The sequence below is a fragment of the Maniola jurtina genome, chromosome 20 (genome assembly GCF_905333055.1).
Source record: "Maniola jurtina chromosome 20, ilManJurt1.1, whole genome shotgun sequence".
Lineage (NCBI taxonomy): Eukaryota > Metazoa > Arthropoda > Insecta > Lepidoptera > Nymphalidae > Maniola > Maniola jurtina.
This window is the reverse complement of record NC_060048.1, coordinates 6764658-6908836: the sequence shown is the minus strand read 5'-3', so window position 1 is coordinate 6908836 and position 144179 is coordinate 6764658. Positions and strand designations below refer to the sequence as shown.

General features: G+C 36.7%; 7 protein-coding genes across 19 annotated transcripts in view; 2 read left to right on the top strand and 5 right to left on the bottom strand.

Annotated features, from left to right (window-relative positions):
* LOC123875625 (ejaculatory bulb-specific protein 3-like) overlaps positions 1–1838 on the bottom strand; it is a 2204-nt gene extending 366 nt beyond the window's left edge. Inside the window, exons 1-2 of the mRNA XM_045921557.1 lie at positions 1410–1838; positions 380–554 (exon numbers count right to left, since the gene is read on the bottom strand). Of these exons, the coding sequence (XP_045777513.1) occupies positions 388–554; positions 1410–1701 (459 nt within the window). The 5' untranslated portion in view covers positions 1702–1838 and the 3' untranslated portion in view covers positions 380–387. The remainder of the gene's footprint in view (positions 1–379; positions 555–1409) is intronic.
* Positions 1839–7477: 5639 nt separating this feature from the next.
* LOC123875623 (glutamyl-tRNA(Gln) amidotransferase subunit B, mitochondrial) lies at positions 7478–12580 on the bottom strand. The gene is made up of 5 exons (XM_045921554.1): positions 12150–12580; positions 11539–11715; positions 10230–10382; positions 9787–9959; positions 7478–8147 (listed from the first exon to the last, which is right to left on the bottom strand). Exons 1-5 carry the CDS (start codon positions 12552–12554, stop codon positions 7493–7495), a joined length of 1563 nt encoding a protein of 520 aa, XP_045777510.1. The 5' UTR covers positions 12555–12580; the 3' UTR covers positions 7478–7492.
* An 18902-nt stretch (positions 12581–31482) lies between these two features.
* LOC123875622 lies at positions 31483–35321 on the bottom strand. Of its 2 annotated transcripts, none has more exons than XM_045921551.1 (2): positions 33596–33743; positions 31483–33345 (listed from the first exon to the last, which is right to left on the bottom strand). In XM_045921551.1, the coding sequence occupies exons 1-2, from the start codon at positions 33716–33718 to the stop codon at positions 31879–31881; spliced, it is 1590 nt and encodes a 529-aa protein (XP_045777507.1). In that variant the 5' UTR covers positions 33719–33743; the 3' UTR covers positions 31483–31878. The 2 variants fall into 2 exon arrangements, with proteins under 2 accessions (XP_045777507.1, XP_045777509.1); XM_045921553.1 differs by lacking the exon at positions 33596–33743 and adding an exon at positions 34950–35321 and having other exon boundaries at positions 31864–33345.
* A 7692-nt stretch (positions 35322–43013) lies between these two features.
* Positions 43014–60777, bottom strand: LOC123875621 (putative glycerol kinase 5). The gene is made up of 11 exons (XM_045921550.1): positions 60539–60777; positions 59793–59886; positions 58921–59090; positions 58228–58317; positions 49782–49896; positions 48049–48251; positions 47068–47299; positions 46371–46465; positions 45594–45757; positions 45030–45163; positions 43014–44672 (listed from the first exon to the last, which is right to left on the bottom strand). Exons 1-11 carry the CDS (start codon positions 60638–60640, stop codon positions 44419–44421), a joined length of 1653 nt encoding a protein of 550 aa, XP_045777506.1. The 5' UTR covers positions 60641–60777; the 3' UTR covers positions 43014–44418.
* A 1253-nt stretch (positions 60778–62030) lies between these two features.
* Positions 62031–88716, top strand: LOC123875620 (CREB-regulated transcription coactivator 3). Of its 4 annotated transcripts, XM_045921546.1 has the most exons (14): positions 62031–62245; positions 62961–63116; positions 67674–67846; positions 72953–73110; positions 73805–73901; positions 74446–74611; positions 75200–75346; positions 76226–76273; positions 78927–79037; positions 79422–79517; positions 82426–82494; positions 85028–85123; positions 85354–85588; positions 85949–88716. In XM_045921546.1, the coding sequence occupies exons 1-14, from the start codon at positions 62132–62134 to the stop codon at positions 86110–86112; spliced, it is 1830 nt and encodes a 609-aa protein (XP_045777502.1). In that variant the 5' UTR covers positions 62031–62131; the 3' UTR covers positions 86113–88716. The 4 variants fall into 4 exon arrangements, with proteins under 4 accessions (XP_045777502.1, XP_045777505.1, XP_045777504.1 ...); XM_045921549.1 differs by lacking the exon at positions 62961–63116; XM_045921548.1 differs by lacking the exon at positions 62961–63116 and having other exon boundaries at positions 74431–74611.
* Positions 88717–93700: 4984 nt separating this feature from the next.
* On the top strand, positions 93701–97920 carry LOC123875619 (dentin sialophosphoprotein-like). Its single transcript, XM_045921545.1, has 4 exons — positions 93701–93869; positions 94751–94838; positions 95397–95519; positions 96015–97920. The coding sequence occupies exons 1-4, from the start codon at positions 93781–93783 to the stop codon at positions 97869–97871; spliced, it is 2157 nt and encodes a 718-aa protein (XP_045777501.1). The 5' UTR covers positions 93701–93780; the 3' UTR covers positions 97872–97920.
* Positions 97921–98204: 284 nt separating this feature from the next.
* On the bottom strand, positions 98205–143769 carry LOC123875436 (titin). Of its 9 annotated transcripts, none has more exons than XM_045921258.1 (6): positions 140799–143769; positions 140450–140709; positions 107897–109200; positions 102354–107804; positions 101793–102179; positions 98205–100772 (listed from the first exon to the last, which is right to left on the bottom strand). In XM_045921258.1, exons 1-6 carry the CDS (start codon positions 143514–143516, stop codon positions 98506–98508), a joined length of 12387 nt encoding a protein of 4128 aa, XP_045777214.1. In that variant the 5' UTR covers positions 143517–143769; the 3' UTR covers positions 98205–98505. The 9 variants fall into 9 exon arrangements, with proteins under 9 accessions (XP_045777214.1, XP_045777213.1, XP_045777215.1 ...); XM_045921257.1 differs by having other exon boundaries at positions 101793–103358; positions 103455–107804; XM_045921259.1 differs by having other exon boundaries at positions 101793–103857; positions 104293–107804.
* Positions 143770–144179: the final 410 nt, after the last annotated feature.

Sequence of the window (144179 nt, the reverse complement as noted above, 5' to 3'; positions counted from 1 at the left end):
CTTTGACTTTCCGGTAGGTACATAAAGTAGCCTATTCAAGCCGGGATTTAAACTTTGACAAAAGCAGTTAAACGGATGGGCTGTAAAAAGCAGAGATTGGCAGACACATTTTTGCATATGTATTTTGTACCTAATATTAAGTATGGAGTATGGATTTGGTGGTAGGTACGAGTGATACGTCGTACTGAGACGCTACGCGCGTACGCACTACGTATCGATTTGTCAGTCAACCTTTGCACACCTATGGCAGACACCACCTTCATCCAGAACTCTTTCTACCTGACTAAGAGACTTCAGAGACAAAGGTTGGATAGAAACACTGGAACAGAAAATAAGTAGGTATCCAAAACAAATAGTTATAACTTTACAAGACTCTTACATGGTGTATTATCCGAGGGTCCGCTGTATTTTGTTAAGGCTGTCGTACCTGGTGAGGAAGAGCTTCCAGGCGGTCGGGTCGTGCGCCATCATCGAAGCTAAGACTCTTCCTGCACTCACTTTCTCTTCTTTGCTACATTTCGAGCAATCATCCTTTAACGCCTGTATCAGTATATCTAAAGGTGCATGGAAGAAACATTAGCAGGCTAATTCCGTATCTCAGTGGCTATGAAATTCAGTTCTGTACACTACAGAAACTTTTTGGATACTTTTCGTAGTGTATAATATTATTGGTACAACAAAATTACCTACCTAATACCCATAGCTACTCTACTTACCTAGATACGGAATCAGCGACGGATTATTTAATCAAAGTTGGATCGGTCTAAACCAGTTAAACTGGGAAACTTTCTCGCTAAAAAAAATTACGAGATATTTTATCGCCGTTAAAATAACCTCATCAAGTGACAAAAGCTCTGACTATTTGCGCAAAGGATCAGACTAGCTATTAAGAGTGAAAATGCAGCCAGTATTCTTGGCACCATTCCACGCGGCCATGATTCGTAAATAATTAGTTTATTTTAAAAAAATCGGCCAAGTGCGAGTCAAACTCTCGCACTGAGGGTTTCGTACTTTTTTCCAACATTTTGCACGATAAATCAAAAACTATTATACTTGTACATAAAAATAAATGAAAATCTGTTTTAGAATGTACAGGTAAAGCCCTTTCATATACCCCACTTGGTATAGTAATCTTACTTTGAAAATTGAAACACATTTTAATTTTTTTTAAATGATGTACTCAACCAGAAAATCCGCGGTTTTCAGATTTATTCCTGTACTTGTGCTATAAGACCTACTTACCTGCCAAATTTCATGATTCCAGGGCAACGGGAAGTACCCTATAGGTTTTCTTGACAGACACGACGGACGGACAGACGACAGATAGACAGACAACAAAGTGATCCTATAAGGGTTCCGTTTTTTCTTTTGAGGTACGGAACACTAAAAAATCAATGAACATAACTCACTTTTCATTTTACCCATATCTTTGGAACAATACCGATCAACTGATATCAAACACTTCACGTCTTGCGCTGGAAGCGGAGGCAGAGCAAGATACACGTCAGCGCTTTTCGTCATAGCATTCCACTTTTCTTCCTCACCCACAACTTGATTCACGACCGTTAAAGCCTCGTCACCATGCACTACATTAGATCCAATACTCGTAACCCCATCTGAGACTGTCCTATCTGTTCCTGGTGTAGTCACATCAGCTAGGACTGGAGTGAAGAGTAAAATGACAAAACGTACAGGCCACATTATGCCAGATGGAAGTCCAAATGCTAAGTGGTTGGTGATAGATTGATTGCAAAGAAATGAGACAGTGTTTGTGATGTAACCATACGTGATTCGATTATACGTTTAATTGAAACGGAGTTTAGTGTAAGTAGACGTAAGATATTGTCAGATGTCGTTAACCTTTTAATTAAGACTTTTGAGCAAACAGCAAGATATATCTGTGGATTCAAGTGGTGCACTTGCAGCCAATTGATAATCATCATCAATAACAATCCATCGCCGGCTCACTATTGAGCACGGGTCTCCACTCAGAATGACAAGGGTTGGGTCAGTAACCATTCATTTTCTACGAATTTAGCTGGTAAAATTATGAGCTACATTTTTGAACTTGTCCTTTAAAAAAAATTGATTTCTAGGTTCTTTCATTTGCTTGGGAAAGCTAAAACATTTACAAAAACAATAATTAATATACTACAAATTAATAATAATATATTTATTATTAATTATTATATTTATTAAACAAAAAACACAGTTTTTAACAATAAAAAATTAGTTAGGTCTAGGTTAGGTATGTAGATACGTACCTACTTACATAATTTTCTAAGAAAATGAATACCTAACTGTAAGCTAGCAATACCTATCTGCAAATTAATTTCTATTAGAACTTAATTTGTACATTTTTCTATTTTAGATACTATTATATCATAAGTATTAATCAATACTTAGATACCTACCTATCTGATTGTAAAGACCAAGTTAATCCATATCCTCTTTCAGGTCTCAGATAGAGAAAGGAATCTCTTAACTATGAATCTAACAATCAGACCTGCTTTAACTAATTACCTTGTTAAAATAATTGGAAATGGTTGCGTTTCCCTGGTTGCTTACAATATTCGGGGCGCGTGTGACATCGTCAACAAACAACCTTCACGCGTTCTGCATACCAAGTCCAACAATAAACAAACATTTTTGGACAAAGGGACTTGATATACCTAGTAGAAATTAGTAGAATAGAATAAAAATAGGTACTTAGGTATCCCACCCATTGTACTATTGTCGTAGCCACTCCTGGTACAAGCTTTACGCTTAATTGGGAGGGAAAGGGGAGTATTAGTCATGATTAGCATGGCTAATAATATTTTTTTAACCCCCGACCCAAAAAGAGGGGTGTTATAAGTTTGACGTGTGTATCTGTGTATCTGTGTATCTGTGTATCTGTGTATCTGTGTATCTGTCTGTGGCCTCGTAGCGCCTAAACGAATGAACCGATTTTAATTTAGTTTTTTTTGTTTGAAAGGTGGCTTGATCGAGAGTGTTCTTAGCTATAATCCAAAAAAATTGGTTCAGCCGTTTGGAAGTTATCAGCTCTTTTCTGGTTTTCTTATTACTTTTATCCCAGGACCACCAGAGGTTACGTATTTTCTGACACAGGAAATATGTACGATTGAGTAGTGTTAGTAAGTACTAAGAAAGCATGCCTAGCCTACGTGCTAGCTTGCTTAGACGGACAATTTTCAGGTATCTGATAATCAAGGTACATAAAAACATTACTTACCTCACGTAAATTCGCCAAACTGATTTTTACATATATTTTAGGCAATATCCTTAAAAATATGTCGCCAATACTCCCAGACACTTCCCGCGTCGGCCGTATTGCTTTGCAGACGCTTTAAAGCTCCCAAAATAAGTAATTACTTAACTGCACGTAAATTCTGATGCTCCATTTTTATATATGTCCACCAGAACACTATTTCAAAACCTTTTACAAGAAGACAGACCGATCCAGAGGGCCAATCATCCCCTAAATTCAATTTTAATGCCTCTGTGGGTTTGAGCGCGAGGGCATCATTATCTACGCGCATGAGACTGAGTAAGACATGTATTAGGATATATTGACTTCTCTCTCATTCTCTTATAGTTTACTTATCTCAATTAATTATTAATATTAAAAAAAATCTGCTAAAAATTAAAAAAATTGGAGAATTTACGTGAGGTAAGTAATGTTTTTATGTACCTTGATTACCTGATACCTGAAAATTGGCCGTCTAAGCAAGCTAGCAGGTCTGTAAGCATGCGTTCTTAGTACATAGTAACACTACTCAATCGTCCACATTTCGTTCGTCAGAAAATACGTGACGGCTGGTGGCCCTGGGATCTTTCACTATTGTAACAGAGGTTCATAATATTATGTCAATTGGCAAATGTCAATTTGTCAAGATGGACGTTGCCTGGATACATAATTATTTATTTGAAAATAATGTTTTGGAAAACTCCGATACTTTGGATCGTAGGCGCGGAGTTTCTAATTTATAAAATATTATAATCACAGTTAAACGAGAAAACATCAATTCAATTATAATATCCAACAGTCAACCAAAGGCCACGAACAATCAACCCAAACCCAAACCATAGTCAATCTATTTTTAGGGTTCAGTAGGTATCTGTAGAAAAAAAAAGATGTTGTAGGTAGCCTCGACTGTTGTAGTCGCGTAGGTGTGCATGGCACCATTAAATATCGTAGGAGGCGATGACCCTCCGCGCGGCTGAGGTTCCCTCATCGTAGTCGCTTTGTCGCGCAGGTTTGGATGATGCATTAGGCGCACCTTCTTTTTATTTTATCTGCTTGAACTCAGCTTATTTACTTTGACAAAATACGTTTAAAATTCATCATCATCAGGATCAACCCATCGCCGGCTCACTACTGAGCACAAGTCTCCTTTCAGAATGAGAAGCTACCACACTGGCCAAGCACGTATTGGCACACCTCACGCACCTTTGAGGGAGCATTATGGCCAAGTCTCAAGCATGCAGGTTTCCTGACGGTGTTTTCCTTCACCACTTCGTTGTCTGTCTGTATGTCATCTTTCAAGAGAATCAAAACTTATAAATTGGGTACTTCCCGTTTACGTAGAATCATGAAAGGCAGGTAGCAATATCTTATAGCCCAAGCACTCTACTCCTGTGGCCCAAGTAAAGAGAAAAATCCAACAAGTGAATTGTCATTACATAAAAAAAAACTTGTACGGAACTCTTCATGTGTGAGGCAGACTCGCACTTGACCGGTTTTTGAAAGTTATGTCAAATAAAAATTTGACATGCAATAACAAACAAAATGAAATACAAGCCACTTTATTCCTTATTTCATCGGGTGAAAGTCGATTTCAATTTAATCGTAGGTGTATCTTGAAAAGCCAACTATTATACGACTACGTAAAATGGGTACATTTTTAAAGCAACGACATGTTAGAAACAGATATTTCGTTTTGGTCGTGTTAAACTATGTGAGTCATTCAGATAATTCTTGATTTATAGATGTTCGGTCAAAAATATTTCATGGAACGTATAATTAACATAACATTGATGTTACTTTTGAAGAGATATTAGCTGCCTTATTGGATTTATATTATTATAGAAATTGGGTTTTAGAATGGCACAAATAAACGGTAATTTATGAATAAAGTTTAAAAAGCGTGAAATAAAAATTAAATTAAAAATTTAAAAAACCCCCGACACATAAACCTCTAAAAAGTAAAAAATAATAGGTAAATATGTATGGGCCCTTTAAGAATAGTATAAATAGTAAAGTTTTATCCAAGCGTTCGTTGCGTCGGGGGACCGCTAAAGACTATTCTTTCTACAACAGATGACTTTCATAGTTTATCATAGGTAGCGGTCCCCTGGCGCAACGAACGCTTGGATAAAACTTTACTATTTATACTATTCTTAAAGGGCCCATACATATTTACCTATTATTTAAACTAAAAATAAATAAGCACTTATGAATCGTCAAATGCATCTACCACTGATTCGGAACGCCTTTCCTACCGAGAAGAACCAGCAAGAAATTCAGCAATTGCTCTTTATCATAATTCGATTTACAATAATTATGCCATAAATAAATATACTTAATTGCAATCCTGCGTTCTGCTGGAGCTGGTACAATCCACGTTTCTTTATGATTATTTCGATTGTAGAATATGCTTTTTTTAGGAGCATATTTTTTAATATTTTTAACCGACTTCCAAAAAAGGAGGAGGTTCTCAATTCGTCGGGATCTTTTTTTTTAACCGACTTCCAAAAAAGGAGGAGGTTCTCAATTCGTCGGGATCTTTTTTTTTATTTTTTTTTTTATTTTTTATGTACTTATGTTCCCCGATTACTCATTTTTTTTTTATTTTTTTTATTTTTTATGTATGTTCCCCGATTACTCAAAGACCCCTGGACCGATTTGGAAAATTATTTTTTTGTTTGAAAGGGTGTCAGGTGGTCTGTGCAGGTGGTCCCATATAAATTTGGTGAAGATTTGATGAATATCTTCGGAGATGGAGAACAGAACTCCTCAATGGATAAGAGCAAATTGCTCGCGATCAGTGTAATAGCTTAGTAAACAGTAGGGTTTTAACTGGGCATAGCATATTATAGTACTGTGGGGCCACTAAAAATTGTGAAATAAAAAATTTTCAAAAGAAAAATAAAACCGACTTCAAAAACCAAAAACACTAAAAAGTAGAAAATAATTTTTGTTTAGCTACACATGTAATGTACCTAGGTATGAAGTCGGGCGAGCTTCACTCTTGGATTTCTAATTTTGTTTTAATATGCTCGCTCGACTTCATACCTAGGTACATTACATGTGTAGCTAAACAAAAATTATTTTCTACTTTTTAGTGTTTTTGGTTTTTGAAGTCGGTTTTATTTTTCTTTTGAAAATTTTTAAAGTTAAGATATAGCAAGCGCCTGTGCGTCTGTGCATTGTGTGGACAAAATGTACGGCGTTCTTTGAAAGAAATAAGACCGCGAGCCAGGCGCTTGTTGTTTTCGTTCCATAGAACATCATATATTTTATGTCTGCGTCTGCGCAAGGTGTTATATCAAGTTCCTTAAAATTAACGTTTTATTACAATAATAGATTGTATAATAATAATCGAAGCTACATATACCTACCTATATATACCTACCTAACCTCTATGTACCTAAGATTCTTAGGTACATAGAGGTTAGGTAGGTATATATCTTAGGCTAAGATAAATTTAAGTCTTTTACTTATTATAGGTACAAGCTGTTATTTTAGGAACTATCAGGGAGGCGAAAACTAACTATTAACTTTAAACTATTTAATTATTATTTTTAAAAGCCGTTCTAGCCTAGTGGTTATGACGTCCACCTCCTATTTGGGCGGTCAGAGATTCGATTCCACACACGCACCTCTAATTTTTCCGAGTACCTATGTGCGTTTTTAACCCCCGACCCAAAAAGAGGGGTGTTATTAGTTTGACGTGTGTATCTGTGCATCTGTCTGTGGCATCGTAGCTCCTAAACGAATGAACCGATTTTAATTTAGTTTTTTTTTTGTTTGAAAGGTGGCTTGATCGAGAGTGTTCTTAGCTATAATAGAAGAAAATCGGTTCGGCCGTTTGGAAGTTATCAGCTCTTTACTAGTTTTCTTATTGAGGTTTTAGTGTAGGGGGTTTTTTACATTTTGAGTTATAACTTATTAATATCACTTGCTTTAACGATGAAGGAAAGCATCGTGAGGAAACCTGCAAACCTGAGTTTTCCATAATGTTCTCAAAGGTGTGTAAAGTCTGGTAATTCGCACGTGGCCAGCGTGGCCGACTATGGTCAAAACTCTTCTCACTCTTAGAGACCCGTGCTCTGTAGTGAGCCGGCGATGGGTTGATCATGATGAAGAATATGACGTGTGTCCAGCTTTTACAGAAAACCAAAGCAGCCATTAGCGCTTTTGCTTTTTACAAAATTGGAAGGTTCATTGGAAAATATAATAAAACACGATACAAAAATATTTACAAATTTATTTCTTTAACAACTCTTCCATCTTTTCAGATGCAAGTGACATATCGAATTTATTATCTGTGCTTTTAGCTAATAAGCCTAACAGAGCGTTGAATACTTTGACTTTCCCCTCTTTATATTGTTTCACAATTTTTGGATTGTTTTCTATAATTTCTTTACATTTGTCCACTATCACCTTTTCATCTGTTATTAGGAACCAACCTTTAAGTTTAATAAGTTCTTTAACAGTCAACGTTGAGTCTTCAATGAGTTCATCGATAGTCGCTCGGCAGATGTTCAAATTTATTTTGTTTTGTAATAAGAAATCTATTAAATCTGCTAAGTGGTTATCTGTGACGGGGCAGTTTTCCGCATCTATTTTCCTCTTATTTAGTATCGTTAAAAGTTCATTGAGTAACAAATTAGCAACTTTAGTGGGGTTTCTGGCTTTATTTGTGGTGATTTTATGGAAATATTCAAGTAAAACAGGTTCGTTAACAAGTTGTATGGAGGCCTCTGGTTTTAACTCGTACTGTTCAACTAGTTTTCTTCTAGTTTGTTCCGGTAGTTCTGGTATTTTGTCCTTCACAAGTGGAACGCTGATGACGTCTTGTGTGTCTTCTTTTGTACTGAGATTGACTCTTAACGGCGGAAGATTTGGCTCGGGCATGAATCTGTAATCAAACAAGATAAAAATGTTTTTTTATTCAATAAACTTTTACAAGTACTTTTGAGTCATCAAAATATGCATCTGTACTAGTTCGGAATGCCTTTGGACCATTGGATCATTCCTGTATGATAGTTTTAGAAAAAATTTCGCACTCAATTCGCTCAAAAAAAGAAAATTAAAGAGTAAATTTTCGCGTTCGCTTTGCTTAATAACAACAAACACTGGATCAGATCGCTTGACTGTAAAAAAAAAACTATTCGAATTGATTCCTGGGAATCCTAATGGAATAATGTTATGATGAACGCGCTATAAAGCTAAGTACCCAAACAAAGAGCCTCAATACCTCAACCGGTAAAGGAGTGGACTGAAACCGAAAGGTCGACGGTTCAAACCTCGCCCGTTGCACTATTGTCGTACCTACTCCTAGCACAAGCTTGACGCTTACTTGGAGAGGAAAGGGGAATATTAGTCATTTAACATGGCTAATATTCTTTTAGAAAAAAAAAAAGAACTATCATGCAACAACGCAAATACATAGTTCCTATGCTTGTCTTAATAAGCTTAGTAGCTACTATTATAAAACAAAGTACTGATTTTTTAAATACAGGCATAGGAAGCCATAGTACAAAAGACAATAGAACTCAAAGACTGTTAATTTAACACTGACTGTGAATTTAATAGCAAATTGGCTCTATTTTAACGTTTAAACTATCGTGAGTGATTTCCATTCTAACTAGACGCCATGAATGATCCATTACAAACTCACATTACAAATCAATCTTCGGTTTGAGTTACAAAAACTCGATACAAAATGTTGCAAATTAATCTCCAGCTTTATGAGCACTGTGCGAGCAAAATTGCACATTATAGCATCCTCATAACGGTCGCTATTTATTAAACCCCGACCAAAAAGAGGGGTGTTATAATTTTGACGTGTGTATCTGTGTATCTGTCTGTGGCATCGTAGCTCCTAAACGAATGAACCAATTTTGATTTAGTTTTTTTGTTCGAAAGGTGGCTTGATCGGGAGTGTTCTTAGCTATAATCCAAGAAAATCGGTTCAGCCGTTTGAAAGTTATCAGCTCTTGTCTAGTTTTCTTATAGAGGTTTTTGTGTCTGGGTTTTTTTTTAATTTCGAGTTATCTAAACATCTCTGCGGAGTGATTCTTCTGTACTTAAAAGGTAGGTACTATTAGATATTCTTCTTTTTATAGACTATCAAACCTCTGGCAAGGTGTGATGCAGCCTAAGGTAGAATATGCTTGCCTAGGCCTGTTCACTTCTGACTTGAAGGTACCTATATTAAAAGCGTAAGAAAAAACTGAAGCCAGAAGGGCATTCTATATCCTATTCTATGAACTAGGTGCTTGTTGAATGCCTGCGCCGCAACACCGTCTGGCCTTGTACAAAAGGCGAAAATTTGTGTGTATGTTTGTTACTCTTTTACGGAATAACTGGACGGATTTGGCTTAAATGCGGAAAAGAGATAGACTGTACCCTGGTACAATCTATATAATGCTAACTCAGGATTCAACACATAGGCTACTTTTATTTCATAAAAATCAGAGTTCCCACGGGATTTTAAAAAAACTTAATGTACGCATCAGCCAGTAAGCAATAATCTTAAAGGGTTGGACTATTACCTGTAATCTTGAACAACTTCTTTGTCGCGCATGGGAATGGTGAGTTTGGCTGCTGCGTCCCAGGCCCGCGTCTCGTTGGTGATGCGACCGCCACTATCCAGTATTGTGCGCTGTCGGTCGATTTCGTGGCGAATAGCGCCCGCCACGCCACGCACTGAACCGATGTTTTTGATCTATAAACAAAAATAAACAGTTTTTTTTCTTACTAAACTGTGGCAAACCCAAAAGAAAGGATTATGATTTTAGCAGTCTACACATGTATGTATGTATAGATGTTTGTATTTATGTGTGTTCCACAGTAGCACCTAAACTGCTGAACCGATTTTGATGAATGAGGTGTCGATCAATTCGTGGCTACAGCGAGCAGTGAGCAGGCATCCTTTTTGACACTAACTTTTTTGTATAATGTTCATTCAATCAGGCTAACAAGATTTAAAATCTACCTCAGTGCGGGTAGACAGGGGCTCGCCGACGCGCCGCAGGGACACATTCGCGTCAACTCGCAACGCTCCTTCCTCCATGCGTCCCGTACATGCTCCTAGCCTTTGCACTATCAGCACCAGCTCTTTGACCAATGCCGCCGCTTCCTCCCCATCCTGAAAACAGAATAAATCATTATAATAACAATTCTCAACCCAATAATTTTATCTAATTAGGTTAATAATATCTAGTGGCTTTGGCTGTAGCTAATTACCACCCTACCCACAAAGCCATGCCGCCAAGTGATTTAGCCTTCCGGTACAATGCCATGTAGAAACCAAAGGGGTATGGGTTTGATAAAACCTTCTAGGTGAATCCGATTCCATCTCAGACTGTGTCTTTACTTACCACCAAGTGAGATTACAGTCAAGGGCTAACTTATATTTGAATGAAATAAGAAAAACCCACATTTTTTTAATCAGGTTTATAATATTATAAATGAGAATGTCTATCTGTCTGGTGGTGTGGTGGTCTGGCGACAGCAATGAAAGCCTAGTGGTTAAGATGTCCACTTCCTATTCCGGAGTTCGGGGTTTAATCCTGAGCATGCAGCACTAACTTTTCAGAGTTAAAAGCGTTTTAAGAAATTGAATTTCACTTGCTTTTATGGTGATGGAAAAAAATGGGAGTTCTCCATAATATTTTCAAAAGTGTGCGAAGTTTGCCATTCGGCACTTGGCCAGGGTGGCCCACTATACCTAAGTCCACCTCATTCAGAGAATAGACTTGTGTTCAATAGTGGACTAGCAATGGGTTGATTATGATAGGGATACTTTCTCGATCAGTTACTAATTATTATAAATGCAAGTGGTACCTTTTCATGGCCCAATCTCTTAGTCGATTTTGAAGGTAGAAAGATAGCTTGCATAGATAGCATCTATCATTTTTACAATCGCAATTGTTTTTATTGGCTAATTTTATACTATTCTTGTCGCAACAATGCATTGTAGCCAATAGTGAGCGAGCGTCAATCAATAAGAGGTGATTGCGATCATGACATTGTAGCTGTCATTTTACTGCAATTGAGCTGCTCATTATGGAGACCTTCTGATAAGAAATCCTACCAATGAGATTTGAACATGAAGCATATGACTGTGCATTGTATAAAAATAGACATCAGTCAGAAATATGTATTTAATCCTTAGCCTATGATCTATGCAAACCATCATATAGCAAGTTCAGATTGGACTACTTGTTTCGCAATCACTGTACAATAATTGTAATATGCTGACAAAGCAGTGGGGAAAAGCTAAATAAGTATAGTTTCTTTACCTCCAAGTCAGGTTCAAAGACAAGTTCTATGAGAGGTGCCCCAGCTCTGTTCAGGTCTACGAGGCTTCGCTTCAGCTCAGCATCATGCAAGGACTTGCCGCTATCCTGCTCCAGTTGTATCTGCTTTATCTTTGAACTCTTGTTATATGGCTTCTTATGGACCCCTGGTGTGAATACCTGCCAACAAAGGAGGAACATTGGTTAATTATTTGATCAAATGGTTTAAAACTAAGTCATAAACATCACAGTTATACATAAAATACTTGCTAATTAATTTTACTTATAAAAACATTTGCAAAGCACTGAGAAACTGTTTAACATAGCTAATTTTAAACTATAATGATGAGTAGATACTTAGCATGTTAATTACTGAAAAAATCCCAAGGACAGATACAGAATAATAAGGCAGCAAAAGAAGTGTCAAAAAAAAAACTGGTCTGGCTAGTCCGATTCGCAAAGGGTTTCGTACCATCGTAAAATAATTTTATACAAGACAGACAGACAGGGAACGAAGTGATCCTATAAGGGTTCCGTTTTTACCTTCAAGTTAAGGAACCTCAAAAATACCAATTACAAGAGCTAAGGAAAATTACCTAATATTTACTTAATACCTGAAAATTTATAACACCGTCGCTAGCTAATGGGGCTCTTTGTTGTGTTATCTGATAGCCAGCGGGCAAGTCAGCGTAAAAGTAATGTTTTCGGTCAAAAGTCGATACTTCGTTCACTTTACACGAAAGGGCCAATGCGGTCAAAATTCCTAGTTCCACACATTTTCTATTCAAAACAGGCAATGTCCCGGGTATTGCAGCGTCAAATAACGATACACAATTGTTCACTAACCCACCAAAAGTGTTTTGAGCACCGGAAAACAATTTAGATTCCGTATTTAACTGAGCGTGAACTTCCAAACCCACAACACTTTGCCACTTTTTATGAGAAGGCGTCGATAAGTAGACTTTGTGTAATTTGTTATTATTAAAACGGAATCTTCTTGATAATAAGTATAAATGCATTTTCTAAATTAAAAATGCAAGTTTTTTCTTAACATTGTGACATTGACAATACAATTGACTGACATTGACGACAACATCACAGCTGACATCTAAAATAACAGATAAAAAAATACCATAGACTTATTATACGCTCATGTATTTTAATGCATACATAGTTGTATAATTCCATTTAGAGCACTATTTAATCAAAGGATGAATTAGGTATATTAACATAATCCAACTTATTAACAATAAGTACCTGCCTCTTAGATCTAATATGAGGAAGGCTGACCAAAAATATTATTAAAAAGATAACTACCCACATAAAATTACATATTAAACTAGTGTATATTATGCAAGATGTATTAAAGTATCCACTATTTACCTTTATTTACCAATTTAGTTATCATATTAAATAAGTAATACAATATAATTCATTACATTACAGTACATGCAATGAAATAAAATGATGTACCTACCTACTTTAATATGTATTTTAGTACCATGTATTATTATTGTTAAGTAATATGAAAATTAAAACAAAAAGTATTAATGGTAAAAATACTTACCAGGCATCAACGATAGGTACTCCTCTATTGGAATGGAATTTATTTTACATATTTTACTATCTTAAATAATTTATTAAATCCTAAACCTTACATAAATTGCATTGATATTTTGACTACTTAACTTAGAACTAACTTTATAACGAAAATTTTAAATATCACATCTTTTTATTTACGCACTAATTGCCTATGACACTAATCCCGTTACTACTTCGAAGAGAAAGGAGAAAAGGTATAAAACAATGAAAGCCAATGTAGCTTCAGCGATGGAGTACATTTTCATAGATTTTTTTGGTCCACGAAAAATCAATAACAGGTATTACGACTACGTCTTTAAATTACTAGTGTTACTTTCGAGAGCGCGCGTGAACAGTGGACAGAGCAACGTGCAATCAATACCATTCACTGACGAGGAATGATCATAAAGTTCATAAACATGAAGTAGGTGTGCACAAAACCTTGACGATGCTATTGTAATACAACAAAATTAAACAGCACCACACATAATATGTCAGATAATGTGATTCACGTCGATCGAATTTTGCTGCTTACTGTGGATAGGTAGGTACACACCCACAAAACTGGCTGATAAATTGAATTATTTATCTACCTTTTGCGTCACACACCGCCACATTCTAGATTCTTTATAAGTAGGTAAGTACATTAAACTTTTTAATGGGCAATGCGTAGAACTTTGATAATATTTTTGTTAGGCCTACAAAAATTAAAAATATGTAGGTATACTTAATTGCGAAATTAGGTCACTTGCATCCATTTGTACCATTGATATTCTTCTAAATTATTCTAAATATATTATAAAAGCATTATAGGTACTTACTCACTACCTACTAGGTCACACTACGTCTATAAATGTAAACCATACCTAAATAATAGTTCATTCACTGCAAAAGGGGTGAATGACCTTAAAATACATAACATATAAAGTACCTACCATATTAACCTTAGGCAAAAAGGATTTTAGGCATACTTCTAAACGAAATAAGTCTGTGTACACGCAATAAAAATGGACCTACAGGCAACAATGTTTCAGAAGCAGCGTTTTACTAGCTTTAGAATTTTTAACTACCTAAGGATAATGATAGGTAGACAGGAAATAGATATCAATTCTATTTTCATCATATATTTTAATCTAATACCAATATATGATATTTAGACTTATATAGCAATCTAAATGTAATGTAAAAAGTTGTGTTATAAGAAAAAGATGCGTAAATAGTTGGTATTAGGTATATTATATAAAGATATCACAGACAGATTGAAAGTATAAGTACAGCAGGTTGGCAAGTATTTAAATATTATTTACGTATCAGCACTATCAGCGGACCGATAATGATCAACTATTAATATACCTAAGTATAAAAAAAATGTCTAATAATTTGGTAATAAATATGACTCGGTATATTCCATTTGTTGTCATATTATGTAGGTACTTTACGTTGAATGTATTAATTTATCAAATATGTACCCAAGTGCAAACCATAAAGTTTATTGAAAATATTTTTAAATATAATACATCATAATATTGTTTTATTTTAAAATGAATAATTCGTTTTTAAGGTTATTCTAAGGAATGTTAGGCATGCGTATCTTGAAGAGGTACGTAGTACGCACCTATCTAATCATTGAATAAATCTAAAAAAATGATATAATAAAATTCATATTATGCCTACTGAGTACTGACTTATGTACTTTGTTTAATTTTATTCGATTTCTTTGTTTGCTTAAGCAATATCGGCCTTCGTTAATACAAGGATTTCATAAATTTTCGTAACAACCCAAAATTACTATTTATCAGTAGTTAATTCGATTTATCAGCACGATGCGACGGCGATTTTGTAAAAAAAAAACAGATTTTTAAAAAATAATCCAGATTACGAGATTTCCAATTGAAGGAATTAAGTTCCAATAAAGTGACAATTATTAAGCACTCGAAACAAATTTTTCTCTCTCATTTAGTTACATATCCCATTGTTATCATATTTAAAAAAATACAAAAATAAAATGACAGAAATAACAAAAAATAAAATAACAGAAACAACTAAGAACTAAATAAAAGAAACAACAAAATAACAAAAAATAAAATATCAGAAACAATGATTTATTAATAATAATTGAGAAAGTCTTCAAAGTTATTAAAAAAGTATTAGTTCGCTAGAAAAACTAATATGTAGATACATAGAAATATCTACCTAAATTGCAATTTGCACCGAAACGCCAAAGTAACTAGGCAAATAGGGAGGCAGTGATTTTACTTCTAAAAGAGAAATCTCTTTTATGCTATTCAATAATGATTATTATTTAACATATTAGTACCTAATATAACTATGTACTCTAAGGCTTCTAAGGTTAATGTTGTGAGGCGTTACGGATACCTATGAGTAGATTATCTTTTCTGGATACTCTATCCAGTCTATTCGTATTGCTCATTCAGAAACTATACCTACCTATGCTTATTCAGATTATTTCATATGTATAAGTTTATTATTATTCGTCACTTCTTTGTTCATAATAGTCTGTTAAATTGCGCTTACCGACTCAACGAAGTAATTTATAAATTAAGCATCTGATATATTTAATAACATCAATTAGCTAACTAAGTAAGTAATTGTTTTGTTATTCATTAACAACTTATATCAATTGTGATATAGGATACTTGATAATCACTACTAATCTATTATACGAGTATTTAACAATGCATAGTTAAGTTTCTTGTTAAATAGGGTTAAAAAAGGTTTTAAATTTTATTATTAGAGTCTGGCTAATGAAAGATGAGACTGAAATCGCCCGGCAAATTTTAAAAAAATCGGAGGGCATCCCCAAACGTATAGTGAAAAAAATTGAATAACTTAATTTGATACTTGCAATTATTTAATTTTTTTAATATTAATTTACAGCATAGAAATGTTTTCACACATATCTGGTTTTACAAACCTCTATGTTTTTAAAAACACAACTTACAATCGTAAAATAATAAAAGCTAACCATGTGCTAATAAGAGACATGGTTTTAGAAAACATAATATTAGTTAATATCTTTTACGAATTTAAACCAAGTATCAAAATTAATTTGTCATACTTAGATAAGAAATGGCTGACGTCGATCGATGTTTTAGGGTTGCCCACTAAAAAGTTTGGAAAAAAGCCGAGGGTCATCTTTCATTAGCCAAACTCTACCTATATCATCGCAGTAATATAATTAATTAAAAACAACTGAAAACCGAAAATCTCTTAGGTACGTACCTATTACCTACTTATTAACCTTAGGTTATATTCTAGCATAGTAAACTGCATTTAAATTGTAAAGGAATCAAACGCATGTATTAATAATGTGTTGTTTCAAAATTGTAATTATTTAATTATTCCATTTGCGACCAAACGAGGTCAAAAGATGTATTCATTAGTATAATTAGAAACATACCTACCTACATGTGAGTGAAATCTGTTTTGTACGAAATAACGTACTAAGTTAGATTAATATTTATTTTTACAGCTGTTATGATACTTCCCAAATATATTCATTTTTTTTACTTTTGTTTCCACCATAATAAACTAGTACTTAGTAGCAAACGTTTTGTCAATAGGCAAATAACGTTATTTTTAAGTTTTGTATAATCAATATATTATTTTAATTTATTCGTGTATAATTAATCCCGCCAAAAACATTTAAAACATTTCATGTAAATTAGGTTGCCAAGACTCAAAAGTTCAGAGATCTCTAGTAGAGCCAAGCCCCTACATGGGCTTCAATTTGTGCTGCCCCCATGGACATACTATATCCCAAGTCCAAAGTGTATATCATTAGGGGCATGAGACGGGTCTGCCCGCGAGATTCAAATTTAATTTGGTTTTTCGCAATTTGTAAACTAATACGACAACGTAGGTTTATGTCATTTTAATTGCGCCAATAGCAGTATCATCCTCACAGGTCTTTACTTGAAAGGGTCCTGTTTAAGAAATTAGCTCTTTTATCGACTAATTTGTGCGTTATAGTCGATACTAACATAACATATAATGAGTTAATATTATGTATTGATATTTTATAATAATAATATGGTTCAGACCTCAGACGTCACAGCAAAATCAAGGTCGCTTTAATTTACTTCTACCTATCTACGTCAGTTTTTAATTTTGTATAATTGCTTCGCAAATATTCAGTACCTAGTGAACGCTGTTTATTTACCTTATTAGTCAATTCAATTTGAATTTACAACAAAATCAACATAAATTAGAAATCAATACTTATTTATTTTTATAGCTACCTGCTCGTAGGTGCTTAGGTATTAAATATCGTAAATCTGTGGTATCAAGTTGGGAGAAGGCTTCAAGTAGGTATACGTAGGTATTAACAATTTTCTAAGTAGGTATAGATATTAGAAGGCACCTAAATAATATTGAATTTACAATAGATATATCAAAATAATCAGATAAATACTTCCTCGGCTGGCTAATACCTTTGCCAAAATATACCTACGTACCTATTAGGTAGGGCAATACAAAGAGGGAATACAGCCAATATTATTTATATCTATATTTTGTTGTTTTAGTTCTTGAATGTTGAGAGAAAAAGATTGTTTAAATATTAATTATTGTTACTGTTATCAAAAAGGTATTTTGGATTTCATTTAACTATAAGGTATCTACCTACCTGCTCGAAAAAAGATAGACCGATATTCCGGATATTACTCGAAAATTCGGGCTTTTCGAGCGCCTTGTTCTAGTTTATAGATTTTGCAGATATAGCAACTCTATCTTTAACCACCGCTGTACCTTTTATATAACTCTGGCTACGGCCCTTATAAAATTGTTTAAATCACAGTACCTATTCTCTTTTTGACTCCGAGAAGATACAGTGACCAAGCATTATTATTACAAGGCCTGATAGCTCATTATTATTATAAGGCCCTGATAGCTCATTTATTATTAGAAGGCCTGATAGCTGTGCGGATAGTACTAAGTGCCTACCTACCTACGTGTATTTATCTACGTGAAGTTAAAAATATCCAGAGCCAAAGAGTATGTCCGGAGCCCTAAAACCAGTTCGATTCTAGAACGAGAATTCTAGAACGAGTTGCAAACTTGTAAGTACCTAAATGATTTCCCGAGTAGGTAGACAGAGTACCTAGGTGCCTACCTACTGCAGGAAAATCGAATTTATTAATGTACCTTACTGATTATGAACTTCATAAAAGACGCAGACGCAATAATAAGTCATTAAAAACAAATCATTCACAATTACATTTTACAATGCAAAAGCTTTCAACTTTTATTAGCCCTAAAATAATTTTATTTTTATAGGAGTCACGACTGCCCAAAAAAAGGAGTGTTGATAATCTTTTCAGGGTTCATGTAGGTACGAGTGCATGTACCTACTTATCATAATCATATTTGTATGTGAGTTTTTTATGCCACTAAGTACTTACTTACTTGTACCTATGTTATAACTAGCGACCCGCCCCGGCTTCGCACGGGTGGACATTTATTTTTTCTATTTTCCGGGATAAAATATAGCCTATACGGATTCGGAAGAATCCCTCTAAGTAATGGTAAAAGAAATTTTGAAATCGGTCCAGTAGTTTTTGAGCCTATTCAATACAAACATACAAAAATACAAAGGTTTCCTCTTTATAATATTAGCATAATATAAACTTATTACTTACTACTTACTTTATAAACTTATAATTGCATGAACAGATATTGATGTAATTATAATAGGGCGCCTATCGTTAGAATCCTTATATCATCTCGAGTGACGTTGGTTATAATTTTTTGAAAAAATCAATATGGCGATTGGCGGCTGCATGCCACCATTTTATGATGCGATGCAAACCGCGGTCGGGTTTTTTTTAAACTTTTTACATAAAATACTTATTGATATTAATACCTAGGTTATTAATTTAAAAGCTCTACCTAATCATGAATTAATTAATAATTAATTATTAATGAATTAAACTAAAACCGTAGATTTATAGTTCTTTGCTACTTAAATTTTATGTACCTACTATATTATTAGTGACTTTCTTACAAAAAAATATATTAGTAGTTAGTATATAGTTACCTAGGTATGTAGGTACGTACAATCATGGAAGCCTCGAGGAAATAGTTACTACACTGAGCTATTATATGAACGTATTATTAAGTAGGTACTATGATTATTATTGATTAGAAACCACAACCTAATTGATAGATATAGTCAAAACCGATAGAGTTGGACTTTACCAATAGTAGGTATCATCATATTCTCAACTAGCTGATACCCGCGACTTCGTTCGCGTGGATGTAGGTTTTTAAAATTCCCGTGGGAACTCTTTGATTGTCCGGGATAAAAAGTAGCCTATGTGCTAATCCAGGGTATAATCTATGTCCATTCCAAATTTCAGCCCAATCCGTCCAGTAGTTTTTGCGTGAAGGAGTAACAAACATACACACACACACACACACACACACACACACATACAAACTTTCGCCTTTATAATATTAGTGTGAGGACTAGTTGCCTAAATGCCTACTTTATTGATTCTTTTGACAAAAATATAGAGAGTAGGTACCTACCTAAAACAAAATATATCATGTTACTTAAATAAAAACATTTAAAAAAACATGACTGTTGAATGTTGATGATGACGCAAATACATATATGAAACAAGTTAAATAGGTAGACCGTATTTATTAATTCAAATCAGATCGCAAAACTTGTAGCAAAAAAGCCTAACGGAATTCTTAACAGGTAGGTAGGCAATAGGTATAGGTATGGTATATTTACTAAGATTTTTTATTTTCATTTGTTATTTTCCCACAACTACAGACAAAACTTAAGGGGCAAGCGACGGGTCTGCCCGGGAAATTCAAATTTTATTTGGTTTTTCGCAATTTGTTAAATAATACGACAAAGTAGGCTTATGGCATTCTAATTGCAACAATGGCTGTATCATTTCCACGTGTTTAAGGTCAGGTGGGGTAAGAGGGACGCGGGGGGAAGAGAAACTGTAACTAGTAAAAAGAAAACTATAACGGCGAGCTCTATGGTCACTACGTTGATATAACAGTATTAGGCGTAGTTCATATATTCTTGGATAGATGGCGCTACAACACGGCAGATAAGCGAGTAAAAGAGAGAAAAAAAATCAGTTGTCAAACTAAAAAACCAAGACCTAGCGGCGTTCCTTGTTTGTGTTATTAAAATATTAAAAACATCAGTTTTGCGGTTGATTGCTATGGTAAGTGTAATTATTAAGTTTAATCTTTATTTTCTACGTATTGTATTGTTTGTAGTGTGTGTTTTTAGTGCTTTTTCGATGTCAATAAAAACATAACCTTCAAAATGGCAAGCTGGGAAAGAGGAACGGCTGTACTAGGTTAAGAGAAACATATGTTCCTCTTTCCCGGTTTCAGGGGTAACAAACATTTTTAAAATCCACTAAAATACCGGCTGACTTTTAAGTACTGGCCAAGATTTGTAGGATAAACCTACCTATGAATATGAACAACTTTTTCTAAATAAAAAGTCAGCTGTCCCATACAAAAGTATCGATCAGTTGTGACCAAAATGTATGAAATACTTAGTAGATTTTTTTTTTTCGAGTACGAAAGTTGGTCCCATACAAAAGGTTAAGGTTTATCCTACAAATTTTGGCCAGGACTTAAAAAGTCAGCCGGTATAACACGTTCCGTAAATAACCATGATTTGTTTAACTGTTTATTTGTTACAGAAAAAGCAAAATGCCTCGAGCTTACGAAAAAAAGACCGATAGAAGTTCTTACCCGAAAGAAAAACTATTAGAAGTAGTTAGGGCCGTTAAAAGTGGCGCTTTGTCAGGTTATGCAGCCTCAAAACATTATGTTATAGTTATATTTCAAAACATTATGTTATAGTTTCACTACGAATGTTATTGTTTGTGACAGTATTTTTGTTGTGATACATTGTTGTTTACAATTACGCGTATAGGCCAAAGTGAGAAAAGTTCAAAATTGTTAGAAGTTTGTTTTGTTTCTTACGAGTTAATTTTTTAAATTGTAATTAAGTAAAGAAATTTACTAAAACCATATCTGTTTTTAGAATACATTTCTATCCCAACTATTTCGACCAATATTATAAATGCGAAAGTCTGTCTTTCTGTCTGTCTGTCTGTCTGTCTGTATGTTTGTCTGTCTGTCTGTTGCGTTTCCACGCCTAAACCACTGAACCAATCTTAAGAAATTTGGAAGGTAGGTAGCTTGACACCCGGGGCTAGGGGCATAGGCTTCATTTTAACCGATCACGGGACACTAAAGGGGGTTCATGTTTTGAAAAATTGTGCCAAGCGCGATATAACCAAAACGCGGACGAAGTCGCGCGCGGAAAGCTATTTTTTAATACGTTCATTTAATACCAGAAAAAGTTTAGCACCTCTGACCTTACCTATATGTTCCTGTTACCCCAAATTTAGTTTTTGTATGCTGTCAGCCTAAATAAGACCTTATTTTAAACGAGGTAAGGTTTTCATTCCCTTAACTCAAAAAAATAATTTAATACATGCTATATAAACACTTAAAAACACGAGTTATTACTTAAAAGTATCGAGTGTTCCTCTTACCCCAAATCTCGGGTAAGAGGAACATTTTTATGACCTAGCTTTGTTGCTAAATTGTGCCGTAATTATACGAACAATCTAGTTCTGTATCAAAAAAAATGTTAGTATATTTCAAAAGCGAAGATTTGTTTCAATTAATATCGAAATAAATGTATAATTTTGATAGCTGAAGGCCAAAATGTTCACAAACCAGTAAAGTATGTTTCTCTTACCCCACTTGACCTTATATAAAAATATTTACTTGATAAGGTCCAGAAATTAGCTCTAGTATCGACTAATTTGTGAGTTACAGTCGATACTAGTGCTAATTTCTTAAACTGAACCCTTTCAAGTAAAGATTTTTATATAAATAGGTGGGGATGATACTGTTACTGTCGCAAATAGAATGCCATAAGCCTACTTTGTGGTATTGTTTACAAATTGCGAAAAACCAAATAAAATTTGAATTTCGCGGGCAGACCCGTCACATCCACCTTAAGACTCGAAAACTTGCCGGAGTTAAATTACGGAGTATCGTAGGTAGGTAGGTGTAATAGGAATGAAATAAGAAAAAATAAAAATGAACGATGAAGAACGAGCAATACTATGTTTCAATTCACTTATTTAAAAGTAGGTACATTGTCTAATAGATTTTTAATACTTACTTTAACTCTTAATTAAATAATTGAAAAGAAAAAGTTATGCTTGAAAACATTTTGCTCGCAAATCGTAATTTAGATTTAGTGACGGTTATGAAAAGAGGTCCTTGACCACCTTGACTTTCCTGTGTTCTTTATTTTGATCGTACCTATTATATTACAAGATACAAGATTTTTATTTGCAGAAACATTTTTTGTTTACAGTTAGGTGTTATTAAATACATTGTAGAAATGTTTCACCTTACATAATCAGGCATGCAAAATTTGTACAAGGTCATTCATATTTAAGTTACAGAGTCATTCATATTAAAGATTCATTTATTTAAACTACTATTCTTTGAATGTCAAAAATTCATCTACTGTGTAGAAGCACCTTTCTATTAGCCACCGTTTAAGCCTTAATTGAAATAAGTTTAATGGAAGTTCTCTAAACGCCTTTGGTATTTTATTGTAAACTATGATTGATTTTACTGCGCAGTTTTTTAATAGAATGGCACTTTTACAGCCTGGCATTTATCTAACCTATGCAGCATGCATGCATATGGATTTCAGTTCTCTGTGATATTAAACCTTGGAAATTAGCGGTTTTACGTTGGTTAATTACATTTATTTTGTTATCTTCTTTTGGAATATCGGTTCGATATATTTTGGAGATAAAGGTACCTATATACCTACGCAGGTAGATTTAACTTCTGATGATACGCTAAATATTCACCTATTTACCTAGTAGGTAGGTACCTATTTATCTCTCCAGATCATTACTGACAAGACAAAGGTTCCTTAGGCATCTTTTTATGCCTACCCACTTACTCAGTTGATTAGTGATCGCAGTGAAGTGCAAAAAAATACTACACCTCTCTGAAATAAAGGGACGAACGAATACCTATTTAAATAAATAAAATCACACAAGCATCAAGTATTTAAAATGTAAATTAAATACGATAAAGAATTAAGAAAATATGCGAAATGATTGTTGGCTGCTGGCATTTCCAAACACGCTTGAGTTGAATCAAGGCTGGGCAAAGTCCACTCGACGACGCTACACGCGGCGATTTAGTAGGACGTCGTCATATACTTACTACTTAGGTACATAATATTATTGCCTATATAATATAGGTAAGTCGTTCGAATCGACTGTATGTGAAGTGTGAACTATAACAGTGACCACAATTTTATAGCCTAAACAGGAATAGAATAAAAATATTAAAAAACCAACTTGCAAAACCACTACTAAATAAAAAATATAACTTTCAAACGGCTGAACCGATTTTCTTGGATTATAGTTAAGACTTAAGAACACTCTCGATCCAGCCACCTTTCAAACAAACAAAAACTAAATTAAAATCGGTTCATTAGTTTAGGAGCTACGATGCCACATACAGATACACAGATACTTATAAAACCCCTCTTTTTGGGTCGGGGGTTAATAAAGGGGTGGAAAATGCGTTGACGTATGACAGGAGTGGAAGAAAAATACATGTTGTGCCGTCGCCACATAACTTGGGATAAAGGCTTGTTCATCCAAGTATAAAGGACAAAATGAAAAAGGATTTCTTGAGAAATCAAATGATAGAGATTCTAACTAGAATTACTGATCAGCTGCTAACAAAAAGTGTGGTCACATCTGTAAGGTTACTTTTAAAAATTGATTTGAGTTGTCAAAAATAATATAAAATTATTAATTTATCTAATGCAGGTAGATTGATAAAATCGATATTTGGCTCATTCGATGTCATACAATCTGTTGCTAGGAGGCCAACAAGATTGAACTTGTTCAGTCTCCTTCTGAGATTCGGAGCGATATCGCATATTTTTGGAATTTGGATTGTGAACTGAATAATTAGATGTTGTGATAGCAATCACGCTCTAATTAAATTATTTATTTTGGCATTAGTTTGTTTAGATTAAAACTCTCGGATAACCTTACACATTAAACTTGTGTTTTTTGTGTTGGTTTTGGAGAGGACATTCCAATAATTCGATAAAAATATTTAAATAATACCTGCTTTTCTGAGTGATTCCAATACATCATACTAATTATGTATAACGAAAATAATAGGGCTTTAATAGGGCCTAGAAAAGAGTTCAGTTCCTAGCTCTAGAGGGTATAGGTAGGTATTCTATTATTTACTACACATACTAGCTGATACCAGCGACTTCGTTCGCGTGGATGTAGGTTTTTTAAAATTCCCGTGGGAACTCTTTGATTTTCCGGTACCTATAAAAAGTAGCCTATGTGCTAATCCAGGGTATAATCTATCTCCATTCTAAATTTCAGCCCAATCCGTCCAGTAGTATTTGCGTGAAGGAGTAACAAACACACACACACACACACACACATACAATCTTTCTCCTTTATAATATTAGTGTGATAAGCATTGTCATACCTACCTAAAATCTAAATGCATCTTTGTAAATTGTGATATGTAGATACATTGTTATCATTGTCTATTCTCGATGATGAGATATTATAACTAGAATATGTATGTATTTTATTGTTTCGACATGATTAAAATAGGTACTTACTTGGTATTTATACATTTTTACTGCCAATAAATAATCATTTTAAAGTTTTAACGGCTTTAATTTTATTCTTATTGCTTGTTTTTATTCTTCACGTGGAATTTTAATTATTTAAGTAGGTAAGTAGTAAGTACGTAAATATAGGTGGCTGTACCTACCTAACATAAAAATTAATAATTTGTTTAACCCAATATAAATAGTAAAAATTTACATTTTGCCTTGGAAATCTTGAAATACAATTGCGCACAAATGGATACAATACATACCTACCTACAGTAGGTACCTACCTACCAAAGTCTTACTCGTTTCTTAGCGCAATAGAAGATAGAAGGAACGTTCGAAAGAATATTCGAGTAGGTGTGGCTGTGGCACCCAACGAAGTAACAGAAACTTACCAGAATGCACACATTACCTTCACTCACAGACAGGTTTTGCAATCCGTCACCATATCACCATGTTTGAATATTTGATTGTTTGAATAAAATAATGTTGGAATGGTTCCAATAATGTTGGAAAAATACCCGAGTACGGAACCCTCAGTGTGCGAGTCTGACTCGCACTTGGCCGGTTTTTTTTTTTTTGTGGAACTAAGTAGGTGCAGTGAAAATTTGAATACCTAGCTAGTAGGTATTTTTCCACTGCAAAATAAATTAGCAGCTGTTGTCATACCTACTTACCTAAATTGTGTATTATTTACTTGTAATTCACAAGACGTACAACTTGTTTATAGTATGTACTATGTAGTGGGTAAGTATATTATATTCATAACAATAGAACTACAATACAATGAAAAAGTGTATTAATTAATACTTTGACTCTACTATTTAACTCCTATACCACCTAATTACTTACTATACCTAGATATTTGTATGGATTATTTGTATAAATTACGAATCTTTATCCTACCTACCTACAAATTTTTGACGTGACAACGTCTTATAATTCGATAGAGCCGGCTGCACGCACGAAAAAACATGACTCATGCGGCGTTACCTCGCTCTGAGGCGTTCCATGTAAGGCTTGAAGTGCAAGCGAGAGCGCGGAACGAGCGACAAAGAAGCACAATCGGCCTTTGTTGTCACGTTCAACTATCGTCAGTAAACCGACTTTACAGACAACCAATTTTTTTTTTTTAAATTTCCATCAATATAATATTGATTTGGACGGGAATGAAAGAAACTTCAAGGTTGTCTTTCAAGTCGCGTCTCGACACGACGACGCGACGACGCGGACGGTCGGAGCGCAACAGAGCCTCTAGGCTCTACCCCACGGACATGGAAACTGCCTCATTCGATTTTTGTTCTGTGCTCTAGTCAGTCAAAAGAACTGCCTCAATTTTTAGAGAGTTTCGTTTATACAAGACATAAACTTAGTACTTACCTACAGCTTATTTTGGTTTATATCCACCCCAAAACAGAGCTACCCTAGGGTGTACGCTCGGAAACATCTATCCACCCCGGACGGGCTGGATTAATAAAATTACTTAGTAACTAGAGGATGCCCGCGACTTCCCTATATCCTTCCCCGGAATGTATTCTAAGTCTGTACAAAACATTAAAATCGGTTCAGAGGTTGAGCCGTGAAAGCGGACAGAAAGACAGATAGACAGACAGACAAATTGACGGACAGACAGACGGACACACTTTCACATTTATAATATTAGTATGGAAGTATGGATGATCACTATGGATAGAACAATGGGATAGAAACATAGACCCATAGAGTACTCTATAGAAGTAGTAAAAGATAGATATTAAGAAGAGATCCGACAAATATTGTAACTTGTAGGCATCAGTGTAAGGTAAGTAAATTAATCTCCAGATTCCTTTGTTGATTTCTCTGTTTTTTTTTATCAGTAAGTAAATAGGTAGGTACCTACCTACTTAATACTTATCGCGATTGTTTGCTTTTAAAATAAAATAAAGTAAATCGGGCAAAAGTTTTTATTTGCTGGTTGTAAAAGTTTGATAGGTAAGTAGGTATCTACATTACACTTCACACTAATATTATAAAGAGGAAAGTTTGTGTGTAGGTATGTGTGTGTATGTTTGTTACTCCTTCATGCAAAAACTACTTTTTTTTCCACGCAAAACGCATTAGGTAGGTAGGTAAGGTAGGTATCATGTTTTTTCGCAAATGTTTCGAAAAGGTTAATGACCTGCATTAACCTTCTCAAACGTGCACCAAAGGTTTGTTTATATTTTCTGCGCGTGTAACAAAGTCAGACGCATAGGCGCACGCGGCACCTAGGCACATGAGTGTCCTAGGGTTTGATGACTTGTGTGGTGCAACGATACGATGCAATGTCAAGTCTGTGTCCTACCAACATGGAACTAGGAATCAGTTTAGCTTACTACCTGCCTTCTTACACAGTCGGAAGCTGAGGGTGGTATCTATAGAGAGTACAAATGTCTTTGGTAGGTAGATACTTTGACTTTGCTAAAACTTTATGTCTCTCATATACCTAAATCGATCTCGTTTTATCTCTAAATACCTACTAAATACTTATAGTGTGAGCAAAGTCAAAATACGCTCTATTCCATACTTGCTCTATAAGAGCTCAGCCTGAGCTAAGATTATTAATTAGGCAGGTACGAAGCTTTGACTGTTGTCTATGTATTTATATCTACTATATCTTACACAGATACACACGTCAAACTTATAACACCCCTCTTTTTGGCTCGGGGGTTAAAAATTGCAAATTGGGGGCCTGAGGGGCCCGAAAATGGAATCTCGCACCGGCCGCGCCACAGCAAAACTAGCCTGGGTATTTACCTAATGGGTCTGCGCTCATAAGACCTTATCTGGAGCACGTTAGATTAAGGTAGAAGGTACAATTTGATGGAGGCCTTATCGCTGCATGGAATATTAGAATACCTAGGTCTGGTATATGAGTTTAGAATAGGTAGGTATAAAGTAGAAAAGGCGTAACAATTTTTATGTTGTAGAAGGAACCAAAAGCTTTATCACTCAAGCTTTTCCAACATCACTCAAGTGAGTGATGTTGGAATTTGTGTGGTGCTGCGTACCATGCAGTCTTCGTTGGTTTGGCGGATTATAGCAAATTAAGCTTTTGGTTCCTTGTATATCATGGACTTCCGCAAAATAACGCCTGCTTCTATAATACATTTAAATTTTTATGTTGCTCACAGACCCTATAGTCATGACTATCTACTCCAGTTATAAACTTAATAAATAACAATGCACTGCGCTATCTAGTCACAGGTAAGAATTTTCCATCAATTGTCTCTAATACAAATATGGTTTCCTTATGCAATTACGAACTACTAGCCCACCTAGTCATAAGTTATATGAGTCGTAATAGGTATGTATAGTACGCGACAAGTCGGGTGACGTGTGGGTATGCACGGCGTGTCCCCCCCCCCCCTCCTCCAAACCCGATTGCCATCTCGACCTGTCGCGTAATGTAATCATTTACAAACTACTTATTTATACTGTCTTTCTATTTTTTTTGTGTATCACCTATGTACGGGGTACAAATATAAATATATATGGATCATGTATTTTACCAAATTATTTATTAGTAAGTAGGTACCTATATATAGGTACCTACTTACTAATAAATAATTTGGTATAATAATTAGGATTATAAAATGACAAAAAATGATGAATTGAGAATGACATTCAATTAATAATGATTTCAGTTAGGATTTTCAAAACGTTCATTTTCTAATCTTTATTAATTAAGTACCTTACTAATGGATCATTAGATACCGATTAGAGTGAAATTTAGATAGTAGATAACTAGGAATAATAATAATATATCACTTTAACCTACATTTTTATTCAGATTTCAATACAAAATCAATCAATGATAAAACGAAGATAAAGAGGATTTGTATACCACCACGAATATAAAAAAATATGATTATTAATATACAGTATATCTATCTACTTTTACCTACCTCCTTACTAAAACTTATGTACCTACTGAAATCAATCAACATTTCACAAATGGACATTGAACGTTAATTACTGTAAGTACTTGGGGGCGATTCTAAAATCGATGCACAAGTTTCGAATTTGGGTGAGAAAAAAATACAAATTGTTATGTAAAGGTTGGTGTGTGTGTGTGTGTGTGTGTGTGTGTGCGCGTGCGTGCGTTTTGTGTGTGCGCTTATGTGCGCATATTTGACGAAAGTTCGGCAAACGGAAAATTTTCTAGCCAGTTGTCAGTATTGCCACCAAAGTCGGGATTCGGCGATTTTGTCCAAGATATGGCCGCTTGAATCTGCAGTGCTGCAGGTGTCTGTTTTTTATAGAACTTATTTTTTATGATACATGCAAAATTGCGATTCGCAAGCACGATTTCTTAAATGAATATTAAATTATTATGCTTGCTAGATGTAATTTAATCTTTGAATATTTTAAGTGCAAGCGGAACGAGCACGAAACTTTTTCTTTAATTTTGAATTCAAGGATGGCTTTCAACTGAGGCATATTTAGTGAACCTAATAATTATTTGAAATTTTACAAATGGATTTCTCAAGTTGGAGGCTTTTAGAGGCGAAATCCGTGGTAGACCACCTCTCCACCTCACTCTTAGACAGAGCTATAGAACGTTCTTTGCTTAGACTTTACTTAAAGAGAGTTACTTAGAGTTAAAACGAGACAGATTTAAGTGAGAGACATAAACCTGTCTCTTTTTAAGTGTCTTAAATCTGAGCAAATTCAAAATAAGTACCTCGTACCATTGCTCTATTATAGATCTCAGCGTTTTGGCACTGTCGGGCTTCGGCATTTCGGGGCCCCCACCATGCTGGGGCCCTGGGCGCTTGCCCAGCGTACCCTTAAGGTAAAGCCGAATCTGTGTTATGAACCTTGTACTGTGTTAAACCTAAAATGTTCAATATTTTAGGTACACCTACACCTAGACAGAAACAGATCAAAACAAAAATCGTAGTAACTTGTAAGTCTTGCGCCATTGAATACAAATCGATTACATTATCTTCTAGACGAATCCTATGTTGCAATAATACTAAACACGTAGCATTGATAAGCACGTATTTAATAAGTAAATCTTATACTACATAATATATTTGAAGATACAAATAAAATACTCTATTCTAAACTCCATCGAAAATTTTCTTGGTTTACATTAAGTACATACTAGGTAAATACTCGTACTTAGATGATGCCCGCGACTAAGTAGGTACGTAGGTACATTCGCGTAGAGTTAGGTATTCAAAAATTCCGTGGGAACTATTGATTTCCCGGGATAAAAAGGTGCATATTATGTCTGTCCCCGGGATGCAAGCTATCGGCGGGCGTACCGGCAAACGGATGTGCAGTGAAAAGTAAGCAGACAGACAGACTGACAAACAGACACACTTTCGCATTTATAATTTAAGCAATGTAAGTATGGATTACCACCTACCTCTACCTATCTGCAATAATTGGTAATAATATGGCCCCTACCTAGCTACTAACCTACGTAAGTGCCTACCTATTTATGTTGCAGTCATAAGTAGAGTAGAGAGTGGTTGCAGCTTTCCATACGGCAAGATCGTATAGGTACGGTCTAGGCACAGAACACCCCCTAGGGTAGGGTGTCTAGGTCTAGGTACCTAAGTAGCTCGACCGCGTCTGAAACTATACCTGCTGGCTACCTACTCGAATGTGTAAAATAAACAATAAGGATGCATAGCAAGGATGTTAGTTATGCTAATATGTATTATTAAGTTGCCATATAAATATGCAGATAAATTATGACAAAGTTCTCTAGGTATATAAATAAGCAGAGGTTAAAAATACTGCTAATTTAAGCAGGTAGAGCATTAAAATAGTTTAATTATATTATCTTTGTAAACAACGCCGTAATATACGTACTTATTATATAAATAGCCTAATATCTCAATTATGGAATGTCGAATTGTTCTATAAGTACTTAATTAAAATTTTTATAATTTACTACCTAGGTACTAAGTTTCTACAAGATTAGTGTGTGAACTATTCCGAAGTTAGGATTCTAGTTAGTCACTCTGCATTCCGATGTCACTATACGTTCCCACAGGTGTGTGCTAGCTATACGCGTTGTTTACAAAGATTTTATGTGGAGTGCCACCACATAACATCTTTGTAAACAACGCATAAATTATTATTTATAGTCTCAATCATCGAGAACGAATCGAAGCTACGAGTCACAACAATCTGACAGAAACTTGGTTGACGACTGACGTACAGCTAGGTACAGCTACTTATGGTTTAGCGGAAACCCTCTATCATCTATGGCATCTCCACGGTCTAGCTTCGTTGTTTAGATTGGTCGCGGTCGGGATTTGGATCTAGGCGGGGTGGGAGTTGGGCATCAGTAAGTAATTATCACACTAATATTATAAAGGAGAAAGTTTGTATGTGTGTGTGTGTGTGTGTATCTTTGTTACTCCTTCACGCAAAAACTACTGGACGGATTGGGCTGAAATTTAGAATGGAGATAGATTACACCCCGGATTAGCACATAGGCTACTTTTTATCCCGGAAAATCAAAGAGATCCCACGGGAATTTAAAAAAAACCTACATCCACGCGAACGAAGTCGCGGGTATCAGCTAGTTAATTCTAATTGTTTACTTAATTTTTTTATATCAATTTTTGAAACAAGCAGTTACGTATTTAACTACGTTGATTTTTTTAAAAATATCACGGTTGTACCTACCTGAAGTAAGCCTTAACTATTTTAAAAGATTATCTAATCTATCGTTTCCTTGTCTACTGTGATCTTATTTATCCGGTCTATTAATACTATGCTTTTAGTGATTTTTTTTAACGCCACCTACCGATCATAAATCATCCTATCGTTACTCTGTGATCGAGATCGAATACATATTGTTATGATCGAGAGCAACGCTCCACAAATCGATCAATCACACAAACCTAAAATAAAGACATCATAGATGGCGTTCTATACTTTAAAATAATATTGCTTATTGTATGTTATGATCAATTGTGAAGCTGATAGACTAAATATATTGGTTGTTATAATAAAACAGTAACTTTTAAGTAGGTCTATAATCACGATGGTGGTTTTACATCAGTAGCTTGATACAGGGAGTTTATAGCAATATCAGAAGATACAAATGCCATTGATTTAGCGAGAGTAGCTAAAGACAACGTGTCCATGACAACTCTATTCGCGACATGGTTCAGCTTAGCACCTTTTGACTGCGCAGTATATTTCAAAGCTAGTTTAATAACACGTTCACAAGCTAATGATTTGGAAGTTGCACTTTTTGCCTCTTTCCCTGCTTGTTGTGCGGCAGTCTTTGCTAAATTCATCATTAAATCTTGGTGATTTGCCATGCCATTCTTAGCATATTTTACTGACATGTGAACCTCTATAGATGCTGTCAAGGCCCGCCTCATAGCCACTACGCTAGCAGCAGCTAAATAAGCCACATCACCAGCATAAAGAATAGCTTTTTTAGCTTTTAACTCCATACGTTCTAACTTTTGTTTTATCTTTTTTTCGTTTGCACTTTCGTCCTCTATTTCAGGTTGATCTATTTCCATTTCAGCTACAACATCTGGATTTAGAGCATAAATATTTTCTTTTGGGTCGATCCAATCATCTACAAGACTAGGCACGTTCGTTTCCTGAGTGTCTAAAGTATGCGTATCTGTTGTTACGTAGTGAGTTCCATTTAATTTATTATCTAAAACAATAGCGTCGTTTTCCGTTGCATTCCTATCCTTATTTTCAATATCAAGAGCAGTTTGATTCAAAAATCCTCTTGGAACTGGTACTAGATCATTTTTTTTATTTGTCAAAATCTGCACTGGTATTCTATTATTTTTAGAAATAACAGAATAAGGACTTAATTTCTCAGGCCCTTTACTTAAAGGAAGTATTGAAGAATCTATAGAATTTGGAGGTTTATTTAAAATAGCTCTATAAACTAATGGTATTGTGCCAGTAACTGGCGCAGAAGTGCTTTGTTTGATATCTTTTGCAGGTACGGATCTTTTTTTACGAAGTGATAAATCTACTGATTGTTTCTTCGATAAAGCTGTAGCGTATGTGATATCTTTTAGTGCTGAAACTATAGAAACCTCAGCGGCTATTTGTGCTAATCCAAAGACCAACCTATGCAGCTCGGGTTCTGTTGATGCCCGAGTTATTGTAAGAATGTGTCCCGACAGCGTTCTTGATATGTAATCCAAAATTCTTCTCGTTTCTATGGCTGTCATTCCTTTAGTTTTTCCAGGAGCATCCAGTGCCTCTCGTGTTATCCGTGTTATTTTATCTTGTATTTCTAATTTTGTTAATATTGCCGAAACTAAATCTTTCGATATTTGATATAGGTTTCCTTCCATTTCGGGATTTTGGGTTACATTTTTAGTTGCTTTTAAAATCGTATTGTCTAAATGCTCCAGAGCTTTATGCGGTGAGTTTAATATAAATTTTTCGTGGCTAAGTTTTGCATTTATTTTAGTCGCAAAATCGTGTACTGGAGATATACCTGCAGTTGTTTCAATGATCTGTAAGAGAACTAGAAATTTATCCTATACGTTTCCCACCCGGCTTTACTCAGTTTGAAGTACTTAATGAAAAATTTCTTCTTAGTTCTATCGTTATCTACGTTATGTTACGTTAACGTAGATACTTATCTACGTTATAGATAAAACCTACAAGCAAAGTCTCAAGCTTCTAGTTTTTTTTACTTATTCATAAAATAGGTAAACCTTGTTCGTAATTATATAAAAAATAGTACAAACAAATATAACTTACAAAGATTGAAAGCAATATATTAGTAACACGCATTACAGAAATCATTTTAACAAAAAATTTAACTACTACTTCGAACTGTGAACAATATATGAGAGTTATTGATCTTTTAACAATCCTAACCATATTTAATTGCTCGTTTGTAACAAAATTGGCAATATATCCGCTTTCATTTCTCAGCAATTAATGGCTACAAATAAAGAATAGGTAATTTTTAAGAATGATTGGTGAAAAATATTAGTTACCTATCCGGCGAATGAGTTGTACATAGTGATTCTTCGTTTACTATGTTCAATCCTTCTATAAACATAGAGAGGTCGATACACATAGTTATTACTCTCTGCTGTTGTAATCAACTCTGAATCATCGATATTCTTATCTTTATTTTCATTTTGATCATTACTTTTTAGTTTTTGATTTTCATCTTCAGCTGTCTGATTTTCATTATCAATTTTAATCGTTAGTGAATATGCGAGAAGAATGTAGAAAAATATAAAAAATATAATTAATGACTTCATGGTAAACCTTACAGGAAGTGTAACGTAAAAAATACAGTACCAATATTTATAAAGATTTTCTTTAATTAGATCTTGCATACTAATAAGTTACAATTAACATTAACTGATTAACGAGATGTGCTTAACGTAGCGTTACGGAAATTTAAATGAAAACCAAAGTCCGGTATGGTAAAGTACTTATACAAACTAGAAAAATATATTCTGATTCACTATTAAGCGGATCTCCTCTCAGAATGAGAACGCCAAAGCCCACCAGTCCACCAAACTCGACGCTGGCCAAATGCAGACTAGCAGACTTCACATACCTTTGAGAACAATACCGAGAAGTTTTAAGGCATGTAAGTTTCCTCACGATGTTTTCCTTCACCTTTGTTAAAGCAAGTGATATTAATTAACTGCTCGAAGTGCAGTAACGTTAGCACGTTAAGTTAGAGGTGCCCGAAATCGAACTCCCGACCTGCCGATTAGGAGACGGACGTCTTAACAGTTAACTACTTAGCTATCGCGGCAGAAATCAGAAATAGTTAAAATAAAAAGTAGGTACGAACTAGTTTCAAAAATAAAAACACTATTGACTATTTACACTATTTTATTTAATAGCAATTTAAAAATACAATACTTTTGGTATTACAAATTCTAAAGGCGAGAGGCTTATCTTAAAAATTTAAAATTAATCAAGCCTATTTTGCTGGACATAGGCTTTCCCGAGCGACAAACTAAAAATTAATATAATATAATGATACCTATATAAATAACCAAACCGTTCTATCATGATATAACATAATATAACCGTATAAAGTAACAATCATACATTTTTAGCCGAGGTAAGCTGGGAGGACTTTAATACGACCACGACCATCGAGGTTGGAGATTTCGCCGAAGGGGGAAGCGTCGAAGTTGTTAGCCGATGGGAGTAGATCGCTCTCCTGTCCCGCAATGTCTCGGCGTTCTCTTGTTACCGTCAAGGGCTTAGAAGCACCAGAAACGTCTTCCGCAGCATCGGACTTCGAACCATCTTTTTCTGTAGCTGACGGTGTTGCGGCGACTTTTATCGGGATGCGCTGAATCGACTCTCCTTCTGGAGCGCACGCGCAGGCCGCTAGTAACGCCAGCGAGGCGACGACGAAAATCACTGAACGCATTTCCCAACGATCCAATCTTGACGTAAGTCTTGATGATAATCTGCCTCAGTGTAAATCCATATGCCTTATAAACACCCCATTGCTTACCGAATCTATTTGGCGTTATTGAAATGGTACACTATGACAATCCGCATTGTAAAACTGATTTTTTAAAGAGCTGGTGAAATATTTGTGAAGGTTCTTATTAGAGTTTTCTACAGACTTTTAACTTCACACCTAAGCTTGAACACAGCCAATAGAAATATTATTGCAATCTGAAATTTTCTACGCTGAAATCAGCGTAAGTACCGAGCGTCGGGTTACTGTAGGGCGCAATGCTCGTTAAGCACGCACATCCAAAAGGAGCCATGCGCCCCTGGGATGTACGTTTGAGTACAAACTATGCATTGGATAGAAATATATAAGGTGTAAAGACCACTGTTATGTTGACAACGATGACAGCGCTGACTGTACCGACTCCGAGCGACGCCGTCGTACCTACACCTGCATACGCGACTGACATCAGCGTTTGGACAGAAAAACACTGATGTTACTAATTAACTAAAACGTTCTCCTTGTCCCGTTCGATTTGCTTTATATTGTTACCCAAACACAATATCATGTGCAGACAGGCCGGTATTCCGTTAGTAGTAGAGTAGATAGTGGCAGAGTGTCGGGGGTGTGGTAATCGTAGTACCATGGCAGGTAGTAGGTACCTACAAGAGACGTGGCCGAATTGCAAATCTGTCAAAAATAACAGGTATTTTACTTGATACTTTGTATCCACCAGCTTTCAGCCTACCGGATTGACGCACGTTCTTGAGAAATACTATAAACAGATCGCAAAGTAATCTCTGATGCACGAGCCTTGAGTCACGTTGGATACGTTAACAAGAGTAACAAGGTGCTAACAACCCTTAGGATATCGAATCAGTAAACATAAAAATGATAAAGGCTAAGGCCTTGTTTGCCTGCTACATATTAGGTATGGTATGTAATGTTTTGTAACTTGTCATAAATAGATGTTATCACAGAATGACCTGATAAGCTAAGATGTTTCAGCAATCACGTCAATAGTCTTAAGAGGGGTCTCTCCGTCACTCGCTCCACACAAACGTAGTTCGTCTCTCATTGGAATACTAACCAATCATACTCAATGGAATTTTGTAGAAACGTCCCGGGAACTAATATCTATGCCTGTGGTTTTCCAGATTTCCGTTAAAAATTCTGTTTCAAAGTTACGCGGTCTCAAAAATTCACATATTTACAAATCTTTGAGCCCCTGCAATTTTAAAACTACATATTTTTAGAAAAATCTAAAACACCACAGACACAGATATTAGTTTCTTGAATATGTCTGCAAAATTTCATGGACTTTGGTTGCTTAATATTCAAATGAAATTGGGACTACGATTGTATGGAGTAAGTGGCGGAGAGAGCCCTGTTAATAATAAGGTCAATGAGATGAGTATAATAATGGTTTCAGGGTAGGTACTGATGGGGCTGCCGCGCTGGTGCTGTGCGATACAGATGTTTGCAGAGGCTCATACTGATAATATTTACGCCAGTATGGGAAAAAGAGATGCATTTCTGAGTAGGTATTCATTATCGCTGCGAAGTGGGAAACCCTTTTATGAAGGACTGGGTATAAATATCTGAAAATAAATATTTTTACTATCATTATTAATACGATAAAATAAACAGGACGGGTCATGTGAATTTTTGGTCTGGTGGGAGGCTTTGGCCGTGGCTAGTTACCACTCTACCGACAATGCAGGTTCTAACGAATCCCTGCAAAAATTAGATTTTGTTGTTCCGTTGCAGAGTTATTGAAGGACAAACAAACTCACTTTCGCATTTATAATATTAAAGTGGGGAAATACGTTCTCTGTTTATGGTACCTATACTCAGATCTATCTATTTACAACAAGTTAAACTTGTACGACGTATCTAGACATATGCGACGCAGCGACGTAGGTAGGTACCTACTGTACCTAGATATTTGTTCAGCTATCATAATGCCACGAATATGCGTTTATCTACTAAGTACCTAAGCAGTAAGCACTTATATAACCCAAATACGCAATTGGGTCATGCCACTACGAGTATTTCTGCGTCTTATTAATTCACAAATAGTAAACAAAGCATTTTCATGGTCATAATAAAATTTTACCATTGAAAATATTTGGTTAACATATTAAGCTAGTTTACCGCATGACCCTATCGGTAAATATGCATCTTTGGGAAAATAATTTTGTTAGCACAATTACTATTCTAGGCTCGTAGACGTATAAAACCATTGCGCGCCGCCAAATTTTTAATATACAATACCCCTTGGACTATACAACATCGTTAAAATTTACATAAGTGCGTAAACATATACAAACATAATAACAAGGCTCAATAAGCAAGCCCATGTAAAAGAAGTTGAAAAGACAAGAAAAATGTATATCAAAGTTGTAATTCTGCTGTTCGCTGTCGCCAAAATCTACGCAACACCAGTGTCTTACGATCCAGATAATAAAACGGAAATAGAGATTCTGATTAACAAAGGTTTGGTTGGTTTCGTTCCGGTTATTTTACCGCTAGACGAACCTACTGCAGCAGACCCAGATCAAGAAGAACCACTCCATAAAGTAGCAAAGAGGTCCGCTTTAAGGGGAGACAATCCCGACAATGATCTTTTGGCCGACTTCGAGGGTGCAAATTATGAAAATGAACTTACTGGTCTCGTACGAAGAATTAAGACTTTACCTACCTGGGTGGGTTGATGGTAAACCGTCAGTTAATTTGTGAAATAGCAGTGACAGACATTTAGAAAGTAGGTAAAAAATATAAATTTGTTCTTACATAATATATTTATTTTATGTAAAAACCCTGCATTAAAATTATGTTAGAGTATTAGATTAAGGACTATTTATATTGTGTTAAAACCCTATACCTGTGTATAAAACGTACGGCGTAAGTGACGTCATAAATCGTAACTGAACTTGTAGTGATGACTGGAAAGTGATTTTTATGTGCTTAGTTATAAAGTTCTTGTTTCATTGTATGTACCTACTAGCTGATGCCCGCGACTTCGTTCGCGTGGATGTAGTTTTTTAAAAATCCCGTGGGAACTCTTTGATTTTCCGGGATAAAAAGTAGCCTATGTGCTAATCCAGAGTATAATCTATCTCCATTCTAAATTTCAGCCCAATCCGTCCAGTAGTTTTAGCGTGAAGGAGTAACAAACATACACACACACACACACACATACAAACTTTCACCTTTATAATATTAGTGTGATATTATCACATTAAATTTAAAAGGACAATTTATTTAAAAATGTTTCATTTAAACCAAAAATCCATAGTTCCCGCCAACTAGCTTATGATATACTTCATTCTGTAAAGTAATAGGTTTCTTTCAGGATTTTGGATCCATTTTTTTTAGTGTTAAACCTACCTACTCCAAAGTTCCGTCAAATCAGAACACTTGTCAAAAATTATTTTTAATTTAATGGAATGGTTGTAACTTGTACCATCAGGTTAGTTTCATACTTCGGTGAAGATCTAGACTTCACCCGTATTATATAACCAAATTAGACCTAACATTTTTATTATAAACTAGGTAGGTATACCTACTTATCTAATATTTTATACAAACTGGCAAGAAATGATGGAAAGTAAACAGTAGATAAATACCCGTACTATAAAGTGTCACGACTCATAATGTAAATATGCGGCCAGGTCTAGCATGCAAATCAGCTTAAGGGCCGGCGCACATATGGCTTAGCGCAGCGCAGAGCATTTTTCACAGTCAAAATATTATCGACATTGTCCTCATTGAAATAAGATATATTTATGACTATAAGTATATATTTATGTATTAAGGTATATATGTTTTTGTAAGTCTATTTTAATATATAAATATTTGTAAGTATATATTATAACATAATATCTACTATATTTTTTTGTTTTCATGATTACTGTCTATCTTTGCTGTACCTATTCTACTCCATTTACAACCTCTCACACTGCCAAGGGTCACTGGTAGAGATCTCTTATAGAGATAAGTGCTTCCCTGTCCACTTTTTCTTTCCTTTTATTTATATTGTTACAACTTTCTGGTACAAATAAAAAAAATAAAAAAAATATCTAAAATCAATTGTGCATCCGTGCAAATGCTCGCGAATCCGCGCGCAGTCTCGCGCGTGCTCGCGCATTCTCTGGTACAAATTCGCGTAATGTGTTACGCGATTAAAAAACTTCGCGGGCATGCTCTGCGCTGCGCTCCGCCATATGTGCGCCGGCCCTTATGGTGCAGGCACATTGTTGTAAATACCCTGTAGCATTTTAAAGTCCTGTGCGGCGGAGGTCGAAAAGGACCTGCCGCGTAAATAAACTGCCTATATTACTACATTTCTTGTCACAATTCGAAAACTGTATTTGTCTCTGTCGTGCTCGTAAAAATGCCCATAAAACGTGTCCCGCACAGGCGAGAAAGACCTGTTGTTTCCGTGCGCACAGTGATTTGGCACAGCACCAGGCAGATTGTGGGTGATTCGCAGTGAACGTGTTAATAGGTTTTTTTTTGTATTCAGATACAAGTTAGCCCTTGACTGCAATCTCACCTGGTGGTAAGTAATGATGCAGTCTAAGATGGAAGCGGACTAACCAGGAAGGGGTATGGCAGTTTTTATTAAACCAATATCTCTTTGGTTTCTAGACGGTATCGTACCGGAGTGCTAAATCGCTTGGCGGCACGGCTTTGCCAGTAGGGTGGTAACTAGCTACGGCCGAAGCCTCCCACCAGACCAGAGAAATTGTAAAATTACAAACCCCTGGCGGGAATTTATGACTTTAAATCAAAGAGCTTTAGGTCCATTTTACTTCAAGTTCTGTTTATCTTTTATGTGAATCTACTTTTGAAACTGGTCTCTACATCTTATTTATAAGCCAAACAGGTTAAATAAATTAATGGATGTATAGTTCGCGACAGGTCGACATGGCAATCGAGGTTTAAGGCGCGAGGGCTGTGCGGGGCGTCCCTACCCCGATTGCCATGTCGACCTGTCGCGAACTATACCTACTAAGAAATATTGAAAATAAAAAGCGAGAAAAAATTTCAGATCATACTTATATTGCATTTTTTTACTTAATTCTAAACACCATTGATTTGTTCCTTTTAAGATATTATAGTTAAAGGAAATGTTGAACACAATAATTACAATCCATTTAATAGTTTTTGATATTACATATTTTTAATTTTATTATCTATACAACCTATTCAATTACCAGCATTTTATAGTAGGAATTCTAGTGATACTAAGAAATTTAATTTCTTCAAATATTTGATAAATGCTGCTAAAATTCTTAAAGCATAGCATTAATTATACATACTAGTTTTTAAAATAATAATAAACTTTTTTACATTTTAACAATTAACATAATAAATTATTAAGTGTAAAATAAAATTGATACTTAAAAAATTCTTGTCAAGTGCTTGTCAGAAAACGCATAAGATAGGGGTCCGTACTCATGATAGCTGCTAAAACTTTATTTCGGAAACTTCGGTTTCTTTCCAAGACAGAACCCTCAGTGAGTGAGTGTGACTCGCACTTGGCCGGTTTTTTAAGTAGTTGTGATACACTGAAAGATAGACGGCCAGACAAACTAGACGGTATCCTAAAAAGGAAAAAGCTATGATATTACATCCACGCAAATACATTTGTATAAATAAAAAAAAGTACTTAACATTATACAAATATGTGAGATATCACAAAAGGTCTTTTATCATTATTCCTCATTATATATACATATACAGTCTTACAAAATTGAGTGAACGAAGGCTAAAATGTTAGAACTTTAGTACATAACGACATTTTTACACGCAATTGAAGTGTGTCAGATCAAATGAGTGTTCGTACGTAGGTACGTAACATACGTCGTAGTGCGTACACGGAAGATTTGTTCTTTTAGTATCAGGCAGTAAATATTCAGATCAGATCGAGATTCAGAAAGAGATAGTTGGTCGTAGAGCGTTGTCTCTCTATCACTCATAGCTATGTGACGTTTTATCGTTGGTTTGTCTGTCAGTATCAACGCGACGAAGCCGAAACTGCCGATTTTCTACTAATCGATGTGCAATATATCGTGTCAGTTACTGTACGTACACAAAACGTAGGTACTACTGTTATAGATCGCCTAGGCTCTCGCAACTTTAGACTAATAAGATTTACCGAGCACTTGCAGACCTATTTTGACAAACAAAATTATTCTACTATAATTTATGATAAGCTATTCTTCTCTCTCAGTCATCCTTACCTTTATACGTATATTAGTCAAATTTTTACAGCAAGTTTTGTTATGAGCAAAGCCCTGAGTTGACAAGTTTAAAAACCTAAGGCGACATCCCCACAGACGAGAGAATCGCTCCGATAATCTCGTCGTGTGACAACATTTGATACAAACTCTATAAGCCAATCACCACAGGGCGATACTATCGCAGCGATACGAGTGATTCTGGACGAGTGTAACGTCACGGACTCGTCGCGTCTCGCGGCGATACTATTGAGCCTCGCGACGATACCAACAAGGCTCGCGGCGATATGACCACGTTATGAGACGTGCTCAGCACTGTTGAGAGGCGCGACGAGGCGTTGCGGTCACGTTACGTGTCGATCGTTGCGGTTTCGTGGCGAATCATTGCGAAACGCTGGTGGAGTTATCGTTATACCGTGATGATTATCCGACGATAGTAGGACAGACTCGTTGCGTACCTCTCGTCCGTAGAAATGGCGCCTAACATTGGAGTTCCGTAAATCTGTCAAAGTGGTACGGAGACGTCAAGTCACGGCCTTTGCCAGTCCATACTATTTACGGTAACACACATGTTAACTTAGTTAACTTGAAAAGGGTTCGAAGATTTTAGTATGGCGGCCTATCGACAGCCACCATTTTGATTTTTCCAAATTCTCTTTCACACCTTGAAACCTTTATGAATCACTAAAGATCACTCAGATGATCTCAAAATGTACTAAGTCATTTTATGTTTAAACCACCAATTTCAGAGATATTTCATGTCAAACATTTGTTTATCAGCATTTACTTATTTTTAAATTTAAATGTATAAATCCATTAAAATATATGTCATGTATAGATATGTTGTACACTACGACAAAATGTCTTATTATATTTTTGATCATCTAGGTATATTCTCTCGACATACCTACTCGTAAATAGTTATCAGGTATGGCGGCCGGATTATATGCCACAAATCTTCGACTCATACTTCTTACACTAGGGCCTTTAAAATTATTTTATATAATAAATACCCGTATTTAGTATTTTATTGCTAGCTAGGAATAGGTAATATGAGCATAGATTGACACCAACTTCAATTGTGGACCTGGCGAATAAAAGAGCAATTACATTTCTGATTTTAAAAAAAAATTAAATTCAAATACAAGTTAGCCCTTGACTGCAATCTCAACTGGTGATAGGTAAATGATAGTGTAGTTTAAGGTGATACTTGATGATAAGAAAATACTTTTGTTTCTTTTTATTTTTCACTACTTAGCTATTTCAACCCAAAACGATCTAAATCTGTAGTAAAATTGAGTTAAAGTTAGTAATTTGGATTCTGTATATAAAGATTTCATTTTAAGCAAAATGGTCTAAAACTGTACCAAAATTGAGCCCCATATTCGTGATATCAATCAAAACGGCACAATTTCACGCAGTTTCAGTAGCTAAGAGTTTCATTCAGTGTTCAGCTCCTCCTATAAAATTAAATTTCATGTAATTACGCCGTTTTGCTCGTCAGCTCCTCAATTACATTTAAGATGTAGGTCTAATAAAAACAAGCAACCGTCTATTTTCTACTAACTTATTAATAACATTTATTATTTATTACCCAGAATTAGTCCAATGTTCATAATTCAGAACTTATTTCTACTTAAACACTAATGTCTTCTTAAAGTTTATCCTGATTTAATACTACTTGCTCAATTGCGGCTTATATTTAGGTATCAAATCCACAACCCCTAAAATTAGATCATCCTAGACTTATCCTTGATAAAATATTGTGATACAGAAGAAAATAAACGCATAGGCATTAAGTAAGTCATATTTATCATCATAATCATATACACTCATCGCCCGGTTCACGAACAGAGAATGAGGCTGAGATTTATAGAGCGCACTTTGACTTTACTCAGACTCAAGATTGAGTTAAAACGAGACAAGTTTACGTGAGAGATATATCTGTCTCGTTAAGTCTTAGCAAAGTCAGAGTGCGCCCTATAGATTTCAACCGGATTCTCTTCTCCGAATGAAATATTATAATATTGAAACGATAAAAAGTCGCGGTCAAGTGTAAGGGCCATAGCAGAGACGATGCATTTAACATCAGTGATCAGCGTTTTAGTTGCTTTTGGAAAGCTCGATGCTCCGTTTGAACGTTCCACTTCCCACATATACAATCTCCAGCCGCAGCTATCAATCAAGTCGATTTTCAGAAGCTCGATGCCGCATCCGAATGCTAAAACGGGGGTTTTCAATACAGCTATCGAACTCAGGTCAGCGAGTTGTCAAACGCGATGCAGCATTGAAACAACAAAGTGATCCTATAAGGGTTCCGTTTCTCTTTTTGAATTACGGAACCCTAAAAATTGTTAAAACGTGCCATTTCAACACAGCAATCGAACTCAGCAAGGCGTCAAATACGATGTTGCATCGATGCAGTCGCAAAATCGCTGATCGCCGATGCTAAAAGTATCGTGAGTGCTAGGGCCCTAAGCCTTATACTAACTACTATAAATGCGCCATACACGGACAGCTGGAAGCAGTCAGTCACTGCTCTAAGCAGTCAACTCCAGTTGAATTGTATTAGTTAACGACTGCTCGAGCCGAAATGTGTCAGCTTATTTACATGTCATAATACTTTTATTTACGTATTAATTCCGTAAAAAACAAACTAACAAAAAAGTTTGATTTAGTGGCATTTTGCCCATTCAGAAAATTTATTCAGTATCCATACAATAAAATCCAATCATCCAAGTGTGATATATCATGAAACTTGACTAAAGTCGCGTCAATTTATAAAAATACCAACAGTAAGTCTTAAAACTAGTGAGCCTGGCCAAATATCATCTGCATATCGGAATGCACGCGACAACCAGAAGCAGGTATAAAAGCCACCGCTATTTGGCGCTACTGTTCCTTTTTAACTTGGTGACTTTGAAACTGTTCTGCGGAGTGACGGAGTTGCTCGAATCGTGGACTGAGTTTTGTGACTGTGAGGACTTGTTCCCTAAATACCACCCACACATTCTTTTGACCGCGTCCTCCCAACGCGCCATGATCTTTTCGTAAGATTTCTTCACTTTCGGTCGCGGCGAAAACACTGTGCCGACTTTGCGGAGCGATTTTAGCTCGTCCTTAGATTTGAATATCCCTGAAATGGAAATTAATTTAGAGGTTTGAGTTATTAATAGATTTAAAGACATTGTAATGTATTATATGGATCATTCATATACCTATATCACTCAAGTGAAAACCACATCTTACTTTAAAGTCAACTAACGCATAATTGAAGTCATACCCATATTATAAAAGCGAAAGTGTGTTTGTTTGTTAGTTTGTCCTTCAATCACGTCGCAATGGAGTAACGACGTAGATTTTTGCATGGCTATACTTAAAGACTAGAAGAGTGACAGAGGCTACTTTTTATCCTGGAAAATCAAAGAATCCCCACAGGATTTTTGAAAACCTAAATGCACACGGACAAATTCGCGGGATCATCTAGTCTCACCTAATTGAAGTCCGACGATATGAGCGCAGCCCAGTGAAGACATTTCCACCTGCACAGGCCGCTCCACCTTCAGCCCGGTCAGATCCGCTATCAACTGTACCACGAAATCGTTGTTCGAGACACCACCATCTAATCTGTAACAATAACAGTAGATTTAGTATAGGACTACATATAACTTACCAACATTGATAATTTTTTTTACAGAATATTAGCCATGGGGATATGACTAAAATTCCCCTTTAGTCTCGAACTTAGCAAAAAGCTTGTGCTAGGAGTAGGTACAACAATATAGTGCAATAAAAATAATAATTAGTATATTCAATTTTCAACCATGACCATACAGATTTATCCTGTTGGCGGATTATAGCAAAATAATTTTTAACTGTTTCTTGCTAGATTTTTATTTATTTTTATGCATAATAGTTTTTGATTTATCGCGCAAAATGTCGGACAAAATACCCTCGGTACGCGAGTCTGACTCGCACTTGGCCGGTTTTATATTATCACATCTTTACTCTGTTTCAACGTTTATATGAAATAGACATTTTTGTCAAGTTGCCTGACCTGATAGTGCTAAAGTTGTAGGTGGTCTCAGCCTGCACGCAAGTGTACAGCTGCGCGGTGCGGAAGGCCAGCGACTCCAGCACGGCGCGCACGAGGTGCGCCTTCGTCGTCGAAGGCTTCATGCCCACAAACCCCGACGCCGCCGTGAAGTCGTTGTAAGGAGGCTGCGTAGTCAGAAACAACAAGATAAGTCAACTATGTTGAGAGTTCCGTACCTCGAAAGGAAAAACGAAACGCTTATAGGATGTTGTCTGTCTGTCTGTCCGTCTTTCGTGTCTGTCAAGAAAACTTATTGGGTACGTCTCGCTGACCTAGAATCATGAAAAGCAGGTAGGTAGATCTTATAGCACAAAGAAATAAATCCGAAAACTTTCGACAACCGAATTTGTGGTTACATCACAAAAAAAAATTAAAATGTGTTTCAATTTCCAAAGTAACATAACTATACGTATAGTGGCGTATCATATGAAAGGGCTTTACTTGTACATTCTAAAACTGATTTTCATTTATTTTTAAGCATAAGTTTTTGATTAATCGTGAAAAATGTCGGAAAAAATACTCGGCTACGGAACCCTCGATGCGCGAGTCTGACTCGCACTTGACCAGTTTTTTTTTATTTTACATTATGTATTAAATTTTTGGCGCCTAAAATATTATTTATATTATTTCATTATCAACAGTTCCTAAATCCCTGCTTTTAGGAATTATGTACCCAGCATTATCAATCTTCTATCAGTTCTATCAGTAAAATCAGTTATGCTCTTAATCGAAACTAACCCCCAAACCACTGAACGCAGGTATGAAGAAGACACCATCAGAATCCGGAACGGACATCGCGATCTCCGCTGTATCTTGAGGATTATCGAACAAGCCTGCAAAAGGACACTCACATTTAACAATTTTACCATTTAAAGGTTCCGTACTTGCTTACGAGACACTATTACGAAGTCTTTGCTGTCCATTCGTCTGTCTTTATGTATCTATCTCATTAACCGTAATAGGTAGAGCTAAAATTTTCAGTGTATAATTTCTATTGCCGCTATTACAACAAAAAACTAAAAAACCAAGATGGCGAACTTTGAAATGGCCGCCGTGCTTTTTTAAAAGTACAAAGTGTAATATCGGACTTCGTCTGTGTTGGTGTTAGCTGGCGGGCGTGCTATGCCTTTTTGCAGTGTTTTTTTTTTTGTTAAAACTGACAGGAAAGCGCTCTAAAGGGGTGCCGTGTGTATATCGGCGAGTGCCGGCACAGACGGGGTCCATACTTGTATAGTTTAACTAACTAGTTACAAATAACTACAAACTTGACATTGGCTAATCTTTGTAAAGCCAGCCGAAAGAGAAAAAAAAAGTGTAATACGGCGGTATGCAACACTTCTTGTGCGAGTCCGATACCCTTTATGTGTGTATTAGTGACACGATCTGCCGTAGTAAGTTTAAAGGGGGGAAATCAGAAAAAGTAAGTTAATCGCACCTATATTCTGGGCCCATTTAATGATACTGGCAGTATCATTGTTCGCGCCTTCAGCCGAGAACACCAATTCATCCCCAAGCCTCCACCCCACTACGGGGTAGAGGCCCGACACAGACGCGTGAGGCGACCTCCCAGTGTTGATGTTGAAGAAAGTCCCCGTACCCATTGTCAGCTTTATATCACCGACGTTGAAACAACACGAGCCCCACATTGAAGCTGTTTGGTCTGCTATCTGGAAATAAATTCAATGTTATTTCTATATAGAAGGTTCCCATAAGCCGTCTAAAAAGGAGATATAAAAGACTGACAGACTGATTTATCAACACACTATGCAAACTACTGGACGGATCGGGCTGAAATTTGGTATGCAGATACGAGCTATATGACGCTGATATTCACTAAGATAGAATTTTTGAAAATTCAACTCATAGGGGTGTAAAATAGGGGTTTTAAAGTTTGTGCAGTCCACACGGATGAAGTCGAGAGCATAAGCTAGTAACCCATAAATGCGAGAGTATGTCTGTCTTTCTACTAGCTCTTGAATGTGTGTTTGTCCCTGGGATATCTGACCTATCTACAGAGGTACCTTCATCCCGGGGACGAAATAGACTTTTGGTTTTGGAAAATCACAGAGTTCCCACGGGAATACCTTTAACAAGTGTAAATTAAAAATTTATAACACCCCCGACAAGTGAAGGTTACAGTAACTAGAAAAGAGCTGATAACTTTCAAACGGCTAAACCGATTTTCTTGGATCTTAGTGCTAAGACCACTCTCGATCAAGCCACCTTTCAAACGAAAAAAACTAAATTAAAATCGGTTAGTTAGTTTAGGAGCTATGATGCCACAATTAGATACACAAATACACACGTCAAACTTATAACACCCCTCTTTTTGGGTCGGGGGTTAAAAACCTCCACCTACGTCCAGGTGGACGAAGTCGCGGGTATCATCTAGGTAAATATAGTAACAGTAACTCACACAACTTCGAATAGGTATTGCATGCCCCCAAATCTCGGGGCATGTACTGGTGAAGTGCTCGCCCGCTGTGTCGACAACTTTTGGCAAAGCACCCATCGGGATTTCAAACAGGGACATGGCCCAACCCGCCCATTGCATCGTGAAGGGGTCGAAGAAACCCGTCGCTGATGCTGACGACACATCTGACATGTGGATTTTGCTCCCTGAAATATTTAACTACACATTCATTTATTTTTATTTTTTTATTTTCAACACTTATTACAGGACAGTTACTAATTCGCTAGTGTATATGTAACATTGGTACATCTAATATAACCTTCAAAATAACTACCTACCTATGAACCTTCTCTAATTATTATATGTATTATAAATTATTACCCTAGCATTAAGACGGGCAACACTTCAAATTAACATTCAAAATAAACAACTAAAAACCTAATCTAATTATTATTATTAATTCTCATCACCTAATCTAAAAGTCAAAATTAATACTTACAAACCTAATGCAAATACCTAATGTACATTATTTCATAGCAATCCTATATGTTTATTTTAAATCTGAACATATTCACAAGGGAAGACAAGAAATACTTCTTTTAAAAAAAATAACGTACAATTTATTTTTTTAATAATTTATTTATATATTTTTTTGTAATTTAATAACTTATTAATTTACTATATCTCTTCTATACTTATAATAAATCTGTAACGTGACGACTCTGTATGTACATTATCCATATCCAATATGTGAATAATATCAAAAATGCGAAAGTGTGTCTGTCTGTCTGTCTGCTTGCTTTTAACCGATGTTGACGTTTGGTTCAGAGATAGCTTGCATTCCGGGGATTTTTGAAGACCTATCCGTTTAACCGATTTTGACGAAAGGTAAGATATAGCTTGCATCTCGGGGACTAGCATAGGTTACTTTTTATCCCGGAAAATCAATGAGTTCCTAATGGACTTATAGAAATCCTAAATTGACGTAGGCGAAGCCGCGGGCATCATCTAGTATTAGTATTTAGAGATGTTTCATAAGAGGAGGCAATTTTATCGATATATCATCCAAAACTGTAATATTATAAGTGAAAAGTATGTTTTGCTCGTAGGTTTGTCCTTCGACCACACCGCAATGGGGGATATATTCAATTTTTTGCATGGATATTTTTGAAGACGAGGCGACCGGCATAGGCTATTTTACCCCAGAAAATCAGTGGTTTTAAAAATCTACAACCACGCAAACCGAATCGCGATCATCAGTTAGTTCATCATAAGCCGCGTGTAAAGTGTAAACGGCAATTAAAAGATTACATTGAACTTAAGAGGGGTGTCTCTGTCACTCGCTTCATACAAACGTAGTTCCAATTTCATTTGAATATTAAGCAATCAAAGTCCATGAAATTTTGGAAACATATTCTAGAAACTAATATCTATGTCTGTGGTTTTCCAGATTTCTGTTAAAATATTCGGTTTCAAAGTTACGCGGTCTTAAAAAATTACATACAAATCTTTGAGCCCCTGTAATTTTAAAACTACATATTTTTAGAAAAATCTAAAACACCACAGACACAGATATTAGTTTCTAGAATATGTCTGCAAAATTTCATGGACTTTGGTTGCTTAATATTCAAATGAAATTGGAACTACGATTGTATGAAGCGAGTGACGGAGAGAGCCCTGTTAATGATTAAAATTGCTTGTCATCATAATCATAAAGTAATTTTGCATGTACTTACCCGTCATTTTATATAATAGCCACGTGTCCAAGGTTCCGAACATAGCGTCATTGTTTTGAACTGCCAACTTGAACTCTTGAATGTTGTGAAGCGCCCAGTTCAGTCTCATTGTAGTCTGAAATTAATACAACAGGGAATTTTAACAGATTTTTGTTGATTTGATTTGTTTGTATGTTGTCCATAGACTTAAAATTTTTTCAAGCATATGGTCCATACCATCAGCCTGTTTGCGTCAACTGCTGGGCATAGGTCTTTCAAGAGCGCGCCACCAAACACGGTCCTCCGCCTTCCTCACCCACTCACCCCATCACAGCTTTTTCATCAAGCGCAAGCCTATCTTTTAATGGCAAAATGTTGTATGTTACAATTTCTTTTTTTGAACTTGCCATAAAATTGACAAAACCGATTTTTTTTACCAAGTCGCTTTCATCTATACTAATATTATAAAGAGGAAACCTTTGTATTTTTGTATGTTTGTATTGAATAGGCTCAAAAACTACTGGACCGATTTCAAAATTTCTTTTACCATTACTTAGAGGGATTCTTCCGAATCCGTATAGGCTATATTTTATCCCGGAAAATAGATAGAATTTTTCGTGGTAGTGTCCACCCGTGCGAAGCCGGGGCGGGTCGCTAGTTAACTCATAAAATTAAACATAAAAACTTCTGCAAGATAATCCAACCCACGTCCTTTTAAATTAAAATCCTTTTAATTTAAAATTATGACCAAATAATATTTTTTTAGATACATAAAGAGATTTATCTAACAAAACACTATTTTGGTAAATAAAAATAAGTTAATTAAACATTAGCATATTAATAAACGTCAAGGTCAGTTAATGTAAATGACTTCATCCGGAGTAAAAAAATAAGTGAATTCCTTTTGGTTGAATGAATGTAAATTAGAAGTGTCCATAAAAGTGTATATCTATTGACTATTTGACTGTTTGTATAATGTTCTGAAAATATTTTTGTATGTTCCTAACAAATAAAGTGTGAAACCCTGATGCACGCAAGCACGATACAAAAAAACTTTAAAAATGGTTCGGTAGGTACCCTTGTTTATTTTTTGAGAATTTATTGCATGATATTGGAATTGATTCTGTTGATAACTAAATTTTAGAGTGTTCGCATCCTATTCTTCTAATGCAATATGAAGAGGACAGACACAGTTTGACAGATTTAAATTTAATTTAGAGCTGTCAAACCTCGTGACTTTAGCTGCCAGTCGCAAGCCTATTGTTTAAATTTATAGCGTGCACTAAAATTTAGAGTCTTTAAATGTAAAATTCATGTTCTGTCCCTTTTCAACAATATTAAAAGGAGGACGCAGATACTCTAAATTTAGTTTAGAGAAAGACAACAGAATCGGTACCATTATATACTTGCAGGAAAGGAGGTAGGTAGTTTTAGAAGCCAGTTTTTGAAAGAATTTAATAGAATCATTCACAGTGAAGGAAAACATAGTGACAAGAGTAGAAACCTGCATAATTAAACGAAGCAAGCTGCAGTAATCGCGTGACGAAGCCCCGTTAATGCACAGTAACATGACTATGAAGCCCGTTGATGTTTTTTTTTTTTTTTTTAACATAAGCAGGTATTTGTGCACCTACATTGTTATTTGCTTTGATTCGAGATTTTCGATTCCAAAGTTATCTGGATTAGGTCTTTCTGAGTCTACTTTAGTATGAAAGTCTAGGGTCGTTACAACATTTCGAAAACGTTGGTAGATACCGAGTATCAAACACTGTGTCTTTTTTTCGTGAGGAAAATCCGTCGTGGATACCACCGGCCACGGGGGTGCACAGTGGTTATGTCGGCCTACCGACTTAAAACCTCACGAAGTTCCATATCCTACCGCTGACGACGGAGCAGAAGGGACCGACAACGCCTCGTTACTCCGCCAGCGGATATCCGCCTCAGCACCGTTATGGGCACCGGAACCACAGCACGCCAACCAACCCGAGGGCCACACTGTGAACAGCGGACCGCCCCGTATCTATCATCACAGGTCCTCCCGAGGGCTAGGGTTAGCGGGGAGGGCAATTTCCTTTCCATATTCCCCATCCTCAATATCTCCCTAGGCGCTTTAGCCATTTTACTTATCAAACACTATACCTACCTTAAGTAAAATGGCTAAGGCGCTAATTGATTTCTTTCGCGAGATTTCTGCTGCGTTCCCAAAAACTACGATATGAGATTATTCAAGGGGTAGTATCGATGGTCAATGGGGCCGGCGTGTTCTGGAGTGGATAGGCAAAGCGGAGGATCGTGTTTGGTGGCGCGCTCATGAAAAAGCAACGCCTATGTCCAGTAATGGACTTATAGACACAGACAGATTGGATTGGAAGAGGCAGATAAGGAAAATCCTTAAAGTCGACAACATTTTGGCAGGCCCCTGGAGCTGCAGATATTCATACGTCATAAGCAGCGTCACTCGTTTGCTGGCTATTTATATAAGAAGGTATCCCAAACAGGTCTGGTTTGGTTGAGTTTATATCCGTCATCCGATCATAGTTTCAGTCCCTTCCGGGAATGAAAACCTAAGTACAGCTAACGACAGATTAAGTTCTAAATTCTTTTGATGACCAAAGTGTCTAAAAATAAGTGTATAAAAATAAATTTAAGGAAATTTAAGGTAAAGAACTATCTTGAATTGAAAGGCTGGTGGTGGGTCGTAGCAAATGAAGGTCAAACGAGTAAACAAAAAGAAAACCTGGTAGAAGTGGACACAAAAGTAAAAGCAACGCTTTGCCTTTTACTTGAACCCGATTGCTTCACGCATGTGTATAGAGCAAGGACTGCAAAAGAGGTCTGGGATTGTTTATGCACAGCTTACGAAGACAAGGGGTGGGGAAGACGAATTACGTTACAACGAAAACTCTGGCAATGTAAACTTGAAAACTTCGAGTCTATGGAGAAGTACATCTCCGAAATAATGTTTTTGTGTAATCAGTTGAATGACATCGATGCTCCAATTGATGATGACTGGATAGTGTCTATTATGCTGAGCGGGTTGAGTGAAGTATATAATCCCCTTATAATGGCTGTAGACAACAGTGGACAAAAACTGAGCCTTGAGCAAATTAAAACCAAATTGATACAAGAGGCGAATAGACAACGAGATGAGTCAAGTAGGATTACATCGTCGAATGTTTTGATGGCGAATAAATCGAATATGATTTCCCATAAATCGAAATCAAATAGTTATTCGAAGGTAAATAAGTCGAAAGTATTTAAATGCTTTAGGTGTCATGAACCAGGTCACAAAGCATCAGAATGCAAAGAAAAGAAGCAGATTAGAAAAGTAAATAATTTTGCGTCGGTTTGCATGAATACTGTAGACAAGAAGGCAGTTAAAACGAAGAGTTGGTATATTGACAGTGGATGTTCGCACCATATGACCCACGATGTACATAATTTATCCAAATATCAAAAACAGGCGGATAAGAAAATAAGAGTGGCAAATGGGGAAGAATTGTCGATCCAAGGTAAAGGGAGTGCTAATATGAAGATCAATGCAAATACAGAACTTGTATTGGATAATGTTTTGCACGTTCCCGAATTGTCCATGAATTTAATTTCTGTGAGCAAGCTAGCTGAAAAAGATTACGTTGTGAATTTTAACAAAAAAGGTTGTATCATAACGAAAGAGGATAAAGAAGTTGTCAAATGTCAGGATGTTGGTGGAATTTTCGAATTAAAAGAAAATCATAACATGTCATTGAACGTGACATTGTCAAGTCAAACTTTATCAAATCTTTGGCATAGAAGGTTAGCACATTTGAGTAGAAAATATATGGATAATTTGAAAAATCTTGTGAATGGAATGGAATTTAAACAAAATGATTTAATCGAACCATGTATACCATGCATTGAAGGGAAGACGTGTAGGAGTCCTTTTAAGAACAAAGGTACTAGAGCACGGGATATCTTGGAAATAGTGCATAGCGATATTTGCGGTCCGATGGAAGAGCCATCGTTTAGTGGTTCAAGATACATGTTACTGTTTATCGATGACTTTACTCGGAAAACACATGTATATTTTCTGCAAAATAAAAGTCAAACTTTCGAGAAATTTCGTGAGTATAAGGCGGAAGTAGAGAAAGAGATGAACAAATCAATTAAATGTTTAAGGTCTGACAATGGGTCGGAGTACTGTAATCGATTGTTTAATAAATTTTTTAGCTCTGAAGGTATTAAGCATCAGACGACGGTCCCGTACACACCTGAACAAAATGGTGTTGCTGAGAGGGCAAATAGATCGATTATAGAAAAAGCAAGAGCATTGTTATGTGAAGCTAATTTAAATAAGAAGTATTGGGCAGAAGCTGTAAATACTGTTGTATATTTAAAAAATAGAAGCCCTACTAAGGCCGTAAAAGATGGTGTTCCGGAGGAATTATGGACAGGGAAGAAAGTTAATCTAAGTCATCTTAAGGTGTTTGGCTGTTTAGCATATGGATTGAAACCGAAACAAAAGAGACAAAAATTGGATAGCAAAACAGTACCAATGATTTTTGTTGGATATCCTAATAACACTAAGGGTTATCGGTTGATGGATCCAAAGACAAATACCGTTCATGTATATAGAGATGTTAAATTTTTAGAAAATACTTTTCCTGGTGTTAATGACATAGAAACGAAGAACACAGTTGTTCCTATATATCTGGATGAGGGACAAAAAGAGTCTGTGCCAAATGACAATCTTAAAGAGATTGAAAATAAGGACGTAAACAAAATAAGAAATAAAGTTGAAACTATTGTTGAGACAGTTGATAATAACAATGAAACTGAAAACAATGTAGAAATGGTTAATAATCAAGACGAGACCAAAAACGTTGTAGAAAGGGTTGAACCACGTTATAATCTTAGATCACGTAAGCAACCAGATGTAAATAATTGCATATGTAATGCCATTGCAGATATTAACGGCGATCCTTTAACCATTGAGGAGGCTTTAGCGAGACCAGATGGGGATTTATGGCAAAAAGCTATAGATGAAGAGATTCGGTCACTAAAGGAAAACGAAACATGGAAGTTAGTTCAATTACCAAAGGACAAAAAGCCGATTCATTGCAAGTGGGTTTTTAGGATTAAAAAAGATAGCGATGGAAATATTGTAAAATATAAGGCTAGGCTAGTAGCGAAAGGCTTTACACAGGTACGTGGTGTAGATTATAACGAAACGTATTCACCTGTAGTTCGAAGCTCCACTTTGCGGCTATTGTTCTCACTAGCTGCTGAATACGATTGGTTTATTGATCAATGGGATGTAAATACTGCGTTTTTGTATGGTAAGTTAAAGGAAGATATTTACATGCTACAGCCGAAAGGTGCAGTTGTCAAAGGTCAAGAAACCATGGTATGTAAATTGCAAAGGTCCTTGTATGGCCTGAAGCAAGCTTCGAATGCGTGGTTTAACGAATTAGATAGGACAATGTTAGATTTAGGTTTTGTACAGTCGAAAATAGAGCCATGTATGTATAACAAAAGCTCGGGTAACAATAAGAGAATTATTGTTGTAACATATGTAGATGATATATTTGTTTTCGGAAATAGTAAAGAGGAGAAGCATAATTTAAAAATAGGTCTTCTCGATAGATTTAAATTAAAAGATTTAGGTCCGGCTAGGCATGTTTTAGGAATGCGACTGAGAAGGGAAAATGGTGCAATATTTCTCGATCAGGAACAGTACATTCTGAATGTTTTGGATGAATTTGGGTTATCAGATTGTAAGCCTGCATCAACTCCAATGGAGGTTGGGCTTAAGTTAGAACAGGCGTCAGAATCAGATACGAGTCATTTGCCGTACCAAAACTTGATAGGGTGTCTAAATTATTTAGCAGTTAATACAAGACCTGATATTGCACATGCTTTGAGTGTTTTGTCGCAATTCAATTCTGCTCATAATGAATTACACTACAAAGCTGCCCAAAGAGTACTACGTTACTTGAAAGGAACGTCTAAACTATGTTTAAAGTTTGTAAAATCTGATAAAGTTATTTTACGTGGTTATGTAGATGCAGACTGGGGCGGTGCATATGACAGGAAGTCATTCACTGGTTTAATTTTTAAACTAGGTCTTAATTTAATAACATGGGAAAGTAGAAAACAGCAATGTGTTTCGTTGTCTTCTACAGAATCAGAGTATGTAGGTCTATGTCAAGCGTCTAAGGAGGCGGTATACCTACGTAATTTGCTAGGTGAGTTCCTCTTAGTAAATGATGATTGTTTAATTAGTCCAGTTGTGGTGTATAATGACAATCAATCTTGTCATAAAATAGCAAACAATAAGATGAATCACAACAGAACTAAGCATATTGATATTAAGTATCATTATATAAGAGAGGCTATAGCAAATAATTTAGTTAAAATTGAATATATGCCAACTGAAAAAATGGTGGCAGATATTTTAACAAAATGTTTACATGGTCCTAAAATGAAACATTTTTTATCAGAGTTATGTCTGAAGATATTTGATTAAGGGGGCATAGGGCATAATATTGTAATTGGAATATTATGAGCTTGCCGTAGAACTGGTTTATAGTTTAATTTATTTTGTAATCAAATATTTTCGACAGTTTTATTTCTTTTATCTGATTGACAGAAAATTGTAAAGGCGTGTTTATATTACAATGTAATAGATTGAGGGCGCGATGTAAGGGCGTGTTTATATTACACTGTAATAAGTTAAGGGCACACTATGTCAGTTGCGATGTAATGGATTAAGGGCGCGTATTGGAACATAATATATGTAATCTCATTACATCAAGAAAAACTTAAGACAAAAATAATGTTCTATTTTTGTAGGATGTTTTTCTGTCATTCGATATTCGAGATTCGATGTTTCGTTCCACATGATCGTCGTAAAAAGTATGTCTTCTTGTAAACATTAAATTATAATTATTAATATAATAAAGATTGAGTTTGTGGGCGGAATAAGATTTTATTATTACCATTTAAATACAACTATTCTGATTTTTATATGCAACCATGTTGATGTGTTTATTTCATAAACAAATGGCATTCCTTTGTGAATTAAATTGGCTAAGACGGTTTGCTATTTTTAATTTATAAAGGTCTTAGTACATTACACAAAGACTCGACTCGCAGTAAAGCATGGAAATATCGCGTAAAATTTTTCCACATTGAACTGTGTAATTGAAGTTTACGACACATGGACAACGCGTGGTCCACGCGTCTTACACTTTTTTTCATTAAATATTTTAAAAAAATCTGTAGGGAACACGATATAAAGATTACATTTCCAAGCTTTTCTGTAAATCGAATGGACTTGGAGTGGAGTCAACGTCGAGTCTGTGTGATGTGCGATGACCTTTATTGTGACAAATTGACAAAGTAAGCAGCACAACTTTGTAAACAGAAGATATATTAGATAGGTTATTATTAGGCAGGTACCTACGTCGTACGTCATTTTTTACGTAAGATTATTTTAAGATAAAAAACAGGTTTATGTTTTTGTCTTTAGCTACCTGCTGACATTGAATCCGTTTTTGTCAATTACCTCGTTTTGTAGTTAAAATTACAATATCTTTTGGATATTTAAAAGAGCAGTGTGGCAGTATGTAAGTTCAACATGACCAGCTCCCGATTATCGATTATCTATCGTAGGATTCTTTTTGCTTTTTTTTATAAAAGAATATTAGCTATGCTAATCATGACTAATACTCCCCTTTCCTCTCTAATTAAGCGTAAAGTTTGTGCCAGGAGTGGGTACGACAATAGTGCAACGGGTGGGGTTTGAACCGCCGACCTTTCGGAATTCAGTCCGCTCCTCAACCGTTGAGCTATCGACGCTCTCTGATAGGAGACTCTGACAGGAGTTGAAATCATACTCTTTGAATTGTATGTAGAAGTCCGCCATGTAATTAAATACCAAGAAAACATCTACCATTACTGAAATAGGGCACCACTTATGCCCCTCAGTAATGAGGAATGCGACACAGACATTTAAAAAGAACCGGCCAAGTGCGAGTCAGATTCGCGCACCAAGGGGTATTCTGTACCTACTCAGGTATTTTTTCCGAAATGCATGATAAATCAAAAAGTATTATGCATAAAAATAAATAATAATCTGTTTTAGAATGTACAGGTAAAGCCCTTTCATATGATACCCCACTTGGTATAGTTATCTTACCTTGAAAATTGAAACACATTGTAATTTTTTTTTTAATGATGTAACCACAAATTCGCGGTTTTCAGATTTTTCCCTTTATTTTAGTTGATAGATCAACCTACCTGCCAAATTTCATGATTCTAGGTCAACGGTAAGTACCCTATAGGTTTTCTTGACAGACACGACAGACGGACAGGCGGACTTACGGACGGACAGACAAACAGACAACAAAGAAGTGATCCTATAAGGGTTCTGTTTTTACTTTTGAGGTACGGAACCCTAAAAATAATTATTATATTCATGTACCTGATTATTTGTAAATTTCAGCACACTTCCAGCTCTGAATCTCTTGCTCCTTGATAGCACGTACAGCACATATGAGCCAACTTTGATGAGCTGCAATAAAGCTACACTTTAACACAAAAAGTGATCCTATAAGGGTTCCCCTTTTGAAGTATGGAACCCTAAAAACCAAAAGAAAACAAAAATACCATCTTTACATTATTTGCCTTTCATTTTTTTTTGGATTCATTTCATTGGATGGTTTCAAAGTTTATAACGGACATGCATATGTAGTAACATTTTTGTGTTTCAACAAATCAAGAGTTGTAAAGGAACAAAAGTATCAGATTAAGAGCACCTTCATACTAGCGTTTCTCCAGCTCTCTAACGCTAGTGTGAAGAGGCACTGTAAGGTTTCCTCAAAGTCCGAACACTAACACTTATGAGTATTAATAAATATTATGCTTTCTAAAGTTCAATGTTTAAGTGTGCACCATGCTAAAATAGCCTGCTGAGAACTCAAACAGACTACCTAATGATTTTAACTTTCTTCTGTGTCAGTTTTATTACACTCTGATTATTTGAATCTGTTGGCTCTCATGATATCAGCCTGCTTTCTTGGCTAGCTAAGTGTGAAGTAAACTATTAATTTTGTTTATAACTAAAACAAAACAACAAAAATAAATATTACTTTTATGTAGAGAAAAGAACTATTACCCTCCAAATATAAGAATCATTCCACTGTTTCACTAATTCATCAGCCCTTAAATCTTTCCATGTGATAAACCTATGGAAGGGTTTCCCAGTTTGACGAGACCATGTTATAAATGTGCTCCGCTGTGTTGATATTCCCATGGCTGTGATCTGACCCGCCGACAGTTTTGCATCTAATATAAGAGAGATAAAATAATATACTTATGAGAAATTTAAGTGATACCCACTTTTTTATAAATAAATAAAATTTTGTAAAATATGATAGTCTTAAAATGTAATCCATACTAATATTATTAATGCGAAAGTGTGTCTGTTTGTCTTTCTGTCTGTGTGTCTGTCTATCTGCTACGTTTTCACGGCCCAACCACTGAACCGATTTTAATGAAATTTGGTACAGACTTGGGATACATCCTAGGGAAGGACATAGGCTACTTTTTATCCCGGATATTAAAACAGATATCTAGTTAATCTAAAAAAATCCCCAGACTTGCATAGACTTTAATCTAGGTTCATTTTAATTTTCAATGATTATTCCATTATGAAATAGCCAATGAGAATAATCTTAATTCCAACATATGCCTAGAGCAGTCATAGTCAGAGGCTGATCTCATGATATTGCCCAGAGAAAAAAACTTAAATATAGGTATGAGCTATATGAAATATGACAGATCATCATCATCATCATCACTAGCCGATAGATGTTCACTGTTGGATATAGGTCTCTTCTCAGGGCTTCCACATGACACTGTCTTGCGTCACCTGAAACCAGTGGCTCCTTGCAGCTTGAACTTGTCTGTCCACCTATGGGGAGATCTGCCAATTCTGTGCTTTCTGATGATACTCAAATCAACACCAACTTTATCTCACAAACTTACTTTGTAATGCAGTGTCCACAACACCCACAATTGACTTCCATAGTTCATCTGGGTCAATTTCCACATAGCCTGGTATGGGATAGTGAAGTACAACCTAGAACAATGCAAAAGCCTGACATAGGTATCTTCTGTACAGCAACAACTTTGAAGGGACCACAATAATTAGGTCAGAAAAGCTAGAAACTAAATGTAATAACTGGTATTAAGTCTTTACACTACAAATATATATATTTTGGTCATTAGAACCAAAATGTCACTAAAAATGATGTAGTTAAAAATGAATTTTGGTCACAATAGCCTTTTACACAAGTGATATTATAGTGTGCAAATATGTGCATTATCCCCTCTCTTCCCACGCTCTATTCCATCACTTTCATAGTCTGATGGAATGATAATCTGATACTATAGGAGGGAGATCAGACAGGGCCAATGGATTTGTGTACTTTCCAAAGCACTCAGGCTAACTTCCTCACTCTGATCTGTTACTGAGAATAATTTCTTGACATAAAACCCAAATAATTTATGTTTGACTCGACCCGAGACTCGAACCCAGGGCCTCATCACACAATTTATGAACGACAGCATATTAAACCCAAGCCCATAGACCAACTAAGCAGTTAAAACAAATTAAAAAGCATTAAATCCTAGTACTGTGATTTACTGGTGAGGTCCATTAAATACCCATTCATTTAAGTATATTATTCAAAAGATAGCTTATTTAATTTATTATTATTAAATTAAAACACCTGGTCAACCGCTTTGCCTACTATTTCAGTTCTTGAATTATATATAACTGAGCGAATAGTTGTTGTACCAATATCTAACGTTAGTATGTATTTGTCTTCCATATTGTAGATAATAAACACAGGCCCGACTTGCACAAAAACTACAATCACACTGCTGCAACTCTTTTATCACTAAACATTGTTAAAATATTATAAATTCTGAGATTTTTTACATAAACTTTCATTGAGTGTTATGACATTTTGACAAATGACATTGACAATTGACTTGACAGACATTGAAAAAAGCTTTTTTTCTCTCTCGTCTGGCTTTGCAAAGATTAGCTAATGTCAAGTTTGTAGCTATTTATAAGGTAGGGAAACTTGGACTTCGTCTGTGCCAGCGCTCGAAGACATACGCGCGGCGCCCCTTTAGAGTGCTTCTCAGTCAGTTCCGGCATGGTTCCAGTGCCAAAAAACACCAGTGAAACACAAGAACCGGCCACTCTTAACAAAAAAAACACTCCAAAAAGACACCGCACGCGCGCCAGCAAACGCTAACACAGACGAAGTCTGAAAAAAGCTTGCAAGTTGCAAGCAGAAAATATCATAAAAATATCGAGACGCGATAAAGTTTTTGTGCACTGCACCCAAAAATCCTTGGGTAGGTAAAGTTCGAATAATAATAATTATTAAAATTAAAAGCCAAGTGGTAACTAACTACCTAGTCTAGTGCGAAATCTATCACATAGACTCCACGCAATATTTTCTGGCCTAAAAATTATTACCCATAGAGTATTTTTGCTAAGCGAGAACGAGAAGGTAGAAGCATGCGGTGAACGTCTTGAATGCAGCAAGCCTATGAGGCTGAATAGAGTGAAGAGGGTAGGTCATTGGTGGTGATTGGTGTGTGAAGCATAGCAGATGACATCCGTAGCAAAAGAAAGGTCGCGTAGGTGAACCTGAATGGAAGAATGCCAGAGCGGGTCTTTGTGTAGCCATGGATGTAGAAAAAGTTGGATGCTGTAAAGTTGGTTTACTGACGATAGTTGAACGTGACAACAAAGGCCAATTGTGCTTCTTTGTCGCTCGTTCCGCGCTCTCGCTTGCACTTCAAGCCTTACATGGAACGCCTCAGAGCGAGGTAACGCCGCATGAGTCATGTTTTTTCGTGCGTGCAGCCGGCTCTATCGAATTATAAGACGTTGTCACGTCAAAAATGTGCTAAAAAAATACGACCTAATTCTACTGAGGTTTATCATCAAATCAAATTTGTGCATACTGCGTACACTGCGTAGCGATTTGCTTCGTTTCTAATTCAAACCGTAGCACATGAGTAGATATGCATACAGAGAGGAAGCTCCATACAAGCGGCTTGTTGTAGGTTGAACATACTACTCAGTACTCTCTAACGAGAACAATGCTCAAATTGTTGGATCATCAGTGCACAAGAGTCTAACAATTTTGTGTTTTGAGTGGTATCTGTAATTTTATGCGATTTTTACTTTTTCGCAATGGTAACATTGAGTTCCTTGCTGTCAAGGCAGGCGCGTTTTGGTTCTATGAGTGCAGAAAATTGTGATGTAAAAAGAGAAGAATAAATGTTTGTTGACCATCATGGCGAATCCTAGGAAATTTAGTGAAAAAATAGCCCTCCACAATCAAAAGCAGGCTGAGGAAACAGCCGCCTTTGAAAAAATTATGCGTGAAGTTTCCGACGCAACCAATAAGGTATGTCGCGGCTTGCCTATTTACTCAGGCACTCGTTTCCTGGCCGTCAAATGTGCTCGCCGACGTAAACAATAATCATTTCAATATGCCTATTGCGCCTCAATTACTGACTGAATATTAATCTCTTACGAATAAGTAACTATAATGTTTCCGCGTATTCAGTTCCTATACAAATTAACAACTGTCATTGTCGAAATTGTTTTATTATTGTGTATCCTTTGAACGCTCCAAACAATAACGAGATTAAAAATTGATCACTTGAAGGTTACTGTTCATAAATGATATAATATTTGTTCTAAGCACCCATCACCATCAAATATTTCATTCACAATGTAGGCTTTATATGTGCAGGCATTTGAGTTGGTTCCAGTAACTAATGTTTTGTAACTGCCTATTTTATTGCATTGTGCTATGTGTTTATCTGTATAAAACGCATAACCAATGTCTTGTAATTATAATGACTTAATTTGCATGATTTATCAAAGGTTTATAAACTACACTAACTATTTCTGGTGATATATTGAATCGGTTTTTTATAAAAGGATTTACAGGTTATCAATTTATGATTTGATCTTAAGTTATGCGCATTCAATTTGAAAATTCGATTCAGTTGAAACTACCTATATAAGTTCAATTTAGCATAATATATGTATAGCAAAAAAAATATTACTTCAATCAAATTTAAGTGCAAGTCACTGAAAGAAAGTGGTTACAGGTGAACCCTAGTAGTCGTCGTGCAAAAGTCAAACCCCCTGAAACTGAGATCATTGAGATCTTAGTACCAACACAGAGCCTGGGAACATTCCGAAGTGGCTCTCTGCCTAATGTTGCAGCACCCCAGCCAACGACTACAGAGCCAGAAGCCACTAAGGTTCCACATTTCTGACTCTGCTTTTTAACTTCCCTATGTTCTTTGCGAGACCCTGCTATATTTTTGTTTATAGTAGTGGTGCATAGAATATTTTTGTAATGCTAGATTAGTAGTGGTTATTTTCTTTCTGTCATTATTTTTGTCTAAATTGGCCCTTAGAATTTGTTCTATATAGAAACTAGAAAGTTTTTGTTAAAGTAAGTTTTTACAATCAAAATCAAATTAAAACCCTGTCAAAGCTTACTGAATAAAAAAGTTTATATTTTAATATAGGACCATAATAAATTAATTATCTTCTACTGCCATTTAAACTTCAATAATATGTTATTAAAGTCCATAGTACAAATGGAGTAACTAGTTAAATATATCACTGGTTTTACTCAATCAAACCAGCTTACAAAACCTGTTATTGAGTTTTGCTATAAATAATTTGTAAACTTTATGACAAATAAAAAATCTTTAAAAAAATCATTAGACAAATGTATGCATAGTATTTATTCGTAACAGTTACTGTCTTTTATGTTATCCTCTTACAAGGTAAGACAGTTAAATACACTGATTTAAATAGAGAAAGTATCCTCAATAGCTCAAGAGTTAAAGGAGTGGACTGAAATCCCAAAGGTCTCTAGTTCAAACCCCTCTGTTGCACTATTGTCCTAGTACAAGCTTTATGCTTAGTTGGAGGGGAAAGTGGATTTTGAAAAAAAAGTTATTTGGGTTTAATTTTCAAATATTATTCAGTCTGTCCTTAAATTAAAGTCCTATTGGATAGCAAAATTAGGATTTTTTTTTCTATAACATGTGCTGAACATATTATACATACAAGTTCACTGTCTATTTATTTGATAAACAAATTGACAATGATATAAAGTCAGTGTGCTATTCATTTTATGTATATTATGTTTTCTTATTAGCACCTATTATGTGTATTGTTTAGTATTGATTAGACATGTTTGACTGAAGTGGTTTAGTAAATGACCTAGTAAAGATAGTTTTTATACAGTTGACTCTTATAAAAAAAACTTTTTACCTGATTATGCTACACTAAAGTGTAGTAATGTGTTCATCAGTGTAATGTATGTAAGTTTGTTCCTTTGTGGAATCTTAGTTGAAACAAATAGACTTAATGATTCTCGCCGCAGTAGATATAGCTACTTTGTAATTATTATTTTTCTTTTTTTTTTAGGAACCTTTCGGATGCCATTAAAGATATAATTAAAAAAATCAACTTTCAGGTCTTTGTTAAATTTTGAAAAGTGACCTAATAACTATTACTTAAAAACAAAACCCACATATAAAAATTAATAAATAAAGTAAGACAATACAGTTAAAGATCCACAAAGATTTTTTGTGTAGAGTATAACCTATAGTACTAATTATAGTTAGTGTTACATAACTGTTTCATTAAAATACTTTTTGAGTCATAGTCGGTGGATGTAAAAAAATATGTAATACATGATTTTCCTAGATTTCTAGACATGTTACATATTTTTCCTTGTAGAGCAGTGCTTTAGTAATTTACGGTAATTATTTATTTAAAATTCTGCTGTTGATAAATTGCTCCAACGCTAGTATTGTAGCATGAATAGCCTGTTTTGTTTTTTGTAGAATACCATTAACTTCTATTGTTTGTCGGGCCAGGGATACATCTTGCGGAATTCCGCGAGCGACAAAACGCGCGCGGAATTTTTTCTTTTGTGTCGTATACGTATTAAAATGTTAGAGTATCGTATTTGGACAAACATGGTGACATACTCGTTTGTATTCCACCCGTTTGCAACTTTGCCTGATTGACGCAGACTTTTAGCATACCCCACAATGTCGCAGATGGCGTGATTTGCCGATGTTTATACCATCAGTGTACAACATAGCTGTGGTAGCCTAGTGGTTAGGATGTCCGCTTCATAATGGGAGGTCAGTAGTTCGATACCGGGCACTCCCAACTTTTGTTGGGTTTGAAATTTCCCTAGTTTGGTCTTATGTGATGGTCTTTTGGTCTAGCTGGTACCACTCTACCGGCAAAGCAATGCCGCCAAGTAATTTAGCTTTCGGTTACAATGCTGTGTAAAAACCAAAGGGGTATGGGTTTAGTTAAAACTGTCATACCCCTTCCAGGTTAGCTCACTTCGATCTTACATCATCACTTACCACCAAGTGAAATTGCAGTCAAGGGCTAACTTGTATCTGAATAAATAAAAATAAAATGGTATGAATTATGGACGATAGTATCTGCGCGGATAAAACGTCGAAGAAAATTTCACGCACTATTTTCCGCTTGATTTGTCCCTAGCTTTAACGGTTTTAATATAATTTTGTAATGTTTGTAACTTGTACACCTAGACAAGAGCAGCGCCATGTAATGTATGATAAATAGACTTAAAATATTATAAGTATAGATAACACAAGCATGCTTGCTGAATAGACAAAAACACTGCCTTCATCTTAATTATCATGATCAAAATTAATTTTGAAGACCCTATTTTTACCATTGGTACAAAGGGGTTATCTATTAACTTATAAGGGACCTTTCTGACAAACCACATCCATACTAAAGCGGTAAAATGTAGCATCACAAAATTGTAATAAAAAGAATAATCCATTCAAGTGTAGCTGAATATGCTGTCGCGTTCAACGGCTGACACGAACCTGTTGTTAACAGGGCTTTCTCCGTCACTTACTCCATACAATCGTAGTCCCAATTTCATTTGAATATAAAGCAACCAAAGTCCATGAAAAGCAGACATATTCAAGAAACTAATATCTGTGCCTGTGGTGTTTTAGATTTTCTAAAAATATGTAGTTTTAAAATTACAGGGGCTCAAAGATTTGTATGTGAATTTTTAAGACCGCGTAACTTTGAAACCGAATATTTTAACGGAAATCTGGAAAACCACAGGCATAGATATTAGTTCCCGGAACGTTTCTACAAAATTCCATTGAGTATGATTAGTTAGTATTCCAATGAGAGACGAAATAGGTTTGTATGGAGCGAATGACGAAGAGACCCCTCTTAATAGTGACCATTTCGTGGCCACAACGCAACCTCTCGCAGCCCTAAGCACGCAAACGGCCGGCTACATTGTAACCACAAAGCTATTCTTATTAGTTTGTGGCTTCGACTACGCAACTACAGCCAAGCTGTTGCAGCAAGACCATTCACACATGACCACGAATGCCTGGCGACATTTTTAGCCACTGTCTGTGGTGTGGTCCATCTGCATAGACACTTACTCTTTAGGAAGTGATGTGTTAACCATTTATCAGTAATTAATTGGGAATTCAGAGTGATTTATTGTACATAGGTTGTTCTCATATTTTATCCTGTTAGTTATCTTTCTAAGAATATTATTTGCTCTGTATGAACAAGGTAACAATATTCAAAAACATTTTTAGGAAATAGCTATAATGTTATTTTATTATATAAGAACTGTGATGGTTATAGTATGCAGGGTTATTTGTAGTATAATACTGGTATTTGTAGACAGTCTGTTAAGGGTTGAACACACACAACGCACAACGGAAACGTGTCCAAAGACGCTACTAAAACTTGTACTATTTTATGAAGTCTGCTCAGCCTTGGTTGTAGTACCGATAAGCGTGTATTGGTCGCGGTCCAGACTGAGCACCACGCACACTAAAGCAATGCGTATGTGTGCACTCACACAAACAAAGCCAGCTGTATTACAAGGTAAGGGTCAAAAGCTAAACCCAACTACTAGTTCCTCATTTATCTCGACTTTATTTTTTTTTTTTTTTTGACGTATTTGTTTGTTTTCATGACGTCATAATAACGCTAAACCTTTCCGTCGCGCGCTGTGTGTGTTTCGATCTTTATTGGTTAATATACACTCGGATCTACAAATTACCAAAAAAAACTATCCTGTTTTATGGCCAACGTAGCATAACTTGACGTGAATATCCGTCACAGTGTTCAAAAACTGTGTAACAATCCATACTTAATATTATAAATGCAAAAGTGTGTCTGTCTGTCTGCTACCTTTTCATGGCCCAACAGTTTAACCGATTCTGACGAAAGGTACAGAGATAGATAGATAGTAGCTTATATCCCGGGGACGGACATAGGCTACTTTTTATCCCAGAAAATCAAAGAGTTCCCACGGGATTCCTAAAGACCCATTCGCGTAACCGATGTATACCGAGGTAGCTTGCGTCCCTATTGACAGGCAAATCTGTATGGTACAACATGCAGGATGTAACATGCACCACCCGCCCTCCCACTGCTATTCTTTGTACATCATGGACTTCCGCAAAGTGACGCCTGCTTCTATTCAATACTAGCCGACGACCGCGACTTCGTCCGCGTGGATTTAGGTTTTTTGAAATCCCGTGGGAACTCTTTGGTTTTCCGGGATAAAAAGTAGCCTATGTGCTAATCCAGGATATTATCTATCTCCATTCCGAATTTCAGCCAAATCCGTCCAGTAGTTTTTGCGTGAAGGAGTAGCAAACATACACACACACACACACACACACACATACACACATACAAACTTTAGCCTTTATAATATTAGTGTGATCTATTCTTTTTGTCAACAGCCCGAGGAAACCACGCTAGCGGCACAGTATGGCCTCGGTGGTAGGAGCGGGGGTACTTCGCCTACGCCTCGATCGCCGGGGCGAGGTAGAGCATCCTCTTCCGTGGGGCCTATGCGACGGCCAGCGGATCGGAAACACGATACGAGCCCTTATGGAAGCAATGTTTACCTTAGGTAAGTCTTGCATATCAATGTGCGTCCCCGAGCAAAACTCTGCGCTAGCCGTATTATTAGACACCATCAACACTATATTTTAAAAAAAAAACCAAAAAAATATATTTTTTTCTACAACAATATGTTTTAACATAGGGATTTTAATTATTTTCGTAATGAAGTAAACATTTGTATTTCGTTTAAAAAACCACGAAATCATTGTTTTTTGTGTCAGATAAACAGAGAGACCATTTTGTTTGCTTTAATTTTACGAAAGAAACAAAAAAATTGTTTTATAAAAATAGTATTCATTCACTACTGGAAATTCCACTTCCAAGGGGGTTAAATAATGGATGAAAGTTTGTATGAAAATCTTTTATTGTTCATTAATAAATTATTTATTTTATATATATCTATGAAAATTGGTATTTAGAATTTTGGTTAAAAATGAAGGCATGTGTGTTTCAGGATTTTTAGAAATTACACCTCCAAGGGGGTTACATAGGGGATGAAAGTTTGCATGAATCTTTATGAGAAAAGATGTTATAGAGCTGGTAGGATATTATTGATTCTTCATTTCTTCACTTGAACAACGGATATGATCTCATTCACACGTTCATTGCAAACCTTGCCATAAACAGTCTGCTGTGGAGCTATTGTTAAATAAATAGAGACGTAAAGGATGTAAAGGTCTACTTAGATTTCGCTGTCGATGAACATCTGGTGTTGCACATAGATCTCTTGTAGAGATTTCCTCTTTTTAACCGACTTCAAAAAAGGCGGAGGTTCTCAATTCGTCGGAATCTTTTTTTTTTATTATTATTTTTTATGTATGTTCCCCGATTACTCGAAAGACGCCTAGACCGATTTGGAAAATTATTTTTTTTGTTTGAAAGGCTGGCTAAGGTTCCATATAAAGGTGAAGATCTAATGAATATCTTCGGAGATGGAGAACAGAACTCCGCAAAGGATAAGAGTAAATTGCTCACGATCGGTGTAATAGCTTAGTAAACAGTTGGTTTTTAACTAGGCATAGCATATTTTAGTATAGTGGGGCCACTAAAAATAGTGAAATAAAAAAATTTGAAGTCAGTTTTTTTTTTTTTTTTTGAAGTTTTTGTGTACCTTGTGTACCTGCGACTCGCATAATGTATGCATCTATGTCGATCTACACAACTCTTCAGTCTTCGATTGTGAAGTCGCTATCGTAGCAAATCTAAATAAAAGACGGCTTGATCTATTAGCGCCTAAGACAAGTAAGAAGAAACCTGCAGAAACATCAAAACTTCAAGTAGCTAATTGAAACAAACGTTGTACTCAATTCTTAATTTCTCCACATCTAATTTTTTTAAACTCGGAAGTTAGATCAATAAAATTATTTTTCGCTTATCGCGTGCCGTGAGTAAAAGTTACTGATAAGTCAATTGCTTAAGGGTTACGCAAACAATATCTATAGTTAATAATATTATAAATGCGAAAGTGTGTCTGTCTGTCTGTCTGCTAGCTTTTCACGGCCCAACAGTTTCACCGATTTTGATGTTTGGTACAGAGTTAGTTTATATCCCGGGAACGGACATATAGGCTACTTTTTATCCCGGAAAATCGAAGAGTTCAGGGTTTGTCCTTCGATCCGTTGCAACGTGATTGAATGATAAACCAATAAATCAATAAACAATTCCACTTTTCGCATTTATGATTGGCCTTATTTTAAAATAACCTTTTATTTTGTCTCTACTCTCTACCTGTGTTGACTGCCGACGCAATGATGGATCTAAGAGGCTCAGTTTGTTACATATTGCTAAGGCCAAAGTATCTCAAAACAAAACCGGAATACAGAGTAACGAATTGGTGAAGGTTAGTGATCTATCATCTGCCGACTAACAAACCGACTATAGTCAAATATTCGGCCATTTGCAGGGTTCCGTATCACACTTCACACTAATAATATTATAAAGGCGAAAGTTTGTGTGTATGTGTGTGTGTGTGTGTGTGTGTGTGTGTGTGTGTGTGTGTGTGTATGTGTATGTTTGTGACTCCTTCACGCAAAAACCACTGGACAGATTTGGCTGAAATTCAGAATGAAGATAGATAATATCCTGGATTAGCACATAGGCTACTTTTCATTCCGGAAAATCAAAAAGTTCACACGGGCTTTCAAAAAACCTAAATCCACGTGGACGAAGTCGCGGGCGTCAGCTACTCTCCAAATAAAAAGGAACCCTCATAGGATCACTTCGTTGTCTGGTCAGTCTGTCAAGACCCGTCAAGGGAATCAAAATCTATAGGGTACTTCTCGTTGACCTAGAATCATGAAAGGCAGGTATACAAGTCCTATAGCACAAGTAAAGGGAATGAAAACCGTGATTTTTTGTGGTTACATCACAAAAAATTAAAAGGTGTGTATTGTATATTTTTTTGGTACGGAACCCTCCGTGTGCGAGTCCGACTCGTACTTAACCGGTTTTTATAGTTGACCAAAAATGAAAGAAATTTTCCTGATAATATATTTCATCTTCGCAATAAATCTACTTATTTTTATATGAATTAGGAAATTTCCTTAGCTTTATGGAAATTAGTCTTGAATAGGTTATCGGTTTTAGTTTTATAGATATGTTATATTCTATAAATATTACAATAATATGATTTATGTAGCTTGTTTAAATGCGGTGTGTGTGTCATCGGCAACAAATTAATTCAGTTCTTATTATGATCCGTTCTGGGAAATCTCATTCATAATTAATAAATATATTGTTCGATACCAAAACCACATACAAAGTGGTAATTTGCATTGCCATTGGGTAGGTTGTTTTGAAAGTTGGCTTGAGGTGACAATTCTTTAATGGGCTTAAATATATCTGCTAAGTTGCGAGAAAAATATTTAATTCGATTAATTATTACCAGGTTAATAAACTCTTGACTATGTTTAAAAAAAAGTTGTTAACCTTCGTAAATGATGTTGAAATGAATGAATGTATGTTTTTGTAAACTTATTTTAATATATAAATACTTGTGTATTATATATTATAACATAATATCCATTATGCTATAATCATGAATACTTTGTATTTTTGTTTTACCTATTCTACTCCCTTTACAACCTCTCGCACTGCCAAGGGTCACTGGTAGAGATCTCTTATAGAGATAAGTCCACTGTCCACTTTTTCTTTCTTTTTCTCTTTATTGTTACAACTTTCTGGTACAAAAATAAATAAATGATTAAAGATCAAGTAGTTTTTCTACAATGATTTTTATCGTGGCTATAACAAACTATGTACTTTAAAATAATCTACTTATTTAATATGACACCATAGTAGGTACTATCGCCATAATATAGTCTGTCAATTCGCACTGGGCCAGCGTGGCTGATTGTGACCAAACCCTTCTCAGACCAACCTTCAGGAGAGAGTTCCCGGGCTCAGTAGTGAACCGGCAATGATGATTATACGACCTCTAAAAATAAATAAAGATATTTAACTTTCTTTTTTTTAATTTGTACCAGAAAGTTGTAACAATAAAAATAACAAGAAAGAAAAAGAGGACAGGGAAGCACTTATCTCTACAAGAGATCTTCTACCAGTGACCCTTGGCAATGTGAGAGGTTGTAAAGGGAGTAGAATAGGTACAGCAAAGATAGATAGTAATTATGAAAAAAAAGCTTAGTAGATATTATGTTATAAAACTTGTCCTCTGAGGAAAGTTGTATCTAACTAGTGTCTAACTACTATTTGTCACCATAAATGGTCAGGTCAACTATCATTATATTGACATAGGTCAAGTGTATTGAAAGTTGCGTGACTAATATCATTTGTACTATAAATTAGCTGTTTTGTATCCTCTATTACTGAGCGTAGCGAAAAAATTGTAAGTCTATGCTCTACTAAAACAATCGTCTACATTAGACCATAGTTACAGATTTTTTTTTGACAAGGTTGTTAAAAAAACTGGTTATTGTTTCGGTAAAAATCTGTTAATTAATTTTTTTTAAATCGGATTAAAGTTGTTAAAAACTGGTTATTGTTTTGTAAAAATATGTTATTTAATAAATGAGGAACCAGCTCAACTCGTGTGAAGTTTTGGTCGATGTATGTCCGGAATGACGGACGGTCAGTCTTACCATCGACTATGGTCAACCTTTATGGTCGGTGTGGTATATGGACCGAAACTAGTTAAGCTGCTTCTATAATATTTGAATTTTTGAAAAGCATTCGTCGAGTTTTTTACTAATAGGTACTTTAATAGTAGGAAGTTGGTAGATTAACTTGACCATTCAAAAGCTCTTTGTAATAGTTTATTTCATTAAAATATCTATTTCTATATTCATAATGTTGAGTACCTGAGGCAGTTTTTTTTTTTGAGAAAGGCAAAGATCAAAGCCCAAACTGCCGATATATTTAATCAATGCCAGCTTCACCAGGACACCTAATAGAGGGCACCAGGGTGTTGATTTTTTTAAAGAATATTAGTCACGTTGATAGTGCCACTAATATTCCCCTTTGCCCTCCAACTAAGCACAGCGTAAGCTTATACTAGGAATGGATACGACAGTAGTGCAACGGGTAGGGGTTGAACCGCTGGATTTTCGAATTTCAGTCAACTTCTTAACCGTTGAGCCACTGATTGCATCCAGGTGCTACCTGGGCTAGAACCGACCCTGAATTTTTTAGGGTTCCCTACCTCAAAAGGAAAAACGGAACCCTTATAGGATCACTTTGTTGTTTGTCTGTCCGTCCGTCCGTCCGTCGTGTCTGTCAAGAAAACCTATAGGGTACTTCCCGTTGACCTAGAATCATGAAATTTGGTAGGTAGATAGGTCTTATAGTACAAGTAAAGGAATAAATCCGAAAATAGTGTATTTGTAGTTACATCATTTAAAAAAAATTAAAATGTATTTAAATTTTCAAAGTAGGATACCATGTGGGGATCATATGAAAGGGCTTTACCTGTACAATGTACATTCTAAGACAGATTTTTATTTACTTTTATGCATAATAGTTTTTGATTTATTGTGCAAAACGTCGAAAAAACACTCGAGTACGGAACCCTCGCTGTCGAGTCCGACTCGCACTTGGCCGTTTTTTTTTTTTAATTCAGATACAATCATACTCAGTAGTACTTTTTGTTTTGTAGCCCCCCACCAGACAGCAGCTGGAGGCGGACGAACTCAGACTCAGCGCTACATCAATCGTGCGGCGAGCAGCAGGTGGTCGCGCAGCCCCTGTCACCGCATCACCCCTTGCATTCCCACGCCCACCCACACTTGCATCCCCATCAGAATCATCGACGAGGTGAGGAATTATGTACCCTAAAATGAAAACCCTCGACAACGCACACAAATACCGTATACATACACTTATTCACACACACACGTATGCATGCTGATACTGTATTGTTATGGTAGAACCTAGTCTTCTTACACAGGAATTTATTTCTTCTAGTCTTATCTGACAACAGCTGACGAGCAAATAGAAATAAAAGTATATAATATGGAAATGCTTCGTTTTCGAGATACATTGAAAAAACTGAAAAGGTTGCATTTTCGCCACTATCTTCAATTTGCACCCATAATGCTTAACTGAGTAGATTCCTGCGGTAGCGGAGCGGTGCGGAGTGAGCTGACGTGTTCCGCTCAGTGATTCGTCAACTATAGTGACAACTGTTATAGCCTCAATAGCTCAACCGGTAAAGGAGTGGACTGAAAACCGAAAGGTCGACGGTTCAAACCCCGCCCGTTGCACTATTGTCGTACCTACTCCTAGCGCAAGCCTGACGCTTAGTTGGAGAGGAAAGGGGAATATTAGTCATTTAACATGGCTAATATTCTTTAAAAAAAAAAAAAAAACTGTCACCCCTCCCGCACCGCTCCACTACTGCAGATTAAGCCTCCTTAGTTATGCGATCTAAATATAAGAACAATTTTTTTTACACCAAGATAAATAAATAGAGAACAGTTGATGCTACTTGTTATTTTATTACTTTCAGGTGCAAATATCAATCTCGACGTCCTAAACATGGGAATGAACCCAACGAACCGTCCGCGATCATCATGTGAAATACCAAGAATACCTAACAATAACAAGTAAGTGATTCATAGACTTTAGCGCACCACGCAATACAATAATGAATTAAATACTACCAAACACTGTATGACTATCAATTGAGGTTATGCGCCCGTGTTTGAGACACATGTTTCAGTCATGTTGGACTGGGTATACATAAAATGAAATAATTATAGGTAATTATGAACACGAGGCTTATAATAGGCTCAAATCTTGCATCATAATATTGTTATATTTTTTCCTAAATATAATATTATGATGGTTTTTTAATTTGTACCAAAAAAAACTCGCACACTAAGGGCGATAACGACAGACAGACAACGAAGTGATCCTCTAACGGGTTCTATCTCCTTTTGAGATACGAAATCTTAAAAAGAAGTAAAAATCACAATTATGTTTCTAATAAACATTGTACAGGATATATTGCATAGGTAGACGATGCCATTCCGTACGAAAAAATAACGTGTTTTGACTTAGCTACTTGTTACCTGTGGCCTCATATCATTGATGAAGGCTTTATTCATCGATGTCCACGTTTAATTTGGATAGTTTTCAATTTCGCAGCGTATACGAAAGTGGAGGGGACGGCGGGGGTGGCGGCGGCGGCGGGCTGATGAGCGGCGAGCTGCAGGTGCCGGGCGGCTCGCTGCCCGACCTCACCTCCGTGCACTTCCCCCCGCCACACTACCTGCCGCATCGGACCTCGCCTGACTACCACCAGCCCAGATACGTACGTGCCTCCGTGTTGTAGAGTCGCAGCGGGCACGAGCTGCAGTATCGACCTCACCTCCGTGCACTTCCCCACGCCACACTACCTGCCGCATCGGACCTCGCCTGACTACCACCGGCCCAGATACGTACGTGCCTCCGTGTTGTAGAGTCGCAGCGGGCCCGAGCTGCAGTATCGACCTCACCTCCGTGCACTTCCCCTCGCCACACTACCTGCCGCATCGGACCTCGCCTGACTACCACCAGCCCAGATACGTACGTGCCTCCGTGTTGTAGTGTCGCAGCGGGCCCGAGCTGCAGTACCGACCTCACCTCCGTGCACTTCCCCCCGCCACACTACCTGCCGCATCGGACCTCGCCCGACTACCACCAGCCCAGATACGTACGTGCCTCCGTGTCGTAGAGTCGCAGCGGGCCAGAGCTGCAGTACCGACCTCACCTCCGTGCACTTCCCCGCGCCACACTACCTGCCGCAATGATTGAACAACAAAGTCTCCAAGATGACCGATTAGTTGTTTTCCTTCTCTTGATATAGATAGATATCAATTATGAAGGTAAAATTGACTATATCATGAATACTTGTCCTCAGAGTCCCACGTCGCCGGGCGCGGTGTCCCCCGGCGGCGGCAGCGTGTCCCCCGCCACGGGGGGCCTGTCCCCCGCATCAGGGTCCCCAGTGGGCGCCACGGTGCCGCTTTCTACGATACACCACGACCACACTCTCTACGACACACAAGTACGCTTAGACACGGTACTATGTAGTAGTAGTCGTTGACAAGTAGATGCGCTTTGAGGTGTTCGCGTATCGTAGAGACGGCCCGCAGGAAGTGCAAAATAGATAGATATAGATTATATACATAGAATCCCATATCACTGGACGTATCCCCCGTAAAACAACTGAAGGCCTTCCCGCAACAAACTTTAACACTGTCCAGGTCGCGTTGGTTTGAAAAGCAAAGGAAAAAGATGTATCAAAAGTAAAGGGGTAGATAAAAGCAAATGTAATAATGTAATAAAAGATAGAGCAATTTAAAATACATTAATATATTGCTTTCCAAAGCTTAGGCCAACATTCTAAATTTTTTGCTTTGTTACCAAGTGTTTGATAGTACTGGATTGACTGGGAAACTTTTATCTTTTTGTTAATTTAATTCTTGATCAGCTATAAGGAATGTGTAAAGGGGATGAGGAATTCCGAAAATTAAAAAAATGAAGCCATGATGAAAGATTTGTTTGAAATTCCTTTCAAAGTCCTCATCAGTCGAATTGCGGATGCGGCTGGTTTTAAAGTTCTATTGTTATGTATTAATAAAACTATTAAGACAACAATATGTTATGTATTAGTAAAAATACTAACACAACAACAGAACAAAGTTCCGAAATCATGCATTTTATATTTCTTCAAAAAAAAAAAATTTGCAACTTTAACGTTTAGTTTGACATTCATGTGTTTTGACTAGATGCTTTCAACGATTGATCCAAAAACAATATAATATTTGGTCTTCCGTAGCATCCCTGTTTCCTTTTAGATGTCTTAACATTTCCGTTGTTATTTTTTTTTTTTGTTGTGTTTATTTGCTTCCAACACCAGTCATTTGTTTTTTGTTTATTTCAGAATCACTTATCTGTACCAAACACAAATAATTATCTTCATCATAATAAGGTTCGTTTTCTTTTATAACCTCCTTTTAATACTTTTCTTCGATAACTTTTCCATCGAACTGTAAAATTATGCTTCTGTGCTTACGATGCAACATCTGCATCACGAAAAATAAAATTTAACCACCACGGTACCATTCTTTCGCTAACCATTTTCGCTTAGCTATAATTTTTTTTTTCATATTCCTACATTGTTTTTTTAACAAAACCTTAAACTGCTTTTTTGCATGTTTCTGTGATTAAAATACTATTCATAATACTTACAAAAAACTGCTTGATTTTATCTGGTACAAAAATCCTTGTTTAGAAATTGTATTCGGTACATTTCTTTTAAATATACATACTCCTACATTGTTTTTTTTTTTTTTTGTTAACAAAACCTTGAACTGCTTTTTTGCATGTTTCTTGATTAAAATACTATTTCATAACACTTGCAAAAAACAGCTTACTTTTATAAAATATTATCTTGTACAAAAATTCTTGTTTAATAATAATTGTATTTGGTACATTTCTTTTAAGTATTAACCTTTTGTCATAACCTGTACATCATCTGGTTAGGAAATAAAATAGGTTAGACTACTGTTTTTATAATTATTTTGATCAAAAGGTTAGATTACACAATATCTGAAATAGAAAGAATTTTGCAAATCCACTAAAATCTTGACAACCTCTCGCACTGCCAAGGGTCACTGGTAGAGATCTCTTATCTGGAGATAAGTGCTTCCCTGTCCACTTTTTCTATCTTTTCTCTTTATTGTTACAACTTTCTGGTACAAAAAAATATATGAAACCTTTTGAATCTGATGGTAGGAATGATTGTCAAATGACTGAAAAGAGCTGCACTACAGTAGATCTGATGTCACCGCCATTTTGGTGCGGGCGTGCGATGGAGATAGCGAAATTTTCCCACTACATCCTTAATATTCCTTATGAAAAACTCTAAAATATTCTAACAACTATTCTTGATTATGTTTTATTTCTTTTAAGTCTCTACTTTTTAGAGTTCCGTACCTCAAAAGGAAAAACGTAGCCCTTATAGGGCCCTTATAGGATCACTTTGTTTGTCTGTCAAGAAAACCTATAGGGTACTTCCCTTTGGCCTAGAATCAAGTGGCAGGTAGGTAGGTCTTATAGCACAAGTAAAGGAAAAAATCCGAAAATCGTAAATTAGTCACACAAAAAAAAATACTGTGTTCATGAACAAATAAGTATTTTCAATTTTCAAAGTAAGACACCTATACCAATAGGGTATCATATGAATGGGCTTTACCTGTACCTTCTAAAACAGATTTTTATTTATTTTTATGCATAATAGTTTTCGATTTATGAAAATGTCCGAAAAAATACCCTAGTACGGAACCCTCGGTGTGCGAGTCTGACTCGCACTTTGCCGGTTTTTTTTTTATATATTTGGTCTAATTCATTTTTTGTTTGATTGATTGGTTAGCAATTTTTTTTGCCATAAGCATGTAAAATTGTATTCGCTCATTATCATTCTCTTGTAAAATTAACCAAAGCCATCATTTTATAAATTGTTGTTTAATATTTACTAATAATAAAAATGAAGCTTATCCTTCGGTTCTTGTTGCATGCCACATAAATGTTGTAAACTTTACTTATGCATAAGATGATTAAGTTTAATGTTATTTGCTACAATCCATACTAATATTATAGATGCGAAAGTGTGTGTATCTGTCTGTCTGTCTGCTAGCTTTTTACGTTCCAACAATTTAACCAATTTTGATGAAATTTGGTACAGAGTTAGCTTACATCCCAGCGGCTATTTTTTATCCCGGAAAATCAAAGAGTTTCCACGGGATTCTTGAAGGCCCATCCGTTTGGTACAGAGGTAGCTTGCATCCCGGAAACTGACATAGACAACTTTTTATTCCGGAAAATCAAAGAGATCCCACGGTGTTTTTAGAAAACCTGAATCCACGCCGACGAAGTCGCGGGCATCATCTAGTAGTTCATAAAATTTGTTGACTTATGTTCAAGTGATTGATAATAATATTATTAAATTATATTACAAACTAACTAAAGCTTATATTTATTGAAAAATCGAGATTTCTGATACGATCACTTTTGTTTTCAATGTACGATTTGTCACCCAGTTACATGGATCGTAAACCACGAAATAAGTTTTACTAACCCATGTCGATGTTTGCCAAAATCACATGCGAGTGAAGAGGTCCATTCTAACAATTTCTAACAAATTCAGCCAGTAGGTAGTGATTCAAATACCAAAGGAATTATACAAGGTGTAATTAGAACGCTAGCAAAAGCTAAGGGTTAGTATTATACAACCTAAACGCAATCCCAATAACCATTTGTCTTATCTTGTAGTTTTCGGATTTAGTATTTTTCAAACCCGCAATGTATAGCGAGCAAAACTCGGGTCAATGCCCCACTTACGATGCTGCTTTGACTCCGAGTGGCCTATTTACGAAAGTTCGTTGACTTCTAGCGTAGTCAGATGTTTTATTTGCAATTCACATTGAACTTTAAAAATTACAGGATTTTTTAAATTTTCTTCGCGTTTTTCAGCTGTCTTCATTTTTGCTAGCGTTCTGGTTACACCTTGTATATCATTGAAATTTCCAGGTAATTATCCTATGACACGGTATGGTAAACGCAGGCATTTTATCTGGTTGCAGAATATGTCCTCATTAGACCACGGCTGGATCACATCAAGTCAGTACCAGTCGCAGTGTAGTCCGCCCTCGCAATATTCATCCACGTCGAATATCAACGTTCCTTCGCCAACGGTAATACATACCTTTTGTTTTATTCTGATACAAGCTAGCCCTGCGATCTCATCTGATGTTAAGTGATGATGCAGTCTAAGGCTGAGATCTATAGAGAGCACTTTGACTTTGCTGAGACTTAAGTTTCGGTTAAAACGAGATAGATTTATGTTGGCGATATAACGCTGTCTCGTTTTAACAGAGTGTTAAGGCTGAGCATATACAGTATGGTCCAACTTTTTTTGTCATCTCATGGTGTGGGGTGTCCTTCAAATGCACAAAAACTGTCTTTCAGCAACCCTACGTAGCGCATGGCCCAACACGAAGTTGATCGGTTTTTCCTTTATGCGGATTATATTAGATTGCCTTCGCAAAAAATACAACCTTACAAAGAACAATTTCTAGATGGTGCACAGTCCAGGCAGTCCTGTGGAGTCGCCGCAAAATGACTACAACAACCTTCACCAAGCCCTCTTACAACCGTTCGAGCAAATCACAATGGTAAGCTAACATCACTACCCATATTATAATTTTGTTTGTTTGTTAGTTTGTTCTTCAATCACGTCGCAATAAAGCTACCACGATTCCACAGGATTTTTTAAAACCTAAATCTAAGTCGCGGGCATCAGGTAGCAAATAATCTGATACACTAGTAGAATACAGACTACAAAAAGAGAAAAGTGAAACAGGTTGTCAAAAGATTCAACATGTTTGGAGAAAATGGGTTTTCTCCAGACAAAATCAATCTATTTCGACCAAACCACAGAAGTTTTATTGTAATGAACTCTATTGTAATGAATTTCTATTCTATTGTAATGAATGTGCTTCATATCCAGTCATTTCAAACAGTTATTTATGTTGCAAGTGCAATATGATGAAAATTATAGTTGAAGGACTTTAATGCCTGAGTCGCAGGCGAGGGTATTAAAATAAAGCGAGACTTTTTAATTTTCGGCATCCTTGCATCAAGCACCGTTTTTCAATACATTTGTGAGTAAAAACTATAAGCAACAATTAAACTGCGGACTTTACCGCACGGCTTTGTAGGCTATCAATGTGCGGTAACATTTGTGTCGCCCAAGGATAGTAAAACTCTAAGTTTTGATAGCCATGTTATAAAAGCCACTTTATGAGCAAATGTATAGGGGAAAAAAATAAGTAGTTTTTAGACTACTAATATATTTTATTATCTATGAAGAAAGGTACTACATAGATCTTAGAATAGTCTGTAAAAAAGACTGCGCTAATTTTAAGAAGCTAAGGACTTCAACTTGCCAAAATAAAAATAAATAAGTAAGTAAAATAAAGACCTTGCGTTACTTTCTGGGATTATAAATAGTTAAGAAGAGTATTCTTCAAACGCGCCCCATACAAACGAAGTATTGCTTTTGCATATTGAGCAATCAAATTCAATGTAATTTTGTCCCCACTTTTTTCCTAATATAAGTGTCTGTGTTTACACTGGTTTCCGTAAAAATATGTATTTTCAAAGTTGCACGGACTTATATTTTTACTATAGATACAAAGACACTAAAATCTATTCCGAGAATAGATAAATACCATTCTCGAATCCACTTTAATTTTATATTACTTGTTTTTATTCGATTATCCACTTATTTTACTTTATTTTTTCATTATTGAAAATACAAGTAAAAAATACTTGGATACTTGTATTTACTATATCTATCATGAAAACATAAATCTTACCATTTCAATGCTTCTATGGATTAGCAAGGAGTTGTGAGTAAATTTAGCTTTAAGAAATAAACGTGGCTTTCCCTCGATAACCGAATAGTTTAGTTTATATAAATATATTGTAAAGGAATCGAGAAAAATATATACTATACAAAAATCTAGTGAATTTTGGCACTCGCTGTATAATTGCAGCGATCACTTGAGAAATAGATTTCAGCACTTAAATATCGTAAAATATGCACTGTTTAGTGAGATACAATGAAATATACATGTATTAAAAATAGGTACCACATTTAGAATTAGGTAAATAAATCCATGAGACATTAATCTATAAACAAGTTGTGCCCTAAAATCTCTTCTTCTTTCTTTATTATACAAAAATCGATTTATATACCTAGTTAATTGATAATATTATATTTGTGCTATCAACCACTGTTTGAGGTTACTATTTGTCTTAGAAAGATATGATTATTATGTTTAATCAATACAAAATATGTATTAACCAGAAATGTTTCACTAACCATACTTACAGGGTCAGTCTATCAATCATATTAAATAAAGTTTATACTCTGTGCTAATTCAAAAATTCGTTCGATAATTTATGTATGAAGCTAAAATATATTCATATCACCTGAAAATATTCATGACTGATTGAATTACTAAAAAGTTTACAGTCATATACTAAAACACCTATAAAATGCATATAAAATTCAATTGTAAACAAATATATAATCGGGTAATTAATAATATTCTTTACAATGCGGCAAACGATATCAGTATGCTTGGATTACGAGGTTCTTAAAGCTTACTTAATGTCCATAATTCAATGATAAGGTCTTTTTTGACTGATGCAGTATATGAGAGAGTGGAGATCATTTCGTTATACTGCGCCAATCAGAGAGCGATCATCATATTGACGTTTGGTAATCTTTCAGTATTTCATAGCGACACCGCATAAAGAAGATACTAACTCAGTATCCTAGCACTGAATGGTGGCCACCGAGTTCATTTGACATTGATTGGTTCTTCATTTTTGCTTTATTGAAGTGATATTAAAATAACTTTTCGTAGAAAACCTTCAATGGATTAAAAATAAGTATCAAATTAGCTCAGTGGCTATCATTGTGTGAGGTTGAGATCTATAGACCGCACTTTGACTTTGCTTAGAATTAAAACACTGTTAAAACGAGACAGAAGCTGTGATAGCCTAGTGGTTAGAACGTCCGCCTCCTAATCGGAGGTCGGGGGTTCGATCCCGGACACGCACCACTAACTTTTCAGTTATGTGCGTTTAAAGCAATTAAATATCACTTGCTTTAACGGTGAAGGAAAACTAGATATCACAGCATTGTGAGGAAACCTGCATGCCTGAGAGTTCTCCATGTTCTCAAAGGTGTGTGAAGTCTGCAAATCCGCATTGGGCCAGCGTGGCAGACTATTGCCTAAACCCCTCATTCTGAGAGGAGACTCGTACTCAGTAATGGGGCAGAAATGAGTTGATCATGATGAAAACGAGACAGCGCTATACTGCTGCTATAAAACCGTCTCGTTTTAACTGAAGCTCTGAGCAAAGTCAAAGTACGCTTTAGATCTCAGCCTTAGACACTAAGTTAGCGAGAAATGGTGTTGCTAATGTGGCTGACAAATAGTAACCTGATCGCGTGGTTGTGTGTGCCTACGTATATGTATGTAACGTTGGTGGATGTTGGCTAAGGATTGGGCGCAGCTGGTGCAGAGTCTCGTGGAGTCGGGCTGGACCGCGCACGTTCAGGTCGCGGAAAATGTACGCCACCACATACACACCATACTGTTTCGATATACGTGTATATACAGTTTGGTAGACGCACATCTGTAGGCTTAGTGCGAGTTTGAACAGCTCCACAATGTTGATTAATTTCGAGTATCGAAACACTATACATGAAAGAAAACCGCTATACATCCACGAAATTAAGAACGGTTTATTTTTTTAATTGATTTTATCCCATATCCATGTGGAAAGAATTGTTTCCACGTTACAGTCCGAGTTTTTTTGCTGGTTCTTCTCGTTAGGAAAGGCATTCCGAATCAGTGGTAGATGCTTTGACGACTCAAAGGTACTGTAAAAGTTGAATTGAATACAAATATTTTGAATTTTGACAGGGCATCACTGCTGCAATATATTACTCACCTTTTGTTGTGATTCCTTAAATGAAATAAAATAGACTGAAACTGGCTTATTTTAAAGTTAGTCTGTAGAGTGTAGTCTATATGTATCTAGACGCTCTAAGTACAAGTGCCACAAGCGTAAGCTAAGCGAAATAAAAATCAATAGCACTAAATGTACACCTTTAAATCTACGTATTCGAAGTCCATTTCACTCTGTCGTTTTATTATTTCGATACTCTTGATGTATCAACGTTGCTGGGACGTACAAACTCGTACTAAAGGTACTGATCGAGAGCGACAACCCCCACTAAGGGCTTAACGGATATACTTTCTGAAACGTAATAATATAAATCATAAAAAAATATTCTGTCGTTCGCAATCAGGTTATCCTAAAATATATAGACCGTCGCACCAATTTTTTTAATAGTCCTTACAGCGCACAGTTACCGCGTTGCAAGTAAAAGGAAATGAAGTCTTTTGTACCTTTATATCAATAGCATTTCGTTTTACGTGCTGCTTAAAATAGTACTATAGTATTCTTTCGGTATTCAAATATTCTACTATCTATCTATGTATGTGTGTTGAATGCTTAGAATTTGTATCTTCTTAGTAAAATCCTTACGTGTATTGGTTAATCAGTCATACATTCCACGCCAGAGGTCATCGGCAGAGCAGGTCACCGAAAACTAACATTTGAGAAAAGTCGGATAATTCCTGAGATTTGTTGACAAAAATTCTAATTCACATAATTTAATAATCGTTTATCTATAGTACTATTAACAGCTTTACAAAATATAGGTTTCTTATTATAAGTAGGTATTTAATTAATTTTTTGTGAGCGTCATGTTCTACAGCATGTTTCGCACGATTTATTTTATTTGCTTTAACTTAAGTTATTCTTCTACTTTAGTTAATTACTATTACATAAAAACCGGCCAAGTGCGAGTATGACTCGCGCACCGAGGGTTCCGTACTTAGGTAATTTTTCCGGCATTTTGCACGATAAATCAAAAACTATTATGCATAAAAATAAATGAAAATCTGTTTTAGAATATACAGGTAAAGCCCTTTCATATGATACCCCACTTGATATAGTTATCTTACATTGAAAATTGAAATACATTTTAATTTTTTTTTAATGATGTAACCACAAATTCACGGTTTTCGGATTTATTCCTTTACTTGTGCTATAAGACCTATCTACCTGCTTTTCATGATTCTAGGTCAACGGGAAGTACACTATAGGTTTCTTGACAGACACAACGGACGGACGGACGGACGGACAGACAGACAACAAAGTGATACATAAGGGTTCCGTTTTTCCTTTTGAGGTACGGAACCCTAAAAAAACAATAGTTTGAATTAAAAAAAAGGCACAAGCATGGCTATTTTAGGTTCTTTTTCATAGCGCATGCTACGTTTTATTTAGAAGATAGTTTTCTATTTTCTTTGTCAAAAGTTAGAACATTGGTATTTATTTGGTTCTACACAATACTAAAACTTAATTAAATGAACTAGTCAGTATAGTCAATGTTCCCGAAGGAAAAGGATATCACTACTTTTGACATGTCTATTAGATTTAGAGTTAGGCTGAGATCTATAGAGTGCACTTTGACTTTGCTCAGACATAAGACGCTGTTAACACGTGACAGTGTTATGCCGTAGGCATAAATCTGTCTCGTTTTAACTGAAACTTAAATCTAAGCAAAGTCAAAGTACCCTCTACAGATTTCAACCCTAGAGTAGAAATATAAGCAACTCTAGTTACATTTTGGTTGATATGTTTTAGTAAATTTTATATACGTTTATTAAAATTCGCTTTCATGTTTATTCGGTTGTACACATTACTAAAACTTAATTAAATGAACTAGTCGATATTGCTATCATTTTCACATTGCTCTCGGAAGAAAAGGATATCACTACTTTTAGATGTATTGGACTCAGAGTTTGTATAGAACCGAATAAATAATATGGTTACATTTTGGTTGGAATATTTTTATTAAAATAAACATTATTAAAGCTTACATTATTTCTAAATTCAGATTTTAGTTGATGTATCGTAACGTGGTAATTTCAGGTTAAGCCTATTTTCATATCTTTTCTTAGCTTTATTTTCGCTCGTCCCAGTTGAAGGAGAGCTGTATCGTTTAACGTGTGTTTCGTTGTGCCAGCTGGACCCCCCCACGTCGAACTACAACACGACGTATATGAACCACAGTTCGCCGCATTCGCAGCAAACAACGAACTCAACGCACACATACTCTCAGGTAAGCTGATTTGTATTCTGCCGTTTCGCCTAGAACTAGATTCACGTTTCTCGGTGAATGCGTTTCTTCTATCGACCAAGTACAACCAGATCACTGTAAAGGTCTACGCATTTGCGATGTGTTGACAAATGGTTTACATGTGTTTGTATGTCGCGCAGCGCAGCTCCAGTGCTTTGGGACCTTTAGCCGTACTTAAAGTCAAAGCTTTTATTTAAGGGTACCTTTTTTAGGCTTATCACAGTAACGTGTCGCCGCACGGCGTCAACGTGCACGGCTCGCACGGGCACATGGCGTACAGCGCGCACGGGCACGTGGAGCAGCAGGGGCAGGCGGCGCCCGAGCCGCGGCGCGCGCGCGACCCCGTGGCGGGCGGCGGCGCCTACTCCGCGCTGCAGCCGCTCGCCTCGCCCTCGCAGCCCGCCACGCCCGCCACCCCCGCCTCCATACCCGACATCATACTGACAGGTGAGTGAAGCAAGCTCTTCGAGTCCAAGTAAATAAACTTTTTGTTGTCTGTCTGGCAGAACCTTCCATTCCATTCCATTCCATGAGTGCCCCCTCAAATACACAGTTTTGGGGGACAATATTACTTTACTGTCCAGGCCGGAATTAAAGTAATTGCCGACCTAGTGATCGGCTTCCCCTCGCCCTTCCAATATCTTTGAATTGTACAAAACAGATGGCGTTGTAGAAAAATATATAGTATGAAAATTAGAATGTAAACTCACACAAAATTGTGAGAAAACAGAATAGTTTATATACTTGCGTAATAGTTTCTGTGTAACCGGGCGAATCACTACAGTAATCAAAATATTTCCATTGCAGATTATTCGGGTGAACTGGACCCCGGGATATTCGGCGGCGAGGAGGCGCAGCTCCGGGCGGGGTTAGACCTCGACGACCTCACGCTACTGGAAGAGCCCAGTGCGCTCCTGCCCGACTCGTCGGTCGAACACGAGTTCCGACTCGATCGGCTCGACCACTTGTAGTACTGCGCCCGGCCCTCCGTCGCGACCCCCCTCGAGCCTGTCGGTCTGCGGACCCCTAGACCGCCGAGCCGACGAGCCTGACGCAGGGAGGAGAGGCGAGCGCGACGACTCCCTGTACTTCATGACAATTTGTATCGTCTCAAGTCTGAGTTAGTGAATACGGACTCGGTGTAGCCGCCGCGCAGTCTGCCGAGAGACAAAGCGGGAGAGTTGCGAGGCGACTCGAGTCGTCACACATTCCCGGCGTGCGCGCCGCATGAGCGCGATGTGAACGTTGACCAGTCAAACTGTAACAATTGAGTGAAAGTGTTCATTGTGGTTTTAAATGTTTTACTCATGTTTTTAATTCGGAGGGATAGCGGTACGTCGTAGATTAGATTTTCTAAACGGTGATCGATCGACTCGTCGACGATACGTGTACAGATTGATTATTTTTTCAATAAGTATTTGTGAATATGTACTCGAATATCATCAGTGAATTAATTTCGGATTCAGAATTTCGTGGTTCGACCGCCCCGGTCGGCGATCTTGTAAATAAAACTCGGAAGTGTTCACTTTATAAAGTTGCATTTAAATCGCTAACGTTGCATGCTAGTTTAAAAAGCGAACGTGTCGTTTAAACAATCGTTGACGCGATTCAATTTTTCTAAAATTTTTATCTCTCTCGACTTTTTTATATTCACTATCGTCTCTCAGCGATTGCTCAAGCGTTGACTGAAACTTTATCCGAATAATTCTTATCCTAAATAGTTCCACGATTTACCACAATTTTTTAAATAATAAAGATTCGTCAGCACAGGCTTTTACAGACCTTACTCGGCATGTTAAATGCTCCGTGTTTCCGATTTATATGTATTCGAATTAAATATCCTTGTAAATAAAGAGTTGTTAATAAAAATTTACTAAGCTTTTGTCGCAAAACATATCTATGTATGTACGTGCGCGTGGTTGCGAAGCTGCGATTGGTAAATTTTTTTCGGTGACGTACGTGAATCTATATATATATATATATATCTATAGATACAGCACCCTTAATACCTGCTTGAAACATAAATGCTTACTTATCGTTATCCCAGTTTGATTGCCAAGTGAAAACGAGAGGTTGGACACCACTGGGGTCCGACCTCTCGCTCTAATTTGTTAATCGAAGTGGGATAGCAATACATAGATATTTGCTTCAACTAGGTATTAGGAGCGCCTGATCTACCTACTTATATTATACATTCATGGTGACGTTTGTTATATTTGACAATGTATACAAATTCTGTTTATTCTCAATCGATGTTGACGAATATATGCATTTTCACAGTAGTAGGACTACATCGGAAGTTAAACTTTATAGAGTATAAGTTTCGAAATATTTAGTTTAAGTGTTCACTGTGCTCGCAATGTTATCGGGTCTTGTCTATGCACGACATTTTTTTTAAACATTTGTACAAATTATCTATAAAATATTGCGAGTACTTTGACGTTCGAGTAGTAACGTGTTTTTTTTTTCTTTTGTTAATGCTCATTTTATTATGTTTTACGAGTCTAGTCATCAAGTTATATGAGTTTCAAAGCAAATAGAACCTGTTTTGCGCCTCTGTTGGGATCGAAAATGGTCATTTATATGCAGATTTTATTTGTCTCTCTGGACGATGTTAATGTAAAACTGTTGTTTACTCTTTAATATTTAGATTCAGTTTCATTGAAAGGCTTTTTAAGAGTTCCGTAGTCAACTAGTTGCAAAAGCAGCTTTCTTTTTAACAGATTTTAAATTACTTAGTAACTAACAGCTATCTTTTATTTTTTAAGTGTCTTCTGTAGGCGCGTTGGACTATTTTGGTATGGGTAAAAACTTCAAAGTCCCGTCACTGAAATGCAAATTTTTTGGGTATGGGAAATTAATCTTATCTACTGAAAAATAAACTAAAAGGTGACCATGAGCATCTCCCAAAGATTAGCTGGAGTTGCAAATTCACGCACAAGCGTGTCAGCAAGATGAATGAGGACGAGCAACGCAACCGGGAAAGTTTTTTTTTTATTCAGACACAACCTTTGACTGCAGTCACACCTGGTAGTAAGTGATGATACAGTCGAAGATGGAAGCGGATTAACCTGAAAGAGATGTAGCAGTTTTTATTAAACCCTTTTGGTTTCTACATGGCATCGTACTGGAACGCTAAATCGGTTAGCAGCAAGTCTTTGCCGCTAGGGTGATACATAGCCACGGCCGAAGCCTCCCACCAGACTAAACAAGTGATACAAATGAAGCATGAGCCAAATGATCGGAACGTGCGGATGCGCTTCGAGGGATGTGTGAGTTGCGGAGCCATATATAGTCGTATAGATGAATTGTAGAGGAATTTCTATTTATCTATACTCTATCTACGGAAAGAAATTAGTATAGGGCTCTCTCTGTTAGGTCATCCCATACAAATGATAAAATCTCAGTAATTTGTCTAATCTTTTTTTTAAATATTTTAAATGGAAATGAATCTAAAATATTTTGTAGTAAAACTGCAGCCGCATCTTATATTGCTAACGGCGTCGATTCTGATGTTTTGTCTCTGAACTGAATTTAGAGTATCTTCATCTTTTTCTTTTCAACATTGCTAAAAAGGACAGATTATTTTTTAATTAGACTTAATGTTAGTGCTACTCTACAAATTTAAACACTATGCGCAGGTCTGGCACCTAAAGTCACGAAGTTTGACAGTTTTGTATTACATTAAGTTTGTCTGTCCTTTTCTTATTACATTGATAAGAAAAAGATGTGAATACTCTTAAATTTAGTTGCGATCAGAATCAGTACCAATGTGGTAAAATATTTTATCGTTCGAGAATTTTGTTCAATTATTACAGATGTTTAATAACTAAGAGAGATCTACCGATGCATTTAATGCAGAACGTTCTTTATCAAATATTACGGTATTTTTAACAGGGCTCTCTCCGTCACTCGTTTCATACAATCGTAGTTCCAAAATCATTTGAATATTAAGCAACCAAAGTCCATGAAATTTTGCAGACATATTCTAGAAAGTAATATCTGTGTCTGTGGTGTTTTAGATTTTTCTAAAAATATGTAGTTTTAAAATTACAGGGGCTCAAAGATTTGTATGAAAATTTTTAAGACCGCGTAACTTTGAAACCGAATATTTTAACAGAAATCTGGAAAACCACAGACATAGATATTAGTTTTTAGAATATGTCTGCAAAATTTCATGGACTTTGGTTGCTTAATATTCAAATGAAATTGGAACTACGATTGTATGAAACGAGTGACGGAGAGAGCCCTCTTAAGGAGTCGTGCAACATGGCTAAATCTGTTGTACACAAACTAATTTGACTTGTCTAAATCTAAGGCTATCTTTTTCTGCAAGAAGCATTATAAAAGGGATAGCAATACATTTAGACCTGCCAATTTAATTAGTGTAGAGGTTGTGTACAATAAAATTAGCTTTATTTATGTTTCGGTTTGTACGGGCGTTTAAATGAAGCAAATGAGTACAGACAACCTCCAAGGTTAACCACACTTTGGGTACAAATTTGTGTAGTACAAAAATGTATGAATACTAGTCGTACGAATTTAGTGAGCACACTGAATACGTTTTTCTCCGTCTAATAGAGAATGACCCGATTCCAGATTATTTTCGGACGTCGGAATTACTACTAAAGAGACCCAATCTGTGTGATCCCATAGAACTTGAAAGATCGGGATTGTTCGTGCATATTCGTACGTTTTCCCCAAATCGTATGAAAACGCATCCAAAGTGCGGTCAATCTTACTATTTTTTAAATAGACGTCAACTTTCCTTAGCAGCAATTCAGCGAATGTAACCAAAAAATCTCCTTTTATTTGTAAATATTTAAATTAAATTATTTGATATGAACGTTTTGTGTTAACAGCAACGCTATAGCTATTTTGCGCGCACAGCAAGAACCAAACAGGTGAAATAACATGATAAAAATTATATGTACTACGACAAAATTTTATTTTTCTGGACATGTTAAGTGTACATCGTTACAACATCGCCTACAATGTTGGTATATTTTGAATATTATTTTATATTCCACCTCTAGAGTGTACTGTATGACAGATTTAGAATGTATAATTGTACTATATTATGTGATAAAGGAAATAAGCACAAGATAAATCATAGTGAAGCCTAATGAAATGTACGTTTTTATTTCTCAACATAATCATATCCGAGGATTGTCTGGTTGCGAAAGTAAAGGGGCGTAGCCAAGCGACGTTTTGACCCCGTAATGGTACCTGTTTTAAATATTAAAAAACTGTATAAATATCTAAATTAATTAAATTTTACTACGTCCGAATTGATTTCGTGTTTATATGTTTGATGAAAGAAATGCAAATACCATGTTTTTAAACAATATAACATCTACATTTTTTGAACCTTCAGTTCTTTACTAGTTGTCTAGTAAATACAACTAGTAAAGAACTGAAGGTCCAACAACAAACAACAAGCACGCGCCATTCAAAAGACACCAATAAAATATCTGATGAGGTTTACAACCGAATTGACAAACCAAATTGACAAAATCGGTTGTAAAACTCATCAGATTAAGACAAATCTCTTCACCAAATTGACATATCGGATAAGAGTTCAATCTTTTCACAGTAATTTTCCCTCTGGAAAAGAAATGCCATATTCTTAAAAGAAAAGAAAGAACCCTTGTAGGATCACTTCGTTGTTTGTCTGTCTGTCATGTTTGTCAAGAACCACCAATGGATTCAAAACCTAGATACTACTAGGTAAGTTAAGGTACTTCCTACCTACTGTTGACCTAGAATCATGAAATTTGCCAGGTAGTAATGTCATAGCACAAGTAAAGGGGAAAATCCGAAAACCGTAAATTTGTGGTTACATCACAAAAATATAAAGTACCATGTTACGGAACCGTTCGTGTGTGAGTCCGGTTCGCACTTGACCTGTTTTTTTAGTTTTTCCTTCTCCTAGTGGTTGTGCCTTTTTTAGGTATTGGGTCGAGTCAGGGTCAAGAATTTACAGGTTCATCCAAATATTTCATTGGAAAATGCATTTGTGGTCTGTTCTCTCAAAAAATATAAAGAGGAGGACAAGTGAACAAGATTTTTTGATGTCCTAAAATGATAGAGGCAACGAGACACCAAACTATGTGATGAGTAATCTCTATTCTATTTGATCTATTTTGATGACGTTAAAATGTAAGACATAGGTAAATATTTTATCTCAAATATGCACAAATTTACGGCCGAAATCAATAATAGGTAATAATCAATCTATCCGTAATCTGTTGGTAAGTTACTAAGCCACGCGTGACATTGGGATGGGGATCCACAGGCAAAGCTGAACTCTGAGGGCGCCACAATGCAAGCTGTCATCTATAGTTTCTTACCTGTCTTTTCAGTGGCGTGCACGGTGCATAAGTTAAAGCTAGGGTAAGCAATATGGTATGAACTTATTATGTAGCAGGTCGTAATGGAAAATAAGTGTTGATTTATTACAACTAGGGTAGGCAGTTCTTTTGTACCTCTATGAGCTGCACTCCACTGCTTAGATTGTGGAGGTTTCTTATTACATGACAATATTTTTTTATTCAGATATACAAGTTAGCCTTTTACTGCAATCCCACCTGGTGGTAAGGGATGACGCAGTCTAAGATGGAAACGGGCTCACATGGAAGGGGTGTGGCAGTTTTTATCAAGTCCTTTTGGATTCTACGCGGCATTGTACCGGAACGCTAAATCGCTTGGCGGCACGGCTTTGCCAGTAGAGTGGTAACTAGCCACGGCTAAAGGCTTCGACCAGACCAGAAATTATGAAATTTTAAACCCCTTGCCGGGAATTGAACCCGGGATCTCCCACTTATAGTACGACAGCGCTTACCACTGTGCCAGTAAGGTCGTCATTGCTAAAAATTATAGCGTTTGACAGCTCAATATAGTCTATGAGTCTGCTCTACAGAATACAGATCTATGGCCAGTTTGCTATGCGCCACCCTTGGATGAAGGATTATCTCTATGGCGCCACCCGTCGGGATTTTTTTTTCTTTAAATCTGGCTTTACTCTGATTAGCCAATGTCAAGTTTGTAGTTATTTTCAAGTTATTGAATCTATACAAGTATGGACTCCGTCTGCGCCGGCGCCCGCCGACATACGCGCGGCGCCCCTTTAGAGCGCTTCCCAGTCAGTTCCACCACCAAAAAACACCAACTAACACAAAAACCAGCCACTCTTAACAAAAAAAAAACTCCAAACAAGCACAGCACGCGCGCCAGCAAACGCCATCACAGACGGAGTCCCTGTCGGGATCTTGGATGAAGGATACTATCTCTATGGTCGGGATAAATAAATTGGCAGCGTGGATCCCCATTGACAAAAAAATTGCACAATTTTTGAAAAATAACAACATTGCTAAGTAACCTATCAATAGATTACAGATAAAAAAAGATTGTTGATTTCGGCGGTTAATTAAGATTTTTTGCAGTTGATGTTTCAGTGGTTTGTTTTATTTAAACCAAATAAATGTACATAATAAGTGTGATAGGGACGCAACGGTCTCACTAAAATAAAAATTGTTGTAAGCATTTCAAGATTTTTCATTATTCTTAATTTTAACACTGTATTGGTACAGTTAGTTTCAGGTATACAAAGGTCACCTCTTGCGGCGTAGTATTGTAATCTTTTTGGGTTGCCTTATAAATAAAATAAATTGAAAAAAGCGGTGATAGCTAAGTGGTTAAGACGTCGACTGATCCCGGGGGTCCGGGGTTCAATCCTTGGCTCTAACTTTTCGGAGTTATGTGCGATTTAAGTGGGTAATTAAATATCACTAGCTGTAACGATGAAGGAAAACATCGTGAGGAAACCTGCATGCATGAGTTCTCCATAATGTTTTTTTTTGTTTTAAAAAAGGATATTAGCCATGCTAATCATGCCTAATACTTCCCTTTCCCCTCCAATTAAGCGTAAAGCTTGTGCCAGGAGTGGGTATGACAATAGTGCAACGGATGGGGGTTTGAACCGCCGACCTTTCGGAATTCAGTCCGCTCCTCTACCGTTGAGCTATCGAGGCTCTGATGTTCTCAAAGGAGTGTTACTTATTTTCAGAGAAACAAAATGTGTGGGAGTGGTGTAAGTATGCATTTCAACCTACCTGTACTCTATCCATGGAGAAAAGTATAGGGTTCTCTCTGTTACGTAAACCCATACAAATGACAAAGACAAAAAGTCAAGGGCGTTAACCATTTTAAGTGATCAACTTTTTTCGAATTGAATTTCGAATGTTTTTTGAAAACAGGTTCAAATAGGGTGGTACGGAAAACATAGGTTCGTTTGTTGTTGTTGTTGATAGAGTATACCTAATATATCTATACCTAATAGATCTATACCTACGTTGAAAGCGTCTACTAACACTATCTCACACACGGTTTCTCAAAAAAAAGTATCGTCTGACGATCCTGGGATTTGATAGATTTCGTTGCTAGAGTGAACTATACAAAAAAAGTAAAATATCAGGTAAGTCACATAAAAGAACTCTTTTTTGAAAGAAAAAGGTATAGACACAGTGTCACTCATACTCATAACAATAAGATAACAATTGTTAATTGACATTAATTGTTTATTGATCAATTTTACGAAAGATTGGATCATTTTATTGATACAAAGAAAAGGCTCAGAGATGCAATTCTTCATAGTTCTATTGCTACTCGGTTCCTGTGTTATGCTGAGCAGAGGTAGACCTGCACGCCTAGAGGACACCAACGACAGGTGTATATTTTACTAGCTGCACCACCTCGGCTTCGCTCGGTTGGAGTTTCTGGAATCATTTCTTATAGGCGCCATTTCCATGGACGAGAGAATCGCGGCGGTAGCAAACCATGCCACCAAATTCGGTTTCCTAGGGGCCAAGTTCTACAGGGATGTACGGGAGCGACTCGACGCACTCGCCAGTACAAGCGACTATTGAAACCTAGCTTTGTCGCTGACTACCAAAGGGTTTCCCACCGAGCGGTGCTATGCTCGGTAACGCCAGCTGGGTCAACGGTTGTATCTTGAAACTTCTATAAATACCTATAGTGCTGAGTTCAGAAAACCGTTCTAGTGCGATTCCGATTTGCGTGTTCTCCTTTGAATTCCGGTTAAGGTACCCGTGCTGCCATCTAGTGCGAGCGTCGTGAGTAGTCTGCCTTAGGTCCGTGTTCCAGTGATTGTTGATTGATTTCTTCATATGAGTGAGAAACGCCATCTGCTTGCGGTGACAGGACAACTGATTCCGACGATAGTAGGTCGAACTCCTTGCGATTCCCTCGTCTGTGGAGAAGGGGCCTTCTAGATCAAATGGTTCGATCGGCGCACTATCAGTCAATACTCAATTAGTTTTTTTTTATATTCGTTAGATTATGCCCGCAACTACGGTCAAATGGATTTAGGTTTAGTAAAATTCCCGAAGGAACTCTCTAGGACAAAAAATAGCCTATAGTTACCTATACCCTGGAATGCAAGCATCACTGTACCGAATTTCGTCAAAACTAGTTTAATGGATGAGCCGTTAAGAGCTAGCAGACAGACAATCAATCAATAGGTAGGTAGTAGATACCTACCTACTTATCCTAAAGTCCACAGAATACAATATTTTGATTATTTTAAAGTGAGACAGCAGAGGTTGAGTATGAAGGAAACGATGACACGGCTGCTGAAGATTATCTTCGCGAGGACCAAGAACCTACGATGGAAGAGGTTTGTACTATCTACCACTTGAGCGCCATCTCCACGGACGAGAGAATCGCCATGACACCAAATTCCATACAACTCTTATGTCCCGGTCACCAACGCGATGTTCAACGGCGTTTAAAATTGCTAAACCCCTTCCAGGTTTGCCCGCTTCCATCTTAGACTGCATCATCACTTACCACCAGATGAGATTGCAGTCAAGGGCTAACTTGTATCTGAATAAAAACAAAATCTAAACGTGTTCAACTTTCTATAGGCTAATATAATTGCCGGAATACTAAATCGCTTGGTGGCTCGATTTTGCCAGTGACTAGGCCACGGCCGAAGTCACCTACCAGCCTCATAGCAGACTAGAACTGTGCCAATCTAGAATTTATAAATTTCAAAATAAACCTTGGTGGGAATCGAATCTGCACTACTCTGTTTATCAGACAGTCCAGGTAGTTCGTTAAAATATTTAAATAAATGACACGCGAGATAAATGCCATGCTAGAATGAAGTAGATCATGTCTGGATTATTAAAAATCTATCTATTTATATATATTTATCTATCTATCTCTTTAGGCTCAACAAAAATATGGTAGACGTGAAGATGTTGAGCAGGAGTCCCAAGAAGAAGGTGACGCACGTGACTCCGAAGATGCCTCCGATCAACAGCCTGCACAGGATAAATATTCATATGACTCAGTTAGTATCTTTCTTCTTTCTTTATAGTCTTACTAGAGGATGCCCGCGACTTCGTCCGCGTGGATTTAGGTTTTCTAAAGATCCCGTGGGAACTATTTGATTTTCCGAGATAAAAAGTTGCCTATGTCAATTACAAGGACGCAAGCTACCTCCGTACCTTTCATACAAATCGGTTGAGCGGATGGGTTTTTGGGAATCCCGTGGGAACTCTTTGATTTTCCGGGATAAAAAGTAGCCCGGGATATAAGCTAACCCTGTACCAAATTTCGTCAAAATCGGTTAAACTGTTGGGCCGTGAAAAGGTAGCAGACAGACAGACAGACAGACACACTTTCGCATTAATAATATATTAGTATGGATTTCTGATTAAAGGTCGTGACTCTTTTCCATTCATGACACAATGGCAGGAGTTTTCTTGGGATAATAATTAGTATGCGATAGGTTCTATACTGTACCTACTGATACTTTACTTAATAAAACTTAATACTATTGTAGCTTTCAGATAATAATTCGGGCTCTCGAAAAGAAAGAGAACGTCACGGAATTACAAATTTTAACACTGAAAGTGAAAGGGATTACATTTCCGAAAGAGAACGCTCAAGAAAATCCCAACAATTTGATGAAGCAGGCAATGCACCTAATAATTTTTACTCTCGTTCCCATAACAATCGACCACTGAAGGATTTATCCATAAACGGGAGACCCGTAGACACCAATCCTGAATATGGTGATATGTTATTTAAAATGAAACCTGCTGTAACAAGCAGACAACAAAATGGTTTAGCTGAAGAAGCGGGTGAACAATCTCGTACACAACAATACTATAATAATATGCACTCAAAAAGTAGGGTCCAGGAGAGTGAAAATACTATGAATTATGATAGAGATCGACGTCATGCACAAAGTGTCGAAGATAAACAAACTGATTCTACTCGCACGCCTGACGACAAACAGGAAGCAGACATTACAAACGAGAACAGTGAAATTGATATCATAAGAAATATCAAAAAACTTTCGGAACAAGACCTAGAAGAATTACTGAATTCTCTTCCTGATGACAAAAAGGCACTTTTGATGAAAATAATGGACAAAAGAGAAATTACGAAAAAAGCTGGTGCGGTCGATGAAAGTAGTTATTTAGAGGGAGGTCAACCTGATACGAGCAAACTAGAAGGAGGGTATTCAGTAGATTCTAACACAGAATCTTCAATGACTACTACTGATACAAGTAAACAAACTGAAAATAGCGATAATTTGAGCTCTAAATCTCCTGATAATGAAAATGACTCGAGAGGATCTGGAAGTAAATCTGAAATCATAAATAACACTGACGTGAAAAACAGTGAACCAGCCATTCGAATAGAAAGTGAAAGTTCTAATACAGACTCAAAAAATGATGTGAATATTAATTCCGATGCTGAGCAAATTTCTAAAAACGAGAAACGTGAAACTAATTATAAAGACTTGACAAATGAAAAAATGTCTTCAGAAGATTCTCAAATCTCAGATAATCAGTTTGATGATATTTCAGTTAATCAAGACGACCAGTGTTCTGAAAATGAAGATTGGATTGACACTAGGTTGAATGAACCTATAGAAAGTAACGACCGTAGTGGCACATCAAAAAGAGAGATTTTTCAGAGCGAGCCATTAGCAAATCAGGATTGTGTAAAGTCATTAGAAGAATCATTTCCTGCTGCCAACTCCTACGAAGATAATAATCTAGAATCAGAGATGGCGCCTTTAATAAGAGTGAAGAGAACTGAAAAAGACCATCATATTAAAAAAAGAAATTCGTTACTACCATCCGACGCAAAAGTGCACTATGCTCCTAGAGTTGAAAGTGAAGATAATGAAAATGAAGAGAAAGGTGAATTCGAGGATTACGGAATGCTCGATCGTGCTACCAATTTTATAAGAAACGGTCAGGAAGGCAAATTAAACAAAGATACTGTTTCAGCCAACAGCAACATACAAAATCGATATTTACAATGTGATAAAAGTGATTCAGAATTACGTCCATGTGGCGTCTCACATAAGAAAGATAAATTGAGCCTCGGGTCAGATACTGATAACGTACTTTCAGGTATAGAGGGAGTAGACGATAACTTAATGTACAATAGTGGATCACGTGGAAAGAGAACTCTCAAAAGCTCGAATGATAATACTGGCAAAATAAACTTGAACCGAAATGGTCGTACAGTTGGACCAATGAACGATGCCGTAACTGACAATTCCATAAATGCATCTCAGTACCAAGATGATGAAGCTTTTGGATCTTTAACGAATAATTCTGAAGAAGACGTCAGTCGGTTTAAAAGGGTAAGGCAAGTTAAGGATTCCCAAAAATGATTTAGTAGGTACCTACTTATAACAAACCCTTAATTTTTATTGATAGACTTTTAATTAATATTATATTATTTGTATAAGCATTTTAAGACTGCGATTGATGATAGATTTAACTAGATTTTATAATGAAATATACATTTGTTGCACATTTTGATTGGTTTTTTCTGGTCAAGTCAAGGTGCTCTAGAGTGGCGATCAACAAGCAAATTACGATAAAGATGGTTTTAGGTAGGAAAATATTGGCCCAGTGGCCTGCGCAGTCGCAGGTTCAAGGTCTTTTTTCAGAACATCAGTTGTGATGACTGGATGAGACAGGGGGGTGAATCGAAGAAATTGAAACACTATTTTTTTATAAAAATTTATTACATGGCAATGTTTGACAAACTAAAATTATAATTTAATTGTCATTGTTATAATCAAAAATATAATATATTAAGATTATTATGCGTTTATAAAGTATAATCTTTATTAAAAGGCACATTACAATAATGAATAATACAAGACTAGCAATGTTAGCAAGTAATATTGTGTAAAATGATTTTTATAAAATAAAAATGTTATTAATAAGAAACATAATATTTCAAAGCGCCAGTAAATAGGGAATGATTGTTTCACGTTAGTTTACATTGAGAAAATCTTATTTGGACGGTTGTTGAGTAATTTTCGATGTATAGAATTGGTGCTCGCGGGAATCGCGAGTGTGTTTGAATGGCGTCCGAGGAGCTTCGATCATAGTAGCTGGACATTTTCCATGAACGTGGGTTGTAAATTCACGCTTGTAACTTGTTCCGCCATCTCCTAGGACAAAGCTCGAAGTATTTCCATGTCGAGCATGACGTTCCACTCTCTCTACTCGCTCACTGCGTTCCGATCGATCCACTTGGTTAGACCTCGAGAAGCCACCGTAGCGAGCTTCAGAGTGACCATAAAACTCACCGCCAACTCGAAGGTTATCTCGTATAACCACATGAGGTGTACGTTCTACGACCAAAGTAGATTGACCATCTCTTTTTTCTTGGCGTCGTGTGTCCACGTGTTCGCTATGTTGCGATATGACAGCTACATTATCGCGAGTAGAGCGATGCATGGAGCTAATGCTTTTTCTATCAGCGCTTTGCGTTGAATTGCTTATGTAGTCGCCCCGTTCATTGAGATTTGTAATGCTCTTTCGTTGCGCAGCTGCAGTGGAACTTGTTGAATGTTGAGCCTCGGTCGTCGACGTGACGCCCTTGCGATGGAGAACGGCGTTATTGCTAGATGCATCGGATACTAAGTCTGAAGTTCGCTTATGGTGGCCAGCTCGTGATGTTGTTGATGTAACTGGACTATCGCCACCACCGTGCATAGCTCTCTGAAATTCAAGGCTCGTTTTCGTAACACTGTCACTTAATTGATTTCTGTTAACAGTGTGCGACTGGTTTATTGATGTCTTTGAAATGTTCTGCTCCAAATGACTAGATGACGATACATTAGATGATGAACCCATTGTACGTTGAATGTGGTGATCGGAAGAATGGGTGGTATGACGTTGCTGAGAATTTAAATTCTGTTCCGGAACGACGTGATGTCCAGGCGATTTTTCAATTACTTGTTTATTTTGAATGTATTCACCACTTAGATGTTTTTGTGTTTGTCTATCATTAATAATGTGCTGTTTTGACTGAGATGTATCTTGGGAACGAACATTGGACGATATGTGGCTGTGATGGGAATGAGTTTGATTTTCTGAAGTGGTTGAATGCTGGTCCGACCCCACCAATTTGTGAGGCGTTTCACTTCGACTAATATACTGTTGAGTTAATCGATCTCTATTCTGATCGTCGTGCTTCTCTCTTACTATGTAAGTAGTGTTACAGGCATTTGTTTCAGAGCGATTATCGAACCCATCACGCTTACGTGTGATGTTATTGCTTGTTACATGATCGGACACAATGTTATCTGATGTATTTCCAACTTGCTTATAACGAACTCCATTACGGTCTTCAGGAACACTTTTGACAGAAGGGCTTCTTAAATCACCATCAGTGATTGTAGTAACTTCAACGTTCCTTGTTACGTTGACCCATTTTCCAGCAATTAACTTCTTTTCAGTTATTTGCTTAACTGTTTTATGTGTAGAAGATGAAACACTCTTGATATTTCTTGAATCAATTTTGTTTTGAATATTTCTATCCGTAGAATGTCTAGATGTTGAACGATCTGTTATAGAACGGTCTGTTGCGTCTTGAGAGCGATCAATCTTTTTGTTTGAAGTTGTGTCAATATTATTCTGCATTTCACTTCGAGTATGACTTGAGGTGGACTTTTGGACAAATGTTCCCGATTGAACATGTTTAGATTCTTCAGTGGTAGTGCTTTGCAGGCCAACATGTTTAGTCGTATGCATCTGAGATTTATGCAAATTGCTGTCATGATGCATATCGGTAGTAGACGTAGCAATATGCGATTTAACATCACGATCTGATTGAGATTTTATAACATCTGTAGGTTTATGTGTAGAAGTAACTTTAGAACCATATCTTGAGCTCGAGATATCAATACGGTCATCTACAGTTTCACGAGGTTGTCCTTTATCATCGGGACCTAAATGACGAGGAATATGACGGTCAGTCTCATGATCAGGCCTTGGACCATCTTTATGATCACCAGGTTTACCAGGTCCTGGATAAACTTTAGTATCTTTTTCAAGATATAAATTATCTTTAGGTCGGATAGGGCTTGAGCGCTCACTAGGTTGCCATTGTGGTCGCTTAGAGTGATCGAAGTCACCTTCTGGTCTAAGATTATCTTTCGGACGAGTTTGTTCCGGCGTAACTCCTGGTTGCCAGTGTGATTGCTTAGGTCGATCAAACTCACCTTCTGGTCTCAAGTTATCTTTAGGACGGACTTGTTCGGGTGTTTCCCCTGGTTGCCACTGAGTTTTTGGTCTACTTTGCATATCACCCTCAGGGTATAAATTATCGAACCCGTCGCTCTTACGTGTGATGGTATTGCTTGTTATATGATCGGACACAATGTTATCTGATGTATGTCCAACTTGCTTATAATGAACTCCATTACGGTCTTCAGGAACACTTTTGACAGAAGGGCTTCTTAAATCACCATCAGTGATTGTAGTAACTTCAACGTTCCTTGTTACGTTGACCCATTTTCCAGCAATTAACTTCTTTTCAGTTATTTGCTTAACTGTTTTATGTGTAGAAGATGAAACACTCTTGATATTTCTTGAATCAATTTTGTTTTGAATATTTCTATCCGTAGAATGTCTAGATGTTGAACGATCTGTTATAGAACGGTCTGTTGCATCTTGAGAGCGATCAATCTTTTTGATTGAAGTTGTGTCAATATTATTCTGCATTTCACTTCGAGTATGACTTGAGGTGGACTTTTGGACAAATGTTCCCGATTGAACATGTTTAGATTCTTCAGTGGTAGTGCTTTGCAGGCCAACATGTTTAGTCGTATGCATCTGAGATTTATGCAAATTGCTGTCATGATGCACATCGGTAGTAGACGTAGCAATATGCGATTTAACATCACGATCGGATTGAGATTTTATAACATCTGTAGGTTTATCTGTAGGTTGTCTTTTATCATCGGGACCTAAATGACGAGGAATATGACGGTCAGTCTCATGATCAGGCCTTGGACCATCTTTATGATCACCAGGTTTACCAGGTCCTGGATAAACTTTACTATCTTTTTCAAGATATAAATTATCTTTAGGTCGAATAGGGCTTGGGCGCTCACTAGGTTGCCATTGTGGTCGCTTAGAATGATCGAAGTCACCTTCCGGTCTAAGGTTATCTTTTGGCCGAATTTGCTCAGGCGTCTCCCCTGGTTGCCATTGTGATTTATTAGGTCGATCGAAGTCACCTTCCGGCCCAAGATTATCTTTCGTCCGAATTGGCTCTGCTTTATCACCTGGTTGCCAGTGTGGTCTTTTAGGGCGATCGAAGTCACCTTCTGGCCTAAGGTTATCTTTCGGCCGAATTTGCTCTGGAGTATCCCCTGGTTGCCATTGTGATTTTTTAGGGCGGTCGAAGTCACCTTCTGGTCTAAGATTGTCTTTCGGGCGAGTTTGTTCCGGTGAAACGCCTGGTTGCCAGTGTGCTTGCTTAGGTCGATCAAAGTCACCTTCAGGTCTCAAGTTATCTTTAGGACGGACTTGCTCAGGTGTTTCCCCTGATTGCCATTGTGTTTTTTTAGGGCGATCGAAGTCACCTTCTGGCCTAAGATTATCTTTCGGCCGAATTTGTTCTGGAGTATCTCCTGGTTGCCATTGAGATTTTTTAGGGCGGTCGAAGTCACCTTCTGATCTAAGATTATCTTTTGGACGAGTTTGTTCCGGCCTAACGCCTGGTTGCCAGTGTGGTTGCTTAGGCCGATCAAACTCACCTTCTGGCCTAAGGTTATCTTTCGGCCGAATTTGTTCTGGAGTATCCCCTGGTTGCCATTGTGATTTTTTAGGGCGGTCGAAGTCACCTTCTGGTCTAAGATTATCTTTCGGACGAGTTTGTTCCGGCGTAACTCCTGGTTGCCAGTGTGATTGCTTAGGTCGATCAAACTCACCTTCTGGTCTCAAGTTATCTTTAGGACGGACTTGATCGGGTGTTTCCCCTGGTTGCCATTGAGTTTTTGGTCTACTTTGCATTTCACCCTCAGGGTATAAATTATCTTGTGGTTTTACCCATTTTGGTCTACCAGATTTATCAACTTCATCAGTAGGAGTTCTGTGTGGTTTGCCAGAATAAGGCGAATGTTGCTCTTCAGGTTTTCTAGGCTCTTCAGGACTATAAGTCTTGGGTCTATCCTGTTGATTTTCAGGTCCATCATATGGCCTACCAGGTGTAGATGTGCGATGAATCACGTACTGTGTAGAGTCGTCATGTGTAGTTTTAGTTGTTTTATCTGTATCTATGACTTCCTGTATTGTGTAAGTCATCTGCTTCGAAATAGGTGATTTTTCTTTCGGATGTCTATCATGGTATCTCTTTGGTGTTTCACCATTGAGGTCTTCAGGTGATTTACCCCGTTGATCTTTTGGTTGTTTATTGTCTGGGTAAGTGATTGCTGATTTCCGATCTATAACTTGTTTGAAGTCATCCCTACGAGTATGGTCTTCAAATACTCCTTCAATCTTAAGGTTATCTTCCCTACGAGTTAGTTTTACTCTTTGCCCTTTAACAACGCGGTAAGTATCCGAAGTTCGAACAGTATCCATTTTGCCTTCCATTTTAAGATTGTCTTCGTGTTTGACAATAGCCATTCTGTCTCCGGTTACAACGTTATAATCATTTCTCTGTTTCATATCTATAAATTCACCTTCTATCTTCAGATTGTCTTCTCTACGGATTATATCAACTCTTTCTATTTTTTGTCTCTGACGCAAATCTACATCTCTTTCGATTGTTATATTGTCAACTTGTTTGAAAGGCTTTCGCCTTTCTGCTGGTTGGGATGGAACAATTTCAGGTTTATAGAATTTGCCATCTGGTTTGAGGGTATCTTGTGGTTTGACCACTGGTGCTCTCTCTCCTTTCGTAGCACTGTAATCATTACGTGTTCGTAGGTCTATAAATTCACCCTCGGTTCTCAAATTGTCTTCTTGTTTTTTTATTACTATCTTCTCTGTTTTTTCTATTCGTTTGTAATCATCCCTTGCAACAACATTCATGTCACCTTCTGGTTTAAGGTTGTCTTGAGGTTTCTTCTGTACCGGTCTTTCACCTATGGGAGAGGATTTTGGCTTTTCCGGTCGAACAAACTCACCTTCGGGCTTAAGATTATCTTTAGGTTTCTTTACTTCTGGCCGTTCTGCTGGCCGCCATTCCTGAACTTCTGGTTGTTCGAATTCGCCCTCTGGTCTAAGATTATCTTTTGGTTTTTTAGGAGTTTGCCTTTCTGCAGGACGCCATTCTTCAGGTTTAGTTTGTTCAAAATCTCCTTCAGGTTTAAGATTATCTTTCGGCTTGTGCTGTACTGGACGCTCAGCAGGTCGCCACTTTACTTTATCAGGGGTTTCAAAGTCACCCTCTGGTTTAAGGTTATCTTCAGGTTTCTTTTGCTTGGGACGTTCTGCTGGTTTCCATTCATCTGGTTTCCGTTGTTCAAAATCGCCTTCAGGTCGCAAGTTATCTTCCGGTTTCTTTTGCTTAGGTCGCTCAGCCGGTCGCCATCTTTCCTTTTCAGGAGTTTCAAATTCACCTTCTGGTCTGAGATTGTCTTCGGGTCTCTTTTGTTTGGGCCGCTCTGCCGGTTGCCATTTGTCCGGTTTTCGTTGTTCAAAGTCACCTTCAGGTCGCAAGTTATCTTGCGGCTTCTTTTGTTTAGGTCTCTCAGCCGGTCGCCACTTTTCTTTTTCAGGGGTTTCAAAGTCACCTTCTGGCCTGAGATTGTCTTCGGGTTTTTTTTGTTTGGGACGTTCTGCTGGTTGCCATTCATCGGGTTTTCGTTGTTCAAAATTACCTTCAGGTCGCAAGTTATCTTCTGGCTTTCTCGCTTCACGACGCTCAGCAGGCCTCCACCTTTCTTTTTCCGGGGTATCAAAGTCACCTTCTGGTCTAAGATTATCTTTTGGTTTTTTAGGAGTTTGCCTTTCTGCAGGACGCCATTCTTCAGGTTTAGTTTGTTCGAAATCTCCTTCAGGTTTAAGATTATCTTTTGGCTTGTGCTGTACTGGACGCTCAGCAGGTCGCCACTTTACTTTATCAGGGGTTTCAAAGTCACCTTCCGGCTTAAGATTATCTTCAGGTTTCTTTTGCTTGGGACGTTCTGCTGGTTGCCACTCATCAGGTTTTCGTTGTTCAAAATCACCTTCGGGTCGCAGGTTATCTTCCGGCTTTTTCGCTTCACGACGCTCAGCAGGCCTCCACCTTTCTTTTTCTGGGGTATCGAAGTCACCTTCTGGCTTAAGATTATCTTGCGGTTTCTTTTGTTTAGGTCGCTCAGCTGGTCGCCACCTTTCCTTTTCAGGAGTTTCAAATTCACCTTCCGGCTTAAGATTATCTTCAGGTTTCTTTTGCTTGGGACGTTCTGCTGGTTGCCACTCATCAGGTTTCCGTTGTTCAAAATCACCTTCGGGTCGCAGGTTATCTTCCGGCTTTTTCGCTTCACGACGCTCAGCAGGCCTCCATCTTTCTTTTTCTGGAGTATCAAAATCACCTTCTGGCTTAAGATTATCTTGAGGTTTCTTTTGTTTAGGTCGCTCAGCCGGTCGCCACCTTTCCTTTTCAGGAGTTTCAAATTCACCTTCTGGTTTGAGATTGTCTTCAGGTTTCTTTTGTTTAGGACGTTCTGCTGGTTGCCATTTATCGGGTTTTCGTTGTTCAAAATCACCTTCAGGTCGCAAGTTATCTTCCGGTTTTTTCGCTTCGCGACGCTCAGCAGGCCTCCATCTTTCTTTTTCTGGGGTATCGAAGTCACCTTCTGGCTTAAGATTGTCTTCAGGTTTCTTTTGCTTAGGACGTTCTGCTGGTTGCCATTCATCTGGTTTTCGTTGTTCAAAATCACCTTCGGGTCGCAAGTTATCTTCCGGCTTTTTCGCTTCACGACGCTCAGCAGGCCTCCATCTTTCTTTTTCTGGGGTATCAAAGTCACCTTCTGGCTTAAGATTATCTTGCGGTTTCTTTTGTTTAGGTCGCTCAGCCGGTCGCCACCTTTCCTTTTCAGGGGTTTCAAATTCACCTTCTGGTTTGAGATTGTCTTCAGGTTTCTTTTGTTTAGGACGTTCTGCTGGTTGCCATTTATCGGGTTTTCGTTGTTCAAAATCACCTTCAGGTCGCAAGTTATCTTCCGGTTTTTTCGCTTCGCGACGCTCAGCAGGCCTCCATCTTTCTTTTTCTGGGGTATCGAAGTCACCTTCTGGCTTAAGATTGTCTTCAGGTTTCTTTTGCTTAGGACGTTCTGCTGGTTGCCATTCATCTGGTTTTCGTTGTTCAAAATCACCTTCGGGTCGCAAGTTATCTTCCGGCTTTTTCGCTTCACGACGCTCAGCAGGCCTCCATCTTTCTTTTTCTGGGGTATCAAAGTCACCTTCTGGCTTAAGATTATCTTCAGGTTTCTTTTGCTTAGGACGTTCTGCTGGTTGCCATTCATCTGGTTTCCGTTGTTCAAAATCACCTTCGGGTCGCAAGTTATCTTCCGGCTTTTTCGCTTCACGGCGCTCAGCAGGCCTCCATCTTTCTTTTTCTGGGGTATCAAAGTCACCTTCTGGCTTAAGATTATCTTGCGGTTTCTTTTGTTTAGGTCGCTCAGCCGGTCGCCATCTTTCCTTTTCAGGAGTTTCAAATTCACCTTCTGGCTTAAGATTGTCTTCGGGTCTTTTTTGTTTGGGACGTTCTGCTGGTTGCCATTCATCGGGTTTTCGTTGTTCAAAATCACCTTCAGGTCGCAAGTTATCTTCTGGCTTTTTCGCTTCGCGACGCTCAGCAGGCCTCCATCTTTCTTTTTCTGGGGTATCAAAGTCACCTTCTGGCTTAAGATTATCTTCAGGTTTCTTTTGCTTAGGACGTTCTGCTGGTTGCCATTCATCTGGTTTTCGTTGTTCAAAATCACCTTCGGGTCGCAAGTTATCTTCCGGCTTTTTCGCTTCAAGACGCTCAGCAGGCCTCCATCTTTCTTTTTCTGGGGTATCAAAGTCACCTTCTGGCTTAAGATTATCTTGCGGTTTCTTTTGTTTAGGTCGCTCAGCCGGTCGCCATCTTTCCTTTTCAGGAGTTTCAAATTCACCTTCTGGCTTAAGATTGTCTTCGGGTCTTTTTTGTTTGGGACGTTCTGCTGGTTGCCATTCATCGGGTTTTCGTTGTTCAAAATCACCTTCAGGTCGCAAGTTATCTTCCGGCTTTTTCGCTTCACGACGCTCAGCAGGCCTCCACCTTTCTTTTTCTGGGGTATCAAAGTCACCTTCTGGCTTAAGATTATCTTCAGGCTTCTTTTGCTTAGGACGTTCTGCTGGTTGCCATTCATCTGGTTTTCGTTGTTCAAAATCACCTTCGGGTCGCAAGTTATCTTCCGGCTTTTTCGCTTCACGACGCTCAGCAGGCCTCCATCTTTCTTTTTCTGGGGTATCAAAGTCACCTTCTGGCTTAAGATTATCTTGCGGTTTCTTTTGTTTAGGTCGCTCAGCCGGTCGCCATCTTTCCTTTTCAGGAGTTTCAAATTCACCTTCTGGCTTAAGATTGTCTTCGGGTCTTTTTTGTTTGGGACGTTCTGCTGGTTGCCATTCATCGGGTTTTCGTTGTTCAAAATCACCTTCAGGTCGCAAGTTATCTTCCGGCTTTTTCGCTTCACGGCGCTCAGCAGGCCTCCACCTTTCTTTTTCTGGAGTATCAAAGTCACCTTCCGGCTTTAGATTATCTTCAGGTTTCTTTTGCTTGGGACGTTCTGCTGGTTGCCATTTTTCTTTTTCAGGAGTCGTAAATTCACCTTCAGGACGTAGATTATCTTCAGGTTTCTTTTGTTTTGGACGTTCTGCTGGTCGCCATTCTTCGTGCTTCGGAGTTTCAAAGTCACCCTCTGGTCTAAGATTATCTTTTGGTTTTTTAACATCAGGGCGTTTCAGCCTTCTTTCCTCATAAGCCTGATATTCTTCTTGTGTTGTAGTGATGGTTTCAACGTCTTCAGTAGAATGAAACTTTTCAAAATCTTCCTTAGTCCAAGTTCGACGTCTTTGTGGACGTTCAACTGTTGTTGTTTTTTCAGGAAAATCTTTTTGGTTTGAAGTTACAAAGTCTATTTCACCTTCGCGTATTAAGTTGTCAGTTTTCTTTTTAGCCAAAATTGTTCTTTCTATAGTATCGGTATAGTCAACAAATTCTGACATCGATGTAGTTTCAGTAGTCATATCACCTTCTATTTTCGTCCAAGTATTACGTCGAACTGGTTTTGATCTCTCAACAGGTTTCACAGTATACTCGGAGCGAGATGTTGTTGTATCTGCAAATAATATTAAAAAAGTTATTAACCTCTTTAATGTAACGAAAAATACATGAATGGCAAGGATAGTATTACTTGTTAGTATACCATACCTGTGAACTCTCCTTCAGTTATAATATTATCAGTGCGTCGTATTATTTCAGCTCTTTCGCCAGTCACAACCCTGTAATCTCCAGTTATTGTTCTTGTAGTTGTAAATTCTCCTTCTGGATGCAAATTATCTTGAGGTTTCTTCTGTTGAGGTCTTTCGGCTGGTTTCCATTCCTCTTTCTTAGGAGTGGTAAATTCTCCTTCGGGCTTTAAATTATCTTCAGGACGTTTCATGGGTTCTCTTTCAGCTGGTCGCCATTTTTCAGGTGTTTGCCTTTCAAAATCACCCTCAGGTTTAAGGTTGTCTTCTGGTTTCTTTTGTTTTGGTCGTTCTGCTGGTTTCCAAGGTTCCTTCTTTGGCATCGTAAACTCTCCTTCGGGATACAAGTTATCTTCTGGTTTCGTCTGCCTCGGACGTTCAGCCGGCCGCCAAGGCTCCTTTACTGGAGAGGTAAACTCACCTTCTGATCTGAGATTATCTGCCGGGCGACGAACGGGAGCTCGGTCTCCAGGTTGCCATACTTCTGGCCTTCTGTGCTCAAAATCACCTTCAGGTTTCAGATTATCCTCAGGTTTACGTATAGGAGCCCTATCTCCAGGACGCCATTCCTCTGGTTTACGTTTTTCAAAGTCTCCTTCCGGATATAAATTGTCTTCTGGTTTCTTTTGCTTCGGACGTTCAGCCGGTCTCCAGGGCTCCTTTTCTGGAGAAGTAAATTCACCTTCTGATCTGAGATTATCCACAGGGCGTCGAACAGGAGCTCGGTCTCCAGGTTGCCATACTTCTGGCCTTCTGTGCTCAAAATCACCTTCAGGTTTCAAATTATCCTCAGGTCTACGTATAGGGGCCCTATCTCCAGGACGCCATTCCTCAGGTTTACGTTTTTCAAAGTCTCCTTCAGGATGTAAATTATCTTCCGGTTTTTTGGGCTTTTGACGTTCAGCTGGGCGCCATGGTTCCTTTTCAGGAGTATCAAATTCACCTTCAGGCTTCAGGTTATCTTGAGGGCGACGAGTCGGAGCTCTATCACCCGGACGCCATTCTTCAGGTTTCGGTCTCTCGAATTCTCCTTCAGGTTTCAGGTTGTCTTCGGGTTTCGTAGGCTTAGGCCGCTCGGCAGGTTGCCAGCGAGGACGTTCCGGTTCCTGAAAGTCGCCTTCAAGCCGCAAGTGGTCTTCGTGATGGACGGCCGTAGTGCGACTGACATGTTTTTCGTCGTAATCTTGTTTGTATGCGGAGACCACGCTCGTGTGCTCCACGTCGAACAATGGCTCCGGGACATCGTTGTGTAGGCAACGGTGGCGCCTGTCAACAAAATATTTTTCTATTAGGAAAAACTTATTAAGAAAGCTATGCATAATAACTACATATTATTATTATAAAATAATAAATAATAATGTTATTACCGGGGCCTGGTGATATGAAATTTTTTAAGTAGGTAGGTATGTCGCGGGCGTTAAACCATAGGGGTGTAAAACAAAAATGCGAATTAACCATTTTAATGATAAGTATGTATTTGGTTTCCTAACGTACCATTAAGTACGATGAAGTACCATATATATTTATATACCCAGGTAAAATGCAAAAACAGCTATTTAGTGAGTTGTATTTCCTGAATAGTTAGAGCCTAGGGTGCTCCGGCTCATATTATTACAGGCTCTTTTTCTGGGTAGTCCCGTTGTCCCCGCTAGTCGTGTCCCCGTTAACGGGACAACGGGATCCGAATAAAATTATTAAAAACTTGCCCCGTTCTCCCCTTATCTGATCCGCTTAGCGGGGACAACGAAAATGGCTTCGTACCATTTGACACGATATGGATGCAAGTACAAAGGAAAACGTCGTGGTGGCGGCAGCGGCGGCAGCGTCAACGGTTCGGCCATCACACGCGTCCATCGCGCCCACTACTGTTCACTCTACTCGAACACTTTGATCACAATCATAAACTGTCTGTTTTGTTTGAAAAAGCATATTATTCCTCTTGCAGGATTCGCTTACAGGTACGTCGAATTGACCTAGATCTATTCTGTCTAGGTATTAGGTCTAGGTGTATTAGTCTGAATTTTATTATTAATAGAGCCGTTTTTACGATTTTAATGTATAGGTATTTATAATTGTTTTGGTTTGTTTTTTTAGGTCCTTTTATTCAACTTAGTTGGGTTTGGTGGAACGAATCTAAGTACGTAAGACTTAGGTACCTACTACTTCTATACATATTATTTTTAAGGACTTGACTACTCGTTATAGGTACCTAGTCTATGTTTAACATAGAAAACAAAATAAATTAAATTATACTAGATGACGCCCGCTATTTCAACCGCGTGGTTTTAGGTTTTTTTAAAACCCTGCGGGAACTTTCATTTTCCGGGATGAAGTGGATCCTATGTTCATCCCTGGGATGTGAGCTATATAGGTGGGTACCTTTCGTCAAAATCGGTTTAACAGAAGAACGGTGAAAAGCTAGCACAAAGACAGATATACATTTTCGCTATTTATATTATATTATTATGTATTATTCTGAAAAATCTATTTTGGTTATTTCAAAACAACCGATTTATATTTATAGATGTTGTATTTGAAAACCACACGCAGTTTTCACAACGCTGAATGATCATCGTCATAGCAGGGCTAGATTAGGTACAAAGATTGTCTTATTAGAGCAAAACCAATTACTTCAATAGGTACACTTGCTTTTATGCTTTTAAGGTTTACTTCAATTGCCGTCCTAAGTAGGTAAATTTTCCATACACTTCCAGGCGAAACATTGGATAACACTTCAGGTATGAGATTAAATCGTAGTAACAATATTTCAGTTACTTGATAAATCGTTACCGGGACGCCCGGACCGCCGCGTGCAGTTTGGCTGACTGCCGTGAAGCCTTTGTTTCCATCGCAGCAGAAAATTAAATCGACTTATGAATTAAGCTGAAAACTAAAACCCGACTAGGTACGATCGTCTTAATAAACGCTGAAATATTATAGGTAGTAAAATTGTTTTCTATCGCTTATGTTGTAGTACATTTATTTTTGAACTCAGAATTTTCTCCTCTTTCATTTGACACCCCACTCGCTACGATAGTAAAAAAAATCTTTGTGATGTCCTAAATTATCAATAATTATGTAATTTTAATTGGATTAGGTACGTTTAAAGGTAAGTAAATAGATTTACGTACTTATATTTTGTTATGTATATAGGGTTATAAACTTATAACTTATACGACTTCAACTTTACATAACGTCTTTCTTTTTACTTTATTCTGAGTTCTGACTTCTGACACAAGTTTGCCTTTGAATGCGATCTCACCTGGTGGTAAGTGATGATTCAGTCTAAGATGGAAGCCTCACTTGAAAGGGGTATGGTTACTTCACACCTTATCGCCTTTAACACGACAGCGTACCGGAACGCTAAATGGCTTGGCGGCATGGTTTTGTCGGTAGAGGGTGGTTACTAGCCACGGCCGAAACCTCCCACCAGACATATACTTACATATTTTACATTTATTTTTGAACTCAGAATTTTCTCCTCTTTCATTTGACACCCCACTCGCTACGATAGTAAAAAAAAATCTTTGTGGTGTCCTAAATTATCAATAATTATGTATTTTTAATTGAATTAGGTACGTTTAAAGGAAAGTAAATAGATTTACGTACTTATATTTTGTTATGTATATAGGGTTATAAACTTATAACTTATACGACTTCAACTTTACATAACGTCTTTCTTTTTACTTTATTCTGAGTTCTGACTTCTGACACTAGTTAGCCCTTGAATGCGATCTCACATGGTGGTAAGTGATGATTCAGTCTAAGATGGAAGCCTCACTTGAAAGGGGTATGGTTACTTCACACCTTATCGCCTTTAACACGACAGCGTACCGGAACGCTAAATGACTTGGCGGCACGGTTTTGTCGGTAGAGGGATGGTTACTAGCCACGGCCGAAGCCTCCCACCAGACATATACTTACATATTTTGAAGTTAACATATCTTGGTTAGCCAAAGGCATCGCCTTAAATAAATTAAAAATGATTAAGAGCGAAAGGATTAATTAACCGACGCTCTCTGCCTGTTTGCTCTGCAGAACAAAGAAGCTTTAGAAAATCAGTAGGTGGTTGTTCGGCTTCGGGCGCACAAACCGCCAAATATAGCGATGACTCAATACAGACATGCAATCCTCTTAACTCGGAGGATCCGTTCTGGGAAATGTTTCTTCAACTCAACAAGTATTAAATTGTACTGTTCGAAAAATACGGGAATGAAAAACTGTGTATTTGTAGCCTAGGCCCTAGATCTGCTAAATATTTCAAACATTTTGAAGATAGCGTTGGCATCGCGAAAATATGAATAACTAGCTGATACCCGCGACTTCGTTCGCGTGGATGTAGGTTTTTTAAAATTCCCGTAGAAACTCTTTGATTTTCCGGGATAAAAATTAGCCTATGTGCTAATCCAGGATATTATCTATCTCCATTCCGAATTTCAGCCAAATCCGTCCAGCAGTTTTTGCGTGAAGGAGTAACAAACATACTCACACAGACACACACACATACAAACTTTCGCCTTTATAATATTAGTGTGATGTGATAGTGTGATGTGATGTGATGTAATGTAATTAATATCGGCTTTCGTCTTTATGTCTATGCCATCCAACACTAAGTATAAGAAAAATTGCTCATTGATCAACTTTTTTTAGAACAAACAACAAGGATTATAGACTTGGTAAGAAGGTACAAACTACAGTCATACCTTTTGTAAAAGTCCAAGAATAAACCAAATGTTAAATATTTAATACCAATACCATCATAACATACCATCACGCTCATCCTTAGGTAGGTACCTACCTACTCGTAATTTGTCGCCTAGCGATGGGAATCAAACACTTTATACTCAACTCTCGTTCGTCGATCAATATCTAGTTCCAGGTAAATGACTTTAGACGTCATCCTTTTTAACCCCCGACCCAAAAAGAGGGGTGTTATAACTTTGACGTGTGTATCTGTGTGTCTGTCTGTGGCATCGTAGCTCCTAAAATAATGAACCGATTTTAATTTAGTTTTTTTTTTGTTTGAAAGGTGGCTTGATCGAGAGTGTTAGCTATAATCCAAGAAAATCGGTTCAGCCGTTTGAAAGTTATAAGTTATTATATGGTGAACGTTCAGGACCAAAATTCGCCGAGTTTTGCGTTGATGTCATGAGCCCTATTCTATAATATTACGTAGCAGATAACCCAGAATAATCGTTATCAGCCCTCATATTTACGATAGCTATAAGCTGTTCATACTGAACAATATTCACACTGAAAATTCTTTTAGCATAGTAAACTTTTACCATACCATAAAGAAATAGGTAAATGACTGCAAATTCATAAAAGGGATTTAAATTTTTAGATAAAAAATTCTAATCCGGACGTTTTTGCCCTAGCGGAATAAAACTGCACTGAAATTGAGTCGAAAGTTCATGGTTTCATTCATTGAATACATTTACAGTTCATTGAATACAAACTTGCACTCATTTCCAAGCCAAAAGTCTAAAACTGTGCTAAAATAATTGTCCCCCATTGATTTCGATCAAAACGGAATACTTAAACGTAATTACAGTAAAGCTTTCATCCAATTTTTGAAAGTTTTTGCTCCGGTAAGATTTTATTTCGAGCGATTCCACCGTTTTGTTCGTCAGTTGTTCCTTTATAAATTCAGGCAATTATGTAAACTTTAAAATCGACTTGTAGGCTAAATCTAGATAAATAGGCTAAAATCGTGACAAGGTACTATAGTTTTAAATAAGTATGGTTAATATCGAGTGAATAAAATGATTCAGGATAAAATGGCGCAACCGCAGATAGGTCATACAAGCAAACATTGTTTACTGCGAAGTGCAAGGCTGGCCGTGACACGATTCTTTGCTTGAAAATAAATCTTGTTGTCCTTATTGGATTTAATTTTTCTTTATACAAGTTTGCAACATGTTTGCAACGATTGGTAATTAATGTGATATTTTCCTCCTACTCGCTTACTCAATTTATCGAGGGCTTTCTTCGGTTTTGGATGTAGGACCTAGGTTTTCAAGAAAGTCCTAATCTCAGAGACGTCTTGAGTATTGACTATATTGGGCGCATTAAAGCATCAAATTAAAAGACACCCTGTATACAGCAACTGTTCAGCATTAGCACTTAGCACACGACTAGGTACTTAAAATGCATCTCAACCCAAATAGCCATTGAATGGTTTTGCAAGAACAGATGCGCGATGCATCTGCAGAATTTTTTGACTTAAAATTGAGTAGATAATATTATTATGGACCTTGAGTGACGTTAACTTGTAATGATTCATGTATGTACGTAATTTGCACGCCATTCCATGGCAAATATGGTGGTACCAATATAAATTTGTAATTACTATTTAACCCGCATTTAAGCAAATAAAATGTTTGATTTGATTTGATTTGAGGGTATTAAAGCATCAAATTACAAGACCGCCTGTATACAGTAACTGTTCAGCGTTAGCACTTAGCACACGACTACTTAAAATGCATCTAAACCCAAATAGCTATTGCCTGGTTTTGCAAGAACAGATGCGCGATGCAGCCTGACTCAGCGTATGGTGACGAGATCTTGCGTCTTGACTATATTGGGCGTATTACTCAACCGACAGAACGCTGGCTCCAGTGCGTAAGCATGTGTGATTATTAATTTGCTTTCATGTAATTGTTTGGGTCTTGTTTGAATGGCTGTAAGTACCTAACTACTACCACACTAGTGTTCGCAAAGAAATAGATACCTAGTCCAACCTGAACACAAGGCGTAAGACCGCACTGACACAATGTCAAAAAAACCGGTCAAGTGCGAGGTAGACTCGCGCACCGAGGGTTCCGTACTTGAGTATTTTGTCCAACACTTTGCACGATAAATCAAATACTATTATGCATAAAAATAAATAAAAATCTGTTTTAGAATGTACAGGTAAAGCCCTTTCATATTATACCCCACTTGGTATAGTTATCTTACTTTGAAAATTTAAACATATTTTTTTTTTAAATGACGTGACCACAAATTCGCGGTTTTTAGATTTATTCCTGTATATGTGCTATACGACCTACCTACCTGCCATGATTCTAGGACAACGGGAAGTACCCTATAGGTTTCTTGACAGACACGAGGAACGGACGGACCGACAGGCAGACAACAAAGTGATCCTATAAAGTATAAGGGTTCCGTTTTTCCTTTTGAGGTACGGCAAAAAACGTCAATAATTGGGATGAAACTCTCACAGTACTAATAGAGCATTATAATCAAACTTATGAGAAGTGAGCGCGCTCCCCAGCACTTTCCATTGCAACGTAGTTTAGTTCTCATTTGAATATTAAACCCATCAAACATAATATGAAAGTATACCTAAGTACCTACTACCTGCTACTGTTTCAACTTTAATCAGAATTGATCAACTAATTCAAGAACCCGAGAATCAAGCTCAAGATTGTCAAAAGGGTGAACAGAGGTCTATCTAAAGCTATAGCGTTTTATCTCTGTGTATCGTAATATTCATTGCTGAGAGTCGTGACCTCATCCAGTAATTACAATATGATGGGTATCATAGGATGAAAACTTCCCACCACGCTAGCTAAGTAGTATTAGCAAAGTCATAAAAGTCTTTCGGCATTTCGAAATCAAGTCGAAACTCGGATGCTGATTGCTGTTGTATTCCAATTACCTATTTTTAGTATTCAGGGTTCCGTACGCGAAGGGTACTAACGGGGCTCATGGACATACAGAACGTGCACGTATTTATTTTGCCGCTTTAACAACAAATAATAGAAATTTCAGTGGCCACCATGAAAATTATAAAAAAGTGTCATTTCTTCTACGATGGTACAGAACCCTTTGCGTGCGAGTCCGACTCGCACTTAACCGATTTTTATTACACGTTGAATTGCCATCACATTGTTAATAACAATAAAAGTCTGTTTTAATCTCTTCGCCATTTATTATTTTGGCGAATTGGAAATCTGAAATTAGCATTTTGGTATGGAAAAGATGCCGCCTCGGCGCGGTCGACGACGCGGAACCAAACCAACGACCCGACAACGTCGCGTCGTGAGAAGCACCTCGCCGAAATCAAGACAAGTTTGTACTAAATGTAAGCCATCGTACACACACAACGCCGATATGTCGCCGATTACGACGGATTCACGAAAATTCTCAATGAGAACTAGTAGCAAAGCTAGTAGTTAGGTAGTACTTAGGTAGATACTAGGGAGCTAGGTCTAGGTATACTCCATTTACATAAAATGTAGGTTCATGGTAGCTCTCTGGTCTTTAGTTAGTTATAGAAATTGATCAAAGCTTAAATTATCTAGATTGGTCCCTATTTCGTAGTAAGTAGATAGATGGAACTAAAAAGTTGACATGTCTAGGTTGCCATCCATACTAATATTATAAATGCGAAAGTGTGTCTGTCTGTCTCTCTGTCTGTCTGTCTGTCTGCTACGTTTTCACGGGCCAACCACTGAACCGATTTTAATGAAATTTGGTACAGACTTGGAATACATCCCGGGGAAGGACATAGGCTACTTTTTATCCTGGAAAATTGAAGAGTTCCTACAGGATTTTAAAAAACAGAACTCCACGCGGGTGAAGTCGCGGGCATCCTCTAGTGCTAAATAAATTCTGCCCTCGTTACTCTATTTGTAGTAATCGACACTATTGAGTTTTTCACTTTTTTACAAAAATGGACTTTCAAGGAGCCTTCTGGCACGCCAAAAAATTATTTTCAGGAAAATTTTCATTGGAAGTATTGTTTTTTGCTAAGATTTGTCATGAAAATTTTAGCTGTGCTAAGAAAAAGTGCAGTTTCTCCGAACCGTTATTTTGCAACTGCAGTGTTTTCAATATGAAGGGCAAAATGTAAGAGAACTACTCACCAATAGAGAGAACTTAAAGACTTCTTTAAGTAGGTAGGTATAATTATAATTATTTAAAATTTCATTAAGTCTGTTTGGCTGTAGAAAAATACATGTCTGCATAATTTGGGAATTCCATTAATCGTAAATTCGTACCTACTCTCATTCTGACACTGCTAATTCCTTTCGTCTGAACGATGCCTAAGATAAGTAGGTATGGAGAAGCCTTGTTTTTTAACCGTTGAAAAAAGAAGACGTCGTAAAAACAAGTTTACTGTTTATGGCTTTTATGCTATGCAATTTTCGTTGGCAGTTATAAGATTTGAATAAAAAACTTTATTTCTATACCTAGGTATAATATCCCGCAATTAGAAATCTAAGTAGACCGAGAAGAAAGTACTAGTAATATTTATATACTTGATTATCTACTAAGATACAAAGATGAACTAAATAATTTTTAATATAAAAGCTGGTTATGAAATTCAGCATTATTTCTACACAGTCTAAAATGAGGAAAGTATTTTCAACCTGTCGATAAATACAAAGTAATGCCAAGTACGAAACTAAGTTAAAACCACTAAAACTGATATGGACATTACCTACATTTTGGAAGCATTAGTAGGTAGATAAAACAATAGGAAATTCACAGACTGAAGACAAACGATAGATAAGATTCTCTAGCACTGATCTCCACTAATACAACTATTACGCTGGACCTGCGATTGCCGACCTGTTTTTGAAGCAACTTGGTTTTTGTCATTTTGGTGTGATAGCAACAATGAGCGACATTTGTGAGCTTGAAAACCATTTGACAATAAGTCTTCGGTAATTTCCAATACGCTTGGTGCGCTACTTCGAATCGACACGAAAAATAAGTAAAAGTTATTTTGTATGAATGGAATACGTCTTCCAGCGTACTTTATATGATAATGTGTCAACTTCAGTGCTCTCTATCTACAAGAAAAACTAAAAACTTTAGAAAAAACATAGAGATATTTTCATCCAAGAGAAAAAACCAGAGATTTTCGTGTACCAAGTGTACCTGTATAGTAGGTAGGTAAGTCATTTACTTTAAAGGTGTTATAGCTTTTTGCCCACGCGGTGTTTCAGTCAAGGTGACCCATTGTTATACTCAAGTGCAAAATAATCACACAGCGGAAACAATTTAATATCACGATGATTACATCAGCTCCCGAAAATAAGCGGCGAATGCATCATCAATTCATCATGCAACATCTAAGCATGGACGTGAAAACCTCCATGCATCTAAAATCCATACTAATATTATAAATGCGAAAGTGTGTGTGTCTGCTACCTTTTCACGGCCCAACAGTTTAAAACCGATTCTGACGTTTGGTACAGGGTTAGCTTATATCCCGGGGACGGACATAGGCTACTTTTTATCCCGGAAAATCAAACAGTTCCCAATGGGTCTTTAAAAACCTAAATCCACGCGGACGAACTCGCGGGCATCCTCTAGTATATGATAAGTAGGTAAATAGTTGCCTACATCAGCTACCTATATTAATATAGGTAAGTACCTATTAGGAAGGTAAAGTTGTCGAATTTGTGAACATATTTGTGTAAGAATAGCTACTTACTTTTCTCTACTTGATCAAATCGGAAATGAGCAGTTCCATAGGAGAACCAGAGTAACCGACATAGCTCAACGGCTTGCGAAGAAAATGTACCTACCTGTTTATCTAATGAAAAATATGCTTGCACTACAAAGACATATCTCATTTTCTTCCAATTTGTACTTAGTAGGTACCTACCACAAATCAGAGGCTATGACAACTTCTTCAAACTTCCTTAAACACGCTAGTTAAGGAGTTAGCTTCTTTTCATGGGCCGTGAAAGAAAGCTAACTAAGTAGTTTGAAGACTTTATTCGATTACTTTAGAAATTGTACATCGCGCTAGTAACATTTTTATGTATTTGTGGAGTAACTGAAACTTATAACCCCAGAATTGAAGTAGGTAGATCAACCTACTAGGTACCTCTTTATCTTTTATCTTGAGAACATCTTCTAAAAAGATCAGCTACTTGTAAAACTAAAAGTTAAAGTGAACACCTGGTGAACACAATATATCTGTAGATAGGTACAATGAAATTCAAAGCTCTCTCTAAGTGTCTAGAGCTTCCTTATCTCAAAAAAAAAAAAAAAATACGCTGAGCTTAAAATAACACAATATTAAGCGATAGTCGTATTATTTTTTAATACCAAGACAAAAAATAGCACATCTGTCAGCTTACAGTGGATTGTTTCAAATAAACGGTTGTCAAGCAAAAAAAATCAATCATAATATTATTAAATCCACAGTTTGTTTTCGGATTTGGTTTGCGATTTGCATGATTCGAGACAGACCATATGGTCGACGACCTTCTGTGGCTGTGATTGGATCATGAACAGCTTCGTACACCCACACACTTATACCTACCAGCTAGTGCATTACACAGCTCTCACCTAGCCTGAATGTTTTTTATACTTTATACCTACCTCGGTATTTGATTATGGAAAATATTTTTTAGTTTCCTCGCGAAGTTTTACCTGTCTAGAGGATTGAATAGGTATATAGAGACGCGGTAGAGGATATTAAATACGTCACGTATAGTGCTAAACTAAAATAAAAAGAGAGAAAGAATTTTTATCATTTACTGTACCTATTGTAAAAAAATTTCGAGCTCAATATTTCAATACATCCATCCCACCAAATTGAAAAACAATAGGAAACCAGGTAAACCTATCAACCTGACAACCCAAATGCAACAATATTTCTTGCGAAACCATAATATTATTGTTATAAGTTATAACCATAGATATGTGTTATAACCTATATCAGACAAACTCTGTGCGAATACACGTATCAGCTATTTTTTATGGTTTTAGATATCATAAGTATTTACCAACTTATTCTTATCTCGAGATATCGCGAACAATTTTGGAAAGATAACCTGAATACCTAGGTAATTGCAGAGACAAATATCTAACTTCAAAGGCACTACACCAACGAAGGTGCAGTCTCATATAAGTAACTACATACATCCATAGGCATGTTGTAGTAGCTATGAACAAAATAGTAAGAGTAGTTTCATTCATTCAAAATCATTCACTGGAAAATTTGTATCCGGTCAACATTCAACGAAACGGTTAAATGTGAATAGGGAACTGTAGAGCCCATCTTTTTGTTCTAAGTACCTAAGTAGCACAGGATATGTTATTTAATATCCATCTGAGAATCGAAGTCAACCCGTCCTTTCTAGTGTGAGTTGAAGAAAAAAGCAGCTACGACTAAGTACAGGTCGATGGGTTTTAGGTTTAACGAGGTAGGTAAAGATGTAAACCCACATTACGTAGGTATACAAGATTCACGAAAGCAGTCTGGAATTACACCAAAATATACGAAGTAGGTTTTACTTCAACGTATAGTATAACTTGGCAGGAAAAGCGAAAGAGGATACGGTAGGTAGGTAACTGCGTGGTGTGGGGACTTGAGCAACATATCCTTTCGGAGGAAGCCTCTCGGAACGTAATAGCCTCCTTTTGTGACTCCTATTATATCCTTTGTAAAACTGGAGGAGGCCGCTAAATAGGAACGAGAGCTGGACACGGACGCTCACCCGCTCCACAGAAGAAGACAGACGAGACAGAAGAGGAGGAGAGAGGAAGAGAGGAGAAGAAAGAGACGTTATGCTCACCTTTCGCTTTAGAAAATAGGTGCAATCTTATGTCGGTTCAATGTCGGGACGTCTCAGTCGCATCCGATATTCGGGATCCTGAGATCCCTTATTCATGATTCTACTGTGCCGCTGGATTTTTAGTGTGTACCTATCCTGGAAACACCACCATACCAGCTTTTGCGCACAATGAATAACAGGAATATCCGGAAAACTTCGTGTAATCTACATGTATCGTTCCACTTACAGCTGTTGTGAAGTGTGAACTAAGAAGGCAGCTTAAAATTGACAATAGAGACTGTAATATAAATAGAGACGCGAACTATTGCATAAAGGATATCAATTTTAACCACCCGCGGTTAGCAGTATGTAAGACGCTATTAATAGATCTAAACCTCAAGTATAATAGGTGGCACTTGGCAGTGTAGGTCTACGTTTGTTAACTTCCTGTAAACACGACATGGTAGAGCATGCGGTGATGAAATGAATTTAGTTTCAATTGGAGTCGTTTATTTATTAATTTAAAGGTGCGATTCTCCATAATATGGTATAATATGTTTATTATCACTAAATATTTGATAAGTATTAAGTCTGAGAAGCCTTTGGGAGATAAAACGATAAATACATTATTACCCAAAAACAAGGAAACCCCTACCACCTACCATGTGAGGTAATGACTCTCGGCAATCAGCAATACGACTCAAACAGAGATAAACATATTTATATCTACTGCAGGCTCATTATAGTTACTTAGATTTGGTTCTAGTAATTGATACAGCTCTTGCCCTTGAGTTCGCCTGTAGTTCAATCTATTTCATTGAGGTTTTAATGATCTCATTTTGATAAAAGCTGAAAAAGTTTTCTACTGAAACTTTGAGGTAGAAAGTTCTTTAACATATCACATAGGACCGTCAGTGGTCTTGATTTCACAAAATGTGGTTGAATGTACAATTAAAACAAACCCAAATACCTCTTTCAGTATTACGACCATTTTTGGATTGTCTCCTGCAGCAACTTTCCATGTTCAGAATTGAGGCCAATCTTTTTACTGTCCTTATACGAGTTATAATATGTGTACCTACCACGTACTCAAGCTTACATTCAGACCTGTCCTTTATTGCTTTACTCATAAAGGTTAATGTGTTGTAAAAAAATTGCAACTCCTTGGTTCAACCAGTCTAGCGAAGTCGGTTTTGGAATCGTGTTTTATAGGAGTTTACAAACATTTTTTGAGAATTCAAACCATTCGAATGAAAAAACGCATTGTTCCTTATATAGAGAACTTTTACTGAGTAAGGAACACTGACTTCAAAATAAGAAAAAATTGCTCGGTTGACTTTCGTCGTCGTCGCTCCAACTAAAAAGACGGACTCAAAAAAAGATTCCGACGCATTGAGAACCTTCTCCTTTTTTGAAGTCGGTTAATAAAGTCGTCTGACGCTTGAGATTATCCTATTCCCCGTTTCCCAGTGCGGGATTGCTATTCCAGCACCTTGACAATTGAAATCTTCATGTTTGACGGGACTAGAATAATAACTACCTAAAGTGATGAAGCCCCGGCAAAAAATAAAGATTAACAAGTGTAAATTAAAAATTTATAACACCCCCGACAAGATAACTTTCAAACGGCTGAACTGATTTTCTTGAACTATTCCGCGCCTACTATCTAAAGTATCTGAGTTTTCCAAAACATCATTTTCAAATAAATAATTATGTATTTAGGCAACGTCCATCTTGACAGCTTGACATTTGTCAATTGACATAATATTATGAACATAACGGTTATCTAACCTTCTTTTCTACAAGAAAACTAGAAAAGAGCTGATAACTCTTAAACGGCTGAACCAATTTTTTTGGATTATAGCTAAGAACACTCTCAATCAAGCCACCTTTCAAACAAAAAAAAGTAAATTAAAATCGGTTCATTCGTTTAGGCGCTACGATGCCACAGACAGATACACAGATACACAGATACACAGACACACAGATACACACGTCAAACTTATAACACCCCTCTTTTTGGGTCGGGGGTTAAAAAAACTATCTAAAGTAGACTACAGTTACATCACGGACAAGAAATAAGAATAAGTTCTTACGAGTGCCCCGCGCCTATTTTCACCTTCACGACTTATCCATACTTAATATTATAAATGCGAAAGTGTGTCTGTCTGTCTATCTGTCTGTCTGTCTATCTGTCTGTCTATCTATCTGTCTGTCTGTCTGTCTGCTACCTTTTCACGGCCCAACAGTTTAACCTATTCTGACGAAATTTGGTACAGGGTCAGCTTATATCCCGGGGACGGACATAGGCTACTTTTATCCCGGAAAATAATAAACTAAATCACTCATGTGCTAGTTTTAGAATCTCACGTGGCAACAGGCAATATTGCTATTAGGCAATGACTTATGTCTCTCGCTTTTACATCATAGCCAGATAGATAAACAATTAGGTAATACAGTTGCATAAAAACAAATTCGCCTATCTTATCAGTTTGTATATCTAGCTACACTCCCAAAATACATTTCATAATTTATGGTATGATTATAGGTAATGATAATAATTTAGCGATCACAAATTGTAACTTTATTATCAACAAAATTATCAATTTTGGCAATTTTATCGTGTCTTAGTAGCCGTGGTGGGTATGTAGGTATTATTTTTAGTTTTTGTGATCAAAAATTACTTTGGGGTAATTAACCAAGTATGTACTGAAATGATTTAGGAGTTTAACCAAAACAAGTTTACATTCGTTATGCTATTTTGTCCATATACATATTTCCATTAAAATCAGTTTTATAAACAAATAACTTTCGCAAGTCCCAATGTTCTGTAGGTATCCCAAATGTAACAATTAATGATTATTCACTAGATACATTCCTGCTACTGCTGTCTGCATAAAACAATTTAAACGTTCGCCTCGCTTTCGTTTATTTTCCTTCTATTTACAAACGTCTGTTAGGTACTTCCTACTTTCATTCTATATTGATTTTCTTGAAGAGCATACGTTTAGATTTATTTACATATCCTAATTTATTTTGAACAAATTAATAAATACCTCGCAAATATCAATAATCGTTATTTGCTGACGAATAATCACGGGCAAAAGAATTGAGTATTTTATTTGTCTCTGCCGACAAAATCAGCAAAATCAACTATTATTCATTCGTCCTTCACATAGTCACATGGAGTTTTCCAACTATGACTAATATTGTAAAATTTCAACGAATATTATTGATTATTGAAATTAGTTTCGGTTGCAATGCGCTAATAATTCCGGATCGTTGTAAGTAACATCTGTGATATTCATGTCTCTCCGTCACTCGTTTCATACAAACGTAGTTCCAATTTCATTTGAATATTAAGCAACCAAAGTCCATGAAATTTTGCAGACATATTCTAGAAACGAATATCTACTTATGTCTGTGGTTTTCCAGATTTCTGTTAAAATATTCGGTTTCAAAGTTACGCGTTCTTAAAAATTTACATGCAAATCTTTAAGCCCCTGTAAATTTAAAACTACATATTTTTAGAAAAATCTAAAACACCACAGACATAGATATTAGTTTCTAGAATATGTCTACAAAATTTCATGGACTTTGGTTGCTTAATATTCAAATGAAATTGGAACTACGATTGTATAAAGCAAGTGACGGAGAGAGCCCTGTTAAGACGATGCTACTCCTGCAAGAGGTTCACGAGCAATTATAATATTTTGGCTACAAAAAAGTCTACCTAAAGAGCCTTTGAAGTTTGAACAAGTAAAAAAGATGACGTAAGGCTACATAGCTGGCCGAGTTGAAACGTTAAGTTGTATGAAGTAAACAAGTAAGAAACGAGTTTAAGCGAGGACGTGGTACGATGAGATCACCGATGCGAATAACTCAGACTGAGGTCGGGGCAACGTCATGTCTTTCTAATTGACTTGCCGATTTTGCCGGCACAGTGACGACAACAGTAAATAGAATACACCATAGGAATACACATAGTTATCTACTAATCATCACACTAATATTATAAAGGCGAAAGTTTGTGTGTGTGTGTGTGTGTGTGTGTGTGTGTGTGTGTGTGTGTGTGTGTGTGTGTGTGTATGTGTATGTTTGTTATTCCTTCACGCAAAAACTACTAAACGGATTTGGCTGAAATTTGGAATGGAGATATGTAATATCCTGGATTAGCACATAGGCTACTTTTATCCCGGAAAATCAAAGAGTTCCTACGGGATCTTAAAAAACCGAAATCCACGCGGGCGAAGTCGCGGGCATCGGCTAGTTCGTCATAAGACGGTAGCAGCATCGATGGTAGCAGTAAGTAGTTGTGATGATTCGTCATAAGATTTTCTTCGTACAATCAATTAGGTATAATTTGTAGACCTTGTCATGACCAAAACCTAACCTTTTATCATAAGTATGGCTGTTGCAATTTATGTTTTGCTTAACTGCACCTCTTATGTTTTATAATGTTACAAAAGAGAAAGGGGATCCATCAAGGGAAATTGTAATAAATCCTGAGAATATTACTTTATTACCAGTCAGGAAACTAGGCTCTTACTGGTGCAGCTGTACCTATCAGTTTGATGTCCATGGCAAGGAAGTGCCTAATATGGTCCGGTCAACATGATTTATTTAACGTTATTAGCATAGCCACATCCGCAAAAGAAAAAAAGAATTGTACCCAATAGTTCTATTATATTTACTGTAATATGAGAAATATCTAGGTAATATTGTAATTATTTGTATTACTAAACTTTTTATTTTCTTGTTTAAAATAATAAACCGCTTTTTAAAAATAAGTAGGTGATATCGCGCCACTTAACAACACGTATGCATAATTTTATCAGGCCTAAACATTCCTGGGTGTTCGTTAACATTGAAATGACAGTTATCAGCTTAATTTTGCAAAAGACCACGCTAAACTAACAACATTCCTCATACACTCCAACAAAAATTAAAAAAAAAAAACAAGAGTGCTCTGGCCTCTGCCGGAACACGAACTAAAAAGTAAAAATCACGTTTGAATATTGGGCACAAAATATTGCACTTTCGTGACTGCCCAAAGGAATATAACGTTTTCAGAGTTCATGTATTGTGAATTTCTTTACTCTACCGTATACGTTCTACATAATATTATGCCTGAACAATGTGTGGGGTACTATCGTTACAATCCTTACATCATTCTGAGTAACACTGGCTATTCTTTTTTTTTTTTTAAAGCAATGTATAGCGCCATTTTCAAATGTGATTTTTTTACTTTTTCTTAGGTTTTTTTTTTGTTCGGACCGTCGTGTTTTTTAAAACGACATGTAAAGAACGGCATTGACTTGTATTTTATGTTTTCTTAAATAGTTTAACTTCCATTTGGTTAACACAGTTCCCACCTATATATTTTACACTAAGTCGAAACATGACCATGTGATTTATGAGATGTTGAAAACAGTTGTCTAATAGCCGCACACACGCTAAGGTCAATTCAGTAAGAGCTGTCTCAATTGCGGAGGGAGTGGGCGTTATTCCACTTTGCTTATTACAATTTATAACCGTCTACTGGCAGAACGATTCTATCACTTGGCTTGTTAAAATACCATAAAAGCTCATTGTGAATACGACGGCAAACTACATGGTACCTATTTGTGGATTGCAATGAGCATTTAATCTGCGCAGTGACACAATGCGTTGTATTGCAATCTAGCTTTTGAGTTAGTTCATTATGTATTTAAAAATCCTATCGAAATTCTTGGTAGGTACTTCCCTTGTAAACTGACTCTTGCTAGCTCTTCTCATAGACTCTGACTTCCGAACCAGCAGTGTTTTGACTTATCTTAAGATAAGAGGGGACTCTATTGTGCCTATCTCCATACAAATGCATTCCGCTGTTTTCTTTTTGGAGAAATGCGCCTAGAGCAATGATTTTTTTTTTGTTTTCCAAAAAATCTAGGTCTAACGTGTACCTATCATTTCCTTTTTTCCAAAACGTAATCACAAAAAGCCACAAGTTGGTCTACATAAAAGATGTTTGAAGCCGTGTAGAAACCAAAGGGGTATGGGTTTAGTAAAAAGTGCCGTACCCCTTCCAGGCTAGCCCGCTTTCAAGGGCCAACTGTATAAAAAATAAAAAATAAAGTGGTAGGTAAGATAGATACCTATTACCTACCTATGCCGTATTCTTAGCTTTCAGAATTTTGTACTTAAATGAAAAAAAATCAAAACTGTAACCTGAATCGAACGTTCAAATAAACGGCATAAATCATTGCTCCACATTACCATTCATGATTGTTGTGCTATTGAAAACTTGGTCATGTCTCACTAAACTCCCACCGCGCAATTATAATACAATGCATGTAAGTCGCGAAATATTTTCTTGGAAAGGCAGTCATTACCATTTTCCATACATCACGCACCTACCTATGAGATCAACGTATTATAAATAAACTTATATAACTTTACAATATAAAGTAAATAAATTTTACATCAATAGTACAACACTAATAATGTCCTTTATAAAGTAGGTACATCTTCATTATTCAAATATTTTTACAGTTTTAAAGCTACGTTCATAATTTCAAGATGTTGAATTTGTACTGTTTTTGTTAAGTAAGTTAGGTAAATGATGATGCAGACAGATGATAGAGTGCTAACCTAAAATCCTGTAAACTTAATACTTTTCTATTATCGCAATTATTGTTGTGATTGGCTGAATTTCGATGCTCGCGAGTTCATCCGCGTGGATTTAGTTTTAAAAAATCCCGTGAGAACTCCTTGATTTTCCCGGATTAAAAGGAGCCTATGCCACTCTCCAGGTCTTTGAATATATTCATCCGAAAAATCACGACGATCCGTTTCTCTGTCGTGACCTGATTGAAGGACAAACTAACAACCAACAAACAAACACATTTTCGCATTTGGGTAGAGATATTCTTGCTGCCACTGTGCATTTTAGCCTTCAGTAAGTGAGAGTCAACTATTTAGAGAGATATCAGGTAGGTAATTGTGACATAAATCATTCATCACATCGCGTTGCAGATGTCAAACTATAGTAGTAAGCGTGCTAGAATGCTGTTCGATAAACCGTGGATAAACACATGAGACTCATGAGAGTAATGTACCTAAACAGCACAATGATTTGTGAAAGCATCACGTAGCAAACAAATGAGAGCTTTGTATAGCCCCCATACAAAATTACCATACAATACAATAGGTACACATGAAAATTGCATGTATCGAAATAATTCGGAGGAACGATCGTGATTACTATCGTAAAATCCGCGACAGAGCTTACATAATTGATAAATGATATACTAAAATTTAAAAAACCGGCCAAGTGCGAGTCAGACTCACGCACCGAGGGTTCCGTATTCGGATATTTTTTCGGACATTTTGCACGATAAATCAAAAACTATTCTGCTTAAAAAGAAACAAAAGTCAGTTTTAGAATGTACAAGTAAAGCCCTTTCACCCACTTGATATACCTAATCATCTTACTTTAAAAATTAAAACAAATAAGTATTTTTTTTGTGTTGTAACCACAAATTCACGGTTTTCAGATTTATTCAATCAATCAATACAATGGTCGATGGGAAGTACCCCCACTTGGTTTACACACAAGGTTTTCTTGACAGACACGACGGACGGACGGACGGACGGACAGACAGACAGACAACAAAGTGATCCTATAAGGGTTCCGTTTTTCCTTTTGAGGTACGGATCCCTATAAAAGATACTGTGAAAACAGAAATAGATCGATAGATATAATATAATAGGATTTGCTACAAAATAATAAGTAGGTACGTGAATCCAATGAATCGTTGTAAACATTTTAACCTGGGCAGTAATAAAGTCCGTTTTCAAGGACATCACATAATATGATTGCCACCTGTTTGAAAATGTAGAGCGTAATCTTGTATTGTAACATGTAACATGTACAGACCTACACATGAAATGTGTTCGTAACTGGCGGCAGTTGGAGTTATTATATTTTTACCAAACGGAAAGTAGTACCAACGTAATTTTTAAGGCCATTGGCAGGTAGAACAATTGAAAAAAGTATTTACAATGATAAATGTATACTTAAGTAGGTAACAGGTATGTTGATATATACTAAATATATTATAACTTATTATAGAGTAGGTTAGGAGACCTACCTAAGTACTAAATCTCAAAAAAATATTGTTTGTACGAAGATATGTCATATTTTAGTTACAATGATACTGTACCTAAGTTAATTACTTATCATCATAAATCACATCACACTATCACACTAATTTATATAGGCGAAAGTTTGTGTGTATTTGTGTGTGTGTATGTTTGTTAGGTATTCCTTCACGCAAAAACTACTTGACGTATTTGGCTGAAATTTGAAATGGAGATAGATAATATCCTGGATTAGCATATAGGCTACTTTTTATCTCGGAAAATCAAAGAGTTCTCACGGGATTTCGAAAAACTTAAATCCACGCGGGCGAAGTCGCGGGCATCGGCTAGTAAATCGATGTCTAAACAGTATCAGGTGACTTGGTAGTGTTAAGTTGTGACTACCTATTATTTAAATGGGTTATACCTAGAAGTTACAGCGAATTTAAATGGATTGCTATCTAGCATGTCAAATCGCCTGGTACTGAACGTGTTGCGAATATCTAGTGCCCAATATAAAGCCTAACCATCACCCGAGTCACGTACGTACAGCATGTAACACAGGCGATACCATTTATTAATACTACGATGGGAAACTAACGGTTCTTTAAACACGGGAAGATATTAATAGGTATCCCTACTTAAGGTGCCCACGCACTTGAACTGAACTGCGCGTCGCGGTAGCGCCCCGCACGATATTCTCACCAGCCGCGACGCGCGCCAGTGACCCGCTACGCGGTACGCGCGTCGCGACTGGAGAGAATATCGTGCGAGGCGCTGCCGCGACGCGCAGTTCAGCGGCAGTTCAGTTCAAGTGCGTGGGCACCTTTAGTCTTTTTAGGGTTTCGTACCTCAAAATGACAAAAATAACCCTTATAGGATCACTTCGTTGTAAGTCTGTCTGTCCGTCTATACGTCTGTCATGTCTGTCAATAAAACTTATAAGATACTTCCCGTTGACCTAGAATCATGAAATTTGGCAGGTAGGTAGAGTCCTATAGCACAAGTAAAGGAATAAATCTGAAAACCGTGAATTTGTGGTTACATCATTAAAAAAAAAGTGTTTTCAAAGTAAGATGACTATTACCAAGCGGGGTATCATATGAAAGGGTTTTACCTGTACATTCTAAAACAGATTTTTATTTATTTTTATGCGTAATACTTTTTGATTTATCGTGCAAAATGTCGGAAAAATTACCCGAGTACCCACGGAACCCTCAGTGCGCGAGTCTTACTCGCACTTCGCCGGTTTTTTTAACTGAAATGATGCTAATACTATCGTATGTAGTAGTTAGGTAGGTAGGCTATTTCGTTTTTATTTGCCAGTCTACACCTACTTCTATTCAAAATTATTAAAATTGCATACCTACGCTCAAGATTACAATGATTAATAGCGTCTCATATAAGACCAGGTAATAAAGAAGACCTGCCTACGTATTGAGTCCACATCCTTTTATTTTCCATTTATTATTTTGCTTAGAAGCTAGACTAGACCCAAATTTCTATCTTCTATTTACAACTCAACGCAGGGTTTACAATGTGGATCTACCTGTTAAGTAAGTATATTGTCAGGGAGATTCATTCGTTAAAAAATAATGGCAGTCAGTGAAGACTACTGATAGAATAAACTTTGAAATAACAGTGTTTTTTTTTTGGATTTTCAAATGAAATGTTTTCAAACATTAAAATTTCATAATTATTTTAGTTTATTAGCATGTCGCTAACGCAACCTTGAAGGTTTTACCCATTTTAAAAACACCCAACGCGTTTGAAGAAGTATTCACATAAAAAGGACCTCAAATTATTTATGTCCTTTATATAGGTCATCGGTAGGACCTATAGTATGCACTCATCAATTGCTCAATTACCCTGTACAGCCATGGAATCTCACAATACGAGTACAAAGACCTTTTTGCAACATGGCGTGTCGCAACCCACTGTCACGATGAGCGCACACTAATCTCTGGTCACACTCGAGTACCTAAACGAGTACCTCTGCTTACTTTGCGGTATAAATAGTTAATAATGTCATTTGAGTAAATTCATAGCGCTTCTGACTTGGATTAGCTTGTAAGTTTGTTATCCAATCCAAAGCATGCAAAGAGCCAAATCGTGGAGCCAAAGTGGACGTCATTTTTAACCCCCGACCCAAAAAGAGGGGCGTTATAAGTTTGAAGTGTGTATCTGTGTATCTGTCTGTGGCATCGTAGCTCCTAAACTAATAAACCAGTTTTTATCTAGTTTTTTTTTTTTGAAAAGTGGCTTGATCGAGAGTGTTCTTAGCTATAATCCAAGAAAATCGGTTCAGCCGTTTGAAAGTTATCAGCTCTTTTCTAGTTACTGTAACCTTCACTTGTCGGGGGTGTTATAAATTTTTAATTTACAGTTGTTGAAGGAATACTAACTTATACTAATAAATCTAATTGAGTCAGAAAATAGAACCGAAATGATATAACACTTTAATATAAGTGATGTGGAAAATTATTATTTACCTTACTATCTATAGATACAATTTAAACTACAACAAAACATTTTAATGCCTAGTTCACGACGGTGAAAATTATTTTCAAACAATTCAACTCATTCATTAGGATGAAATAAATTGCTTTACAAAATGAAAAACGGAACATGTATAATTCTGACCATTTTAAAATAGACCACTTTAAGTAAATTCTCGTGAAAATTATGTGATTTACCTACTTCTTGTATGTATGTACAGTATGAACTAGTGTCCATATCGCGATTCGTGATTTATCATAGTTTCCTCGCCGTTCGTCACGTGCTGCACGAAATAATGTATGTAAACAGTTTACGTATGCTCTTTTATTTTTATGTAGGTACTTACTAACCTAGCTATTTATGTATATGCAAAATGAAATGTAAAGAGTAAATGTTAAACGTACCTACCAAATAATAAGCCTACTAATCTATACATATAATAAAATTGTAGAAAAGTGGTGTCTGTACAATGGAAATATATAAAAAAAAAGTAGCAGGGGTTGTTATTATATTGATGCCGAACCCGAAATTGTAATTAATTTTTTTTTGTCTGTTTGTCTGTTTGTCTGAGTGTTTGTGCACGCTAATATCAGAAACGGCTTATTTGATTTAGATACAGTTTTCACTAATATATTGTAGTAAGCTTCACTTAACATTTAGTGTTTATTTCATGTCAATCGGTTCATAAATAAAAAAGTTATGTCAATTTAAAGAATCACGGCGCCTCGCGCCTGAGCGTCCGTGGCTATATAAAGCGCGAAAAGTCACTATTCCACGCGAACGAAGTCGCGGGCACAGCTAGTAACTAATATTCATAATAAATTGTTGCGCTATTGAAAAGTTGAAACTGTACTAAAAATAAGTGATGTATTTCTATTACCCCGTAAAATGTAAACTAGCTTCAGGTGAAGGAATGAAAAGTAAACATTAGTAGTAGCGTTAGTAGATATCAGTTTAACGGTAAATGGAAAGTGTACCATCCCCTTGTTTTCCCTGTCGATATTGCTCGATCAATGGCTCTTCACAACTTTTACGCAATTTTATGTAGAGTTAGCAATTTTTCTAGCATTTCCATTTTTTGTTTGTCATATCTACCATACCTACTTAGATTAGTAAATTATTGGCCGTCGCTATGCGTAGCGAAGCCCAATAATTTAATCCCATATTTTCTTGAGCCTTCACTTGATCTATACTAATAAATAAAATTGGAGTGTCTGTCTGTAATTTCGAAATAACTACCTCAGATTAAGCTCATATGGTTATTTGAACGATACCAACACTGAATCACACGTTTTTAAAATTTTTGTCTGTCTGTCTGTCTGTCTGTCTGTTTGAAAAGGCTAATCTTTGGAACGGCTGAACCGATTTTGACGGGATTTTCACAGACAAGTAGAGGATTGATCAGGGTGTAAAATAGGCTACTTTTTTAACCGACTTTCAAAAAGGTAGTTGTGTTTTTCTACCTATGTACACCGAAAACTCCGAGATTTCTAAACCGATTTGCGTCGTTTCTTTTTTAATCGATAGAGGAACTTTGCGACCTTGTTTTATAAAAAATTTGGATTCCAACTCCTCAATCCTGATGCTGCAGGGGATCTGACCAATCCACGCGGGCGAAGCTGCGGGCATCAGCTAGTAATAAATATTTCTAGTTACTTATTATGCTTATTATGGACAATCATGACATTGAATATTTCTAGGTACCTACTTATTATGACCATATTATTATGACAATCAGTACGCTCATACGACGCTATTTAACTCATGTTTAACCTGTTCATGTGTGTAAAATATGCTTATTTTCTAATAATTTATTAATACTGGGTGATAAAATAACAATAGCATATTGTGTAAAAAATTGCACTTTACAATCATGTAGATACAAACCTCAGAATAAACAAACAATTACGCTTCTAAAATCAATGATACAAACACATCAGGGTATGATAATTCAATCCACGAAGACGCGCCCCACTCTTTTCCGCAATCGCTTACAGTGCAAGTGTGCAGTGTAAACTGCAAGAATGTGAGTTCTATTCCTACGCAGCGAGTAGCAATGTGGGCACACGCACACATAGTTAAATAGCAAAAAATTTCATAATTAACTGGAAGTATGCTCTACTTTATATTTTCACCTACTTTAAAAAAAAAATATATAAGACGTGATGGTACTGCATTTATTGAACTAATTGTGTTATTGGCATAGACATATAATACTCGATATTGGTTACTAATAATATTTTAATAACAACAAATATTGTATACTAGATGATGCCCGCGACTTTGTCCGCGTGGATTTAAGTTTTTTGAAATCCCGTGGGAACTCTTTGATTTTCCGGGATAAAAAGTAGCCTATCTGCTAATCCTGGATATTATCTATCTCTATTCTAAATTTTAGCCAAACTCTCACCTTTATAATATTAGTGTGATGTGAAGTGTGATATTGATAATATGTATAAGTATAGGCGTCACTCAGAAAAATCAATACCTCTTTTTTTCTGAGTGACGCCTATAAGTATTTAATATAATGATTTAAATATTTTTAACGAATTATTGGAATATCCTCCCAAAACCTAGCGAAAAACACAGGAACAAAACACGAAGAGGTTATCCAAGAGTTTTATCATTTCATATCATAATTTTTTATCATTTCTATTTTTATTCAAAATTCAAAATATTTTTATTCAATTAGACTTTTATAAGTTCTTTTGAATCGTCAAAAGCATCTACCACTGGTTCGGAATGCCTTTCCTACCGAGAAGAACCAGCAAGTAACTCGGCGGTTGCTCTTTTATCACAATTCAAATCTGTTTTTTAAAATAACCTAACATAAGAAAATCCTTCAATTACACTATATATTATTACATTAAAAAATAATAATATATACAAAAAATTAAAGTAGAGCAACTTTCCGATGGATCACGATACGCAGCAAAGCAACCCAAATTGACCGTGTACACTGAGCCGTGGTCGACTCAAGACTAATGCTCGGACTGAACTCCCCGCACCCCGCGGTTTCCCCTCGCGATAAATAGTGGGGCGCGTCTTCGTGGATTGAAATATCTAAGCTCTATATACACATGTCATGTAAATTGTAAATGTCATTAGGCGACCTGTTTATTTAGTGGCTGTTATAACAGAACGGAATTAACATTTTATTTCAATGTGTTGGTATCGGTATATAAAATTCCCATACCTAGTATGAAACTTTGGTGTATTGGGACATTGATTTGGGTCAAGTGTTAAAAGTCTTATTTCAAAATCGAGTTGGTACCTACCTAATTAATAATGTATTGTCCTATTTAAGGGACATATTTGGGTCCAGTGCTAAAATTCGAAAATCAAGTAGGGACCTTGGTACCTCGGCACCTAATTATTTATTTATATGACTAACAAACTCGTTTTAAGATTTACTTTTACAAAAGCTACTAGTTTACAAAGGTACCGTAATACTAATAAGACAATCAAAATGATCAAGAAACTAGGTGATGCGCGCGATTTCGTCCGCGTGGATCAAGATTTTTTAAAATCCCGGAAAACTTCCAGGACAAAAAATTGTCTTTGTCTTTCTCCGGGATGTAAGCTATCTCAGCACTAAATCGTTAAAATCAGTTTTAACGAATGGGCCTTTAAAATCTTATATTTTCCGGGCAAAACGTAGCCTATGTCTATCCTCGGGACAGATTTTTAACTTCAACAGAATAAATTATTTAGACGTAGATCTACTTATTAATAAATACTATTAGGTAACAATAGAATCTACTATAGATGCATTCCTATTTCATTTTATATTCTCATTTATCTCGAATCGAGCAAATTGAGATGACAAATGATTAGCTGTTTTAATAACATTGTACTGACTTATATTTTTTTATATAATTTAAATACATGTATTCTGAGAAGGTCGAGGTCAAAGAGAATAGGTACTACAATAATGGCATGTAAATGCCCAGGAATCGCATAAACCTTGGCTTACTCATTGATTACTGCATATTTATTAATAGTCTTGCAATGGACATTACAGTCATACTGAAGAACATCACACAGTTATCACAACAAATAAACAACTAGATATATTATGAATAATTATTTTATTTACTTACTGTAAATTATAAACTATGTAGTTCATAATCAGTTCATTGTAGAATCTTAATTAAACAGCGAAGAAACTCTTATCGCGCTCCCAGCGTCAAAACATCATTAATTAAGTAATTATTATACCTGATGTTAGTTATTGTATTAAAACAATAGAAAGTTTGTACCTAATTCAATTTTTTTCCTACGCGACTTCGACCGTGTGGATTTAGGTTTTGGGTACTAGGATTTTCCGGGATAAAATGTAGCCTATGTCAGTTATTAATTTATGTATTTTATAAATATAAAGAGATATAAGTATGCCAAGTTCCGGCCTAGCATGCACTGTGTCTATTTACTTACTTACATTATATCTACGTGCTTCTATAACGATCATTATCAACACGTACTATTAAAATACTAGCTGATACCCGCGACTTCGTTCGCGTGGATGTAGGTTTTTAAAATTCCCGTGGGAACTCTTTGATTTTCCGGGATAAAAAGAAGCCTATGTGCTAATCCAGGGTATAATCAAAAGTAGTTTTTGCGTGAAGAAGTAACAAACATATACACACACACACACACACATACAAACTTTCTCCTTTATAATATTATAGTGTGAAGTGTGATAGAGAGTTTTAATAATGTCTATGAAGGAAAACATCGTGAGGAAATCTGCTTGCCTGAGAGCTATACATAATGTTCTCAATGGTGTGTAAAGTCTGCCAATCCGAACTTGGCCAGCCTTTTAGCCAAATCATTCTCATTCTGAGAGAAGACCAATCCTCAGTAGTGAGCCATCGATGGATTGATGTAATGAATTGCCTCTACGAATATCATAAGAAATGTACAGAACGGTATTGCTAAACCTGTGTTGCTATTAGTTAACCAAATAGTTGGAAGAATTCATGGACCAGAAAGACGAATGGAATTTGTTTTGATCCTGCTTTCTCGAGATATCATAAAGTCTAAAGAGAAAAGATAAGGTAGGAAGAAACCTCATTTTGTTATCGAAAAAATGTTATCATCCAATGGAACTGAATAAATACTGTCATTGCTTTCCCAAGATACGAGTTTTCGAAACTTGTTTCGCGATTTCTTCTGATTCTAATAAGAAGCTGTTAACAAACCAGATTTAGATAACGAATAAAATATCTACCTACATTGCAAAATATTTCCTACATCTCTATAGATTGCATTTACAGATAGACACCTACTTGTAATAAACAAGTGTAGAATTAATAAAATACAAGAGCTTGGCATTAGAGGCTATCAACTAGTGCTGGACAAGATTACAGGTTCTGGGCAAGTAAAGGTTTCAATAGTAATTTATAGTTGTAACTTGTATCTATCTTTTTAGGAGTCCGTAGTAAAACGAGAAACCATTATAGATTCGTCCAGTCAGTCTTAGATCCGCCTGCTCGTCTCTTTTGAATATTGTAGCCAAAACGCCGTTTGAACTTTATAATATGTACAGGTGTATACAACTTATTATATACAGAGTATAGCAGAGCCTTGAAATTATAAATACCTACCTACCAATGTATTTTGTTCCACAACAGACACAAATACTAATCTAGTTTTTACGACTCTAATTTACCTGTCATAGCCAATTTAGCAATGCGAATAAAATCATGATGTCATATAAAATGATAGTAATAACAATAAAATCGCTTGCGCAAGGACTCGTGGAAGTAATTTCAACAGTTGGTACGGAGGCTGGTACAGTTGAGTAGGCGCCACTAGTCACTACCACCCACCGGTATGATTGGCAGTAAAAATATATGAATGAGAATCATATTCAATTCATTTCAAAGTAGATTAGCTACATTTGCTTGCTGTATCATAATATTATTATGCCACTGTATTTGAATTATTCTAAGCCGAACACGCAGGCATAAACTGGGCTAGGTAAGATAAAAAAATGTGAAAGGTTTTGTATTTCCTTTCAATCTACTTAGTCTGTCTAGACTCAAGAGAGTAAAGTAGGTTCTCAACTTCGCATTTCCTATTTTGTTTCATATCTACTTTTGAAATTTTGATATTAGAAAGTATCCATAAACGTAATAAAACGTAATCAATAATGTGTCATACAGTGTATCAAATATCAACTTTCTTTTTATAAGTCGAAATCATGATGGCACTACATATTTTACTTATTAAAAATATTATTAACTAGCGACCCGCCCCGGCTTCGCACGGGTGGACATTTATTTTTTCTATTTTCCGGGATAAAATATAGCCTATACGGATTCGGAAGAATCCCTCTTAAGTAATGGTAAAAGAAATTTTGAAATCGGTCCAGTAGTTTTTGAGCCTATTCAATACAAACATACAAAAATACAAAGGTTTCCTCTTTATAATATTAGTATAGATAATATCAATATCATATTTTAAAAATGCTTACCTACTCATTAATCATTTAGGCTTTTTCATGGCTTAGTCGCTTGAGACTTTCATTTCAATTATGTTCTTATGACTGCTTAGTGGTGGTGGCTCGTTTATTTTTTATTCACATGCTTTGTTTTATCTGTGCCCATTTCTTTTAAAGTACAAAAGCATTGTTTTTAAATTGCCAGACAATCTAAACGAGTTTCCGAATGAGGACGCTCGATGAGTTTTAGTTGATACAAGCAGATACAGCCTACGCCAGTAAGTAAACATAAGGACTCCGACGGCTATTGTGAGTCACTTTTGTTTTATCGTTCCCAAATTAAGGTATTGGTGATAATAAAGTTTTATTTATTTTGACTTATATTTACGACTAGCTGTGCCCGCGACTTCGTTTGCGTGGAATAGTGACCGCGCTTTATATACCCACGGACGCTCAGGCGCGAGGCGTGTAGTACGTACGCTGTACGTTAAAAATGTTCGCCATGATTCTTTAAATTGACATAACTTTTTTATATATGAACCGATTGACATGAAATAAACACTAAATGTTAAGTGAAGCTTACTACAATATATTAATGAAAACCGTATCTAAATCGAATAAGCCGTTTCTGATATTAGCGTGCACAAACACACAGACAAACAGACAAAAAAAAAATTAATTACAATTTCGGGTTCGGCATCGATATAATAACAACCCCTGCTACTTTTTTTTTATATATTTCCATCTTACAGACACCACTTTTCTACAATTTTATTATATGTATAGAAGTACGTCACCACTCACCCGCATACATTAGGTGCATTAGGGTAGAGCCATTTTATACTCAGAGTTGTTAAATGACGGAATACAGCGGAGCAGACTGCAAGTTGCAGATTTCAATAAAGACAAGATGTTTTAGTCTTGAGACTAAAACAATAATTCTCCTTTTTCGGCCAAATGGCCGTTCATTATATTTTTAATTCTTAGCTAAGATTCTAAGAACATGTTACTTTTCGCACAGGCAAGGTTTAGCAAATAATAATTGCCTTCTAGGAATGCATGAAAATTGAAAATGCGTCATCTGAATTTCTTTGGCAATTTAGAATTTCTGATTCATTATGGCTCGACTGATGGCTATAGCAATGTGTCCACTTGTTTATTCACTCTTTCTAGAATGAATGCACTTCTACCTCGTAGGTATTTAAAATGATGAATCAGGAATTAAAAAAACAATTGAAGGTCATATCAAATTAAAACGTACTACTCCTACTAGGCGCAATGATATATTCGGCACTTAGCCAAAATGCGTGAACAATAGGTAACATTTTAGAGAAAACGAGTCAGTGAAATAACGTTTCAAATTCCGTATTTATACATTCGCTTCTCGATTTAAAGAAAAATAGTTAGGGCAAATTGTTAGCGATAATTTGAGTCATAGTCACAGATATAATTAAATGGCTTCATCTATTCCTGTGAAATTAAAATACTTATTCAAATATTTCAGGTGGGAAGTGTTGACTGCCAAGTGAAGTAGAGAATAGGACATGGAGCCTACAGATCACTAAATAAGAAGGTTATCTGAAGCCACAGTCTGAAGCTAATGTGTTTCAAATTGATAGGGATATTACGTGAACAGTAAACATATCTGTCGCCTGTAGATAGGCCAAATTAGGCTTAGAGATAAAATAATATAGGTATGTACCTACTAAAACTCGAAGGTAAACAAACCTAATCGCCTTTGAAGGCGATAATTTTTCATGAATCTATTATTTTCATGAATCGAACATTTTTCATGTATTTATTTATTACTGTATGTCTATAGTTTGCTAACTAGACTCAGCGCAAGATATTCGAAGGCTGATTGCTCATAAAAAGTAAAAATTTATTGCAAGTTTTTGCTCAAAAATAATGCATAAACAGTTACAGTTTACCCATAGATTTTATGTATTATGTATAAAGATTATGACTTAAAACCTTGGATGAATTTAGAACTCTATGCTGACTGAATCGAGCAGTCGAGCCTTACAAGGTGTTGTTGAGATTCAAATAGGCAAACACATCTGCAATCTATCTACATGTAGTATACAAGATAATATAGTGTGTAGATCACGTCATTCTGTTTCAGTAAACTGTGTTTGTTATGTGCATAGGTTTTATCTAGGCAAGTAATTTAGAAGTTCACGCTTAAAAATTAGCGCATTTCGGTTGGCCTATAATTGACCTATTTACTCATAAAATCATAACTCATAAGTGTTTTTAAATTCGATCAACCAAAGCTATACATATATAATATATATTATATAATAATAATATGTAGTTGGTTAACTCTACTTACCTATTAAAGGTTGCCGAAACATTTTTCTACTTATGGAACTATTTATCAAGTAAATCTTTAAATAAAAAGATATCTACTGATAATGGATATATACCTAGCATTTTAGACAATCCTAATAATATAAGCCTTTAGAAAACTTTAAAACTGGCCACCGAGTCGGACTCGCGCACCGAGGTTCCGAACTCGGGTATTTTTTCATTCTGCACGATAAATCAAAAACTATTATGCATAAAAATAAATAAAAATCTGTTTTAGAATATAAAGGTAAAGCCCTTTCATATGATACCCCACTTGGTATAGTTATCTTACTTTAATTTAAATACATTTCAATTTTTTTTTAATGATGTATCCACAAATTCACGGTTTTCGGATTTATTCCTTTATTTGTGCTATAAGACCTACCTACCAGCCAAATTTCATGATTCTAGGTCCACGGGAAGTGCCCTATAGGTTTTCTTGATAGACACGACGGACGGACGGACAGACAGATAGACAACAAAGTGAACATATAAGGGTTCCGTTTTCCCTTTCGAGGAACGGAACCCTAAAAATATAGATAATAATTAAAAAATAACTCACCCACAAGTGCAGATCTCGCAAATGCATTGTTCCTTTTCGATGATTTTTTCTGGTTTCTTGGGGCCACCTTGTCTTGGCCTGGTCTCGTCTATGTAGACAGTCTCTTCTATCACGGTCCTATCGTCTCGCACAGTTTTCCTATCGTCTATGACGGTTTCATCATAGACGGTGCTGACGACAGTGTCCTCCCTCGTGGTGTCGGTAATTGCGCGGTCCACCACGTCGTATTCGCGTATATCTTTCGTTGTTCGGACATCCTTCTAAAAAATAAACATAAATTAGTCTGACTGCTATCTTGCTATAACAACATACTTACATACCACACATAGGTATTTGTTAATTAACTTACCAAGTTTCTGATGTCTAACGAGCTGTTATCGACAAAAACATCCGTTTTTACTTTCTCATCTTCTTTAGCATCTTCGTAAGTAGTTATTTTTCTGGTTACACCATTTTCTGTTATGTATCGAGTTACTTCAATCTGACTTCGCGTCTTGTCTACTTCGAAAGACTTTTTTATAGTATCCCCTGATGTTGTATGTAGAATTGTTGTTTCTTCAGTATCGATCCCTTCGTAAAGGTCTTTAACATCTTCATTGATTTTAGTTCCAAATGTTACTTTATCGATTCTTTTGAAAGGATATTTATTTACAGTTTCGATAATTTCTTTTAAGACTTTATCATCAATATTCTTTTTATTAATAACGATGTTCTTGTTACTAACGGTAACGTCTTTGTTTGTCGATGAAGACTCAATGATTTTTCGGAGATCGCTTATAGATGTAAAGTCTTTAATATCTCTTGAAGATAATATAATATTTTCCTCTGTGTCTTGTCTCTTTAAGTGATGCCTTGGCTTTTCAGGCTTTCCAAATGGCGACACTTGCTTAGGGCGCTTAGGCCTATCATCATCAGTTTCGTATACAAATTTACCGTTCCAAGTGCCAGTACTTCTTTCATAAGTTGTTCGAGTATCTTTAGTTTGAGAAGTAGAGGTAGTATTACTTTCTTTTGTCAGGTTTTGTTTTTCTTTTGTTATAAAATCAGTAGTTTCCGACAAATTTTTTTTATCACGAATATCTGACTGTGTATCACTAGATGTAGATACAAAGGTATCGGAGTAAATATTTCTGTCACTGGTGGAACTAATACGTTTATTGTGAATATCTTCTGTATCTGTAATGTGCTCAGTTATAGCAGGTTTGCGAGTAAAATCACCACCATACGTGTTACTGGTAGATGCTACTTGCTTTCCATCCTTATACAAGGCTGATTCTTCGGTAACATAAGTGCCACTCTTAGGTACGCCATCCTTACCGGTATCATAAAAAGCGTCTTTGTCCACGACATGACGAGTATATTCATGATGTGGTTTAATTCCAGTGCCACTTATTTGATGACTCTTTTCATTCGTAGAATGTTCTTTACTATCTCCCCATTCTCTATGAGAACTGTCCACTAATACTTGCTTTCCATCTACTACTTCAAATACATAAGAAGACTTAGACTCTTGTTGAGCACTGCTTGTATTGCTTTTGAGTATTTTCGTAGAGTAATTAAGATCTTTCGTATCGGTAACTTGCAAAATATCACCTACTTTGCGAAGTTGATTTTGTATAGTAGAATCGTAACCATAGAAATTAGATGAATCAGTTTCGTTAGGATTGCGTCTCCTACTGCTAATGATTTCATTATTCACTTTGTTATTCTGTACTTTGCTCTCAAAAGTACTTTTATCTGTTTGACGATTGTCAAAGTCTTTAGATGTTGTAGTATAATCAACTTGATCTCGAGAGGTGCTAGATTGAATATTATCATTTGATGTAAGCTGTTCTCGCGTTGTGCTATGTTGTTGTTGAATAGAATTGTCTTTTTGTGAAATATAACTATCGTGACTCGTAATTTGACTTCCATCCTTTACAAATTTAGAATTTTCTCTTACAGTCATTTCACTAGTTGGTTTACCATCTTTACCAATCGTATCATACTTGGATTTCATATCATAATTCTGGATATTATGAGCAGATTCTGGTTTGATGCCGGTCCCACTGACGCTCACATAATCTTCTTTACTAGCATGTTCTTGAGCGTCACCCCATTCTCTCGTTGAGCTATCAATTATACGTTCTTTTCCATCAACGATTTCAACCACATATGACGAAGATGAAGATTTTGCCACATTACTACTTTTAGATTCACTTGAATGAGATGTGCTTTTAAATTCTTTTGTTTTTACGTTCTTATCCAGACTGCCTTCTCCCCCGTAAAAATTAGAACGATCCGATTTAACTGTCTGAACCCTCCTAGATGAATCAGGAGCATTGAAACGTTCATTCTCGCGAATATTGATATTTTGTGAATCAACTGTAGACGTTCCTTGGCTTGTCATACGCTCTTGACTTGAACGAGACTGTTGATCTATTAAATTTTGTCGTTCGGACTGAATAAAAGATTCTGTCGCATTAGCACCATGAGATCTTGACGTAAAATCTCTAGACCCTGTCACATTGTGTGCCGAGTTATCTATAAATGCAGTATTCAGAGTCTGATTGTCAACTGAAGAATCGGTCGTCCGGTCAAAATGTTGGCTGTGACTAGAGCCCGAATGCTGAATAGAATTCGAAGACGACTGATGCATTGCACTCGTCGAACTCTGCTGATGGGACGTGGAGGAAGACTCTTGCCTTACTGAATTAGATACAAATTCACCGCTGGTCGATTGAGCCATATCGCTCACATGATGTTCATGAGACCTTGTCTGCGATAGATCGGGGATCGACGGAGCCTCCGTAATTATGTAGTGTGGGTGGCTATTATAATGCTCGGACACGGTAGAGCCGCTAATTGAAGCGTGATCAGAGATATCAGTGATCATGAGCGGGTCGTCCTCCTCGACCTTAACTTGAATGTAGCGAACCTTCTTACCAGACGAGCTGACCTTCTGAAGTGTGTTGCTGCTCTTTTGCACGGATGTCGACGTGCTGCTCTTCTGAACACTACTCGACGCACTTTTTGACGTCACTTCGGACGTGTTTGATTGCTTAGTCTTTTTATTTTTTATAGTCATTTTGGTCCCACTATGTTACGTAAATTATAAATAATACACTTATTTTAAAGGAGATTCTTAAATAATAGCGATTAAATAGTCTTACACGAGTCTTAAATAAAATTATCACATAATAAAATCAAACTATTGCCATGTAACTTTGTAAATAAGTATAATGATAAACAATTCGCGAGAGTCGTTCGTGTCGAGTGCTTTCGCGTGCGTGCGCGCGCGCTGCTTGCGAATGGCTCGCGGAGTCTGAGGCGACGTCCCCCCTCGCGCCTTGGTGCCGAGTCGTCGCCCACCAGACCTTCGCGACACGTAAGCGATCACTTCTCACTGTTGGACTCGCACCAAAAATGGTATACCGAATCCCGATGAATAAGGATTATGTAGATATACCTAGCCTACCTTATTTATTAATTTAGGTAGGCACTTTTCTTGGTAGTCGTTAAATAATTTAGTTGCATTAAGTAAGTAAATACAAAATCACGTCATCAATTTTTATAAACAGAGCAGAATGGAGTTTCATCGAATCATGGCTTAGTAAATGGCTATTTTTAAAATTATGTAAGCGCCTATGAGTAGTTCGTAGAAACGGCAAAAATGTAAAGCGTGACTGTTTGCTATTCAGTTTTGTTATGATGACTCTACAATTTGTAGAGCTATTTTAAATTTTTTTGA

Coding starts and splice junctions, on each gene's coding strand:
- LOC123875623 (XM_045921554.1), bottom strand. CDS start 12,554: ATGCATTTATACTTATTATCAAGAAGATTCCGTTTTAATAATAACAAA. Junction 9,960..10,229: donor CCCTGTCTACCCGCACTGAG/GTAGATTTTAAA, acceptor TTTTGTTTATAG/ATCAAAAACATCGGTTCAGT. Junction 8,148..9,786: donor GAAGTTGTTCAAGATTACAG/GTAATAGTCCAA, acceptor GTTTGATTACAG/ATTCATGCCCGAGCCAAATC.
- LOC123875622 (XM_045921553.1), bottom strand. CDS start 35,252: ATGCGTTCAGTGATTTTCGTCGTCGCCTCGCTGGCGTTACTAGCGGCC. Junction 33,346..34,949: donor ATGGTCGTGGTCGTATTAAA/GTCCTCCCAGCT, acceptor GTTCTCTTACAG/ATCATTGAAACAACTGCAGG.
- LOC123875621 (XM_045921550.1), bottom strand. CDS start 60,640: ATGGAAGACAAATACATACTAACGTTAGATATTGGTACAACAACTATT. Junction 59,887..60,538: donor TAGGCAAAGCGGTTGACCAG/GTGTTTTAATTT, acceptor GCATTGTTCTAG/GTTGTACTTCACTATCCCAT. Junction 58,318..58,920: donor ATGATTCTTATATTTGGAGG/GTAATAGTTCTT, acceptor GCTTTATTGCAG/CTCATCAAAGTTGGCTCATA.
- LOC123875620 (XM_045921546.1), top strand. CDS start 62,132: ATGGCGAATCCTAGGAAATTTAGTGAAAAAATAGCCCTCCACAATCAA. Junction 63,117..67,673: donor CAGAGCCAGAAGCCACTAAG/GTTCCACATTTC, acceptor TTTTGTCAACAG/CCCGAGGAAACCACGCTAGC. Junction 76,274..78,926: donor ATTATCTTCATCATAATAAG/GTTCGTTTTCTT, acceptor ATCTGGTTGCAG/AATATGTCCTCATTAGACCA.
- LOC123875619 (XM_045921545.1), top strand. CDS start 93,781: ATGCAATTCTTCATAGTTCTATTGCTACTCGGTTCCTGTGTTATGCTG. Junction 93,870..94,750: donor CTAGAGGACACCAACGACAG/GTGTATATTTTA, acceptor ATTATTTTAAAG/TGAGACAGCAGAGGTTGAGT. Junction 94,839..95,396: donor AAGAACCTACGATGGAAGAG/GTTTGTACTATC, acceptor CTATCTCTTTAG/GCTCAACAAAAATATGGTAG.
- LOC123875436 (XM_045921255.1), bottom strand. CDS start 143,516: ATGACTATAAAAAATAAAAAGACTAAGCAATCAAACACGTCCGAAGTG. Junction 109,201..140,449: donor TGCGAGATCTGCACTTGTGG/GTGAGTTATTTT, acceptor TTTTGTTGACAG/GCGCCACCGTTGCCTACACA. Junction 107,805..107,896: donor AACTGAAGGAGAGTTCACAG/GTATGGTATACT, acceptor TATTATTTGCAG/ATACAACAACATCTCGCTCC.